This window comes from Thamnophis elegans, chromosome 12 (genome assembly GCF_009769535.1).
Source record: "Thamnophis elegans isolate rThaEle1 chromosome 12, rThaEle1.pri, whole genome shotgun sequence".
Classification (NCBI taxonomy): domain Eukaryota; kingdom Metazoa; phylum Chordata; class Lepidosauria; order Squamata; family Colubridae; genus Thamnophis; species Thamnophis elegans.
This window is the reverse complement of record NC_045552.1, coordinates 19,833,520-19,977,698: the sequence shown is the minus strand read 5'-3', so window position 1 is coordinate 19,977,698 and position 144,179 is coordinate 19,833,520. Positions and strand designations below refer to the sequence as shown.

The window sequence follows — 144,179 nt, the reverse complement described above, 5'->3', positions numbered from 1 at the left end:
ATTCATTATAGTCTTTCAGGTCAAAGCTTTATCTTCACTGTAGTCCAGCTACTAATAGAAACTCCAAAAGAGCACCTGTGTAAACAGTCCATGCTCTTTACACTTTCACTCTCAATAAACAAAAGTGAAAGGCTTTGAAGTGTAACTCCGATGATCAAAGAGAAGAAAGAAAAAACAATGTTTCCAAGCCTCCAGCCTTAAAGTGGCAGTGTTACTTTGCTTTCTCTGCTGTTACAGCCCTCTTTAAATAGCAGACTTATGGAGAAAAATTCTTAATAAAAAAAAACAATCTAGTCAAACTTTGTAAAAGAAAACAAAAAAAAATCAATCCACCAGTATATATAGAAAAGATAAAAAATAAAAAGTACAAGAAGAAAAACCGAGCCATCCAAATTAAAAAATAGGAAACATTTGCAGAACTTCAATTTGTAAAAGGAGAAATTAAAAAAAAGGATAACACACTAAGCCCCCTCCCCCCTGCAACTGCTTTTGGCCTCCGGAGAAGTCCAGGAGGTGTTAATGGACAGCAACTCCTTTCATCCCAAGCCAGCATAGTTGGTGCACGTTGTAGTCCAATAACATCTTAGTCCAGACGTGAGTAAGAAAAAACATAACATTAAAGAATCTGTAGAAGAGTGAGCTCCTTCACTTGGTGTTGCTTACTCCTGCCTAACCCAGCATATTCCAACTGCTTTCATTTCCATTTATTTAGGTTCATATATTGCCCAATCACAAGCAATTCTTGGCAGTTTACACTCCAGGGTCATCAGATTATAATCTACATATATAAAAAGCAAATACCACTCGCTCATTACAAAATCTCCAGAACCATAAAGCCTACAAACTTGAAATTTGGCACGTATGTTTCTCTTGGCTTCTAGGTGCTCACTGAGAAAGGATTTGTCAAAATGACCATCAGATCATTAGTATTTCTTATACAATAATTAACACGCTCTGATGCTAAAGAGTTCTACTCCCCCTCCTCACCTGCAAAGAACTCCATTCCAACTGCCAGTTACCCTATATTAACACACTCCGATGCTAAGGAGTTAGACATTCTACTCCACCTCCCTACCTGAAAAGAACTCTGTTCCAACTGCCATTTGCCTCACATTCCATTGCCTCAGTTCAAATTGGCAGACGTTCCACTCCTTCACTCAGGAGCGGTCTGAGGCTCCTTACACTATTAAACATCTGTACCTCACCAAAATGTCTACACTTTCCACCTATGCAACTGCTTCCAGACTCAGAGCAGTGGGAGCGATATTCCCTTATGTGTTTCAATCACTGACCACCACTGAACCAATGGATTGAACTGGAGTGAACCTGATTTCTCCTGCATTGCCTGATCAGATAGTTGTGTCACAAAGCACGGTATCCAGCTAGTATAATATAAAAGTAATACCAATGCAGTATTCTTTAGGTATCACAACTCCAGAGAATCTATAAGGCATCTTGTTCTCAAAAGACTCTCAGGAGAAATAAGTTTGAAAAGCCTTCTGGTTTTCTAGCAGAGTTTGAGACTGCTCTGGTTTGGGATGTGTACTGCCCTTCCAAAATGGAGGGAACAAGATGGAGTTCCATCATTGGAATTCTGAGTCCCCTTGAGGTCAGGCCTTGGAACAGGCCTTTGCAAGCTTAGATTCTACTTGGAATAGGTGGTGTCAAAGATACGCAACAATTGTGGGAAAGTAATAGGAAATTAACTCTGACCACATCATATAAAGAGAACCTATATAAAATGATTTATAGGTGGCACTTACCAACAGCTAGGCTAGCCAAAATGTATAAAAATGTATCACCTAATTGCTGGAAATGTGACCAAATACCGGGCACCTACTACTACCACATGTGGTGGACATGTAGAAAGGCAAAAGACTACAAGAAGAGCGGAGGTGGCGCAGTGGTTAAATGCAGCACTGCAGGCTACTTCAGCTGACTGCAGTTCTGCAGTTTGGCTGTTCAAATCTCACCGGCTCAGGGTTGACTCAGCCTTCCATCCTTCCGAGGTGGGTAAAATGAGGACCCAGATTGTTGTTGGGGGCAATATGCTGACTCTGTAAACCGCTTAGAGAGGGCTGAAAGCCCTATGAAGTGGTATATAAGTCTAACTGCTATTGCTATTGCTATTACTGGTGAAAGATTCCAATATGGTTGGAAGAAATGACCAGACAGAAATTGGAATTTAAAGCAGAACTATTCTTATTAGGAATGATAAAAGAAGGTCAAAGTAAAGGGTTAACATATTTAACATTACATATTATAACAGCAGCAAGAATAGTTTATGCCCAACAATGGAAGAATGAGAACATACCACTAGAAAGGGAAATAATAAAGAAAATATTTGACTCTGCAGAATGTGACAGGCTAATGCTGGAATTAAAAAAGGAGAGACAGAATACAATGAGGTTTGGAATAGATTTTACCAATGGTTGGATTTGAGGAATAGAAGTTGGAACGGAAAAGAACAAGGATGTATAGATCAAAAGAAGATGTAATATATGTATTATATTATGTAAATGTAATGTTGATGAGGGGTTAAGTATGTGTATATAATTAGTGATGTATGCGGAATGCATAAGATATTCCTGTTATATTTTGGTTTTGTATGGCAGAGATAACACCAGGATAGTTGCACCATGTCCAACTTTTTTTTAAAAAAAAAAAGATACGCAACAATCCTGGGAGCTACAATCAAGATTATCATTTTGGTGGTACTAGCTGATGCTCCGCAAGTGTGAGAGATTGTGCAGAGGCTAAAAAGGCTGGTGATGAATCAGTTAACAGTTTCTCTCTTGAAGCCCTTCATGGCATAGAGCAAGTGTGCTCCAGATCCTTGCCATTAAAAGCTATCCTGTGGGAACGAGGAAGTGTGCCTTTTCTATTGCACCTGCCACCCTCTAGAATAGCATCCCTAGAGAGGTATCTACGCAGCCCCCTTTCCCTGGGGTTCTGGAAAGGTGTGAAGATCTGGCTTTCATCCCTGGACTGGGGTTGGTGTGTTAATGGTGCCCTTGTCTTGTATTGATAGCATTGCCATGGTTGGTTTTATTCCAGGATGTCCTACTTCTTTTATGTTTTTGATAGTTTTAACTCTGCAGTTGGATTTTGTCAGCTTCCCAGAGTCGACATGTTCAAAGAGACTTTTCCTTGATTAACTCACAAATTCATTCATTCATTCATTCATTCATTCATTCACTCACTCACTCACTCACTCACTCACTCACTCACTCAATTTCAATGGCCGCCCATCACATACAATTGACTCCGAGCAGCCAGCAATAATAAAATCAATTAAAACCAAATGCAACACAATAGAAAAAAACACACACAAACAGCTGAGAAAAAAAAATCCTAACCATAGATGTTAATACAACCGGGGCCCTGGTTGAATAATAAAAGAAGCCAGGAAATGCTTCTACAGTTCCTAATCACTATGTCAGACGAGCCTTAAAGATTCCCAAGTTGTTCTTGCTAGTTTGCTCTTCCCAAGTACAGGGAAGGGGTGGGGGTGGGAATTGACAGTTGCAGCTATGCCTGGACCAGAAGTGATATTCAGCCGGTTCTGACCGGTTCTGGAGAACTGGTAGCAGAAGTTTTGAGCAGTTTGGAGAACTGGCAAATACCACCTCTGGCTGGCCCTGCCCACATCTATTCTCTGCCTCCCGAGTCCCAGCTAATCGGTTGGGTCCTCTTCTGTTGCCCTGCACAGGAGAACGGAGCTGGAAAGCAGATTAGTTGGGTGGGGAGGGAATGGGGATTTTACAGTATCCTTCCCCTGCCACGCCCATCAAGCCATGCCCACCAAGCCATGCCATGCCCACAGAACTGGTAGTAAAAAATTTTGAATTCTACCACTGGCCTGGACACCCCTTCCCAAGCCATTGCTGGAGAGGCTGTTGGCCAAGCAAGGAGAGGCTCTGTTGCTCTGAGTAAAAACATACATGGATCTCTTATTTTTTATGTGTAGGCACATATATTGAATAGAATGGAATACATTATTTGACCAAGCGTGATTACACCCCTAAGGAATTTGTCTCAGGTGCAGGAAACACTCAGTATACATACAAAGCAACAGACAATATCAGTGAAAGTGGGAATAAAGAAGATAATAAGGATAAATAATACCAGCCATACTACAGAGGTTAATATATGTAGAGTCGACATTAGACAGCACTGAGAGAATTAAGTGCTCAACAGAATGATGGCACAAGGGGGGGAAAAACCTGTCCCTGTGTCTAGTTATTTTGGTTCGCACACAACACATACACACAGACACACAGACACACACACACTTAAGTGTTTGCTTGTTCCTGGTTCGGCTATCAGCAGAATTTCAGTATGACCTATTAACAATATATTGTAGCATATTATCTGAGTGCTCATCTATTCTACATCAGCAGGAGGTATCAATAGCAACATTTCCCAATTAGAACATTCAGCCAAGAATAATTGAGGTAAGGATGGCAAAGAATATCAATATTCTCTGCAGCTGATGGAAAACACTGCCGCTAGGCTGTTGGTGGGAAATTTCCTTCGTGGGGAGGAGCTGGGCTGCCTTGGACCAGGTCAAATCGCCTGAGGAACCAAGGACTGAGGTGCCTCAAGACTCGATAATTGATGACCACCTTGGCCTCGTCTAGAACCAAAATCCCCTTGTCTGTAGATGGAAAGAAAGACCTTGCTTCCAAGTATCCCGAACATGGGGACCCCTGTTTATAAAGAAGGGCTGAGATGAGTGAGCTTTCAGTATGGGCTCAAGTCCATCTATTTGCCTCAGCTTTAGACCAGATTTTGGTGCCTGGGCTTATTGTTTTCTCTCATCATTTGGAATGGCGTTCTTCTGCTTTAATCTGCACTTTTTAACTAGTCTTACTGGTGAATTTGTTGGATCTTACTGTGGAATTGCTTTCAATCAGAAGAGTGGCTTTTAAAAAATTATATTAATAAAAATGTAAGTAGAGGTTCCGTGTGGGCATTGAAAATGTGGTAGAGTCCTTTATGCTGTATTTATTTGTTCCAGCTGTTGGAAGAAATGTCCATCTGGGTTCAGTTCCAAGTGGGGAAAAAGACACTGGAAACATGGAGGCTGTTTGGAAAGAGGATTTTTTTAATGATGGCCAGGATCAAATGCCTTGATGATGTTGGGTGAAGAAAAAAAGGGAAGACATGCTGAGAGTCCCTGAGTTTTATGCCCTCTCTGGGCTTTTGAATTTGAGCTTGTATTCTAATTGGTTGTCAGACTCCCATGGGGCCATGCAGGGGCCGTGTTTTGAGTCCAAGTTTGGTTGAGCCTTGCTGGGTACTGGTAGTGATGTAATGAAAGGGCTTTGGGATTCCTATTATGGCTCTGCCTGAAGGAGGTAGATCTTTGTTATGTAGAATAAACTGGCTCAGGCCTTAATGGCCCATTGACAAAGGAAGCGGGGGGCTTAGTTTCTGCCTCCCTTTTAGGGGGAATATTCTGTCCTTTTAATATTTCCTAAAATATTTTATTTTTCTACGAGATGGGTGGGTGCTAACTTCCTACACAACTATGATTATTTCTTCTGAAAGTTGGATGTTTAAGGGAAGCGTACACGTTGATTGTCTGCCATCCAGTTGGTATCAACCTTTAGAACCACATAGGTATATTTTTTTTATCCAGGTTGATCTGATCCCAAACTGTTTCTTCATCATTTCCAGGGTGCACCCTTCACCACTGTAATTAAGTCCCTCCACCATGCTGCTGTTCTTCTCATCTCTTTATAACTCGCTGGAAAAGTTAAAACATTCTAACACTGGCAGCACCTCCACGTGAAATCAATTCATTTAAGAGTTTAGCCTGTTTTGCCTATCTAGGCATCCTGATCTATAAACCAGGGCTTACCAGTTAGCATACTACGTAAATCTAGCTGTCGTTTGTTCAATAAAGCAGGGTTTATTGTTATAGTTAAGTTCTCAATTTGATCAATCTGGAATTGGAGCAAAGATGCAGTTGGACTGTGAAAATTCACCTCCCCATGACGACCTGGCTTGCAAGACGTATGAAAGGAAAATGCAAAAATGGCTCCAGATTGGCAGAGCATACAGGCCTCTGACTGAGAGCCCAAGAGGCAAGTAACATGCAAGCAATTGTTCCACAGATATGCAGGTTTTCTGATAAACTGTCTCAGAGTAGCTAACGGCAAAACAGGAAGCACTTAACTGAACAGCAGGCAGCGCCGATGAGCTTGCAGAAATGTGATGTATTGGAAGAGTGGTGGGAAGACAATCGCAAGAAGTGAGGCAAATCTCTTTTGATGCCAGGTCCTGCACTCATCCGTCGTCTTCTTTTTTTCCTAGTGTGCTTTTCTGAATTGACAGCCAATGGCTGGAATTTGCCAGTTGCTGTTCTTGGGATACATGCATATCTCAGATGGCCCCATGCCACAGATGGAGAGAGCCCAATTCTTACATCCAGCTGTGCCATAATATCCTTTGCTCTCTCTCTCTCGTGCTGTGTGATCCTAGCTTTTTGCCAGGCTCCAAAATCGAAGACAGACATTTTGAGATTCTTCTAAGCAGTTTCCTTTGTTGTTCCTTCCCTACAGACAGTATCTTGCCAAGCTAAAGCAAGCTACTTGCACCATAAAACATACATACTCTAGGAACTATTAAAGAGGAATTGTCTTAACTCTTACCTGCACAAAATATGTAAACTACACCTTTCTTTTGCTCCTCTGGAATGCAGCCCCTCTCTCCTTGGAATCCAGACTACATTCCACCCCATTTTTAAATTTTGTGATCATAGAGTTGGACTCGACATGTTTGAACCCAGACAGTAACAGTTTACTGCAAAACTGGAGGCAAAACTGGTCAAACAATGGCTTAGCCCAATGAATAAGCCAGGTTAATGGCCGACCAGACTGCCCAACCAATTTCCACCCACTCAATGTTGCAGTCTTCTATTTTTCCGAGGTTGGATGGGAGTGATGGGTCCTCAAGATGTGGGGCACCAAGCTGGAAAGTCTGAGTGTTGATTCTCCCATGAGACATCTTGACCAGAGATGGTATTCAGCAAGTTCTGACCGGTTCTGGTGAATCGATAGTGGAAATTTTGAGTAGTTTGGAGAACTGTCAAATATCACCTTTGACTGGCCACGCCCCCATCTATTTGCTTCCTCCCAACTCCCAGCTGGTCAGAGACCCAGCTGATTAGCTGGGTCTTCTTCTGTTGTCCTGCACAGGAGAATGGAGTTGGAAAGCAGGTTAATGAAGTGGAGAGGGAATGGGGATTTTACAGTATCCTTGCCCTGGAGTGGAGTAGAAATGAGGATTTGGCAGTATTCTTCCGCTGCCATGCACACCAAGCCAAATCACGTCCACCAAGCCACGCCCACAGAACCAATCGTAAAATTTTGAATCCTACCACTGATCCGAGGTGGCGCAGTGGTTAGGGTGCAGTACTGCAGGCCACTTCAGCTGACTGTTATCTGCAGTTCAGCGGTTCTAATCTCACTGGCTCAAGGTTGACTCAGCCTTCCATCCTTCTGAGGTGGGTGAAATGAGGACCCAGACTGTGGGGGCGATATGCTGACTCTGTAAACCACTTAGAGAGGGCTGAAAGCCCTATGAAGCGGTATATAAGTCTAACTAACTGCTATCTTGACTCACCATCAAAGTTTCATGCTGTTCATCTGATGTAGCCTGGAGCTTAGACCTGGGTCTTGGCGATCAAAACAAGCGTTCATTTGCCATCTTGATGGCATTCCCTGGAGTCTTTTCTAGCACCAAAGTCCCAAATCTCAGTGGTCTTTTTAACCCACTTCTTCAATGTCTGACTTTTACTGAAAATGTCACCAGGAAAATTACGGCATGCACGATTTTAATCTTTATAGCAATAGCAATAGCAGTGGACTTATATACCGCTTCATAGGCCTTTCAGGCCTCTCTAAGCGGTTTACAGAGAGTCAGCATATTGCCCCCAACAATCTGGGTCCTCATTTTACCCACCTCGGAAGGATGGAAGGCTGAGTCAACCCTGAGCCGGTGAGATTTGAACCGCTGACCTGCTGATCTAGCAGTAGCCTGCAGTGCTGCATTTAACCACTGCGCCACCTTGGCTCCTGCATTTAACCACTGCGCCACCTATAGGCATAGACACCCCCCTCCCTCAAGGCATTTGAATTTCTTTTCCAAGGGCTTCATGGCTGTCCTACCAAGCATTAATTTGAGGCGTATTTCTTGGCTGCAGGTTGCTTTATTGTTGATATTCACTCCTAAGAGGTAGAAGTCCTCCACTAGTTCATTAGCTTCATTCTTCATTCCTTGACACTTGTCTGTGGTAACTGAGTCATAACTCAACGGGAGGGGACAGCTGAGTTTTGTGCATAGACTCAATTTTGTTGTTTTTTGGGGAACTAAGGTGAGTGGAAGACGAGATGTGTGGTCAGCGGTGGTATTCACTTACCTTCCCTACCGGATCGCAAATGTGAGTGCACGCGCCATGCAGGGCCGGATTTAGATGAAAAGAGGCCCTAGGCTATTCCACTTATGAGGCCCTTTTACCTCCCATTTTTAAGTTTGTAAATTACATGAGAGACAATAAAATACATCATTACTTTGATATATATCAATATATATCAATATATATAGCTGGCCTCTTGACGGAGGGCGGCTCTGCTCCGCGGCAAAGGCAGCGAGGCCAGCCGCCTCCCCTGCTGCGCTCAGCTGCCCGGCTCAGCCCCCTCGCCCTCACCTGCCTGGCCGCTGGTGGGCTCCGCGTCGACGGGGCGGCTACTGAGAGCGGCCGTGCCTCTCGCCCGACCGCCGGTGCCGAGAACGTGGGCGGGCTCCCCAACTGCCGCGGCGCTGGAACGATCTTAACCAATACATTTTTATGTTTGTTTATTAGTCATATGCGTAGAATTTCTCCTTATTTTCAGTTCAGTGTTTTAGTGTTCACTGTTTTTAGAATAGTGTAATTTTAATTTTGCTAACAATTTGAATTTAGGCCCCTCTTGATCTTGAGGCCCTAGGCTGAAGCCTAGTTAGCCTATAGGAAAATCCGGCCCTGGCGCCATGTCTGTACCAGAGGTGGGTTCCTACCAGTACGGTACAGTTCGGCCGAATAGGTAGCAACTCCAGCAGACACATGACTGTACCGGTTCTATCCTCGGTGGCACCATCTTGATTTTCTCTTCTGCACATGCTCAGAGCAACCTTCATTGAAAAAATGTACTTTTTTTTCCTTTTTAAATGTTTTGTGTGTGCACAGACCGTTTTAAGTGAAAATGCCCATGCACGTGGAGCAAAGTTTTTCAGGCCCTGAACCGGTAGTAATGGCAGCAGGAATCCACCCCTGGTCTGCGCATACACACCACCTTCTGTACATGCTCAGTGCTTGCGCATTATGTTGGGGTGGGTGGGCAGAGCCTCCTGAAGCCACCACTACTGGTTCACCTGATCCGGAGACAACTGAATACCACCTGTGTGTGTGGTTGAACATTAAAAAAAAAAACCTCTTTCAAACGGATTCCTCCAGGAGCAGTCAAAAAAGTCAAGATAGTGACTGGAATTGAAACCCCAGCCCTTCTTTAGGTTCATTCTCCATGTGACATACCATAAAAAAAAGAACTTCATTTAATGATCATGATAACCATCTTGATTTATTTAAGCCCCCACCCCCACCCCTTGTGGAAAACTCTTGGCTGAGTATCTTGGTTGTGAGAGTCCTTTATTACACATTGAGAAATCCCCAAAGAATTTTGCAGCGTGATACACTGTTGCTGTGTTTGGAATTTTTCTTCCTGAGAATCTTCTAGCCATTCCTAATGCTCACATCTGGTTGGGTTTCTCACAGTGGTGGGTTGCTCCCGGTTCGGCCCGGTTCAACCGAACCGGTAGTAGCGGAGGTGGGAGGCCCCACCCACCCGCCCGGACACTTCTGCGCATGAGTTGCGTGCCCCCGAACTGGTAGTAAAAATATTTGCAACCCACCACTGGTTTCTCAGATCACTGGAAGCCAGGGCAGGGTAACTGGAAACATGCCAAATAAAGTACTTTCTCTTCAGGGGTTGTATTCACTTATCTTCCCTACCGATTCACACATGTCAGCACACACACACGCTTGCTTTGCTCGCACACACCACCTCCACACATGTGCACAGCCTTCCGTGCATGTGCTTATGGTGGAAAAAATGGCAAAAATGGGATGCCATAGAGCCGGGATGAGTGGGCCACCTGCTGTATCTGCTACTGCCACCACCTCTGTCTCTCTTCCTGAATCCTAGTCAATACACCCAGGCAGGGGGAGCTCAAGGGTAAAATTATCTTTGAATCCTTGAGTAGCCACAAGAGATCTAGAACTGCCCCCCCACCATTAAGTTCCACAGAACCTTATCTATTTCTTCCCAGGCAAAGACTGGAAATCTGGGGAAGATTCCTACATAACAGGCAGAATGTAATAAAGTAGTAAGTTTGAACTCTAAACTGAATGGATCGGACTGCTTGTGCCAATCGGTCATAGTCAGGATTGAGCCCTGAGCCAGAATGAAGGTGATGAAGTACGGAAAGGGGTCACCTGTGCAACAATCAGGGAGGGGGAGTTCCAAGTTAGAGCTGCAGTGGTGCAATGGTTAGCGTGCAGTACTGCAGGCTCCTTCTGCTGACTGCTGGCTGACTGCAATTTGGCGGTTCAAACCTCACCAGGCTCCAGGTTGACTCAGCCTTCCATCCTTCTGAGGTGGGTAAAATGAGGACCCAGATTGTTGGGGACAAGAAGCTGACTCTATAATCCACTTAGAGAGGGCTGTAAAGCACTGTGAAGTGGTATATAAGTCTAAGTGCTATTGCTAAATGTGTGAAGTTCAATTTATTCAGAGCAGTGTTTCTCAACCTCAGAGAACCTTAAGGGGTGTGGACTCCAGTTCCCAGAATCCCCCAGCCAGCATAATGGCTGGGGAATTCTGGGAGTTGAAGTCACTAAATGGTTGAGAAACACTCGTTTAGAGAAACCCCCTCTCGCTTTTAGCCTGTGTTCAATTAACCTTTCATCAGCAATCAATGAACAGTTTAGTACTTTTTCCTGAGCCAAGACTCAATCCATCTGCAGGAGCAATGTGCCAGGTGATCTGGGGTGCTATGAACAAGGGGGACCCCCAAATAGTTTGGGCTGTGCATTTTCTGTCTGTGTGTCACCCTCCTTTTCCCCACGCTTTCTCGTGTGCATTTTATTCCCTTTTTTCTTCTTCCATCAACCCCTTCCCCACTTCAGCTGACTGCCGGGGAACAAATCATTGCTTCGGCCAAAGATTCGGATTGATTCTGGCAGAGGCTATTTGAAATTGAGCCAAAGTCTCATAAAACCTCCAGTCTTGTCCTTGTCAGTTATTGAGTGCCTCAAAAAGTAACTAAAGTCATTTTTAAGTCAAAGGTGGACACCTCAGTGTAGTTGTTCTTGGCAGCCGAGTAGAAGTGGTTTGCCGTTGCTACCCCACTCCCTGGTCTCATCTCCAATCCCAGGGTTTCTGAGTGGTCTTCCATCCAAATACTAATTATGTCTGACATGCTGTACTTTATACATGCAAACACACAACAGTCAATCTCTCTTAGCCCAGCCAAGCCCACAAAATCGTTGTTGTGGAGAAAATAGGAAGAGGAATCATTATGTACACTGCCTTGGAGCTGTACAGAGTAAAAGTGGGATATACACAGTACATCTGGTACTGCAAGGCGATCCAACCGGTCAGTCTTAGAGGAGATCAACCCTGACTGCTCTTTAGAAGACCAGATCCTGAAGAGGAAACGCCAATACTTTTGGCCACCTAATGAGAAGGAAGGACTCCCTGGAGAAGAGCCTCATGTTGGGAAAGATTGAGGGCAAAAGAAGAAGGGGACAGCAGAGAATGAGGTGGCTGGAGGGAGTCACAGAATCAGTAGGCATGAGCTTAAATGGACTCCAGAGGATGGTAGAGGACAAGAAGGCCTGGAGAAACATTGTCCATGGGGTCGCGATGAGTCGGACACAACTTTGCAACTAACAACAACAATAGACATCTAATAAAGAGGGTAAAAGAAGTCCTTGACTTGCGAGCGCAATTGAGACCAGAAATCCATTGCTGAGCAAAGGTACATCCGCTACTATCGGAGTACAGAGAGTTGTGATGTTTAGGAAACCCTGTGCTAGGTCTTTAATCTCATTAATGTGTACCTCCTCTCTTACCAATTAAAATTAAATTGCTGAGGTTGAGAAACACTGATCTAGATCAGTGGTTCTTAAACTGGGGATAATTACCCCCAAGGGAGTAATTTGGTCAAATCCTGGGTTAATGGAGCGATCTCCAAAGCCTTGCTTGTGAGTCAAGAATCCAAGTTGAGGTTGCATAAACACTTGTCTAAAACAACAAGGCTGTTATTCAAGACCAGGGAACGTGGTAAAGGTAGTCCTCACTGAACGACTACCCTTGGGACTGGCAATTCCATTGCTAATGGATACGGTAACTAAGGGGGGAAACTCACTTGACCACACCAGATTTACAACCTCACTGCTGTTTCCCTTGTGAAGCAAAACTGCAGTTGTTAAAGCATCATGGGAAAGCAACTTGTGTCTTTACCGCTGGTTCCTCATTCATACTGCTGGTTTAAAAGCCAGTCACAAAGCATACAGTCATCAACCCTGCATTCACGAAACACAGCAATGACTCTACCTTATGATTCTTGATGAATGTATCTTGTCTTTTTATGTACACTGAAAGCCTATGCACTAAAGACAAATTCCTTGTGTGTCCAATCACACTTGGCCAATAAAGAATTCTATTCTATTCTATTCTATTCTATTCTATTCTAAATGCAAGGGGTGGTTGCAAAGTTTTTTTTCTTCAATCCTTGTAACCTTGAAGGTAAAGGTTCCCCTTGCACATATATGCTAGTCATTCCCGACTCTTGGGGACGGTGCTCATCTCCATTTCAAAGCTGAAGAGCCAGCGCTATCCAAAGACGTCTCTGTGGTCATGTGGCTGGCATGACTCAATGGTGAAGGCACACAGAACACTGCTTTCTTCCCACCAAAGGTGGTTCCTATTTTTCTACTTGCATTTTTGCATGCTTTTGAACTGCTAGGTTGGCAGAAGCTGGGATAAGTAACGGAAGCTCACTCCGTTACCCAGTGCTACGGATTCGAACCACCAAACTGCCAAGCTTCCTGATCAACAAGTTCAACATCTTAGCCATTGAGCCACCGGGTCCCTTGTGTAACCTTGAACAGTTGCTCAAAGAAGCAGTTGTTAAGCGAGGACCATCTGTAATTGGGTCAAGCTATTCCCATAGCCAAATGATTAGATAGTTACAGGATGGATGGATGGATGGATGGATGGATGGATGGATGGATGGATGGATGGATGGACGGACCTTGATTTACCACCACAATTGAGCAAGACAATGATCAATTGAGGTTTGGCCCATTTTACGACCTTTTTAGCCACAGTTGTTAAGTGAATCTGGCTTCCCCATTGACTTTGCTTGTCAGAAGGTGCAAAAGGCGATCACATGACCCTGGGGGAATTCTGCAACAGTCATAAATATGAACCAGTTGCCAAGTGTCTGGATTTTGATCACATGACCATGGGGATGCTGCAATGGTCATAAGTGGGAAAAACGGTCATAAGGCATTTTTCCAGTGCTGTTGTAACTTCAAACAGTCACTAAATGAATGATTGTAAGTCGAGTACATGTGTGTGTGTGTGTGTGTGTGTGCTGATGTGCTTATAGCATTGCTGGAAAACCGTGAATCACTCTTCATAGGAGAAAAAAAGCTGAATTACTGGGAATTGGGAAGCTGTTAGGACAGCCAGTTTATCTTAAATATCACATTTGTTGCGGAGAGAATGGTCCCCTGATCTTTGGAGGCCTCCACAGAGAAAGTATGTGTGCATGCGCAGAATTTTAAAAAAAGATGGCGGAAGCAACACCGTCACCCGGGGAACCAGTTTGGGGGCGTGGCCAGCCTGGGTCACTGCCAGTTCTGCGACCCAGGGTGGCATATCACTACTGGTTCAACCGAAGTGGGCTGAACCGGTAGAAACACACCTCTGGTGCATGTGTGTGTGTGTGTGTGTGTGTGTGTTTACATGAGAATATTAACCACTGGAATTGTATTTCGAGGGAGGGCAAGAGCTGAGACATCTGAAAAGTCTTCCTGCATTGAAATGGCAGGTTTTGTTACCGGCACAGAATCCCTTCAAAACAGCCCCCAAAGGGGGAATGAGTTGTAACGACACGAGTCTCTCTCTGATCATCTGGTTCTTTTTGACTCTTCTCTGCTTTGATGTTGACATAAAGCTTATGAAAAAAAATGAATGGTTGCCAGGAAGCCCGTCTGCAGCCTTTGATTCTCTGCTCCAAAAGAGTCGTGACATGGTCTTTCCAGACTTTGCTGCTCAGATTTGGGGGTGGGGGAGGAGTTCAACTCCCAGATCCCTAGGCGCAGAGCTCCTTGTTGTAAAACTGGGTTTCTCAACCTTGTCCACTTTAAGATGTGCGGACTTCCAATCCCAGAACTCCCCAGCCAGCGTAGCTTAGCAATCACATCATTTACTTAACAACTGAAATGATTTGCTTAACAACCATGGCAAAAAAAGGGTCATAAAATTGAGTGCAACACATCACATACAAGTTGCACAGCTGGCCAGGGAATTCTGGGATTTGAAATCCACACATCTTAAAGTGGCCAAAATTAAGAAACACTGTGTGGAGCAGGGCGGTCAAATTCCTGGTCCCCGGGCTGGATGCGTCACATGTTGGCCATGCCCACAACCAGTTTAGCAAAGGGGGGGGAAGTCCCATGATGCCCCATAACACTGCTGTGATGACATGATGATAAATCCCACCTCTGGCTGGCCCTGCCCATCCCTCCCACCCATCCCCGCTCCTCTCAGGAGTCTCTACACAGAAAGGAAAGAAAAAGGGCCTCACGGAAGTTCCGGAAGGCCTCTTGAAGGCCTCCGGAGGCTGGGGGAAGCCATTTTCGCCCTCCCAGAAGCTCGAGGAAAGCCTCCAGAGACTGGAGAAGACTCCCCACTGCCGTGGTGCAGGAGGCCAACTAGGCTACACCCACCATAGCCACGGCTACCCAGCTACCAGAAGAGAAGCCGTTGCTGATATTTTTGAAGCCCACCTCTGTGTAGAGCAGTGGTGGGTTACAACTGATATGCGTACCGGTGCCTGCCGGAAGCACCAGATACCATTCCAGTACGGTGTTCTGGAGGGCCCACCCGCCTGCCCATGCTCCTTACCTGTATTTGAAGTTTTCGGGGCTTTTGCACACACGCATGGAGCATACGGCACCTGCACGACACTCAGAGCCAAGGTGGCGCAGTGGTTAGAGTGCAGCACTGCAGCCACTTCAGCTGACTATTAGCTGCGGTTCGGCGGTTCAAATCTCACCGGCTCAAGGTTGACTCAGCCTTCCATCTTTCCGAGCTGGGTAAAATGAGGACCCGGATTGTTGTTGGGGGCAATATGCTGACTCTGTAAACCGCTTAGAGAGGGCTGAAAGCCCTATGAAGTGGTATATAAGTCTAACTGCTATTGCTATTGCTACTCTGCTGAGCAGCTGGAGTGTCGTGGAGGCATCACGGAGCATCATGGGCGGTAAGTACGCATGCACATGCTGTGCACCTGTGTGCATGCGCTGCACATGTTCATTTGGGGGGAACGCCCAGCCCCATTGCACCGTACCAGTTGCAACAGGATCTGGAACCCACCACTGGTGCAGAGACTCATAGAGAGGCCCTAGGCTAAATTATGTAACAGCAATCAGCGAAAGATGATTTAAGAAAACTTTGGGCGGAAAAATCCAATTTCCACTTTAAGAAGGAGGAAGGAAAAATACTGTCAAGCTTTTCAAGTTTCTGTTACTCTAGGCTAGATCAAACAAGCTGAGGTATAGAATGACTTGCAAAGTCTTTCCCGTCAGGCTACCTTCAAAGGGTCAACACCCAAGATCTGAAGGGTCCTAGTTTGGAGCAGGCAGCCTCGGTATGAAAATTAAATGTAGGTTCATTGTTTGAAGTTCAGGCATGAATTTGACATCATCTTCTCTCTTCCATTTCATTCATTTGCCTCCGATCTCTTTCAGAGTTTTAAAAAACTTGCTAATTCAGGTTCCTGGGGTCCATTCTTCGAAGACACCTGAACCGTTTCCCAAGTGTTGGTTCCTTCTAAAGTAAAAAGGGTCACATCTTAAAATGTTGCTTCAGCACAAAAGTTGGGATCAATAGTGTCCCAGGTTTAGTTGAATGATTACCCAGGTTTTCCTGAAAATAAGACCAGGTCTTATATTAATTTTTGTTCCAAAAGATGCATTCTCAATCAACCATGACCTGGATGACTGAGAATCTCCACAGACAAAGCTGTGGTAGGTTTTTCTACTCCAAACATCTGAAGAGAATTCCCTCCTATGAAAGCAATTCCCCCTTCCCACCCGCTTCCTTTCCACAGCTGACTTGTTGCTCCTCCCCCTGAAGAAAATATCCCAATTTACATCTGATTAATTAAACCACCTACGCCAAGAGCCCTTCCCAAGAGCTCCTTTGTTTATTAACCTTCCATTGTTCAGCGGTTAATGGTAGAATCAAGGCAGGGAAGCGGGAGGGGGGAGGCAAGGAGCAGGAGATCCAAAATAATGACTTTTATAAATGAAGGCAAGCGAAAAATGCAATCTGCTTTCATCCCCTTTAACAAGTTCTTGGTCTACCTCGCTTGGAGGAGTGGAGGGGGATGGTGGGAGAAAAGGAGCAGGAGAGAGAAAAAATATTTTGTTGGATTTGCTTTGGATTGTTGTTGTTAGTTGTGAAGTTGTGTCCGACCCATCGCAACCCCATAGACTATGTTCCTCCAGGCCTTCCTGTCCTCTACCATCCTCTGGAGTTCATTTAAACTCACACCTACTGTTTCAGTGACTCCATCCAGCCACCTCGGTCTCTGTCGTCCTCTTCTTCTTTTGCTCTCCATCTTTGCCAGCTCTTCTCCAGGGAGTCCTTCCTTCTCATTTGGTGGCCAAAGTAATTGAGTTTCCTCTTTAGGATCAGGCCTTCTAAAGAGCAGTCAGGGTTGATCTCCTTCAGGACTGACCGGATGGATTGCCCAATGACCCCCAAAATTTTTGTTCCTAAGTGAGACAGTTGTTAAGTGAGTTTTGCCCCATTTTTACAACCTTTCTGGCCACCGTTGTTAAGTGAGTCTCTGCAGTTCAGTTAGTAACAGCTGGCTTCGCCATTGACTTTGCTTGTCAGAAAAGGTGATTGCATGAATAACATTCCCGTTGCCAGGCATCCAAATTTTGATCATGTGACCACGGGGATGCTGCAATGGTTGTAAGAGTGAAAAATGGTCATAAGTCATTTTTGTCAGTGTCATCCTGACTTTAAGTAGTCACTAAATGAATGGCTATAAGCTGAGGGTTACTTTTATAATGTGTTAACAACTAGCAGTGTCCAGTGCCTTTTCTTGCTTGCCAGGACACATCTGGATAAATGTTTTGTATGATTTCAGACAATCCACGTGCCTCTTGGTTTGCCTCTTCTCATCACTCACAGAGTAACAAACATGACCTCCAAATAACATGCTGTTTAGTTAAATAAGCTTACAACAGGCCGTGGTTATAAATTATTTAAACTGCTCTTCTCTGACTGCCATTTGCTCTGCAATCAGGTTTGGATATCCTACTATACCAGTAGTGGGATTCAAATAATTTAACAACCGGTTCTTTGCCCTAATGACCAGCTGGGTAGGCGGGGCTCAGTAGTCATGTGACTGGGTGGGTGAGGCCAATTCAACGTCACTCAAGTTGATGGGTGCTTTGCCTTAGCTGTTACAATGTAATAAGGGTTAACTGGGGAGGCAGTTTCTGTTAGCAGGGCAATAAAGATTAGGCTAAAAACAACACCAGAATGTTTCCTTCCTGCCTTCCTTACAGGATTAGCCCTGGAAAGTGGAAAAAAACAAAATGAGATTTCTTCCAACAACTGATTCTCCGAACTGGTTAGAAAGTTAACAACCGGTTCTCCCGAATAGGTGCGAACTGGCTGAATCCCACCGCTGTACTATACAGTAACCAGTGGTGGGATTCAATTTTTTTTACTACCGGTTCTGTGGGCGTGGCCTTGTGGTGGTGGCAGGGGAAGATACTGCAAAATCCCCATTCCTTCCCTGCTCTCAAAATTTCCACTACTGGTTCTCCAGAACCTGTCAGAACTAGCTGAATACCATCTCTGACAGTAACCATTATAGTGGCTCAGATGCTGAGCTTGTTGATCAGCGGTTTGAATCCCTAGCACCATGTAACGGAGTAGGCTCCCGTTACTTGTCCCAGCCCGGAGACAATGCTGTCTCTTCGACTTTGAAACGGAGATGAGCACTGCCCCCTAGAGTCGGGAACAACCAGCACATATGTGCGAGGCAAGGGGAACCTTTACCTTTATACAGTAACCGGGTTTATGGTATCACAAACTTGTTCATTTGCTGTGAGTGACTGTCTTACCCCATGGCATCACTAGGTGGCAGCACCTAGCTAATCTTCGTTGATACAGAGACCTAAGCAGGGTCAGCTTTGGTTAAAGACTGGATGGGGGAATAATCAGAAAAATCCACACTGGAGATTTTTTTTGGGGGGGGGACCAGAAGAGAGCAGTAAAAAACCATTTGGAATATTTGAAGGTACCTTTATTGACACCATAGGTTTGGTTTTGCAAAGATGACGTGGCTGACGTGGCTGCACTGATGATGTTACCTAGTTTGGCTAATGAAACATCTGCAAGAAAACATCCAAGCTCAGAGAGCACAAGGACCCCTCATATATGGCTACTGTGTGTTTCTGCCTTAAAGAACTGCAGGCAAGGGCTACAGACATCTACAGACAGGCTCCTATGGGCTCTAAAGCAATTTTTGGCATCGGATCCAAAATGCAGCACAATCCATTACAGTTGGGAGATTGGTTTGGCACGTAAAGTATATTTTGTTAATAAATGATACATTATACCAATGGAAGATGATTCGTTGGCACTTCCATGGGAGACAAAGTACCAGATTGAATGTAGGTCTGGTCAGATTGATTTTGGCACCACAGGAGCGAGAGATTCAGCCACAAGGCAGCAGCCAACCAGCTGAGATTCTGAGCAAAGCAGATTAGGAGGATTTAAAAAAAAAGATGAAAAAGAATGTGGACGGCCTTCATTGGCATCTAAGACTGCCCTGCTAGAACAGTGGGCATACATGTGCCTGTTGCTTTACACCTGCCTGGCCTCGGGTTGAAGGCATGCCAGCCATATGGAAAACCTGGTATACAGGTAGCCTTCAACTGAGCCCAAAATTTATGTTGCTGTTCTGACCTAGGCTTCCCGAGAACATGAAGCAAACTCCATGTCTTGACAAAAAACCCTTTTATTAATTGACTGTGAATTCTGCTCCTTCACGTCCAGCAAAGTCTTTCAAGGGAGGATTGACAGTCACATACCTTATCTGGCTTGGAAAGCTGACAAGCCGATATCTGCAGAACTTGGCAAGGAGTCTCGGAGAGTCACGAACCAATTAAGCGAACTAATAGTCTCCTGCAAACTCCACTTCCCTTTCGCTCCTCTTTTATTTCCTCTGGGAGGGGCCATTCATCATCCACTTGCTGGCTGAGGAATTCTGGGAGTTGAAGTCCACAAGTCTTAAAGTTGCCAAGGTTGGAGACCCCTGGGTTAGTGTTTCTGTGGATAGAATTGCTTGTGGAGTGCCAGGCTTCAATGATCTCAAGAGGGTGATGGGTATTAGCATGGCTGATGAACCACAAGAACAAGAACAACAACAACAACAACAACACACAAACACACACACACACACACACACACACATATCATTGGCCATGCTACCACCCACCACGCTCATGATTTCATTGGAGCCCAGTACCCCACAACCAATTCCATCCACAGACACACTAACCCAGGGGTCTCCAACTTGGCAACTTTAAGACTTGTGGACTTCAACTCCCAGAATTCCTCAGCCAGCAAGTGGATGATGAATGGCCCCTCCCAGAGGAAATAAAAGAGGAGCAAAAGGGGAGTGGAGTTTGCAGGAGACAATTAGTTCGCTTAATTGGTTCGTGACTCTCCGAGACTCCTTGCCAAGTTCTGCAGATATTGGCTTGTCAACTCTCCAAGCCAGATATGTTCTGTGAGTGTAAATCCTCCCTTGAAAGACTTTGCTGGATGTGAAGGTTGGTCTTGGTTTGCTTATGGCTACATAAGGATTCTAAACTGATGCTTCTTTTAACCCGCACCCCCAGCTCTGCCTGTCTTTCTCTTACAGAAGAGCACTTTCATTTGGTGGGAACACTAGTTGAAATATGGAGTAATAGGGTTGAAGGCAGGGCCGTCAACATCATGGGCCCCGGGCAAAGCTGGGTCTGGGGCCCCTACGACAACTACTCACAGGAATAAAAATGTAAGTGGTGGATAAAATTAAACATATATTTATTTTATTGGCAATTCCGGTGTTGGAATGTTAAAAACATGTGGTGTAGTAACAACTAATCAACATGATGAACATTAAAACAATACACGAGGCTTGAAAAATACAATACTCAGTAAGCCATACAGTTGCTGTATTTATGATACAAGGTGCATTGAAGGGTTAACATACACAGCTTAGTATGAAGCTCCTATGCTCATGGGGCCCACAGGCAAATGCCCATCAGGCCCAAGCATTAAGACAGCGCTGGGAAGGCCACTGTTTGGGTCACTGGCTAAGCTCCCTCATGCAGATGTAAGATACCCGGTGTGGTGGGTTCAACTTGTTTGATGAAGCAAAAGCACATAGAAGCAGTGGTGGGATTCAGCCAGTTCACACCTATTCGGGGAGAACCGGTTGCTAACTTAACCGGTTCTCCAAACTGCTTAGAGTTGGAAGAAATCTCCTTTTGTTTTTTCCCCACTTTACAGGGCTAATCCTGTAAGGAAGGCAGGAAGGAAACATTCTGTTGTTTCTAGCCTAATCTTTACAGCCCTGTTTACAGAAACTGCCTCTCCAGTTAACCCTTATTACATTGTAACAGCTAAAGCGAAGCACCCATCGATCTGAGTGACGTTGAGTTGGCCATGCCCACCCAGTCACATGACCACCGAGCCATGCCTACCCAGCTGGTCATTAGGGCAGAGAACTGGTTGTTAAATTATTTGAATCCCACCACTGCATAGGAGTGCATTCTTACCTAGAGATATAGACGCTATAAGACTATAATAGGGAGTGGATGCCCATTTCTTTTCAGCCTGGAAATTTCAGGTATGGCTTGCTATTCTTGCCTTATTGGATGACCACCCCATCCCCCAGGCTCTGTTCTTCATCTTTTTCTCTGGCAGGTGAGCACACAGTCCTTTTAGCCCCGGCGATGGTTCACAGCTACCTGCTGTTTTAATTTTCTAAGAATGACGCAGAACCGATCAGAAGTGCAGAAGCCTCCTTGGGAAAAAGCGAGGATGTTAGAGATGAAAATTGTCTTGGCAACTTCCTGGCTTTCCACTTAATTTATTTCCACTTAATTTATTCTTTAATCAATAGACTTTAGACAAATGTAAACACTGGGTGGGGAAAAGAGCCTGAAAAACACCACATTAAAAAAAAGTGTCTGTTCCTACTACTAGTCTGTGAGGGGGGGAATTTGGCTAGAACAGCGGTGTCAAACTCAAGGCCTGTGGGCCAGATCCTGCCCACGAGGTGCTTAGATTTGCCCCGCAGGGCCACTCTGAAAACAGTGAAGGACTGTTCCCGAGTGCTCTGCCAGAAAAAAATCAGCTCCCGAGCTCCATTTTCGGCTGCGCCGGCCTCCTACAACCCTCTGCCAGCAAAAATGGAGCTCGGGAGGGTCGCATGTGGCCCTCCCAAGCTTCATTTTCACTGACAGAGGATTTCAGGAGGCCATCGCAGCAGGAAACGGAACCCGGGAGCCAGTTTTAGCTGGTAGATCACTCAGGCTGCCACAGGTGCTCCTGATATGAGTGATTCTGGCCATGCCCCCCATCCCCCTTGAGGTCAAACACAATCAATGGTGGGTTGCTGCCGATTCTGAAAGGTATGGTCATACCAGTAGTTGCCTGGAGCAGCTGAGAGTGTACCGGTACGGTGGCTGTTTGGCCCGCCCGCATGCTATAGCTGTATTTAATGCCAAAAGGCACACTGCGCATGCGCGCACAGTGCCCTGAAAAGCAGCTGGGTGTTGCAGGGGCAGTGGATTGCGCAGGCGTGTGCAGCGCACATCAGGCATGTGCACAGCGGGCATGCCAGGCCCATGCACAGACAGACTGCGATCAGCGTACCGATAGTGACAGTAAGAGGAACCCACCACCGAACACAATCCTGATGTGGCCCTCCATGAAATCGAGTTTGACACCCCTGGGCTAGAGGAAATAAAGGGAAGGAAGACACAGCAAGGCGAGATCCTGAAAGGTTTTGACGCAAGGAGAAGATTTGTTTGCTGTCAATGGAAGAGCAATCCATTTATAACTCTGAGGGGGGTGGGGGAAGCTCCCCCACAGCCAGGATCCCTAACGTTCAACGCCTCAGCTCAAATGGCAGACCTGCGCAGGCGAGTGAGTTATTTGGAGCTCTTCCTGACTCCCTCAAGCCGTGGCATTTTTATTTAATTCCTTTTCATTTTATCCAATTGCAGAGTTTGGATATTCTACCTCAGAGGAGTTATTTTCCTTCAAATGAGACTTCGTCAGCTGCATCGCTTCCAGCTCAGGTTACCGCCGACGTGTGTGCAGGGAGAATTATCTTCCCCTGGCAGAACAGACTAATTGTTCATACTTCTTTAATGGATTTAGACCGTACGACTGGAGATAACTGGCCAAGTTTGGAAGCCAGGCTCCCTTGTGATTGTGAGATGTTATCGATGGTGGAAAGCTTATTTCGGATTTCACTATCCTGGGGTCCTCTAGATGTGTGTGGGACCAGAACTCCCTACTTGCACCTACTCACAAAATAAACTTCCCTTTGCAACACCTTTGCCCTACTGTGCCCCATTATTGTGGCCTGTTGACCGCTGCCCCACCCAGCAGCCAAATCAGAGGAGGAGGAGGAAGTGTGGGAGTCAGGGTCAGCAATAAGGCAACCTGAGAGCTCCTGGAGCAGTGTTTCTCAACCTTGGCAACTTGAAGATGTCTGGACTTCAACTCCCAGAATTCCCCAGCCAGCGAATGGAAGGGCTCGATAGGTGGACAAAAATGCCAAATCCACTCCGAACATCTGGCTGACTGTGCAACGAATCATAACAGTTATGGGTTAGCCATTAGGGCGTACCAGAATACAAAATACAAAAAAAGAACAATGAAAGGCCATGTGTTACCAAATGAAGTAAAAGGCTAACTAAAAGAAAATGTAAATCATGCATTATTTCTCTCCCCCACTCACACACACTAGAATTTACCCCAGTCAGACCCACATACGCAATTCTTAGCTGTACTATTTTGTTCAGATAAAGAGCCGTGATATATGCAATTTTTAGGTTCTGACTACACATAAAACGTGTTTTAATATAAGGCTCCCAGCAGGCAGTTTGTCCTCCCTCTTTCTTGTACAGTGGACATACCAATGATCTATGTCCTATGTCCTCGGTCTCTGGGGTGCCACAAATACAAGTATGTTCCTCACGACAAACTTGATGAAGCTTTCCAGGTTTAACTCTTATGTCCAGCTGCTCAAATCTCTCTCCAGTAAAATACCCCTTAAAGTGTTTAGGAATGTGTTTCAGTATTTGGCAATTGGAAGTTCACTTTTTTTTCCTTTCCTCTGGTTCACTGGCATTGACAAAACAGACAACCATAGATGGCTTGTTTATTTTTTTTTTTAAAAAAAATGAGAAGCCACGGAGATGAATTTTGGTGCTTTTCCTTCCAGTCCAAGTCATAGGAAGAATGCAAAACGGGAGTTTTCTTTCTTCTATTTATCAGTCCAGGAGACGTAAATAAGTGGGGGAACCAGAGGTGCTCCCGGTTCGGTCCCAATCGGGAAACCGGTAGTAGCGGGAGGCTCCGCCCACCCGCCCAGATGTTTCTGTGCATGTGCAGAAGTGTTGGGCGCACGCACGAGAGTGCACGCACGAGTGAACTGGTAGTAAAAAAAATGGAAATCCATCACTGAGGGGAACCCCCAATTTGGGGCTGTGAGAAACTCAATCCTGTCTGAACATCAAGTCATGATCATTGTGGCCAAAGCAAGGGAAGAGGTGGAATCCAGAAAGAAATGTCTTAAATTGGCTTCATAAACAGCCTGAAGGCTGCAGGGTGGAAAACCTCTTTAATAACCAAGGCAAAAAAAAAAAAAAAAAGTCATAAAATTAGGTGCAATTCACTTAGCAACCATCTTGTTTAGCAGTGGAAATTCTTTTCCAAAAATCTGGTCAAAGCCAAGAATATCCTGCACATCCATTAAAATCGAAGCTTTATCGTTGCACCCCATTTGTTCCCCTAAATACCTAGGGAAGCATTTATGTATTAATCAAATCCATTAAGGTTGCCAACTATCCAGTGAAACTCTGGGTAGTGAACAAACATTGTCAACCATAACACACACACAAACAGAGAGAGACAGACAGACAGACAGACAGACAGACAGAGAAATAGAGAGAAGGAGAAAGAGAGACAGAAAGAGAGAGATTGAGGCCCCCTCATTAAAAAAAATCTCAAAATATTCATCTGATCTTACTATTAAATTCACTTCAGCTCCAGCATCCTGAGGCATTTTGGTGAACTATTAGAGATACCGAAGGCATTTGGACTCTGTAAAAATAGTTTGGATTCTCCTCTGCTCCACCTGATTTCATTCTTCAGATATTTTTGAAATGAAAAATAACAGATTGGAAACTGGCATGCAAAGAGATTATTTTTATTTACAAGAATGCCTCCAGGCTCACCTGTGTTCCATAGGTGTTTTTTTTTAAATTAATATGGCAGGCAATTGCAATGCAGGTATGCTTATCTACCTGCCCAATCATTCAGCTGGGTTAGATAAGCGCAAAGGAGCAATTTCCCAATCTGCCTTTTCAAAATTGGATGTTCTCAATCTCTTCTGTTTCAGCGATTTGGACAACCATTTCCTGGCAACCATTTTGTGAGAGCCCCTACGACATGCTCTCAAACTTCCAAATGTGCCTACTGGGGTCCTATTTTAGAAAAGTGAAAAAGAAAATTGGCACTAGGAGGGGAAAAGCTGCAATATTTCTGTTATAAATATCTTTCTTTTGAAAGAGTTTTGAGGGCTACTTCAGACAGAGAAAGAAGAAAAGAGAGAAAAGAGAAACACAATATACAACAATGTGTATCATTTCTATATCAAAAGGGCTGAAATTTTCAAGGCTAATGGAAATGAAACTAGAGTTATATTGTTGTTGGTTTCTTAACATATGTACTAACAAAATATTTTTCTTGTCTATTCAGAATTGGAGGTTTATATTATATTTACTGGATCCAGTAAATTCCTATTCTGACTGAGGCTTCCCCAGAGCAAGAAGCAAACTCCTTGTCCTGACAAAAAACCCTTTTATTCATTGAATGTGAATTCTACTCATTCACATCCAGCAACGTCTTTCCAGGGAGGATTTACAGTCACAGACTTTATCTGACTTGGAGAGCTTCAAGGCCAATCTCTGCAAAATTTGGCAAGGAGTCTCAGAGAGTCACGAACCAATTAAGTGAACTAATTGTCTCCTGCAAAGTCCACTTCCCTTTTGTTCCTCTTTTATTCCCTCTGGGAGGGGCTATTCATCATCTGCCTGTGGCCTTAATCCCAAGTCGACCCCTGTTCCTTAGCTGTTCCCTTCGTCTGGCAACTCTGTGCATGCGCACACTGGGAACAGGTTCCAGCTGTTTGTCTGCCTCATTGATGTTCAACTCTGAAGGCAGCTGATAACTGGCATATGGCTCTGCCCCCCCCCCCCCGCCTCCGACACAGAGCCCTAGTCAGAGCCTTCCCCAGACTCCAGGACTGGCCTATGTTCCTCCCCAACCTTCTCACTGTCTGAATCTGTTGCCAACTCCACTGCCTGCTAGCAGGCCACAACAGTTCCTCTTGCTGGTTGGACAGTTGGTAGCAGGAGTTGTTTATGGCTTTACAGTTAGTCAGTTAACTATATTGGCGCCTATATGGATTTTTGAGATATTTTTAATTGTTTTTAATTGTTTTTAACTATTTCATAGTTTTAGAATTGGAAGCCACCCAGAGCCTCTTGTCTTAGATGGGCAGTATAGAAATTGAATGGGTGAATAAATAACTCTGCACTACAAGATCTACTTTGCAATAACCTATAGTCTCTATGCCACTTTTTCACATAGACCTGGCCCACAATCCCAATAAACCATGATTAATTTTAAATAAAGTCCAGCTGGCTGGTTCCATGCCACGGTCTAAGCAGGAATCTCACAGATCACACGATAGCATTATGGAGTGCGTGAACACAGCAAAGAACTGAAAACTCATCTGCCGTTTTTAGCAGCAATCTTGTGAATTTAGAAACATTTCTGGCTGATGATGCTCGGAATATTCTCTCTGTCCTAGATGATAGCCTGGGTGCTCCACTTATTTACTGCTAATCATGGAGAAGGAACTGTGGGCAGAGGAGCAATTCTGATAAATTCCTACTCTTTCCAAATGTGTTGGGGTGTTGTCACGGTTGCTCAACCTCAAGCTGCTTTGACACTTTGGAGAAATATGTTCTCCTACTACACCCACACGCCATTAGCCTCCACTGCCAGCATCTTCAATATGGTCAGGGGAGAAGTCGAGCAGCAGAATTAACCCCCCACCCACCCGCAAGACGAGATTAGCTGCAAAGCTAAAAGCCCAGGGGTGGAATGGATGGAGGGAGGGAGGGAGGGACAGACAGACAGACAGACAGGGGCGGGGGGAGAGAGGGAGAGAGGGAGAGAGGGGAGGGCAAAGCCTTTTAAGAGGCAGAACAGGAGAGATTTTATTTTATGTTCAAAGCTTGCCTTTTTGGATGTCAACATAAATTTGTTTCCGCATTGTTACAGCTATTCTTCTCCCCAGGGGAAAAGATGAAGGAAATGGGGAGAAGATATCAATACTGGTTGCTGTGTGTGTGTGTGTGTGTGTGTGTGTGTGTGTGTAGTTGTGCTGCAGCTGAGGAAGTGCTCGGAAGGGGACATTGAACAGTCCTTCTAGATCCGTGATGGCGAACCTATGGCATGCAAGAGGCCGCTTTGCGGGCACGCAAGCTGTTGCCTCAGCTCAGCTCCACCGCACATGTGCATGCACCTCCCACTGGTCAGCTGATTTTTAAATCTCTGACGTGCATGCGTGAGGGGGCGAGGTGCATGTGAGGGGTCATGCACACTTGTACGGGGTGGGGTACATGTAGGGGTCGCACGTACATGCGCAGGGCGAGCACAGGGGATCGTGTGTGCATGAGCAGGGGGTGGAGAACACCCAAGGGGAGCGCAAGGGGGGGGTGTCGAACGCTCCTTGTAGAAAAACAGAAAAATTACCTAGTCCTGCACCCCTCAAGATGATCAGGTACAGCTAATTCTTTTTCCAATTTACCAGACATTACAGGTATTTCATGTAGGATAAGGTACAGTACAAATCCAAAGTTGTTAGAAATTCTTTTCATATAAAGCACCACATGGAGCAAACAAGGAGTACAATCACCATGTGCTTTACTGCTCAACTGTATAACTGTAACAGGAAACAGGAATCTCTATTTAGAACAAAAGAGCATAGAGTATATACCATAGATCAAAACTTGTAAATACTGCCATCTAGTGCTTGAATACTATTGTAGTTGTTGTATAGAAATACATCCCAACAATGAATTCCCCAAAAAAGTAGTGCTAGGTTCTATCTAAAGGACATAAAACGGTGCCTCACTCAACCAGTTAAGCTGAATCTGGCCACAGGGAGAGTAAGCTGGCGCTTCGTGGCCAGATATTTTTCTACCAAGATGTTTTGGAAAACCATAAGCATTCAGTTTTAGTTGAGTTTCTCCCAAACCCTGCCCTGAAAAATTGCTTTATCAATGAATGTAAAGGCAGGGCAGGACTCAGAGGATGGGGAGAGACATTCAGGAAGGTGACAGAAGCAGGAAGATTCTCTGGTGCATCTGGACGGGTTTACAGCTGTTCAAAGTGTGGCCTGGAAATGGTCCTCCATCAAGCGTCCAAATTGGAAATAATCCAGCAGGAGAACTGCAGAACTTTGCAGTTGCCTAGCAACTCTGGGTCACATCCAGGCAAATCTGGGTCAACAGTTAAGCTTTGCTGCCCTTGAGGGTGGAAGCCTCTTCATGGGAGCCAAGAGAATTAGTTGGTTGGCTTCACGCAGCAGACCAAAGCCATAAAGGAACCCACAGACCTCCAATAGCTGTGATGGTGAAACTATGAGCAACCTCTCTGTGGGCATGCGAGCTTTCGCCCCAGTTCAGCTTTCCCGTGCATGCGCCCGCACCTCCCGCCAGCCAACTGGTCTTTGGGTCTCTGACGTGCATGTGGGGGGGCTGGGCACTTGTGGGGGGTGCGTGCACAGGCGGGGGGGCCAGGGTGCATGCGGGGGAGCCACAGGGGGTGCGTGTGGAGGGGGTCACGCGCGCATTGCATTGGGGGGGGGTTGAGTGCATGCGTTTGCGCGTGCGCATTTGCACTTGCTTTGGCGTTTGGTCCGGAAAAGGTTAGGCATCACGGTTCCTATAGATTGTAAATGCTCTTCTTATACAGGTAGTCCTCGATTTACGGCTGGTTGCTTAGTGACCGTTCAAAGTTACATGGTCTTCCAAAAGGGACTTACGGCCCTGTTTCAAAGTTCTTTTTTTTTAATAGTTTTTTTTTTTATTTTTCTCTGTCAAATTCATTCACAAATACACATTCTTATACTTTGCTATTAACATTTATCTATTCAACATTAATCTTTATCTTTATTTTCTTACCAATATATAGAATGCAGTTTGGGTCACTTTCTTGCCACCCCCATGCCTCCATTTTATTTTGCAACAACCTTGCTCCTTCTATCTTCTCAACCGCCCTTCTCTGCCTTCTTCTTCCCTCCCCTCCTTCCCCCTTTCTCTTCTGCCTCCTCAACCTCTCTCCTCCTCCTTCTTACCCTCTCTCCTACTCTTAATTCCCCTCCCTTACTCCCTCTGCTTTACCCTTTCTTCCCTTCCCTCCTCATCCTTCCCCCTTTCTTCTCCCCCTTTCTTTCCCCTTTCCCCCCTCTATTCTCCTCCTTCTTACCCTCTCTCCTACTCTTAATTCCCCTCACTTACTCCCTCTGCTTTACCCTTTCTTCCTTTCCCTCCTCATCCTTCCCCCTTTCTTTCCCATTTTCCCCCTCTATTCTCCTCCTTCTTACTCTCTCTCCTACTCTTAATTCCACTCCCTTACTCCCTCTGCTTTACCCTTTCTTCCTTTCCCTCCTCATCCTTCCCCCTTTCTTCTCCCCCTTTCTTTCCCCTTTTCCCCCTCTATTCTCCTCCTTCTTACCCTCTCTCCTACTCTTAATTCCCCTCACTTACTCCCTCTGCTTTACCCTTTCTTCCTTTCCCTCCTCATCCTTCCCCCTTTCTTTCCCATTTTCCCCCTCTATTCTCCTCCTTCTTACCCTCTCTCCTACTCTTAATTCCACTCCCTTACTCCCTCTGCTTTACCCTTTCTTCCTTTCCCTCCTCATCCTTCCCCCTTTCTTCTCCCCCTTTCTTTCCCCTTTCCCCCCTCTATTCTCCTCCTTCTTACCCTCTCTCCTACTCTTAATTCCCCTCACTTACTCCCTCTGCTTTACCCTTTCTTCCTTTCCCTCCTCATCCTTCCCCCTTTCTTTCCCATTTTCCCCCTCTATTCTCCTCCTTCTTACTCTCTCTCCTACTCTTAATTCCACTCCCTTACTCCCTCTGCTTTACCCTTTCTTCCTTTCCCTCCTCATCCTTCCCCCTTTCTTCTCCCCCTTTCTTTCCCCTTTTCCCCCTCTATTCTCCTCCTTCTTACCCTCTCTCCTACTCTTAATTCCCCTCACTTACTCCCTCTGCTTTACCCTTTCTTCCTTTCCCTCCTCATCCTTCCCCCTTTCTTTCCCATTTTCCCCCTCTATTCTCCTCCTTCTTACCCTCTCTCCTACTCTTAATTCCACTCCCTTACTCCCTCTGCTTTACCCTTTCTTCCTTTCCCTCCTCATCCTTCCCCCTTTCTTCTCCCCCTTTCTTTCCCCTTTCCCCCCTCTATTCTCCTCCTCCTTACCCTCTCTCCTACTCTTAATTCCCCTCACTTACTCCCTCTGCTTTACCCTTTCTTCCTTTCCCTCCTCATCCTTCCCCCTTTCTTTCCCATTTTCCCCCTCTATTCTCCTCCTTCTTACTCTCTCTCCTACTCTTAATTCCACTCCCTTACTCCCTCTGCTTTACCCTTTCTTCCTTTCCCTCCTCATCCTTCCCCCTTTCTTCTCCCCCTTTCTTTCCCCTTTTCCCCCCTCTATTCTCCTCCTTCTTACCCTCTCTCCTACTCTTAATTCCCCTCACTTACTCCCTCTGCTTTACCCTTTCTTCCTTTCCCTCCTCATCCTTCCCCCTTTCTTTCCCATTTTCCCCCTCTATTCTCCTCCTTCTTACTCTCTCTCCTACTCTTAATTCCACTCCCTTACTCCCTCTGCTTTACCCTTTCTTCCTTTCCCTCCTCATCCTTCCCCCTTTCTTCTCCCCCTTTCTTTCCCCTTTTCCCCCTCTATTCTCCTCCTTCTTACCCTCTCTCCTACTCTTAATTCCACTCCCTTACTCCCTCTGCTTTACCCTTTCTTCCTTTCCCTCCTCATCCTTCCCCCTTTCTTCTCCCCCTTTCTTTCCCCTTTTCCCCCTCTATTCTCCTCCTTCTTACCCTCTCTCCTACTCTTAATTCCCCTCCCTTACTCCCTCTGCTTTCTTCCTTTCCCTCCTCATCCTTCCTCCTTTCTTCTCCCCCTTTCTTTCCCCTTTTCCCCCTCTATTCTCCCCCTTCTTACTCTCTCTCCTACTCTCAATTCCACTCCCTTACTCCCTCTGCTTTACCCTTTCTTCCCTTCCCTCCTCATCCTTCCTCCCTTATGTTGTTGCCCTGTTTCAAAGTTCTGACATTGCCCTCCTCATGGCCACATGACAACATGTTGAGCCCTTGGCAACTGTCTCTCATTTAGGGCCATTTGCTGTACCCCACAATCAGGTCACCCCAATTTACAACAGTTTTGCCAGAAACGGAGCTTTAATTCTGATTTCTAGCAAACACCACCCCATAGCGAACAATGGGTTCGCTTAATGACCGTGGGGTTTGCTTGATGACTGCAGTGTTTGCTTAATAATCACTGCACAAGTCATAAAAATGGGCTCAGGCAGGCAGTGACCTGCTTTACAATCACCATGACTGTACGACCATATTTGCTGGGCTCAATTGCAGTCGTAAGTTGAGGACTCCCTGTAGAAGAAGTTTGCACTCTTGGGAAGTCCTGAGTGAGGCAGTTTTTAATTTTATTCATTTGTTTTTTTCAGCCACTGGGAGGCCTGGCTGGTGGGACTGTGGAACATGGATCCAAAGCATATTTGCATGCTCTTTCTTGCATTTTTCCTGAATTTGGGAAAACACACATAATTAAAAAGATTTGGGTCTTTGGTAGCCAACCAGAAATCTTGTTCTTGGCAATCAATCTCCAAGTCTCTGCTTTGGCTGCTCTTTCAGAACAAAATAGATATATAAAACAAAATAAAACTCCAAGGTAGTGGCAGAATGCCAATATAAATGTAAAACTAAATCCAGGCATATAAAAACAGCAGGCTTGAACTTTAGACTATCCCAAATGTCTATATAAAAATATATGCTAAATCCACCTCAAGCAGCAAGTGTCCCAACAATGCCATATGATTAAAACAACGGTACTCAAGATGAGGCCATACAAATATCTCAGTAACAGCAGCTTAACCAATAACGCAACTATCCCATGTCAGTTTGAAGTGAATTACCAAACTCTGCTCTGCATCTTTCCGGTCTTTCTAATTAAAAGTAATCTAACCTCCCAACTTTTAAAACTATTTTAACAGTCCTTGGTGTTCTCTGAGCTTGGTTGTTTTCTAGCAGACGTTTCTTTACCCAAACTATGTAACATCAGTGCAGTCTTCAGACTTGCAAGATTCTTTTAATATGGTTTTTTTTTTTTTTTTTTTGCAATGGATGGCTGTGAAAGTTGGACCCTAAGGAAGGCTGAGTGCCAAAGAATGGAGGCCTTTGAATATGGTGCTGGAGAAAACTCCTGCAAGTCCCTTGCACTGCAAGGCGATCAAACCGGTCAGTCCTGGAGGAGATCAACCCTGACTGCTCTTTTAGAAGGCCAGGTCCTGAAGAGGAAACTCAAATACTTTGACCACCTAATGAGAAGGAAGGACTCACTGGAGAAGAGCCTCATGCTGGGAAAGATTGAGGGCAAAAGAAGAAGGAGACGGCAGAGAATGAGGTGGCTGGATGGAGTCACCGAAGCAGTCAGCATGGGCTTCAATGGACTCCAGAGGATGGTAGAGGACAGGAAGGCCTAGAGCAGCGATGGCGAACCTTTTTTGGCTTGCGTGCCATAAGCGGGGGGAACACGGGGGGGGGGGGTTGTGCGTGGCTGTGCCGTACCCATAATGCAATGCATGGAAACACACACACCCATGTGCATGCGCACATGACAGGCGCTCCCCCCCCCCCCCCGTTTTCAGGAGCTTTCCTGAAGCCTCCGGAGTGCAAAGAAACAGCCCTATCGGCAAACTGGAGGTTTGGGAACGGACTTCCCCTTTGCTCATAAGGCCAGTTTAAGCCCTCCAGAGCCTTCAGGAGGCCTCCCTGAAGGCTCTGGCCCCTGAAGGCTCCAGAGGGCCTTAAACCGGCCCTATGACCCATAGGGCCGGGTTTTTGTGCTCCGGAGGCTTCAGGGAAGCTCCTGAAGCCTCCGGAGGAGCTCGGTGGGGGGGCTGTTTTTGCCCTTCCCAGGCTCCTATAATGCCTCTGCAGCCTGGGAAGGGCAAAAAATGGCTTTAAAAAGGCTTAACTCACCTGGCCAGCATCCATGCACCTGCTGACAGGGCAACGCCTTGTATGCCCTGACAAATGGCTCCGCGTGCCACCTGTGGCGTCCGTGCCATAGATTCGCCATCCCGGGCCTAGAGGAACTTTGTCCATGGGGTCGCGATGGGTCAGACACCACTTCGCAACTAACAACAAATTAATATAGCTTTACAATAAAGTAGATTCTGCTCATCTGGTCATATTTCCCACCTGGTTTATTTGGGGAGGAGGGGGGGCTAACAGGAAAGGACAGGTAATGTTATGCACTAGGGAAATCAGGAGATCCAGGCAATTCAAATGGGTAATAAAGATTTATTGCAAGCTTACGCTCTCTACAAGAATCTGAACTACTAACGGTCAAAGCAATTTGGCGGTAGATAAGGAATTCAGGGTGGCTTGGACTTGCTTTCTTATGGGCATGAAGGGACTCATGATTGATGATGCGTTTGACCCTTCCCTCGTGCTCAGCCTGGTTCTCTCCTACAGGTGGCAGGTAACAGCAGGGGAGAAGCAGTCAGCTGGCATAGAGCTTAGCAATAGGGCAGCAAATATTACACTGGTATTCCTTTCTGCAGCTCCTGTGTTGATGGGCAGCACTAGAGTCCAGAGTCAGTTACTCCCTCCCAAGATTGGTAGTTGGTCCTCCTAAACCTACATTTGAAAGATGTGTTTGATTCTTTGGACTTTGGCACAGGTAAATTATTAAAGTGAGAAGCACTGTGAATTACTACACAAAATCCGGAACTCTACAATATGTAAACAGTTAGTTATTTATTCTACTTTTTTTGTATTATTATTTATGAGATTTATCCCATTCATTTAATACTGCCCTGGGCAGTATTGATTTAATAAACTTTTTTTTTTTTTAACTTTGCCAGTGGTTCGGTTCCAAACACCACCTTTGCAGCAGTCAGCCAGTGCTATCTTATAAAACAAACATACACACAAAACATATAAACAAGGACAACATGCACACTATTCATGCTGAAGCCATTCTTAGAATTAATCCAAGCACTTAAGGGAGGCATAATAGCAGCAATACATCACAAAACACCCCGTGGGGCTTAACCCATAAATGCTTGGCTGAATAAAAAGATCTCTAGGAAGGAACTAAGAAGGAAAGAAGGAATATCAAAGGAGAGAGATTCACCTTGGGTGTCTCTATGCATATAATTGTTTTAAACATCCCGGACCCTTTAACTTTCTATTCAGAGCCTGTTTAACTGGTTACTGATTAAGCCAAGACCTAAAAATAAGCCAGGCCCGATGCCAGCATGGGGATTGCCTGTGAAGTCCCCTTTCCCTTATCTCTTGGCGTAGAGATAAGGGAGAGTTGCCATAGGCCCTGGTCCTTGAGGGACCCCCTGTCTCTGATCACATCTGCCTGGCTGATTCAGTACTGCAGGACTGCATGCTGTGGATTCCTCCAATTAATCTACTGGGACCCCAGAAGGCTGCTTTCTCTGTAGCAGTGTTGTGGCCCACCAGCAGCCAGCAGAACTGGCAGCAGATTCGAACAGTGAGGAGGTTGGGGAGGAACCTGGGCCAGGCCTGGAGTCTGGGGAAGGCTCTGATGAGGGCTCTGTGTCAGAGGCAAAGATGGGGCCAGGGCCGTATGCCAGTTATCAGCTGCCTTCAGAGTCAGACATCGGTGAGGCAGATGAACAGCTGGAGCCTGTTCCCAGTATGCGCATGGACAGAGTTGCCAGATGCAGGGAGCAGCTAAGGAACAGGGGTCGACTTGGGAGTAAGGCCACAGGCAGATGATGAATGGCACCTCCCCTAGGGAATAAAAGAGGAGCGAAAGGAGAGTGGAGTTTGCAGGAGACAATTAGTTTGCTTAATTGGTTCGTGATTCTCTGAGACTCCTTGCCAAGTTTTGCAGATATCGGCCTGGCAGCTCTCCAAGCCAGATAACGTCTGTGACTGTAAATCCTCCGTCAAAAGACGTGTGAATGAGGAGAATTCACAGTCAATTAATAAAAGGGTTCTTTGTCGGGACAAGGAGTTTGCTTCATGCTCTTGGGAAGCTTAGGTCGGAACAAGAAGCACCTGCTCTCTGGAACCAGGTTCCCTCCCCGCAATCTGGATGACCCCCACTTTGCAATTTTGAAAAGACCCATGATGACCTGGCTCTTTGCCCAAGGGTTTGGTGAGGGAGAGGGAGACCCCCTCACTTCATCACGCTTGACTTATTTTATCTTTATCTCTCTTTTATGTTTTATCGATTTTATTGTTTGCTTGTTGTGAGCCAGGCATAGTCAGCAAACAATGATAATAATTCCAGAAAGGTCAAGGGATGAGACCATCTTAATGTTCTGTGTTTCCTTGGATTGCTTGATTGCATTTTAAATCTTGTCTTCCTTCTGGGAACCTAAAAGGATATATAGAGAGGTATTGACACATATTTTAGCCTTAAAAGGTAAAGGTAAAAGGTTCTCCTCGCACATATGTGCTAGGCGTTTCTGACTCTAGGGGGCAGTGCTCATCTCCGGTTCAAAGCCGAAGAGGCAGTGCTATCCGAAGACGTCTCCGTGGCCATGTGGCCGGCATGATTAAATGTCGAAGGTGCACGGAACATTGTTCTCTTCCCACCAAAGGTGGTTCCTATTTTTCTACTTGCATTTTTACATGCTTTTGAACTGGTTGGGAGAAGCTGAGATAAGTTATGGGAGCTCACTCTGTTACACGGTGCTAGGGATTCGAACTGCCGAACTAACAACCTTTCTTATCAACAAGCTCAGCATGTTAACCTGTTGAGGCAGATTGGACTGCAAGTTCACACGTGTTGTGGGGAAAGCGCTGGGCTAGAAACCAGGAGAATGTCATTTCTGCTCCTGCCTTCCTTAGGCATGGAAACTAGACAGGAGACTCTGAGCAGTCTCACCCTTGCAATAGTATCTGTGAGACCTGGCCAAGGGATGCACCTTAGGACAGTGTTTTTCAACCACTGTGCCGCGGCACACTAGTGTGCCGTGACATAGTGTAAGGTGTGCCGTGGGAGAATTACTTTATATATAGTCAATATAGGCACAGAGTTAAATTTTTTTAACATTTTCTAATGGTGGTGTGCCTCATGATTTTTTTCATGAAAAAAGTGTGCCTTTGCACAAAAAAGGTTGAAAAACACTGCCTTAGGGAATCGTCAGATAAGAGATGGCATAGTCAGCAACTGGACAGTAGGTGGGGCAAGAGGCTCCGGAGGGCCCCTGCCTAAGTTCTTAGACTGTAAAGATGTGGGTGGGAGCATAGGACTTTTCAAGTCTTTCAAGATTTTGTTAACATAGGTTTACAATAAAATAGAATTAGCTTATCCGGACCTGTGTCTTGTTCAGTCTGCTTAGTAAGACCGACATGACACCCTCTCAGCCCTTACTCAGAGCTGTTAAGGGGAAAACAGGACAAGGGATCCCCAAAGGTGCTGAGTGAGAGTCACTCTTAATAGCCCTCACCTTTGTCATTGGCCATTAAAAGGCCTGAGCCAGTCTATTCTACATAACAAAGACACCCCCCTCAGCTCCAGGGTGATGGGATTAAGGCATGATGGTATTAGCCCTTTACTCGTCTCACCACAGGGCACCTGGGAAGAAGCAATGCTCAACCAAACTTGGACTCAAAGCACAGCCTAGAGACTTGTCCCTGCATGGCCCCATGGGAGTCTGACAGCCAATCAGAATACAAGATCAAGATCAAAGGCCAGAGATCACATAAATCCAGGGACTTTCTCGGTGTCTTTTTTTCTTCTTCCTCACCAACATCTGGGAGCATGTGGTCCCCCTTTTCTGTTCAGGAGCTCAAGCCATGTGATCCTGTCCACCATTAAACCATCTTTCCAAGCAGCCTCCATGTTTTTCCCCACTTGGAACTGGATCCAGAAGGACATTTCTTCCAACAGTGTTTTTTTTTTTCAATTGGACTTTCTGATTTTTCTTTGAAGACGTTTCGCTTCTCATCCAAGAAGCTTCTTCATTATGAGCATTATGTGCTTTGCCTTCCGCTGTATATATATAAAAAGGATAGACAATAATTGTGCAACACACTCAAGTACAGATAAACCCAACGGGCTTGGTTTATACAACACAGCCATCTCGCTCAGCTCACTGTGCCCTGCCAATGTGGCAGTGAGTTTTTCAACTAACTTCTGTTCAACTTCCTGTGTAAACACAGCCATTATGTCATCAGTGTAATTAGGCAGAGCATTCTGTGTTAAATGCAGGTTCCTAGGGGAAGCATTAGGCCATTGATTTCCTGCAGGGGAAACGTAGTGCCCTGCATCTTTCCGTTTTATTTCCAGCAATGTACAAGACTTCTCTCTACAACCACCCACTCTGTCTGCTCCCTTCTCTTGCCAAGTGGGAGAAAACAAGATCTTGCCACTAAATTCTGGCTATAGGCTAAGGCAGGGGTAGGCAACTATGGCCTCTTTACAACCTGTGGACTTCAGCTCCCAGAATTCCATGCTGGAGTTGAAGTCCATAGGTTTGTAAAGGGGTCGTAGTTGTCCAGCCCTGGGCTGGGGTATTAAGGCAAGATTATCTGGATTGCAAAAATTCTGTGTACCACTAGAGGGCAACAAGGAGCTCACTGATAGAACAAGCATAGAGATGGGCTATAAGATAATGAAAGGAGGTTTGAAAGACCTGGGAATGTTTAGCTTGTAGAAGGGACTGTTGAGAGGGGACATGGCTAAGATGCTGAGCTTGTCAATCAGAAAGGTCAGCAGTTCGGCTGTTCGAATCCCTAGTATAGGTCTCTTGCATGAGCAGAGGGTTGGACTATATGACCTCCAAGGTCCCTTGAATCCCTGTTACTGTTACTGAGCTGCCTTCAAATACCTGAAGGGCTTCATATTGTAGTAGGTTTGGATTTGCTCCAGGTGGTAAAACTAGAAAAAATAACTGTAGATCAGTGTTTCTCAACCTTGGCAACTTGACGATATCTGGACTTCAACTCCCAGAATTCCCCAGACATCTTCAAGTTGCCAAGGTTGAGAAACACTGCTGTAGATGAAACTTCAAGGTAGTAGATACAGATTAGATGCAAAGGAGAACCTTGACTGTCCATCATGGTTTCTTCTACTTTACTGGAGGCTTTCAGAGGCTGAATAATCACCTATGGAGGTGGTGAGGTGAATCCTGCAGTGTGCAAGGAGTTAGACTTGATGACCTCTAAGGTCCCTTTCAGCTCTAGGATATCTACTGATCATTTGAATATTTGCAGCCCAGATCTGACAGCCATCATGAAGGTGTCTTATTTCTTGTCATGCATGCAAGTACAGATTTCCTTACCCAAAACTTTGAAATTCTAGTTCAAATGTTCCGACTTGGTTTATAAAGATAAAGGTTCCCCTAGCACATATGTGCTAGTCGTTCCTGACTCTAGAGGGCAGTGCTCATCTCCGTTTCAAAAGCTAGAGAGCCAGCGCTGTTCTGAAGATGTCTCCATGGTCATGTGGCCGGCATGACTAAACGCTGAAGGCTCACAGAATGCTTACCTTCCCACCAAAGGTGGTTCCTATTTTTCTACTTGCAGTTTTACATGCTTTCGAACTGCTAGGTTGGCAGAAGCTGGGACAAGTAATGGGAGCTCACTCCATTACGCAGCGCTAGGGATTTGAACCGCCGAACTGCCGACCTTTCTGATCGACAAGCTCAGCGTCTTAGCCACTCTGCCACCACGTCCCTTACTTTATACATTAGAATAATTAAAAAATATGGCTTGTTTGATTTTTAACTCAAATATTCATTATGGACTTTTAATCTGTGGCTTGTATTGTACTGAACTAGTTAGCCGATTGCAGACTGGTAACGTTTAATAAGTAGATAAGCAAGCCAGAGTTAAGCAAACCATGCTTAACACAGGCTGTAAATCCATTCATCTGACAACATAATTTTGACTCATTCAACAGCCATAACCGCATGCTGCTTTTGTTGAGAAATCTGGATTACATTAAAACGCAGCTAGGCAAGTTTGTGATTCAGCATGTTGTGAGAATTTAGTCTTTTGTTTTGGGGGGGGGAATGAAATTGTATATAGTGTGTTATTGATGTCTTTATTTGAGCACAGCATAAAAACAACGGTTGTTTTATTCAACTGGGTTGAAGATTTGGTATGTTGTGGGAAATCAGCTGGTGTGTGGGTGGTTGTTTGTATAGACCAGGGGTGTCAAACTCAATTTCATTGAGGGCCGCACATCAGGGTGGTGTTTGACCTTGGGGGCCAAGTGGGCGTGGCCAGGGTGGGTATGGCCAGCTCAGTGGTGAGTTTCAAAAATTGTTGGAACCTACTCTGTGGGTGTGGCCTCCTTTGTGGGAGTGGCTTGCCACCCATGTGACCAGATGGGAGTGGCTTGCTGCCCATGTCACCAGATATGAAATTATGAATTAGTACTTAGGTCGGTCCAAGTAGCTATTCAGAAGTTAGTGGTTAGAAGCAATCGTAAAGCAAGATATGGAATTAAAACCAGAAATATTTTGTTGGCTATTTGAAAGGGAGTATAATATATATTTAATTTGACACATGTTATCAGCTGCTGGAATTGTGTTTGCACAACAGTGGAAAAACAGAGATATGTAAATGAATAAATATTACAATGTGCAGGAATAAATTAATTGACAATTAAAATCAAGAAGGCTTTGAATACTTTTTCATGTGGGATTGGTTTTAGCAATTGCCATCTAACGGAAACAGAAATTAGAAATCCAAAAGTATGAAAGAAAACACCAATTATGTAAGGAAAGGTCCCTAAAATGTACAAGGAAATATTACTAGATCATTATTAATGCGTAGATAACTGCGGGACATTACACACCCACCAGTGCTGGGTTTCAAAAAAATTTGGAACCTCTTCTGTAGGTGTGGCCTGCTTTCTGGGTCCACTGGTGGAACCTCTTCTAACTGGTTTGGTAGATTTGACGAACTGGTTCTACCGAATAGATGCGAACTGGTAGGAACCCACCTCTGGGCCAGCTTGACATCACTTGTGTCGAGGGCGTCTGTGGTGGCCCAAGACACTGTAGTTCCTGGCCATCCAGAGACAGATGGTGTCAGCCTGCAATGTAGTGCATATTTATCCCCAAGTATATCTATAATTGAACTTGATTGGGGCTACTTCTCGGTAGATCTAAGACTGCATGGAAAATATGATCCTGCTGAAGATGGGCACCACCAATTTGGTATTTTAGTGACTGTCCATGTGCAGTTCACTGTAAATTGTTCTTCATATGCACGAAGAACAATTTACACTGAATAGCACACACACGCACAGTGCGCGTCCGGCAGCCACATGGGTTGTGAACCTATAGTAAGACCGGTTGAGGGCACATGGCCCTCCCGAGCTCCATTTTCACTGGCAGAGGCACTGTAGGCCGGTCCTTGACTGTTTCCAGGCTGGCCCTGCAGGCCAGATCTAAGCACCCTGCAGGCCGGATCTGGCCTCCGGGCCTTGAGTTTGACACCCCTGGTGTAGACAGAGAGCTACATGCAAATGTAAGAAGCGGTTGTGTGATCTTTGTAACCCCAACGGCAAATGTACATCACCACCTGGGCCGATTGTCATATTTAAAATCTATCTGCAGGTTTTAGACCTTTACATTTTCTTCTGCTGCTGCTCTCTGCCTTACAACCGGTCTTACTACCGGTTTGCAACCCACGCACGTGCCAGATGTGTACTGCATGCGTGTGCGCTATTCAGTGTAAATTGTTCTTCGCACATGTGCAGAACAATTTACAGTGAACTGCGCACGTGCAGTCACTAAAAAAATAAAGTGCCAGCAGTGGCGAGGGAAGAGGTTTGGGGGGCGTGGCAGGCATGGATTGCTACCTGTTCTGTGACCCAGGCTTGAATTCCACTACCAGTTCAGCCAAATCAGGCCAAACCAGCAGCAACCCACCTCTGCTTACAACTTAAATACATGCTATATTTTAGGATGGTTACATTTTCTAATTTTTTTGTGATTCCATGTCCACAGACCTAATGCAAACTGAAACATACTGTATCTTGTCTCCAGCAGGATCTAATTTTCCATGCAGTCTTAGGTCTAACGGAGAAGTAGATCCAATTGAGTTCAATTATAGATTTACTTGGGGATAAATATGCACAACGTTGCAGCCTGACATCATCTGTTTCCTTTCTCTGGATGGCCAGGAAGTACAGATTTCTAGATTTTGCCCTTGGAATTTCAGCTTGGCTTCATTCAATCTCCCTTTCATTGAACCAGTCCAAAACACATACACACACACACACAAAGGAACAGCCAGTTCCCTAATAATCTTCAAGCTTTCTCAATACTTGGATTAAAAAGTGGGATCTTGCGAAGGACTTTTAGATCAGGCGTGGCTTGCCTGTGCAGCACCGAGTGAAGAGGAATTGTCTTGGGCTGCATATAATATATATATGCAGCCCAAGACATTATATATATAATGCAGTTTAATGTATTTAAATGCACATATTGTTAACAGTTTAAGAATCTTGTGGGACTGCATTGTTAGCTGTCCAGGGCTGCAGGCTGCATGGATATGCCTATTTTAGATACTCCCCATAGGGGATTGTTTGGCCTGAATTGGGGGCCTTCCTGTTAGAGCAGGGGTTGGCAACCCTTGGCTCTGGAGCCACATGGGGCCCTTTCATCCCTCTGCTGTGGCTCCCTGTTGCCGGTCGGCTCCACAATTGATAGGACTTTTGGTTAGGGCAGGTAGAGGAAAAAGGATGCTGTGCTAGGAAAAGACTCTGTGGTGTGGGAACCGGACTTCCAGTCAGCAGAGAAAAAAGGATGCCGCACTAGGAGACTCTATGGTGGTAGAACTGGATTTCCGATCAGCTCCAGAATTGAACGGGGGGCTTCCGGTTAGGACCTTTGTGGCTCTTTCAGTGTTTAAGGTTGCTGACCCCTGTGTTAGAGCAACAATTGGTAGATAGATACTCCTCGATTTGTGACTACAGTCGGGCCCAAAATTTGTCTGTTGAGGCTCGGTTGAGCTGTTGCTGGGTGATGATGTAATGAAAGGGCTTTGGGATTCTTGTTACAGCTCTGCCTGAAGGAGGTAGATCTTTGTTATGTAGAATAGATTGGCTCAGTCCTTAATGGGCCATTGACAAAGGTGTGTGTGTGGGGGTGAGATTCTGCCTCCCTTTTAGGGGAAATATTCTGCCCTTTTAATACTTCCTAAAAAAAATCATTTTCTTGGAGAAGGGTGGGTGCTAACTTCCTACAGTTCTAGGTGAGTGAGTTGGTTAGGGGGAATCCCATTGTTTGTCCTCCAGGGTAGTTTCATTTCACACCTAATCAAAAGAGACTCCTTGGGTGAACAGGCAGAGAGTCATTAAGGGTTCCAAATTCTTCTCTTAGGTGGGTCATTAAGTGTGACCTCCCTGATGAACCTGTGAAGCGGCCTTGGTGATGCAAGAAAGGCATATAAAAAATGAAATAACCCTGCAGGACATATCTATCTAACTATATATATAGGCTTCCTCTAACCCAGTGTTTCTCAACCTTAGCAACTTGAAGATGTCCGGACTTCAACTCCCAGAATTCCCCAGCCAGCGAATGCTGGCTGGGGAATTCTGGGAGTTGAAGTCCGGACATCTTCAAGTTGCCAAGGTTGAGAAACACTGCTCTAACCAAATTGCTCAGATTAAAGAAACTATTTGGATAAGCAGCAAAATGTTTCAAACTGAAAAAGTCCAGTTGTCATGTCTTAACTTGCAGACACACCAAGTTCTTGCAGGACAAGAAACAACGGCTGGAAACTGATCAAAGAGAAAAGCAAACCTGGAATTAAGGAAAAACTTCCTAACAGTGAGGAGAATTAACCAGTGGAACAGCTTTGCCTTCAGACCAACGTGGGTGCTTCATCATTGGGAGTTTTAAAGAAGAGACTGGACAGCCACTTGTTTGAAATGGTATAGGGCAGTGTTGGTGAACCTGTTCAGCACCGAGTGCCAAAACGGGAGCGTGCCTGGAAACTGGAAGAGCAGCTCCCTGGCATGAGCATGCACGACCGTGAGTGGGACCGACCAGCTAGCCGGAACCCAAAAGAGCAACGGGTGATGACTGGCATGCCTGGAGACATGGCTCTGTGTGCCATGTACGGCACGCATGCCATAGGTTCGCCATCACAGGTATAGGGTCTCCTGCTTGAGCAGACGGACTAGAAGACCTCCAAAGTCCCTTCCAGCTCTATTCTGGAATAGACATATTTATATACAAGTCTTGCATATAGGTGTGTGAGAGTGGTATATACTTGTATATACAAGTATGTACATACTCGACTTATGACCACAATAGAGATCAACTTGTCTGTTGTTAAGTGAGACACTTAACTGTGTTTTGCCCCGTTTTATGATCTTTCTTGCCACAGTTGTTCAGTCAATCATTGCAGTTGTTAAGTCAGTAACCCGGTTGTTAAGTGAATCTGGTTTCCCCATTGATTTTGCTTGTCACAAAAGGGAATCATATGACCCAGGCACAGTGCCACCATGATCTGGAGGGCTGAGAATCTCCACAGACCAGGGGTCTCCAACCTTGGCAACTTTAAGCCTGGAGGACTTCAACTCCCAGAATTGGGAGTTGCTGAGTTCTGGGAGTTAAAGTCCGCCAGGTTTAAAGTTGCCAAGATTGGAGACGCCTGCCATAGACAACCGTAGGAAAGGAACGATTCCGACCGAAGCCGGTGCCACATGGACCTGCCAGCCCAGGGATTTCCCCCTCCGGAACCACCACTTTTAACAGACACTTCCGCGCCTTGTTCTGTCCGGGAAAGTCGGAAAAAAGCAACTGAAGGCACCGAGCGGAGGAGGCTTAATCCGTCGCCGGTGCGCTCAAGGCCCCCCCGCGCTGGAGCTCGCCCTGCCCTGTCCTGCCCGGCTGGAAGCTGCTTCCTGTTCGTGCCGCCGCCGCCGCCTCCACCAAGCGTAAGGCCGGGGGGAGCGCGCGGTGCCTCCCGCCGCCTGGCACGGACCGGCCAGAAGCGGACTTACTGACCGAGCGGCGGCTCTGAGAGCTCCAGGGCAGGCAGGGTCGGGAGCCTCCCGCCAGCCTCTCTGGCCGAAGGAGGAGCGAAGGCGGGGCGGTCCCGGAGCGCGCAGGGAAGAAAAAAAAAAGTTTTGCCCGGAGTTTGTGCAGGCGGCGGCGGCGGCGGCGAGGATGGACGCCCTCAAATCCGCCGGCAGGGCCATCATCCGCAGCCCCAGCATCGCCAAGCAGAGTTGGGCCAGCGGCCGGCACAAGAGTAAGTCAGTCCGCCGGCGGGAGCCAACGGAGCCCTTCGTCTGCCCCCCCCCCCCCGGCTCAACTCGGGGCCTTCCTTCCCCGCTCGGGTGGGCAAAGGAGGGGGGGTCGGCGTCGCCTGGCATAGGGACGTGTGTGCGTGTGTGAATCCTAAGCCTTTTTTTCCCTACAGGGAGGGGAAGCGGAGAAAGAGGAGGATGACGGCATTTCGCGGGGAAGGTGTGGGGTGAGGAGGAAGGGGGTATCCCCGCTGGCGGCCGGGGATCCCCCTCAGATGGGGGTATTGGGGAGCGGCGGTGGCCGCGCGCGCGGCCCGGGAATCTCAGCAAAAGTGGAAGTGGCGTTGCTGCTGCTGCACCGCGCGCCAGAAGTAACTTTGTCTCAGGCAACTTTTTCCCCGGAGCGGACGGGCTTTCCTTGAAGAAGCACCCCCCCCCCCCGCTCGCGCCGGGTCTGATTTCCCCGGTGTCCGTTCGGAAGAGCGCCAGCCCGGAGTGGTGGCTTTTGAAGCGCTTGTCGTTTCTCAACCTTTTGCAACTTTTTAAGGGGCGCGGACTACAACTCCCAGAATTCCGGCGAGGGGGGCAATTCTGGGAGTTTGAAGCCCAGGCGCCTTAAAGTTGCTAAGGTGGTGGAACATTGGCTTGTTGTTAGTTGTGAAGTCGTATCCGACCCAACGCGACCCCATGGACCATGTTCCTCCAGGCCTTCTTGTCCTCTCCCATCCTCTGGAGTCCATTTAAGCTCACACCGACAGCTTCGGTGACTCCATCCAGCCACCACATTCTCTGCCATCCCCTTCTTCTTTTCCCCTCTATCTTTCCCAGCATTAGGCTCTTCTCCAGGGAGTCCTTCCTTCTCATTAGGTGGCCAAACTATTTGAGTTTCCTCTTCAGGATCTGGCCTTCTAAAAAGCAGTCAGAGTTGATCTCCTCTGGGACTGACCGATTGGATCGCCTTGCAGCCCAAGGGACTCGCAGGAGTCTTCTCCAGCACCAGAGTTCAAAGGCCTCCATTGGCTTACCTGTCTCTAACTTTCCAATTCTGTTCCCTCCCCCCTCCTCCTCCCTCATGCGTTTTGGACTACCGTTCCCAGAAATCCTAGCAAGTGACTGTCTTGGGTGGTTATGCTGGGACTTGTAGTCCGAACATGATCTGGAGGGAACGTGGGTCTTCTTTCACAGGTTTTGTTATCGGGCACAGACGTTCTTTCAATCTTTAAAGGCCGAAAAGTCTTGAGAATGCAAAAACCGGAAGTGTCAAAGAACACTTGCTTCCCCGGTGCACCAGCCTCCTTCTCCATTTCCAACTGACATAATTGCCTATTGCATGCGTGATGTTGCTGCAATTTCTGTTTGCTTTGTTAAAATTTCTACTGTTAAAGCAGGACTTTATCCTTTTTTTAGCGGTCTGACAGGATTGTATACAAATATTAACAATAGTTCCTTGTCACACTGATTTCCCTGATTGTGTTTGTCTCTGTGGGTTGCACAGGAAATGTAAATGACTCTTTAAAGGTGAGAGATTCAAAGCCTCCTTTAGCCAGGGTGAGATTAAGCCACCATTAATCCCCTAACAGGCTAGGATTGTACACAGTCCTTACCTGGAGTCTTCTGGATTTACTCCATTTTTAAATTTAAGAACTTTGGAATCTGGGCTCTTGGCATCCAAAGTAGAGGCTCACAAATTCCCAGATGAAAAATAAAAAAATTCCATGCAAGGTGATCTGTGTGAGTGAGCGTTTGATATTTTGGAATCAGACATAATTTTGTTATCTCTCTGTACCTATTATTCCTGGTTAGCAAATTGAGGTTACTCATTCATAAGACTGATGACCCAGCTGATGGTTGGGTGGATGGAACAGCAATAGATATTTCTTTCCTGAATTTAAATGCCACTCAAGTCAGAAGTGAATATTAAATGGCTTACATGCTTCCAAACAGTAATAGGATTAAAAACAAAATGCAGCAACAAATGTGTATTATCCAGACATCCAGGAACAACCGTAACAGATAAATGTTTGTTCTCCTTGATGGATCAAATGCAACCTTGACGGCCCACTGAAGCAGTTCAGATCTGCCTTACCACAAGATAGATCAGATCAGATCAGAAAGGGACCTTGTAGATCATCTAGTCCACCCCCCCCCCTTCTCAAGCAGGAGACCCTACACCATTTCTGACAAAATGGCAGTCCAATCTCTTTTTGAAGGTCTCAAGTGATGAAGCTCCCACAACTTCTGAAGGCAACTTCTATTCCATTGGTTGATTGTTCTCACTGTCAGAAAGTTCTTCCTTATTTCTAGGTTGAATCGCTCCTTGGTCAGTTTCCATCCATTATTCCTTGCCTGGCTTTCAGATGCTTTAATTAATTAATTAATTAATTAATTGCTTTCCCAAAAATTAACAGCGGTGGTCTAACCTAGTATCTGGGGAAGATACTGCTCCAGAGAAGGGGGTATTTGTGTTATTTCTTTTTCTGTGGGTTCTTATTATGGGCCTTGCTCTGAACTCCAGTGATTGGGCTGATAAATAAAGACAATGAAATAAACAGATGGGAAGCCAGACAGCTGTGATCGTCATTCGACAGAATAGATCTGGTTTGAAAAGAGCAGGCTCCGCTGATCAGAATGATGCAATTCGGACTCTTCTATTTATAAAACCATTCAGTGTCGTCTTTCTTTTGATGTATGACATATCATCTTAATATCTAACAAGAAGCAATTTCTTGTGACTCTTGAGGATGCAAAGAACAATGGACCATTACTCCAAAAAGGTCCTGCAAATCTAAAGGGGTTATGAGCTAATGATGCAATTTATGTCTTTTGTGTTGTGAAAATAGATGGAAATAACACAAATTGTCCAGATTTCTTGTGTGTGTGTGGGGGGAGAATACAAATGTTGTTGATTAAAAGACAAAAGGAAGTATGAAATACATATTTGTCTAATGCAGGGCTCTCCAAACTTGAAAAATTTAAGACTTGTAGACTTCAATTCCTCAGCCAGGAATTTCTGGGAGTTAAAAGTTCATAAATTTTAAAATTGCCAAGTTTGGAGACCCCTGGTCTATAGTTATTCAGAGTCCTCTAATAGTTTGCTAACAGTGTATTTTTTAAAGTTTATTTCTTTTAGTCATGGGATGTATTTATCCCTTAAATATTAAGACTCAAATTTCAAACAATAACATATAAGTAAGATAATGTAGTAGACATTAATAAACCATTTGGGCACTAGTGATTCCATCCTGATTACATTGTAAAATCCTGTACGCTGCACGAGTCAAAAAGAGGGCTGTGAAAATATCTACAGACCCCTCACATCCTGGACATAACTTGTTTCAATTCCTACCCTCAAAACTACGCTATAGAGAACTGCACACCAGAACCACTAGACACAAGGACAGTTTTTTCCTGAACTCCATCCTTCTGCTAAACAAATGATTCCTCACCACGGTCAAACTATTCACTCTGCGTTACTTTTACTATTAGTCTTCTCATCGTTCCTATTACCTGTCTCCTCCCACTTATGACTTCAGGACTGTAACTTTGTTCCTTGTATCCTTAAGATTTATATTGACATTGATTGTTTCCTGATTGCTTATTTGTACCCTATGACTATCATTAAGTGTTGTACCTTAATGATTCGTGACGAATGTATTTTTTTTCTTTTATTTACACTGAGAGCATTTGCACCAAAGACAAATTCTATTCTATTCTATTCTACTCTACTCTATTCTACTCTACTCTACTCTACTCTACTCTACTCTACTCTACTCTACTCTTCTACTCTACTCTATTATTCTATTCTACTCGACTCTATTATTCTATTCTACTCTACTCTACTCTTCTATTCTACTCGACTCTACTCTACTCTACTCTGTTCTATTATTCTATTCTATTCTACTCTACTCTATTATTCTATTCTATTCTTCTGAAAAAGCACACATGTTTGAAGGCCATGGCAGTGGCGACCCCCTGTGCTTGGGGAGTGTGGAGACTATTTGAAAGGAGAGATGCCCCCATAGAGAGCACTGGACATCATGTTCCCTCCTGTCACATCCTTCAAGTGTCCCCTGCTTTGAAAACCACATGCTGACCCAAAGCTTTGTCTCTTTCCTAATCTTGGCTTCTTCACATCTCATATCCTCCCTCTCCCAGCAACCAGATACATTGATTCAGATGGATTACAACCACCTTTGGAAAAGTTTTTTTCTTCTGAATAAACTTCTGCTTCCTAAAACCTCAAAATAGGAATCATCCTTCCCACCCATCCTCCCAGGTCTGGTATTGGGATTGTTTTTACGTAGCAAGTTATAATTAAATTTAAGTGAGCAACTCTACTGCTGTGTGTCATGTAAACACAATCTTGATGACTGTAACCTATTCTGTCCTTGGACAGAATGATTTAGTAGTAGTAGTAGTACTAGTACTAGTACTAGTTCTTCTTCTCCTCCTCCTCCTCCTTCATCATCTTCTTCTCCTCTTTTTCTCCTCCTCCTCCTCCTTCCCCCTCCTCTTTTCCAAGAGACACGAGCAATTAAGAGTGGCATAAATAAATAACATTGATCTGCTCATCCCCTTCCTTGGTTATCTCCCCCTTTTCCTCCTCTTCTTACTCATTCTCCTTAAATGAAAATGAGGTGCACAATTTAAGGGGAGGGGACTAAATGTTAGTAGCACTCCTCCCCTATCATTCATTTTTAATTCAGTCTGTCATACAAATCCAGCTAGATGCATTACTTGAATAAGCCATGATTAAGTTACCCCTGGATCAAGATGCCCCAGAGACAGTCTGGATCAGCAAGGAAGATTGGGCTGGAGAATTGTTAATGCTTGGAAAGGCCAGAGTAGCCGATCTAACAGGGGTCTTACGAAGTTCAGAATGATGGCTGACACAATGTCTATAGATTTAATAAGTATAGGTTTGGTTCCGTTTAGGAGGCCTATTTCTATAGGTCAGTGGTGGAGAACTTAGGGCATGCGGGCCAGAGGTGGCACACAGAGTCCTATTGGTGGGCAAACGTTCTGTCACCCAGTTCTGTTTCGGGTTTCTGCCACACATGCCCGCATGCCTCCTGCCAGCCAGCTGGTCTTTGCGTCTCTGCTGCACATGTGTGGGGTGCGCATGCATGCACCTCCTCTGCACCTATGCATGGGGCGTGCACACATGCACAGGATGCACACGTATGCATGCAGTATGCACGCATGCGCCCATACCATGCAGGCTGGGCAAGGCACATGTGCACGTACGATGTTCATATACATGGCGTGTACATGCATGCTCCCACACTTTGCAGTTTGGGCACATGCATGCACTTTGGGCACTCAATGCCTGAAAGGTTCACCGTCACTACTGTAGGTTATTATCGAAGGCCCTTCTTTGTCATCTGAATAGTGAAGGTTTTTCCCCCCTCTTTTTCTCTGTAGTGGAGCTCCCAAGAAAGACCCTTTCTGCCTCTACAATGTCTTCCTAGATTTATTTATTCAATGTATATAATCACCCATCCAAACTCACGGCTCTGCGCGGCTTACAAAAGAAGGACAAATACCCTTGTTTGCAGAATTTTGAACCAAAAATCCAAAGACGAGTTTCGGAGTGAAAGAATAAAGTTACTTTTTATTATCCAAAAATCAGAGCTAATTTGAAAACGGTTTGCAAAGCGTTGGTGGGTCTCACCCTGACTTCACCTGAGTCACAAAGGAGAGCCACACCCTTTACAGAAGCGTAATAGCAATTATACCCTCCCTAACTCCTCCTATACCTACGTCAGCTATACCTGACGTGGCAGGTCACAAATCTAATTAAACAACACAATTACCCTAACTTTACCATGTAAACTTCCAATCCTTAATTAATGTTTGAGAGTTAAACAGTTGTAACTCCTGATTTAATCAACGCTTAGTTACAAGTCTGTGGTTGCTGATCTTATTTAGTGTTAAGGGTACTGATTTAATCAACGCTTGGAGTTGGACAGTTTGTCTTACTGATCTAATCATTGCTTTTAGTTTACTGATTTAATCATATGGTTAATTATTGCTTCTATACGTATGCCTGCTGTTGAATAAGGAAATTTTTAAACTTTTTCTGGAACATCCCCATTCAATCCCCCATTTCTTATTTGGTCATTTGTTTAATATTTTCTCTTATTTCATTCAACCTTTTCTTTTCATCTTCTGTATTTTCCATGGGGTGCAAAGTTTCCATGCGTTCTAATAACTGAATTTGATCTCCAATCTCCTTCAATACCATTACAGATTTTGCATTTTGTTGTGCTTGGAGTATTCCATTTACTGAGCTTGTTACAATATTTCGTATTACTGGGATTAAGCAAGGTAGCATCATAAGTCCAATAAAAATCAAACCTACCATAAATAAAGCCTGCTTCCAATTTCTAAAAATACCTCCCAAAAAGCCCCCTTCATCTAACAGACAAGTCCAGGTTTGTGAACCACGTTTTCGGAAGGCTATCATATCCATTGCTCTACATACATCTAATGAAAGCTCCCATTTTTCTTCTTTGGTGACCACCGTATGATTAAGATATTTTAGTAATGCTGCCCCAGGCTGTCCACTAATAATTCCCAGTCCAACCCACAGGGTCACATTATACCTTGTGAGTAGGCCTGGGTTATGGCAAGTGATGCTCTGTTCTTTCTTTTTTTTTTTTTTTTCATGGGGGTTTAAGGGATAGGCTGGTTGATGACTCCGAGCAGGTTCCCACAATACTTTACACAACCCCTTCCATCCTGGTTGTAAATACTGACTCCTAGTATTATCACATAGAAAGTGGAGATTCTCAGTGCCTTCCCCTTCCGTGCCACAACCACTGAACCACAAGGCCTTCCCTATCCAATAGCACCTTGGGTCTCCCCTGGTTGCATTTTCACACATCTGGGTGATTCCACTCATCCACTCTCTACTTTGATTTTTACAAGTCCAAGCTGGATCTCTCTGAGTTTGCCTTGGTGTTACCTCCAGAGTCAGATTACATCCATATTGGGCAGTTTTCCAGTATTGGAACTCTCCCTTTCGATGTCCCCCACTTTTCAAACAGATAACCATACTAACGGCTCTATTCTTTCTCTGCAGGGAACGTCTCCTAATAGCCGAAGCAGTCAGCATCCACGAGGGGATAGGAGGAAATTCGAAAGAACTTGGGGAGACCACTAAAGAGCTTGTGTTTAAATAGTCTTTCTCCTCCCACATTGTACAAGTATATCTTCCTATAGTCTCTCGGTTTATTTGCAAATATAGAGTGTAGTAGTAGTTGTAGTTGCGTTTATTTATAGGCCGCCCTTTTCCCTGAGGGGACTCAGGGCGGCTAACAACTTATGGGAGGGGAAGACGTACAATAACATAAAAATACAGTATATAGTTAAGATCAAACAACATTCATTCAACATTCGGGCGGGGGCAAACTATGGTCTTTACCCCCAGGCCTGGCGGGATAGCCAGATCTTGAGGGCTGTGCGGAAGGTCTGAAGGGTGGTGAGGGTACAAATCTCCACGGGGAGATCGTTCCAGAGGGTCGGAGCTGCTACAGAAAAGGCTCTCCTCCGCGTAGTTGCCAGCCGGCACTGGCTGGCAGATGGCACTCGGAGGAGGCCTAATCTGTGGGATCTTATGGGTCGAGAGGAGGTAATTGGCAGGAGGCGGTCTCCCAAGTACGCAGATCCACTACCATGAAGGGCTTTATAGGTAGTAAGAAGCACCTTGAAGCGCACACGGAGGTCAACAGGTAGCCAGTGCAGCTCGCGGAGGATAGGTGTTATGTGGGCAAACCGAGGTGCACCCACGATCACTCGCGCGGCCGCATTCTGGACTAGCTGAAGCCGCCGGATGCTCTTCAAGGGCAGCCCCATGTAGAGCACGTTGCAGTATTCCAGCCTAGAGGTCACGAGGGCGCGAGTGACTGTTGTGAGAGCCTCCCGATTCAGGTAGGGTCGCAACTGGCGCACCAGGCGAACCTGGGCAAATGCCCCCCTGGTCACAGCCGACAGGTGGTGATCAAAGGTCAGCTGTGGATCCAGGAGGACTCCCAAGTTGCGAACCCTGTCTGAGGGGTGTAAATTTTGGCCCCCCAGCCTGAGCGTTGGAACACTAACCAAATTTTTGGGAGGGAAACACAACAGCCACTCGGTCTTTTCTGGGTTGAGTACAAGCTTGTTAGCCCGCATCCAGTCCCTAACGGCTTCAAGACCCCGGCTCATCACGTCCACCGCTTCATTGAGTTGGCACGGGGCGGACAGATACAGCTGCGTATCGTCCGCATATTGGTGGTATCTTATCCCGTGCCTCTGAATGATCTCGCCCAGCGGTTTCATGTAGATGTTAAATAGCACGGGGGACAGGACCGACCCCTGCGGCACCCCATATGATAGGGGCCTCGTGGTCGATCTCTGACCCCCGACCAACACCGACTGCGACCTGTCCGAGAGGTAGGAGGAGAACCACTGCAAAACAGTGCCTCCCACCCCCACCTCCCGCAGTCGTCGCAGAAGGATACCATGGTCGATGGTATCGAAAGCCGCCGAGAGGTCGAGGAGAACCAAGATGGAGGCATGGCCTCCATCCCTGGCTCTTCAGAGATCATCGGTCAATGCGACCAAAGCGGTTTCTGTGCTGTAACCAGGTCTGAAGCCGGACTGGAAGGGGTCCAGGTAATCGGCTTCCTCCAAGGACCGCTGGAGCTGATAGGCCACCACCTTCTCAACAACCTTCCCAATAAAGGGGAGGTTGGAGACTGGACGGTAGTTGTTAAGTACGGCTGGATCCAAAGATGGTTTCTTCAGGAGGGGTCTCACCACCGCCGTTTTAAGTGCGGCGGGGAAGTGCCCCTCCCGAAGCGAGGCGGTAATAACCGCTTGGATCCAGCCCCGTGTCACCTCCCTGCTGTTAGCAACCAGCCAGGAGGGACACGGGTCCAGTACACAGGTGGAGGCACTCACAGCCCTCATGGCCTTGTCCACGTCCCCGGAAGTAACATCCTGAAACTCAACCCAGCGATGGTCAACCAAATCGTCCTCTCGTGCCTCGGCTGGTTCTGCAAAGGTGGAGTCCAAATCCGACCGAAACCGAGCAACTTTGTCCACCAAGAACTGGGCATAATCTTCAGCCCTACCCTGCAAGGGGTCTCCCGTGGTTTGACACTTACCCCCTCTCTTTTGTGTTACTGCTATCCAGCTTTCCTCCTGACCTACTTGTTGCCAGTTTGGTTGTAACTTAGATTCATACCACCAAATTTTGGGTTCAAAGATCCAATTCATGGGACAACACTCACTCTCCTTGTCATTATAACACCGAATTTGTGTCCAAGTTCCATCAGGTTCAAAGATTCTAGGCGGTTCAATCCATAATTCTCCCCCAACCGCCACTAGGGTTATATTCAAAAGGATATAAGTCACTGGTTTTTTTTGGTTTTTTTTTTTAACACCAGTTTCAATGGTTCCTTTTGAAAGGCTTTCCATGTTTCCGACTCCTCCAAGTTGGCTCTCTTCGCTCTGGTGTAGTGGGTCCAGCCTTTTTCTTTCGTCCGGATGGCAGTGTCTGTGGTCAGCAACACCAGGAATGGTCCATCCCACTTTGGCTTTAGGGAATCGTCCTTCCAAGTCTTTATCCACACCTGGTCTCCCACTTCAATGGAATGTACTTTGAAGCTCAATGGAGGAGTCTGTATTAAATAGCCCGTTTTCCTGAAAGAATCAAAAGTCTGGGACAGTATTTGCAAGTATTGTATCAACCCTTTGTCTTTGCTAGGTAAATTCCCCATTCGTATCCCAGCATTCCTTAGTGGCATTCCAAATAATATTTCATAAGGTGAGACTCCCACATCCCTCCTGGGTTGTGTTCTTATCCTAAACAGGGCTATTGGCAAAGTTTTCATCCAATTCATTCCTGTTTCTAAATACAATTTCTTTAACATAGTTTTAATCTTTCCATTCATATTTTCCACCTTCCCACTAGAGGGCGGATGCCATGGACTGTGTAGGTCCCATTTTATTCCCAATACGTTAGCCACTCCTTGAGTAATTTTCCCCGTGAAGTGTCTTCCCTATTCACTATCAACTCTCTGAACAATCCCATATCTTGGTATAATATGTTCTAATAATAATCTAACAACAGTTCTAGCAGTTTCATCAAAACAAGGGTAGGCTTCTACCCATCCTGTCAGATGATCTATAATAACTAACAAATATTTCATCCTTCCCATCCTATTCTCCATCCTCATCCACAGTCAATATACTTGCTGTTCCCTCTCTCTTTCTATTTTCTTTTGTGGACAGTTTCTAGAAAAATGTCCGTCCTTTTCACATCTAAAACACCGAGTCCTTCCACTTTGTCCTGCCCACATTCCTCTTCCCCTTCCTTGCCACCTTCCTTTCCATTATCCTCAATTTCCAAAGTCCCTTCTCTTTCTTTTCTGGTCTCCTAACCTCTTATCCATCATTACTCCTACAACTGACAACAACACTTTCTTATCCTTTCTTCCATCTCTGTTCACATATACTTTCTGAGCTTCTGTCACAATTTCCATTCCACATTTCCCATCTTTTAGATTTTTTTTTCTAAAAGGGGCAACAACTTGTGTCTTGAATAAATATCTTAAATAAGATCATTTGTTTTAGGTGAGTTTTGCTGGTTGGATTAGACAAATTAACTCTCCCACCGCAATTCCAGTGTTAATTATTAACTAATATTTTGAGTGTAAAGGGCCTGAAATATAATTTTCAGATGTCTGCTCTGCTGTCTCATTTACGGAGGACTGACATTGAAGGACGCATAAGAATTTTAGGAACAATGTGCTTGTTATTTCAAGTAAATCAGTATCATTCCTTTTCTGATGTATTTTGCAGTCCTTCATCCCCACATAAAGTGAAATTGTGAGAAATGACATCATGTAAAAAGATACCTCAGACACCCAATTCTGTTACCCAATCCATTTCCCCCCTCAGACATGCAAATACAGTAATAATAAAATATGCTTAGGAAGGAAGTAGCATTTCCCCAGTGTATAAAATGTTTTCAAAAAGCTTTACTTCCTTCCCTCAAAATTCCTCATTTTTATGAGGAGACACACAAAACACATTATGGCATAAAATAATTACTACGGAGGATAGCTTCTCCTCCAAATTAAAGAATATTTTCTTATAGCATGATCAGCTCAAAGAGAGCCATTTTAAGGCCATTTTTCTTTAAATGAAAACTATTTAGGATAATCTCTTTTTCATCAGGGAAGGTCTGTCTATCTTCAGGTTCTCCATCCATTTATCACCTCCATTCTCAGTCATCTCTAAATACTTGGATCGCACACCACTGGAGAAAAGTATATCAAATTAGTCACTCCTCAATCTTAAATGCTGGCAAGGAGAGACTCAAAATTCTTTACTGCCTATTAATTCAAATAATTCTAGTTTGGGTAAGGATAGAATCTAAGGACTTAAAGACACTTCTGATGATCATATGTAGCACCCTTATTACGACTGCTTAGCTCACATTATAAAAATACCTGAATTGCAGCTGATATGGCTAAAGAAATAGAAATATGGAAATACTGTTGTGCTGTAAGAGTCTGAGAACTTCCATTTCTCATTCTGCTCTTTGGCCAACATAAATAAGGCTTTATTTCTTGTAAGCTTTTCAATTGGAAGCCAGAAATCAATACAATGAAGAAGAAGAAGAAGAAAAAAAAACACCAAAACTTTTTGGACACAAATAGTTGGTTGCATAATAAACTGCAAACAAAACTCCATTTTCTTTATGGTATAGTACTGGCTTCATTTAAATACAACCTGCCTATTTTTCCCTGTCTCATTGCAAAGCACATTTAGGTGAAGGGAGTACTTAGATCAACATCTCGACTCCCTTTGGTATTTGCTAATACAATTACCCTGAGAACAGAACCCGAGGCAATCTAAATAGAGTACTTTGGGTCCATGCTCTGAAATATATTTGGATCAAACTTTTGTGTCAGTTCTCTGCTTTTAGTAAAATATGAGTTAGTTCAGATTCCATTCAGATGGAAGCATATTCTCATTTAGTAGGTTAAAACACGTACAAATGCAAACAAAATCTTTCAAAATCATTTATATAGGTTTAGTTTTACATCTTAAACCTCAAAACTTTCCCAAAAATAACAAAATTAAAATTATATTCAGAGCAGAAAAGAAAATATAAGAAAACCAAAACAATGAAAAGCAAAGCTACATGAGCAGTCCACCCAGTAGCCCCTCCTTTCTCAGACAGAAGGGTAAAGAGAAAAAAAAATTGTTAAAGAGAGCAGAAAAGCCAAGCTGCACTTCCCCCCCTTTCCTGATACTTGCTCTTTAAAGGGAAAAATATCCTTAAGTTAACAACCAACTTAAAATGGATTAGCTCAGGGTTTAATGATTCATTGACAAAGAGGGGGAATGGGAGGAAGCTGCAGACAGCTATTCTGCCTTTTAAAACATGTTTCTTCCTTATTACATCCAGAGAAATATTCTGCCTTTTCAATATTCCCTAGGTCATTACATTTTCTGGGAGAGGGCTGGGTGATAACTTCCTACAATCCCTCCTTTTTCAAAACATGTGAGTGGAACGCACGTGTTCTTGACAAAAGAGTAAAATTGGTCAGATGAGGGAGACCTAATTCTCCCAATGGAAAGGCATTGAGACAGCAGAAGGATCCCTTCAGTGGCTCAATTTACAGTATCCAATTTTCCATGCCAATTAATACCAGATATCTCTTCTGTGAGCTTCCAGCAAGCAACCACCCCCCTCAAATCTTCCAAAATTCTGCACAGCCATGCTTTCCCTTTAAATTACAGGCTGCCCATTCCGAAGAGATGGTTCTTGAATCTGCCCTAGCTCTTATTTTTGTGAGGCCAAATTGAGTTTAGCTAATGTGCAATCCAGGCTTTTCAGTATTTTTATTTTAAATTATACACAGTGAGCCCGGGGACTCCTACTCATGAGACCACCAGTGCAACATAATTTTGAATGGGATCTCTCTCTCTCTCTCTCTCTCTCTCTCTGCATTCTCTCAACAAATTTTCTCCATTTCTTTAAGCAAAAGGGAGTCAGTACATTTACCACCAACATGCTCACCTTCGCACTGCAATCAGACTGCTTGTGTAAATTAATTTCACACACAAATATCCCATTTCATTCTTTCTCCATGCAAAGCAGTTATTACAAGTATTTCAGGGAGCTGTACATAAGCCAATGAGCTCCATTTTCTATTATTAAGGGATCTCAACTTCCCTCCAGGTCTGAAAATGATTACACACACACACATACACACATATCATGATACAAAACTTTCAGGCCTGGGGGAGGTTCTGTCACTTTAAATCTTCAAATGTCTTTCCTTGGAGAACTTATGGCTCATTCTCCAATCAGTGGGGAAACTCAGAGAGCAGCTTAAATCCTAACTACTCTTCCCTCCCCCAGCTTCAAGCCCAAGCTGAGAAGTTTATTTATTCTGCTAGCTTGGTTAAACATATCACAATCAATTCAACGCCATTCAATTCTACATGTTATTAGTATAAATTCACATCTAAGAATTTTTTTTTTAACAGACATTACATCAAATTAATCAAGTCCAATTACCTAGGTCTTCCCATTCAGTCAGGCTTTACCTTATTACCTGCTAAATTTCTTACTTTTGCTCGAAGTTATGCCCGTTGTTCTATCTCTTTAAGCACTATTTTGTTAATACCTGTCTCTGCCCTGTGATGTTCCGTTTCTATCTTGATCTCCCAGCAGCGCTGGCATAATTTTAAAGATCCAAACTCTTAGCTCTCCCAGCAGAACGCTGGCATAGTTTTAAAGAGCAAGATATATAGATATTTTATTAACACATCATTTGCATCTGGGTGGGGCTCGAGCTCTACTTTTCTTTTAAAAGACACTATTGCTGCTGTGGCAGCTTTCTAACTATCCCTGTGGACTCCTCAGTCATTTTGGGTTAAAAAAAAAAAACACAACAACTAAACAAAACTCAGATAGAACTTCTCTTCAGTTCATCTGATGGTGGCCAGTTCCTGAGTTTGTTACAACTTGATGGACTAAGCTTATAACCCTAGGATCCAGAGTTCCCTCTGGGGGCCATCCTACACCAAAAGTGGGCCATTCTGACTCACAAAATATTTTTAAATTAGCCTGGGTTGCTGGGGGCCCCATAATCCCCATTATATGCCTTCTTAAAATTCTTCAATATACACTGGAGGGGTGTTCTCAGGACACTACCTCCTCCTCCCATGTTCTAAAACACTACCACTGACCCGCGGTGCTGGATACTCGACAGTCACCAACAGAAACTGCAGTGGTTTAACCTCCCATACAACCTAACACGGACTTCATTAGGATCGACGTCCCGAGTCCAGGGTGGTGATCAGGCACCCTCTTCTACTCTCTAGAGGAGTAGGTACACAACACTATATTAGCAGGTCTTGTATTCCCTCTCGTCCTGGCCAGGATTTGTTCAGATTTTCTCCTTTCCCTTACTCAGTCGACTTTGTATTACCCCCCCCCAATCTCTCTTATGGGTGGTCAGCCTATCTTGAGTATGTGCTCCTGTGTCCCTCCCAGCAACTCTTTTCAATTCCACACGTCACCGTCTCCGGATATTAACAATATCCCCATCACTCACTCCGTCCTGCGAATCTCCCCTGAGATTCCTCAAAAGGACTTCCACCCGGCCCCGTTGCTAGTTCTCACATCCACACACTCCCTGACCGCCCTGGGTCTTGTATTCTGGTGTTTTCAAAACCAGTACTCACCAGGGTTCTGTGCACAGATGTTTCCCGGTCGATCTCCAAGTCGTCTCTTCCCCTTTATTCAACCCCCCCCCTACTCCTCGTCTATCACACAAATTTTACGGGCTTTCAAGAGCTCCGCAGTTCTCTAGGTAGTTCCCCCTCCTCTCAAATTCGGAGAGGGGTGCACCCAAGGGAGACCCCCCTAGAGCCCAGCAAGAGATTGAATCCCGGAACGAGCCCCCAGCTGTTTGCAGAATTTTGAACCAAAAATCCAAAGACGAGTTTCGGAGTGAAAGAATAAAGTTACTTTTTATTATCCAAAAATCAGAGCTAATTTGAAAACGGTTTGCAAAGCGTTGGTGGGTCTCACCCTGACTTCACCTGAGTCACAAAGGAGAGCCACACCCTTTACAGAAGCGTAATAGCAATTATACCCTCCCTAACTCCTCCTATACCTACGTCAGCTATACCTGACGTGGCAGGTCACAAATCTAATTAAACAACACAATTACCCTAACTTTACCATGTAAACTTCCAATCCTTAATTAATGTTTGAGAGTTAAACAGTTGTAACTCCTGATTTAATCAACGCTTAGTTACAAGTCTGTGGTTGCTGATCTTATTTAGTGTTAAGGGTACTGATTTAATCAACGCTTGGAGTTGGACAGTTTGTCTTACTGATCTAATCATTGCTTTTAGTTTACTGATTTAATCATATGGTTAATTATTGCTTCTATACGTATGCCTGCTGTTGAATAAGGAAATTTTTAAACTTTTTCTGGAACATCCCCATTCACCCTCTTAAAACAAATGAAAGCATATCAAATCAATGCACTACAAACTACCATCATTCCAGCTGAAGAGCTGCTTTTATATTCCGAGACTTGATAGCTCGTCCCGATTGTGCTCTTTTGATTAATTCTGCTTTTGCAATTTGCTGCTTTCACTTCGTGCCACACGTTTCACATCTATCTATTGTTATTTGTAGCTATTCTGATGAATTGCTTGAGTGGTAGAGGTTAAATCATGCCAGCAGTTTTTGTACAGGCCTTTTTTAAACAGGGTTGTCTGATTGGCCCTATCTTTTAGCCTCTGTCTAAAGAGGGATACTAGATGTGAAATTTTACAGCCCAAATTAGCTGTGGTCAGGTGCCTGAAAGATCATTTCCTCCCATAATTGTTTGCCCGGAATGTAAGGTTATCTTCATCCACATATCTTTTGGTTGCCAAGTTTGGAGGAGGGGAAAATCCTTAAAAGGATTGTGTTAAATATACTTAGGACCTGTTTAAAGTGCATGCAGTCCAGGAATGGATAATCTGTTGCGTGCCGCCCTTTGTAGGACTACAAGGCTCACAAGGCCCAGGCAGGCCTGGGGGTGATGAGTTCCCTCCCCTCTCGACATGTATGGTTGTGCGACTGTTGTCTACTTTTATTATTTGTATTTTGTCTTTTATGTCCCCCCCTTTTTTTCCCCCTTGAATTGTTCGCCGCCCTGAGTCCTCCCGGAGAAGGGCGGCATACAAATAATACAATACAATACAATACAATGCTTCCCCCTTGACTGAACCAGACGAGGCTACATCCAGAAATCTAGGCGTCACTATTTAATATCTCTATGCCTTTATTATGCCCCTTATTACTGATGGGAGGGACTTAAGTGAGTTATTAATACAATAATAAGATTCAGACAGGAGATTTCCTGATCCTCCTGCTCAGGTTTTTAGTCACCTCGCTGTAATAAATAAGCTTCCTGTTTGGTTTTAAAACACAGCAGTTAATAGCATAGTCATAAAAGCAAATACGTTATGAAACTCAGTTTCTGATTTTTTTCCTTTTTGCTGTATTACGTGTATAACCTTGTGAAGTGGCTTACAAAGCTATAGGTTAGCCTGAGAAGATTTTTAAAAAAAATCCAGAAGAATAGTGAATCACATCCTGTTGTACCTTTAAGAGAGAGAAAAATATTGTAGAGGCTCTAAAAATCTGTAAGTTCTTTATAAAACTGGAGTAAATGGCCAAACCTGGTCAATCAATCAATCAATCAATCAATCAATCAATGTTTCTTGAGTCTCCGATCTCTAGATTTTTGGTTAGTTGGATTCTAGTTTCATGGCAATTTTTGCTAAAAGGAATTTCGTTGCTTCTGTTTTCTTTTTTTCTGTTCCCTTTAAAAAAAGTCCTTTAGAATAATCTGGTGTGCGTTAAAACATGTGAAGTCCCAAAGGTGCTTTTTTCATGAGGCAACTGGGCTTTCTGGTTTCTCTTTGAAGACATTTAGCTTCTCATCCAAAAATCTTCTTCAGCTTGGAGCTGAAGTCCAGTTGCCTCTTGAAAAAGCACCTTTGAGACAACCTTGAACTGGATGACTGTGAGTCTCCCTAGTGCAGGTTTTGGCAATCTTAAACACTCAAAAAGCCACAAAGGTCCTAACCGGAAGCCCCCCATTTAATTCTAGAGCAGACTGGAAGTCCGGTTCCCCCACCATAGAGTCTCCTCCTAGCACAGTGTCCCTTTTTCTTCTATCTGTCCTAACCGAAAGCCCTATCAATTGTAGAACCGACTGGTGACAGGGAGCTACAGCAGAGGGATGAAAGAGCCACATGCGGCTCCAGAGTTGCAGGTTGCTGACCCCTGCCCTAGTGATATTGGAAGGCAAATTACTCAGATGGTATGCATGTAGTTCTCGACTTACAACCTTTTGTTTAGCAGCCATTCAAAGTTACAACAGTTACTGAAAAAAAGTGACTTACAACCGGTCCTCGCCCTTACAACTGGTGGAGCCTCCCCCCATCACACGATCAAAATTCACACACTTGGCAACCACCAGCGTGTATTTACGATAGTTGCAGCATCTTGGGATCTCACAATCTCCATCTGTGACCTTCACGGGGGGGGGGGGGGATTGATTCAGATAAGCAAAGTCAATGGGGAAAGCTGGATTTGCTTAATGACCACCTGAGTCTCTTAATGATTGCAGTGATTCGCTTAACAGCCATGGGGGCAAAAAGCCATATAAAGTGAGGTGTGACTCGCCTAACAACCCGCCTGGCTTAGCAGTGAGAATTCTGGTCTCAGTTGTAGTTGGCTTGTATTGATCGGCCTCAATTTGCTTTCAGAACTGCAGGATGTCTTTACTTTTAAGTAAACAGGCTTAGATCAATCAACCTTGTGTTTTGAGTTCATGATGCTCGACTATGCTTGGCTATAGTCATAGCCAGATCTAATGTCCCTGCTCTCTGGGGTTGTAAGAATCACTCACAACTGCTTTGTGACTCTTCCTTTCTTATCATGTATTGCAGTGGTTCCCAAACTTGGCAACTTTAAGACTTGTGGACTTCAACTCCCAGAATCAGCTCTTGGAGTTGAAGTCCACGTCTTAAAGTTGCCAAGTTTGGGAACCACTGATGTATTGGACGCAACAGACTTCCAAGATGAAAAGTCTTGCCTTGAATTGTGATTCACGTCCGTTGCTTCTCATTCTCTTTCCCTTCCTCTGCAGCCGACACTATGGTCTGTCAAAGTTTACTGTTTGCTACCAACAACACATGAAACTTGAGCGCTGCTGTTCTGTAGAAGTATATTAAAAAAATAACCTTGAGGATGTTGAAATCGTTCTCCTCCTCAGTGCAGGATTTACAAGTGCTGGGTTACCACCGTGAGCATCTCTGACAAGTTGTGGCTTAAATGGATAAGCCGCATTCAGTGGCTTAAATGTGGCTTTAAAAGTCCACATTCTGGACAGAGAGGCCTGCTGGTTTGAAAGAGGGATCAAAGGGGCTTCTACATTAAGATTGAATAGCGCTCTCTCAGTGGAGGGGGAGGGATACAGACCTGTGGTGAAATTCAAAAATTTTCCCTACCGGTTCTGTGGGCGTGACTTGGTGTGCGCGGTTTGGTGGTCATAGCTTGGTGGTCATGTGACTGGGTGGGCATGGCTTGGTGGTCATGTGACTGGGTGGGCATGGCTTGGTGGTCATGTGACCAGGCAACAAGCAGGAACCTCACAGAGTCACAGAGAGCTCAAAAACAAACTGTCACACTTTACGCAAAAATAGCACAAATGCTACACAACTGACTCACACACAATGCAAAAGCGGCTGGACTTTACACATAAAAAAGGTTCCTAGATCCACAGCACAGCTGATTGTCGGAACCTTTTTTTAAAACTTTTTTAAAGCATTTTTACTACCTAGTAAAAAAAAGCTTAATTTTTTTTTAAAGTTCCAACAATCAGCTGTGCCCGAGATTTTTCTTTTACTTTTTAAAGCATTTTTTAACTACTGGTTCAGGCAAATTGGCCCGAACAGTTAGCATTTCACCCCTGATACAGACTCCACCTATTTCCTGTCTACAACACAGTCCTTTCAGCAGTTCCCAGAAGGTTCCACATCCATTTGCACTATTCAGGTGACCTTGAGGGCACAGATAAACCTCCCAGTGGCCTCATCAACTCTCATAAAGAGTATTAACAACCAGATGACTGCAAGGAATGTAAATCCTTCCATCCTCCACCATTCAGTCGGAATTGAAGAAGCCTCTTAGATAGAAGCCTCTTAGATGAGAAGGAAACATCTTCAAGAAAAAAATAAAGCCCAGCTGCCTTTTGAAAAAGCATCTCTGGGATAGCAATGACCTGGGTGATTGAGACTCTCTATAGACATTTGTGGCTTAAACATTTCTAGCAAAAGATACTTTCCTGTTCTGACCCCCCCTCCGCACGGTGAGCCACACCGACACAAGATTACTGCTAGACAATTTATTCACAGTAAATTAACACACCAACAAGACTTTGGCAGCAACCCAGACTTCCAAGTTAAGAAATACACACGAGATCTTCTACAGCGTTAGTATATTAGTTGAATCCTGCAAACAGCCTCCTCCCAAAGTCTCTCCTTATATATTCTCTTGGGAGGGACCTAATCACAACCACCTGGGTCCAATTATCTCCTTTGTCTCCTTGATTGCTGCCGACGTTTATCCGCCCGCCTCTGCCGGGCGTCCAGAACCAATTCCCTCTGAACCTCATCACTGCTCAAAGGCCCGACGTCTTCACCACTGCTCCAGGGCCTGACGTCATGGGCACACTCCCTTTGGCTTTCACCGCTGCTCCATGCCTCAGTTGCCTCCTGGTGACCAACCAGCCTCTCTGGTCCCTGCTCGGAGTCTGAACCCTGTCCACGGTCCTCCACATCTTCCAGAGCCGACTCATAGTGTCCCTCGCTATCGGCGTCTGTTTGCAGCTCCAACGGCTCCTGCTGGGCCACAACACTTTCCTATTGGTTCTACTGTAACCATTTGGGACAGTGTTTCTTCAGCTTAGTAACTTTAAGATGTGTTGAATTCAATTCCTAGATTTACTAATTTCTTGCTAATAGATTTGAAATATATTTGGGGGGATGGGACAGAAATGTGGACCTTTAACATTTAGTATCTATCTGTCCTTAAAATTACAATTATGTGTGCATGTTTCAAAATGTACACATTCCCCCTCCCCAACATTGTTGTTATTACTACACTATGCTTTTGTTTTGGTGATGTTTGTTTAAAGGAAGAAAATAAAGTAAACCTGGTATGCATGTTGTCATATTTTTTGCATATCCAGGCACTTATTGTGATCAAGTAAAAGTGAGAATTGATGCTCTGCATAGCTCAGTGTTACAAAACAGTTGTTGTTACAGATCAGGAATCTTAACTTTCCCTCTTCAGACACTTCGCCTAGCCAAATATTCTTTAAAAAAGGATAATTCCCCCACATTTGATGCTTTCCAGATGTGTAGAGTTACAGCTTCCAGCATCCTTATGCCACGTGTCATTTGGCCATACAGGTTGCGGGTCATGGAACATATAGTTCAAGACATCTGGAATGCTTTATATTAAGATTATTTGTGGCTCTTTAATTGATTAAGGGATGTGGTGGCTCAGAAGCTAACCTTGTCGACCAGAAAGGTCAGCAGTTCGGCGGTTTGAATCCCTAGTGCTCTTTAAGGGAGTGAGCTCCCGTTACTTGTCCCAGCTTCTGCCAACCCAGCAGTTTGAAAACATGTAAAAATGAAAGTAGAAAAATAGGGACCACTTTGGTGGGAAGGTAACAGCGTTCCGTGGGCCTTTGGTGTTGAGTCATGCCGGCCACATGACTATGGAGACATCTTCGGACAGCGCTGGCTCTTCAGCTTTGAAACCTAGATGAGTACCGCCCCCTAAAGTCTGGAACGACTAGCACATATGTGCGAGGGGAACTTTTACCTTTACCTTTAATTGAGTATAAGACTTCAACTTAGGGATACAATTAGGACCAAAATTATATTGCTAAGCAAGGTAATTAAGTGAATTGGACCTAATTTTAGGATCCTTTTTTTGCCAAGGTTGTTAAACAAATCACTACAATTAAGCGAATCATGCAGTTGTGAAACAAATTCAGCTCTACCTACTGACTTTTCTTGTTGGAAGCTGACTGGGAAGGTCTCAGGTGGTCATCATGTGTCCTCGGGATGCTGCCACCATCATAAATACAGGCTGTGCCCAAAGTTTGATCATATGATTTTAGGGATGCTGCAGCGGCCATAGGCGTGAGGACTGAGCTTAAGCCAACTTTTTCAGTGCTGTTGTAACTACCAGGGGTCACTCAATAAATACTTGTAAGTCGAGGACCTGAGGTCTTTGTTAGTTCTTTTGTCTTGTCCAGCCAGCTCAAGTTATCTGTAGCTCATTCTTACAAACAAGCAGGCTCAAAATGTTTGGCTGAGTACTGATCTTTAGCTGAGCCTGTTTTCTGTGGCTCTTGGGAAATTTTTTAATGAAGTTCATGAATCAGAGTTCTGAAATTATAGGGTGGTGTATGATGAGTTGTGCCAGTGCTCAGTCAAAGGGATCCTTCTTAAGAATAGAGATTTTGCTTGATTGTAGTAATAGCACTTAGACTTATATCACAATGCTTTCCAGCCCTTTCTAAGCAGTTTACAGAGTCAGCCTATTGCCCCCAACAATCTGGGTCCTCATTTCACCCACCTCGGAAGGATGGAAGGCTGAGTCAACCTTGAGCCAGTGAGGATCGAACTACTGGCTGTGGGCAGAGTCCGTCTGCAATGCTATATTCTTAACTACTGCACCACGGCTTCTAGCAATAGCATATAGACTTATATATCGCTTCAGAGTACTTGACAGCTCTCTCTAAGTGGTTTACAGAGTCAGCCTATTGCCCCTAAAAATCTGGGTCCTCATTTTACCCACCTGAGAAGGATGGAAGCCTGAGTCAACCTTGAGCCTGGTGAGATTCAAACTGCCAAATTGCAGGCAGCCGGCAGTCAGCAGAAGTAGCCTGCAGTACTGCACTCTAACCACTGCGCCACTGTGGCTCAGGATATTCCAGAGCAAAAATGATAGTCCGTTAAAAGAAACATCTTTTAGTATGATGTTAGTTTGATGATTCTTGAGAAAAAAACAACTGAACCTCCTGTGGTTCAGGACCTCCCAAATAGGGGAAATCATTTTGCCCCAAAGCTTCAGAGTAAGTGAAAAGAGGCATAGGGAGTAAAAGGGGAATTCTGTCAGCATTAGTATTTTGAAGCATTTAGTGCTTTTTTTTTTTTTTTTGGTACTCAGGATGTTGCACATTATGTTTGTGCTGCAGGAGCCCCTTTTCTAGACTAGCAGGCACTAAACGAGACCTTTGATGCTTTGCCAGTTGGATGGTTCTGCCCAAGTCCCAAGTGCCCCTTTCAGCCATAATGATGTATCTGATGTACCTTCCCTCCCGCCCTGCCCTGCCCTGCCCTGCCCTGCCCTGTCCTGCCCTTCCTTCCTTCCTTCCTTCCTTCCTTCCTTCCTTCCTTTCCTGCCCCTTCCTTCCTTTGCCCTGCCCTATCCTGCCCTATCCTGCCCTATCCTGCCCTATCCTGCCCTATCCTGCCCTATCCTGTCCTTCCTTCCCTCCCGCCCTGTCCTGCCCTGCCCATCCTTCCCTCCTTCCTTCCTTCCTTCCTTCCTTCCTTCCTTCCTTCCTTCCTTCCTTCCTTTCCTGCCCCTTCCTTCCTTTGCCCTATCCTGCCCTATCCTGCCCATCCTTCCTTCCTTCCTTCCTTCCTGCCCTGCCCTGCCCTGCCCTGCCCTGCCCTGCCCTGCCCTGCCCTGCCCTGCCCTGCCCTGCCCTGCCCTGCCCTTCCTTCCTTCCTTCCTTCCTTCCTTCCTTCCTTCCTTCCTTCCTTCCTTCCTGTTCCTCCTTAGGCATGAATGAATAACTATTTTTCTGCCAAGAGCTACATTCCTCAAGCTGTTTGGACAAGTGTGCCGGAGACAGGAATGGATTTCTTTGACATGTCCCCCACCTTTATTTTTTAAATTTTCTTTTAATACTGATTACTTGTTTCATGGGTTTATATCCTTTTCTTCAGGAATGGTATGGAGAACATCCTCTCCTCCCGTTTTTCTATGTAGCAACAGCTTGTGTGATAGGATGGGAAAGGCCAGACAAAAGAACAGCTACATAGCTTTGTAGACTGAGGTGTGAGATTTCCACACATACAGTATCTCACAGAAGTGACTACACCCCCTCACATTTTTTAAATATTTAATTACCATATTTTTCAGACTATAAGATTTCAAAGAGGTAAGTAAGAAAAAAAGTTTTTGTCCTCCCTGGCCCTCAGGAGCACTCTGCAGGCTTCAGCAGGGCTGGGGGAAGGCAAAAACGGGCTGTTTCCCACCAAAATGGTGGCATTTTCCCCTTCCCCCAACCCTGTTGAAGTCTGCAGAGTACTTCTGCGGGGTGGGGGAAGGCAAAAACACACCTGTTTTGATGAAAAAAGGCCCGTTTTTCGCCCATTTTTCACAAAAATGAGATGGGGGGCCTTTGGGAGCCCAAAAATTGCTTATTCAGTGTATAAGATGCACCCACATTTTCACACTCTTTTGGGGGGGGGGGGAGGTTTGTCTTATACTCTGAAAAATACGGTGTATTTTTTCATGTGACAACACTGAAGAAATGACATTTGGCTACAGTATAAAGTAGTGAGTATACAGCTTGTATAACAGTGTAAGTGTGCTGTATATTCTAATATTTTTACTACACCAGCCTGATTTCCTTCTTTCTCTGCCCTTTGCTTCCCTTCATGTCTGCCTCTCAGCAAGTATCTAACAGGTAAATGGGTTCCTTGCAAAGACTCATCAATTAGGCTGAAGGCCGTGTTTAATAACTCCTTAAGTTGCCCATCGGACTTAATATCCAAGGCTAAGATTGGTAAAGAACTTGTCCCCACTGAGATGGGGTTTATACATGTTAAAAAGACACAAACATTTAAGTTTTATGGTTATTATGTTTCTGTTCTGTGCTTGTTGGAAATAGTTCTTTGTCATAATTCTCTGTCAGTGTTCCAAATATCCAAAATTAAATCAAAGTCCAAGGCAGAGCTTTCCTCAAACTTCCAATTTATTAAGAGAGACATGTTGGTACATCTGGGGAAAACCCGAATCTGAAAGCTTCCTGGGTTTCCCCACCCAGTTGAAAGTTCATGATCTTGCCCCTGCACCCCCAAGTCCATCACATAGTCCATTCTTCCATTGCCATGCTGGCAGTTCCACCCATACAGTTCCGGTCAGGTGCAGAGGTGAGGAGACAAAGGATGACCTTGGGCTTCTAGAAAGGAATGTTTTATTTTGACAACAACACATTCTACTCCTTACTATTCCCCCTCCCAATTCCCCACTAATGAAACAGCATAGTAAAATAAGAGAGAGTGTGGCAGGCCAAAGATCCTAAAAGGAATATATGACTGCAGGCCTGACATTCTCATTGATCGAGGCATTTTACATTTGTGAATGGTGTAAAGCAGAGGTCCCTAACCCCCAGACCACTGACAACGACCGGGCTAAGGCCTAATCACAAGTGGACTGTGTGTTGGTAAACACGCGTGTAAGTGCAGCTCAAGTCATGCAAGTGACAGATCAGCACGCATGCCTGTGCAAGTCTACTTGTAATTTATTTATTTATTTATTAGATTTACATACCGCTTCATAGGGCTTTCAGCCCTCTCTAAGCGGTTTACAGATTTTTAGCAAATTGAGTCAGCAAATTGCCCCCACAGTCTGGGTCCTCATTTCACCCACCTCGGAAGGATGGAAGGCTGAGTCAACCTTGAGCCGGTGAGATTTGAACTGCTGAACTGCAGATAACAGTCAGCTGAAGTGGCCTGTAGTACTGCACCCTAACTACTGCGCCACCTCGGCTCCTCATCCAGTTGCGTGTGCGTATGTGTGTGCGTGAGGAGTGGGTTGCTGCCGGTTTTACAACCCGCACGCAACAGACATGTCGCTGTTCAATGTAAATTGTTCTTTGCACATGCACAAAACAATTGACAGTGAACTGCGCAGGCACAGTCACTAAAAACCAAAATGGCAACGGCCCAGCGGTGGCAAGGGAACCGGTTTGGGTGTGTGGCAGACCTGGGTCGCTGCCGGTTTTGTGACCCACGCCTGAATTCCACTACCGGTTCAATTGAACCAGGAGCAACCCACCTCTGGTGTGTGTGTGTGTCTGTGTGTATGCTGGCCTGCCACTTGTGCGGCCCAATTCCCCTCTCCCACATCCAGGCCACCAAGCCACCAAGGTTGGGGAATGCTAGTATAACTGAAACCAAATGGCCCTTCATTTACTTGAAGAAAGACACACAAGGGACAAATTTTAAATCTCTCATGACTCTGCTGGTTAATTGCATGTTGGCCTTCAAAGGAGGAACCTGGCTTTGTTTCTTTTGAGAGTCTTTGAAATGTCACTTCTGGTGGGAAGCTTGAGGAAAGGACAAGGACACACAACAAAGAGCCTTCAAAAATCAATCAGCCAGATGTTTTCTTATCTTGCAAACTTCTGTTGTTTTCAGTCCTTGAGGATTCTTCAGAAGTTTTAGCCGCCTTCATCCCTGTCCTCAGTCATGTGCTTGTGTTGAGCCAGAGAAAGCTGGGCCATGGCAGGCTGCGTGAATTGGAGCTGGTTAAGAGGATTGAATTCAGAGCCACAATTTTACACAAGATGAACTGGAATAGCTGGTTGTTGTGCTGGAGCTTAGATTGGTCCAGGTTTTGCACAGGAGAGGAGTTTCTGTCGCTGTTTATCAAAAATTGGACTTTATGCTTGGAATTGAGGTTGTACCGAAGAAAGATTTAAGAAAATGTCTCTTGCCTTCCCTGTGGCCTTATTCAGTGGTGTATTAACCATTAAGCAGACTAAGCACATGCTTAGGGCACCAGGCCCAAAGGGGACACCACAAAGTTGAGAAAGAAAGAAAAAACCCAATGAAGATTTGCACTGTATGTACAAAGGAGGGGGGGGGGCACACCAAGATTTATCAGTGCTTAGGGCACCAGTGAGCCTTAATCCGCCACTGGCCTTATTTCACTGTTGCAAAGAAGCACAAAGCGGTGGAAACAATGATTCAAGTACTGGTTGGTAGTGAGAAGTTAGTTTCTAACACTTTCCTTTCCTGCGTGCTTCTCTTTGTATATATGAAAACACTGTGCCTTTAAATAGAAAGTTGGTATGCAGGGAACGTGCTGAGTCAGGAATCTTTTTAGTGGCGTGCTAGGGATTTCTCTGTAGTCCTTTCCACTTTTTTTCCGGTCTGTGCAGAAGTTTGTACAGTAAAATTTTAGCTTCTCGGTCAGAATGAAGGATATTTTGCAATTTCCTGTCTTTGGTTGTCTGGACAGAGCAGACGGGCTGTTATATCCAAAGCCAAAAGAAAGAGCTGCTGGTCTTTTACCATGTTTCCCTGAAAATGAGACAGGGTCTTATTTTCTTTTGACCCCTGAAATAAGCGCTTGGTCTTATTATTTTTGAGGTGCAGGAGGCGGTGAGCGTGGTCGCCTCATGGCTCCTGCTGTGTTGCAATGTTTTCAGGGAGGGCTTATTTTCATGGGAGGGCTTATTTTAGCTCATGCGCTCAAAAGCCCGATTAGCAGGGGTGAAATTCAGTAGGTTCTGACCAGTTCTGGAGAACCGGCAGTGGAAATTTTGAGTAGTTCGGAGAACCAGCAAATACCACCTCTGACTGGCCCTGCCCCCATCTATTCTCTGCCTCCTGAGTCCCAGCTTATCAGAAAGAAATGGGGATTTTGTAATAAACTTCCCCTGCCACGCCTAGCAAGCCACGTCCACAGAACCAGTAGTAAAAAAAATTGAATTGAATTGAATTGAATTTTATTATTTGTATGCCGCCCTTCTCCGGGAGGGACTCAGGGCGGCGAACAACTCAAAAGGGGAAAAGGGGAAAATAGAACAAAATACAAATAATTAAAATAAGCAAGAATCACACAACCACACAAGTCGAGAGGGGAGGGGAACTCATCAACCCCAGGCCTGCCGGCAAAGCCAGGTTTTGACGGCTTTTCGGAAGGCCTGGAGAGAGGTGAGGGTCTGAATCCCTGCGGGGAGTTCGTTCCAGAGGGCCGGAGCTGCCACAGAGAAGGCCCTCCCTCGGGTAGTAGCCAGATGGCATTGGCTAGTAGACGGAACCCGGAGGAGGCCAACCCTGTGTGATCTAATGGGTCTTTGGGAGGTAATTGGCAGCAGGCGGTCTCTCAAGTACCCAGATCCAATACCATAAAGGGCTTTATAAGTTACGACTAGCACTTTGAAGCATATCCGGAGACTGATCGGTAGCCAGTGCAGCTCGCGGAGGATAGGTGTAACGTGGGTGTACCGAGGTGCACCCACAATCGTTCGCGCGGCTGCATTCTGGACGAGTTGAAGTCTCCGAATACTCTTCAAGGGCTGCCCCATGTAGAGCGCATTGCAGTAGTCCAGTTTTGAGGTCACGAGGGCGTGAGTGACTGTTGCGAGTGCCTCCCAGTCCAGGTAGGGACGCAACTGGTGCACCAGGTGAACCTGGGCAAATGCCCCCCTGGTCACAGCCGACAAATGGTGTTCTAAGGTCAGCTGTGGGTCCAGGAGGACTCCCAAGTTGCGAGCCCTGTCTGAGGGGCGTAAATTTTCACGCCCCAGCCTGAGTGATGGAATGTTGACCAAATTCTTGGGAGGGACACACAACAGCCACTCGGTCTTGTCTGGATTGAGCACAAGCTTGTTAACCCCCATCCAGACCCTAACAGCCTCCAGGCACTGGCACATCATGTCAACCACTTCACTGAATTGGCACGGGGCGGACAGATACAGCTGTGTATCGTCCGCATATTGATGGTACTTTATCCTGTGCCGTCGAATGATCTCATCCAGTGGCTTCATGTAGATATTAAACAGGAGGGGGGACAGGACCGAACCCTGAGGAACCCCATATTTCAGGGGCCTAGGGGTCGACCTCTCCCCCGCAACCAACACCGACTGCGACCTGTCCAAGAGGTAGGAGGAGAACCACTGAAAAACGGTGCCTCCCACCCCCACCTCTCACAACCGTCGCAGAAGGATACCATGGTCGATGGTATCGAAGGCTGAGAGGTCGAGAAGCACTAGGATGGAGGAATGACCTCCATCCCTGGCTCTCCAGAGATCATTGGTCAGTGCGACCAAAGCGGTTTCCGTGCTGTAGCCAGGCCTGAATCCAGACTGAAAGGAGTCTAGATAATCGGCTTCATCCAAGGACCGCCGGAGTTGAGAGGCCACCACTTTCTCAACAATCTTCCCAATGAAGGGGAGGTTGGAGACTGGACGGTAGTTGTTCAAACTGGCTGGGTCCAGCGATGGCTTCTTCAGGAGGGGTCTCACCACCGCTACCTTCAATGCCGGTGGGAAGAAGCCCTCCCGAAGAGAGGCATTCACCACCGCCTGGATCCAGCCCCGCGTCACCTCCTTGCTGTTCGCGACCAGCCAGGAGGGGCACGGGTCCAGTACACATGTGGCAGCACTCACCGCTCCCATGGCCTTGTCCACTTCATCAGGAGCAACAGGTTGAAAGTCAGTCCAGAGATGTCGTTCAAGACCTTCCCCCGGTACCTTGGCTGGCTCTGCGCAATTGGAGTCCAGGTCCATCCGAAGCCGAGCAACTTTGTCCGCGAGAAACTGGACATATTCCTCTGCTCTACCTTGTAAGGGGTTCTCCGCAACTCTCGTATTGAATTTCACTACTGCCGATTAGGCTTATTATTTGGGAAGGTCTTATTTTCAGGCAAACAGGGTAAGAAATACACAACATACACTCCTCCCATTGGTAGTTTTGTGTCCAAAAGTCCTTTCAGCCTAGCCGCTAAACCTTATTATAGTAATATTTAAGCAGCAACTGTGAATTCTTTGATGGTTAAATGGTGGCCTTCTGCATCCCTCTGTCCTTCAGATTGTTGTGACTGTTGCTTTTAGAATTCCCACAAAAAGTAGGTCATCAAGGAGTTACAGCTTCAATTGTTCTGGAAGTAGGGAAGATTATGGTAAGTCACCTGCAAGTCTTACTTCCAGGATTATTTGGGGGATCAAGGTAATGGATTTGGAAGTCTTATATGGACAAATAGCCTACCATTCTATAGCGAGTTGACTTTGATCAAACAAAAGACCATAAGAAAGAAAGTCATAATGCAAAACTGAGTCATTTCAGAAATGAGTGAAATTCCCCATTTCTCTAGGAGCTGTGGACTCAAAGTTTAACCTCTGTAAGGAAGTACCACATTTTTGGAGTATAAGATGCACCATAGTATAAGACGCACCAAGATTTTGAAGAGACAATAAAAAAAGGTTTTGCATTCTGCAGACATCCAAAAACAGTTGATTTTTCATGAAATGGGCCCATTTTTGTCAAAAAAAAGGGCAAGCATAGGCTTTAGGAGGCTTATAGAGTGCTTCTGGGGGATGGGGACCTCCCCAAAACAGCCCGTTTTTTGCTCATTTTTGTCCTCCCCAGCCTCCAAGAGCACTCTATAAGCCTCCTAAAGGCTATGCACGGCCATTTTTGCAAAGGGGGAAGGGTTTCAGGAGGCCAAAAATTCTGTATTCAGTGTATAAGACGCATCTAGATTTTCACCCTCTTTTTTGAGGGAAAAAGGTGCGTCTTATACTCTGAAAAATACGGTAAATAGCAAGCTGAAACATTTCAGGGCTTATTAATTCAGGATCATTGGCATAACTACAATTTCTAGTCCTGAAATGCATGCAAAGTTTGTTCTTGGTTAATATCTCTTTGGCTGAAAAATTACTACATTACGAGATTCATGTTGAATCTCGGAAATGCAACCTATTTAACACATTGCCTGAATTGCTTGCTGCTTTGTCTGACATATAAAAACAGACATTTGAGATGCACACCTCCGAATGCTCAGTCTTCCAGAAAGCAATGCAATGAAGTGTTTCCCATGAAAATGTGATTGGGAATTGGCTCACTATTTTCTAGGCATCGCAGTGCTATTGGTTGAAAGAACAAATGCGGGAATTGGGGATGTCTTGTTTAATTAAAAAAAGGACTAAGGGGTGACATGATGGTAGTGTTCCAATATCCAAGGGGCTGTGAGAAAGCACCTCAAACTCTGTTAAAAGGGCAAGCAGACGTAAAATATAGAATAACAGGATTGGAAGCAGAAGTGGTATGCTGCTGATTCGCACCAGTTTGGGCAAAATGGTAGTGACGGTGGTGTGAGGCCCCACCCATCCACCCAAATGGCATCACGGACCTTCTGCGTGTGCTACCAAACCGGTAATGAAGAAAATAGAATACCATTACTGATTGGAAGGGGACCTTAGAGATCCTCTAGTCCAGGGATGTCAAACTCAAGGCCCAGGGGCCAGATCTGGTCCAAGGGATGCTTAGATCTGCACATAGGGCCATCCTGCAAACAGTGAAGGACTGGCCTGCGGTGCCTCTGGAAGCAAAAACGGAGCTTGTGAAAGTTGTGCTTGGCCCAGGCTATGTTTTCGGTTGTGATGGTCTCCTGCAGCCGTCTGCCAGTGAAAACAGAGCTCGCAAGGGCCACGCGCAACCCTCCCCGGGGTTTTGCTGGCAGAGGGCTGCAGGAGGCGATCGCAGCCAAAAACAGAGCCCAGGAGGGACATGGGCAACCCTCGCGAGCTCTGTTTTCATTGGCAGAGTGCTAGGAAAACAAACTACTAGCAAAAGTGACATTTGATCACACGAGTGATGTCAAGCTGGACATGTCCACCCTGTCTCTGAGGTCAAATACAACTCTAATGCGGCCCTCAATGAAATCAAGTTTGACATCTCTGCTGTAGTCCAACCCCCTTCTCAAGCAGGAGACACTGTAACCATGATGGCGAACCTATGGCAGGCATACCTGAAGTGGCACACGGAGCCATGTCGTCCACCATGCATGGCATCACCCGTCCCTCTTCCGGGTTTCTGGCGCGCATGCATGCATCACGATCAGCTGGTCTTTGTGTGTGCGGCAGTGACAGAAACTGGAAGAACTGGTCTTCCGTTTTCCGGTGTGAACATGTGTGCTGAACAGCTGATCATCGAACATGCATGCGCACCAGTAACTGGAAGACTCACTTGCCAGCATGCATGTGCACACCAGAGACTGGAAGTTCATTTTCCGGTACATGCATGATCCCTGGGCATCTCCTCCCATTCTGTGGCTCCGATGAGAGCACATGCATGCTGTCTTTTTCATCACTCAGTGCCGAAAAGATTCGTCATCACTGCCCTATAACATTCTGGACAAATGGCTGTGTAGTCTCTTGAAAACCTCTATTGATGGACCATCCACAACTTTCTGGAGGCAAGCTGTTCTTTTGACAAATTGTTCTGTCAGGAAATTTCTTCTTAGTTCTACCCTGTTTCCCTGAAAATAGGACCTCCCCAGATAATAAGCCCAATCGGGCTTTTGAGCGCATGCGCTAAAATAAGCCCTCCCCCTAAAATAAGCCCTCCCTGAAAAAACTGCAAGACAGCAGCAGCCATGAGGTGACCATGCTTGCCGCCTCCTGCACCTCAAAAATAATAAGACCTCCTCGAAAATAAGGCCAAGTGCTTATTTCGGGAGTCAAAAGAAAATAAGACCCTGTCTTATAGTCGGGGAAACATGGTAGGTAGGATCTCTTTAAAGATTATTTCTTGTCCAGCCTTCAGATGCTTTGGAGACTAGATAGATCCTCACTTCTTCGCGACTACTGGAGGGACTGGTTCATGTTACCCCTACTCCTTCTCTTCATTAAGCATAACTAGTTTCGAATGTATAGTGTGTTGTTCTCTTTTTCAGGAATCTGCTATGGTTCTCTTTTTAAGTTGCCCCATCACCAATATTTCAAAATCCTTTCCCATCACGTTCTCACTTTTCACTCTTTATCCAGCGATCTGTGGTTACACTTTGGATTTACATACGTAATTGCATTGAGCCATGATTTAAACAGGACCGCTGGTTAGCTGTATTTGCACAACACATAAAGCTAAAAACTAAACAAACCACACGAGTGCTTAGCAGGTTGCATGAATCCAACAAGACTCCGGTTTTCTTTCTGTTAATCGATTTTCTAATTTAGAAATCACAGAGGTCTGAAACTGTGGGCCACGCGTAGTCTTTTGATTCTATTTTTGTATCCCTATCACTATCACATTACCTCGCCATGCAAATACATACTGTATTATTAGTTCTAAAAATAAGACTTCCTCTCTGAACCTGCACAGAACTCTTAAAGGATTTTCTTCCAAGGATCCTCACCATCTGAGATCTCTGTTTAGTACTGAATATACTTCTTTATTCCTCCCATATGGGACACAGGGGCTCAGTGGCTAAAACACTGAGCTTGTCAATCAGAAAGGTCAGCAGTTTGAATCCCTAGTGCCGGGTAACAGAGTGAGCTCCCATTACTTGTCCCAGCTTCTGCCAACCTAACAGTTCGAAAACATGTAAAAATGCAAGTAGAAAAATAGGGAACAGCTTTGGTGGGACGGTAAGGATGTTCCATGCGTCTTTGGCGTTTGATCATGGCGGCCACATGACCACAGAGACGTGTTCGGACAGCACTGGCTCTTCGGCTTTGAAACAGAGATGAGCACCGCCCCCTAGAGTCAGGAACGACTTGCACATATGTGCGAGGGGAGCACTTACCTTTTACCTATTCCTCCCATAGAGGGTTCAACTTATATTCGGTATGCATTTTAATTCCCAGCACTCCACTAATTTTTTTTTTGCATTTTTTCCTTAGGTTCTTAATATTATGTGGATGATGTATGATATTCAGCATTTATGGATAATAATTAGTCCCGCTGTGTTATGCTCCTTTTCCTAATTGGCTGTATAATATTCTTGTATATGCCTATTGTAATTTTAAATGTTCACAAGTGAAACTGAGAATTTGTCAATGGATGGAAAATGTTGGAAGAAAGGTCCTTCTGGGTTCAGTTCCAAGTGGGGAAGAAGACACTGGATTCATGGAAGTTGCTTGGAAAGAAGGTTTATTGATGAACAGGATCACATGGCTTGAGATGCTGGGGAAAAAGGGAAGAGATGCTGAGAGTACCTGGGTTTTATGCCCTCTCTGGGCTTTTGAATTTGAGCTTGTATTCTGATTGGTCCCCATGGACTCCCATGGGCCCATGCAGGGGTAACTTTGTAGGTTGTGTTTTGAGTCCCAACCTTGGTTGGGCCTTGCTGGGTGATATAATCTTCCCAAGAACCATGTGAGTTCTTTTGCTAGATGGGTAGAGGGCTAATCCTACCTTTGTTGGGTCTTGGGTGAGGGCATTTGCCTATGAATAGACCTAGCTCTAGCTATCTCTTTATCTCTTCTGACATCTGCTGTGGCTATTGAGGATGGTGGGGGCTATTAAGAGTGAGCCTGCTTCCTGCCTAAAAAAACATGTTTCTCCATTTCTCATCCAGGGAAATATAATATTCTGCCTTTTTTATATTTCCTAGAATATTTCATTTTTCTAGGACAGGGGTGGGTGCTAACTTCTACAAAAGGATGAAATGAATATCAAAAATTAATGCAAGCAGTTCCTGCCTCCCCCCCATCTTCTCCAAAGATGAGCTATTAATGTTTAGTAATAGCTCTGACAGTTCTGTTCCAAGTGGGAGAAAAGACACTGGAAACAATGGTGGCTGTTTGGAAAGGTGATTTTAATGATGGGCAGGACCACATGGTTTGAGGTCCTGGGCAAAAATGGAAGAGAGGCTGAGAGTGCCCTGGTTTTATGCTCTCTCTGGGTTTTTGAATTTGAGCTTGTATTCTGATTGGGGCCATGCAGGGGCAACTCTGTAGGCTGTCCTGAGTCCCAGGCTTGGTTGATTCTTGCTGGGTGATGATGTAATGAAAGTACTTTGGGATTCCTATTTATGGCTCTGCCTGAAGGAGGTAGATCTTTGTTATGTAGAATAGTCTCAGTAGACTCAGGCTTTAATGGCCCATTCACAAAGGGGGGGGGGGCAGCACTGAGTTTCTGCCTCCCTTTAAGGGGAAATATTCTGCCCTTTTAATATTTCCTAAAATATCCAATTTTCTCAGGAGGTGGGTGGGCGTTAACTTCCTACAGTTCTAGGTGAGTGAGAGAGGGGAAAAAACCCTCCTTGTAGAATTGCAGAGAACCATTTGAATCTCTTATCCTTAGGTCTAACTTTTAAAAGTGTTTATTCATGACCAGGACAGAAATACAATACAATGCAATAGGAGAGTTGGAAGGGACCTTGGAGGTCTTCTAGTCCAACCCCCTGCCTATGCTTGACATAGCTTTGTGAAATTGAGCTTGCTAATGGGAGGAAAAGGAATACTGCCTCGTTTTTTTTAGGGATGGGACTTCAACTTCTCCATCTACTTCATAGCTCTGAGAATTTCTGGGGATCTTATCCAGGGGTGGGCTTCAAAAATTTCAGCAACGGGTTCTCTGCCTGGTTGCTGGGTGGGAGTGGCTATGGGGAGCGTGGTCTAGGCCTCCTGCACCATGGCAGGGGGGGGCTGGGGGCTTTTTGCCAGGCTTCGGAGGCTTTCCTTGAGCCTCTGGGAGGGAGAAAACTACCTTCCATGGGCTCTGGAGGCCCTCCGGAGGATGCAAACAGGCCTATTTTTGAACTTCTGGTACTTCCGGGAGGCCCGTTTCCTCCCTCCCTGACCCTCCACGTGGGTCCTGCACTTACCTTGTATCCAAAACGGGCTGCGTGGAGACTCCTGGGAGGGGTGGGGTGGGGCCAGCCAGGGGTGGGATTTGAATGTTCTCCGAACCATCCATAAAGTTATCTACAGGTTGTCCCGAGCTGGGGCGAACCTGTAGCAGCCCAGCCCTGATCTTATCTAAGTGCTCACAGGTGCATCCCTGCTCAACTTTTTTGGGACCTGCCACACTTGGAGACCCAGTGTGATGTGGTGTCGAAGGCATGAGGACAGAAACCAGGAAACCATGAGTTCTAATCCCGCTTTGGAGCAGGAAGCCAACCGAGTGACCTTGGTTGAGTCCTTCTCTCTCAGTGCTGGGAAGGAGGCAATGGCAAACCACTTCTGGAAACCTCTTCCCTTGCCAAGAAAACTGAAAGAACTTGTCCAGGCAGTTGCCAGGAGTCAAGACTGACTTGAAGGCACGCAAACCAGTGGTGGGTTGCTTTTACCGTCACTACCAGTATGCTGATTGCGGTCTGTCCATGCACGAGCCTGACATGCACTGCACACATACACGCAATCCCCTGCCCCTGTGACTCCCAGCTGCTTGTCGGGGCTCATGCGCAGAGTGCCTTTTGGCATAAAAACAGCCTATAGGCCGCGGGCAGGTGGGCGGGCCAAATGAGCCACCATACTGGTACACTCTCAGCTGCTCCCAGCCAGGACTGGTATGGCCATACCGGGCCGTTTCTGCAGCAACCCACCACAGATACATGCACATACACACACACACACCTTGAAGTGTTCCTGTTGGCTGGTTTTGCTTTAATTGTGATTGCTGCCCATTGTTGTTGACTGTCAATAAATTCATTATTCTTTTGCTTTGGCAGTCCTTTCTTTCTCCCTTTGGCAGGGAGGAGATGGATCAGGATTTATGGACGTATCTGCTTTAAGTTTCTAGTTCTGAGTTGTTTCCTGAGTACAAGCAGGCCAATTAAATTAATAAACCAAATAACATTTCACTGATGAAGGCAGCAGCGGTGAGGCCAGGCCAAGCAATTATTTTCTTTATTAATTTAATGAGGGAAAGGATGCCCCAACTTTTCATCAGACAGGATCAAAGGGGATTCCGATGGCTGTAAAAAGAAGATTAAAGGGCATTGGTGGAACTGGAGCTGCAGGTTATTCCCCCCCCCCCCCGGCTTGCCTTGTGTAGCTTAGTTTTGAAGCTTAGTTTTTGCTTGTCTACCACCCTGGGGTGATGTTTATCTTTACTCCCCACTTTATAAGGTGCAGGGTGTTGTGAGTAGAACCCCTTTGCACATCCAACTGAAAGCGAGGCTTTCTGACCTAGGCTTTCCCCGCAGCATGAAGCCGAGTCCTCGTCCCGATAAACCCCTTTTATTTAATTTACAGTGAATTCCTCTCCAGCAAAGTCCCAGCCCACAGTCTTTCAAGATAGTTCACAATTACCGACCTTTATCAGGCTTGGAGAGTTGCCAGGCCGATATCTTTCAGATGCCGCAATACTTGGCAAGAATGCAGGAATGAACTAATTGTCTCCTGCAAACACCCCTCCCTTTTCGCTCCTCTTTTATTCCCTATGGGAGGGGACATTCACTGTCCACCCGTGGCCTTACTCCCAAGTCGACCCCTGTTCTTTAGCTGTTCCCTCTATCTGGCAACTCTGCGCATGCACACACTGAGAACAGGCTCCAGCTGTTCCTCTGCCTCACTGATGTCTGCCTCTGAAGGCAGCTGATAACTGTCAGACGGCTCTGGCCCCCTCTGCCTCTCAGAGCCTTCCCCAGACTCCAGGACTGGCCCAGGTTCCTCCCCAACTTCGTCACTGTCTGAATCTGCTGCCAGCTCTGCTGGCTTCTGATGGGCCACAACTGGCGGGGTGTGGTAAGGTGTGAGTCCTTTGCCGTGACTTCTGCTCTCAGCTGTCAAGATATATGAGGAGTGCAGTTGCTCTGTCCTATTGTTGCAGCATTCCTTCCTCTTCCTGTGGTCTTCCTGTGTTGAGCATTTCCTGCAGTGAGAACACATTGAAAGGCTCTGAATCACTGGCTGGCTTTCTCCTGGATGTCCATGGTGAGAGCTGAGAACCCGAGAGGGAGCTATTGCTATTGCGTTCTTTATTTTCCGTGAAGGTGCAAGGATCTACTTAGACCACCAATCCTACCTCCCTTTAACACATGCATGAAGATTGGAAGAGGGCCTAGGAGGTTTTTGAATGGATGCTGAAAGTAACACTTTGTTCTGTTTAATCTTTAGTAAGCTTCTTTGAACATGATGCTGCTGGCACATAGGATAAAAGTGCCAGCGTGTCTTAAACAAATAAGAAATGTTAATCACAAATCATGCAATCCAAATGCAACTTTACTGCTCCAGTGGCTAGAAGCTAGATGCCACTATGGTGAAATTGAAATTTCTGTATGGATAAGGGGAATGAAAAAAATAGCTGAAGTATCTCTATATTAGGGACACGGTGGTTCAGTGGCTAAGACGCTGAGCTTGTTGATTAGAAAGGTCAGCAGTTCAGCGGTTTGAATCCCTAGTGCCGCGTAATGGAATGAGCTCCAATTGCTTGTCCCAGCTTTTGCCAACCTAGCAGTTCAAAAGCATGTAAAAATGCAAGTAGAAAAATAGGAACCACCTTTGGTGGGAAAGTAACAGTGTTCTGTGAGCCTTCAGTGTTTAGTCATGCCAGCCACATGACCATGGAGATGTCTTTGGACAGCACTGGCTCTTTGGCTTTGAAACAGAGATGAGCACCGCCCCCTAGCGTTAGGAAGAACTAGCACATATGTGTGAGGGGACCTTTACCTTTTATCTCTATATTAATTGTTGGGATCCAGCCCTATTAAATATTTCTCCAGTCTTAGTCTGTTCCCTCAGCTTTGATTATTTTGTAGTTCTACTAAAATGCATTGTTGGGTTTACTTTCTCCAAATCACTAGTGTATCTCCTTTTTTTTTTTTTTGCTTTATTTTAGTGTGTATCCTTTGCCTTGATCTACTGCTTTCACACTTCCAGTTCCCCTTCCTAGGCAGGGGAGGAAAATCTGTCTGATTTACATTTGAATATGAATTCAGTTTTGCCCGCTTGATACAACATCTCAGCTGAATCAGAGTCATTATACTTCAAAAATGATTCTTTTCATGGATTCTGCTAAGTAGATTGTTCAAAAATGCCTTAAAAGCACATGTTAAGGATAATTATACAAACAGGGTATACTTATGAAAATAATGTATAAAAAGGGAAAAACTCAGAAATACATATATGGGGTAAAATCCTTTACAAAGAAGCCCGTATTAGAATAAAATACTGATAAAAGGCATAGAGAGGTTGGGTGTAGATTTATTTAAGGAAACACAGAACTAAGATGACAGAACAATACGTTGGCTGTTTGGGGTTAGGTAAAACTACTTTTCCTGTGGGGAAAGCTCCCTAGTTGGATTCTTCCTTCCCAAAAAGTTTTATTTCAGAGTCTCAATATTTGCTTCTCTTCAAAAGGTGGAATACAGGAAGTCTTCAACTTACAACAAGCAAAAAGTATGATTAGGGGCTAAAGCATATGAAGATCGGTTGCAGGAATTGGGAATGTCTGTCTAGTGAATGGCAGAAAGTGAAGAGGAACTAAAGAGCCTCTTGATGCAGTTGAAGTAGGAGAGTGCAAAAGTTGACTTGAAACTCAACATTAAGAAAACTAAGATCATGGCATCTGGCCCTCTCAATTCCTGGCAAATAGATGGGGAAGAAATGGAGGTAGTGACAGATTTTTTTTTCCTGGGCTCCAAGATCAGCGCAAATGGGACTGCAGCCAAGAAATTAAAAGGCACTTGCTCCTGGGGAGGAAAGCTATGGCAAATCTCGACAGCATGCTAAAAAGCAGAGACATCACCCTGCCAACAAAAGTGCGTCTAGTCAAGGCTTTGGTTTCCCAGTTGTAATGTATAGCTGTGAAGGTTGGGCCAAGAAGGCAGGCTGAGCGCCAAAGAATGGAGGCCTTTGAACTCTGGTGCTGGAGAAGACTCCTGTGAGTCCCTTGGACAGCAAGGCAATCAAACCGGTCAGTCCTAGAGGAGATCAACCCTGACTGCTCTTTAGAAGGCCAGATCCTGAAGAGGAAACTCAAATACTTTGGCCACCTAATGAGAAGGAAGGACTCCCTGGATGACAGAGAATGAGGTGGCTGGATGGAGTCACTGAAGCAGTAGGCGTGAGCTTAAATGGACTCCAGAGGATGGTAGAGGACAGAAAGGCCTGAAGGAACATTGTCCATGGGGTCACGACTTCACAACTAACAACAACAAGTCCAGTGAAAAGAAGGACTAGAGGAGAGATGATAGCAGTTTTCCAATGTTTGAGGGCCTCCTACAAAGTTGAGGGGGTCAACCTATTTTCCAAAGCCCCAGAAGGCAAGACAAGAAACAAGGAATGGAAGCGAATCATGGAGAGAAGCAACCTAGAATTAAGTGGAAATTTCCTAACAGTGAGAGCAATCAACCAATGGAACAACTTGCCTTCAGTAGAGGTGCTCCATCACTGGAGGCTTTTAATAGCAATAGCAATAGCAGTTAGACTTATATACCGCTTCATAGGGCTTTCAGCCCTCTCTAAGCAGTTTACAGAGTCAGCATATTGCCCCCAACAATCTGGGTTCTCATTTTACCCACTTCGGAAGGATGGAAGGCTGAGTCAAACCTGAGCCGGTGAGATTTGAACAGCCGAACTGCAGAACTGCAGTCAGCTGAAGTAGTCTGCAGTGCTGCATTTAACCACTGCGCCACCTTGGATTTGTCTGAAATATAGGATCTCCTACTTGAGCAGAGGGTTAGACTAGGAGACCTTCAAGATTCCTTCCAACTCTATGTTCTATGTTCTATTTAGTGTCCATTCAAAGTTACAGTGGCACTGGAAAAAAGTGAATTATGACTGGTCTTCATATTGCAGCATTCCCAAGGTCACATGATCAAAATTCAGGTGCTTGGTAACTACCACATATTTATGATGGGTTGCAGCATCCCAGAATCACGTGATCGCCATTTGCAACTTTCCCAGCCAGCTTCGGACAAGCTATGGAGGACGCCAGATTTGCTTAATGCCTAGTTGAGTCCCTTAATAACTACAGCAATTTGCCTAACATCTGTGGCAAAAAAAGGTTTTGATATTGGGCGTGACTCGCTTAACAACCATCTTGCTTAGCAATGGAAATTCTGATGCCAATTGTGGCTGTAAGTTGAGGAGTACTTGTTTTATCTCTGGAATTTTCCTGTCACATTCCGGCAGTCACATTGAAGAAACCAATAGAGAGACAAGAGTTTGTTTGATGCAAGGTTTTTATCTCTCTCTAGTAATCAAGTGTTAATTGGCACTGAATGACAATGATACAAAGGTAAGCAATCCCAAGTCAGTTCTAACCAAGTTAACACCATCATCCTAATGTCAGCGTTCCAAATATCATCCAAAATTAAATTAGAGTTCAAGGTAGAACTATTGCTCTAAATTCCCATTTATTAAGAGAGACATGTTGGCGCATCTGTGGAAAACCCGAATCTGAAAGCTTCCTGGGTTTTCCACCCAGTTTAAAGTTCATGATCTTGCCCCCGCACCCCCAAGTCCATCACATGGTCCATTCTTCCACTGCCATGCTGGCAGTTCCACCCATCTAGTTCCAGTCAGGTGCAGAGGTGCGGAGACAAAGGATGACCTTGGGCTTCTAGAAAGGAATCTTTTATTTTGACAACAACACATTCTACTCCTTACTATTCCCCCTCCCAATTCCCCAATAATGAAACAGCATAGTAAAATAAGAGAGAGTGTAGCAGGCCAAAGATCCTAAAAGGAATATGACTGGAGGCCTGGCACCTATCTATATCTATCTATCTATCTATCTATCTATCTATCTATCTATCTATCTATCTATCTATCTATCTATCTACCTACCTACCTACCTACCTACCTACCTACCTACCTACCTACCTACCTACCTAATTACCACACCCAGTTCCATCCACAACTGCACTCAGATGCCACCCCTAACCACCAGCACCAATCACCATGACCCTTAGCCATACCCCCACTCAGTATCATCATTTCCTCCTTCCTGATCAGCTGCACCCAAGCAGAAGATTTACACCAGAGTAGGCTCTGAAGTGCAGCTGTTGTCCAGGAGGCGCGCCTGCAGAGTTGTGAGGAAAACCATGCAGAGCCACGTGCAGCTACAAGATCCGCCAACTTCAGAGAGAGGAGAGGAGGGGCTTTGGGTTTGGCATTGGTGATGGACGGGCTCCCCCCTGAATGGCAGCCCTCGGGCTGACAGTTCCAGTGTCATCATAAAGAGTCAGAGGGGAGTTGGAATCCTCCAAGTTAGGGTTTGTGAAAGTTGGCAACTTTAAGATACAGGCACTTCAGCAGCCAAGCTTGATGGGGAACTGAGTGATCGCAGTGTTTTTCTCAACCATGGCCATTTGCAGATGTGTGGACCAGAGGTGATATTCTACTGGTTCCTACTACTTCACCCAAACCGGTAGCGGAAATCGCTGGTGGCCCTGCCCAACCACCCCAGCTCTATGGCATCCCATTTAGGCTCTTTTTTCACCAAAAGCACGTGCACGGAAGGCTGAGCACATGTGCGGAGGCATGCACTCATATTTGCGAACCGGTAGGGAAGGTAAGTGAATAGCACCCGTGGTCTGGACTAACAACTCCCAGAATTCTCCAGCCAGCCAAACATCTTCAGGTTTGCAGAAAACATCTACTACTTCTCTGCTGCTTCTTCCGCTGCTTAACAACTGTTGCCATCAGGAAATACCATTTTGTATTCAGCCTTTGAATTTATTTTCTTTTAAATTAAGCTAGAGTATCTGTATTAGAGTTGGAAAGACTGGGTGACAGCCAGTTAAAAACTTGTCAGCCTGGGAGATTCACAGATCTGTCACAACAGTTGATGGCATACACTCCTATAAGAGGAAACATTGGAGAATACGTGACAGTCTTCAGGTGAAGATAATCAAGGTACTAGTGGAATATCACCTGTGTCTTCTGTGCCTTTTCTCAAAGAACGTTAAACATGCCAACTTCATCGAGCACCATCTTTCTCCATGGTGAGGGGGGAGGAGTATCCAGAATGGGTTGACTTTGTCCTCTCATGATTGGATGAGTCAGATAAGCTGTTTGGGCAACGCCCCCTGGCCAGCAGGACTACCCATTCTGACTCATCCTCAGGAAAGGATGCACCACTCTGGACCTCCAGTAATTTACAAAGGATTAAGGAAAATAAACTTGGACCCGGCGAATCCTGCCTCCCTTCATCGCACACAGCCTCCTCCTGCAAGGACTGGATTGCCACAAGCCCCCTGGGGCGGCACGCTGCCCTGGCCACTGAGTGAGACGGAGTCACTCAGGGAGGACCCTTGCCGGGCAGGCAGGAGAAGAGGGCATATATGCTTCCTAGAGGCAGCCCTTGATGCAGAGGCTAATCAGGACTCTTCCAAATGTTGGGGACAAAACATGATTCTCCATAGTTATTGGAGTCTTAGTGGACAACCAGCTAAATATGAGCCAGCAGCTAAAAAAGCCAATGCAATCCAAAATTGCATTAACAGAGGGATACAATCAAGATCTAGGGAGGTACCAATACCACTCTATAAAGCCTTAGTAAGACCACACCTAGAGTACTGCATCCAGTTGTGGTCACCACACTATAAAAAAGATGTTGAGACTCTATAAAAAGTGCAGAGGACAGCAACCAAGAAGATCAAGGGACTGGAGGCTAAAACATACGAAGAACGGTTGCAGGAACTGGGCATGGCTAGTCTAGTGAAGAGAAGGACCAGGGTAGACATGATAGCAGTCTTCCAATATTGGAGGGGCTGCACAGAGAGGAGGGGGTCATGCTATTTTCCAAAGCACCTGAAGGCCAGACAAGGAATAATGGATGAAAACTGAACAATGAGAGATTCAGCCTGGAAATAAGGAGAAATTTCCTGACAGTGAGAACGATCAACCAATGGAACAGAAATTGCCTTCAGAAGTTGTGGGAGCTTCATCACTCGAAGCTTTAAAGAAGAGACTGGACTGCCATCTGTCAGAAATGGTGTAGGGTCTGCTGGGGGGAGGGTTGGACTAGATGACCTACTACAAGGTCCCTTCCAACTCTGTTACTCTGTATCTCTATCTATTCAGGGTGATATAAATAAAACAAGGCTTTAGGTGGATAGTTCAGTTTCTACTTCTAGACACGTTGTGAAATGTAAAGGGGGAAATTTTGGGTCTATAATAATTATACCTCGACCATGAAAAAAGATAACGCATATAGTCCTCCTCTTATGACCACAATAAGCGAGGCAGTTTTTAAGTAAGTCATCCCTGATTTTATACCTTTTTTTGCCATAGTTCCGCAAATCACAGCAGCTGTAAATTGATTCTTGTGGTTTGAGAGGCTGCCACAAAGAAGAGAGGGGGTGAATTGATTTTCCAAAGCACCAGAACGCAAGACAAGAAGCAACGGAGGGAAACTAACCAAGGAAAGACCCAACCTAGAACTAAGGAGAAATTTCCTAACAGTGAGAACAATTAACCAGTGGAACGGCTTGCCTCCAGAAGTTGTGAATGCTCCATCGCTGGAGGCTTTTATGGAGAGCCACTTGTCTGGAATAGTATAGGGCAGGGATGTCACCCTGGCAGTCCCTGGGCTGGATGCGTCACATGCAGGCCACGCCCACCCCAGCTCCACAAATGGGAAAAACATTGCAAAACGTCATATGACAGCATCGGGGCGTGGCGAGTTTCACAGCCATGGTATAGGGTTTCCTGCTTGAGCAGGAGGTTGGACTAGAAGACCTCCAAGTTCCCTTCCAACTGTTCTCTTGTTAAGCAAATCAAATTTCCCCATTGATTGCTTCAGTGGTGGGTTGTCAATTTTTTTACTACTGGTTCGGGCACACTCATGTGCTTGCTTGTGCGCACGCAGACTGTTTGTGCACATGCGCAGAAGCATCTGGGCGGAGCCTCCTGCCGCCACTACTACCAGTTTGCCCGATCCTGGCCGAATCAGGAGCAACCCACCTCTTGATTGGTTATTGGAAGCCAGCAGGGAAGGTTGCAAAAAGCAATTACATAACCTTTAGACGCCGAAACTGTTGTAAATACATGCTAGTTGCCAGGTGCCTGAATTTTCATCCCATGATCGTGGGGATGCTGCAACAGTTATAGGTGAGCGGGCCAGCCATAAATCACTTATTTAAACGCCCTTGTAACTCTGAGCAATTGATAAACGAATGGTTATAAGCCAAGCACCATCCCTCTTTACTACGGAATGGCATGTAGTTGTAGAAATTAATCTGATTTTGTCTCGGAGTTCATTTCTGGTTATTTCTAGGTTTCTGTATTAATCCCTGCTGAGCCATAATGTTCCCAGCAAGTTATGGAAGACAGCCAGAAATAAGGAAGCCTCATCACATGTTTGATACCAAACAGTGCTTTTAAGGGCGTTTAAGTCCCACAGGGATATATTGTAGATCAAAGTTTCTTTGTTTTTCTAAATAGGGCTTAGATAACAAACAGCAGCTGAAGTTTGTGAAAATCCCCTCCTTGTTGCTATTCAAAAGGAACATTGTCCAAAAAAAACAAGAAGATTTTCAGAATTTTAATTTTTTCAAGAGTTTCCAGCGTTCTCTGACTTCTTGTAAATTGCTCACAGATTAAAGGGTGTGTGTGTGTGTCACACAGTTTTATAACTGGTTGTGGGATCCAAATTCAGATGCTTGGCAATTGTCTCATATTTATGGCGATCACATGCCGAATCCCCTTTTGCGACATGAGAAGAAAAGTCAACGGGGCAACCAGTTCACTTAACAACCGCGTTACTAATTTAACAACTGCAGTGATTCACTTAGCAACTGTGGCAAGAAAAGTCATAAAGTGGGGCAAAACTCACCTAACAAATTTCTCAGCAACCTAAATTTTGGGCTCAATTTGTGGTCATAGGTTGAGGACTTATGACCACAATTGAGCCCATATTTAAATCTATGTATCATTAATATAAAAAGGGGACATGGTGGCTCAGTGGCTAAGATGCTGATCTTGTCGATCAGAAAGGTCTGCAGTTTGGTGGTTCGAATCTCTAGCGCTGCGTAATGGAGTGAGCTCCCATGACTTGTCCCACCTTCTGCCAACCTAGCAGTTCGAAAGCATGTAAAAATGCAAGTAGAAAAATAGGAATCACTTTTGGTGGGAAAGTAACAGCACTCTGCGCCTTTGGCATTTAATCATGCCGGCCACATGACCACGGAGACACCTTTGGGCAGCGCTGGCTCTTCGGCTTTCAAACAGAGATGAGCACCGCCCCCTAGAGTCGTGAACATATGTGTGAGGGCAACCTTTTACCTTTACCTTATTGTTAATATCTTTATGTCAGGGGGTTATGAGTGCAGCTAATTCTACCCAGAATCAAACTATAAAGTTATCGCTGGATTTTTTGAATCCAGAAAAAAACCCAGTGAAAATGTTGATGAGGAGCCTGAGGAATAAGTGGGTGATGATATAACATTGGTCTCCAGCTTGACTTAACACAATGACCTGTGCACAGCCTCTGAACTTGTTGCCCTTTCACAGTGGAACTTTCCATCTTTGACATGTAATAGTGCAACCCAGAGCATTAAATCCGCTGATCGATATCAGAACGGAAAGCAATCAAGTTAATGTACCCGTCTTTGCCAATCCCAGCTGTTCCTTCGGCTCAGAGAAAGCAATGATCATCCCGATCAGAACTCATTCCCCGGTGAAAAAAAACCTGCAACTGTTTCTAGGCACCATGTGCAAAATTTAGCCCCAGGAATACAAACGTCCATTCGTGATTCACGTCTCTCTTTCACCAACACAACCTTCTAAGGAAGATTTGGAAAAGTTGCAGGTCGGCTTTCCCAAACCTCTCGCTTTCCTGGTGAATGCGGCTCCAGTTATGCTCTGAAAATGTGGTGTGTGGCTATTTGAAGCTAAAAGCAAGAAGGTTAAAAGTTTTGGGGTAAATAATCTTATTGTTCTGACCTAGGCTTCCCCAGCAGGATGAAGCCAAGTCCTCATCCCGATAAACCCCTTTTATTTAATTTACAGGGACTTCCTCTCCAGCGAAGTCCCGGCCCACAGTCTTTCAAGATATTCACAATTACTGACCTTTATCAGGCTTAGAGAATGGCCAGGCTGATACCTTTCAGACGCCGCAATACTTGGCAAGAATGCAGAAATGAACTAATTGTCTCCTGCAAGCTCCACTCCCCCTTCGCTCCTCTTTTATTCCCTATGGGAAGGGCCATTCATTGCCCACCCAAGTCGACCCTTGTTCTTTAACTGTTCCCTTCATCTGGCAACTCTGCGCATGCTCAGACTGGGAACAGACTCCAGCTGTTCTTCTGCCTCACTGATGTCTGAGTCTAAAGGCAGCTGATAACTGTCAGATGGCCAAGAGAGCCCGCATCAGAGCCTTCGCAAGCAATAGCAATAGCAATAGCAGTAGACTTATATACCGCTTCATAGGCCTTTCAGGCCTCTCTAAGCGGTTTACAGAGAGTCAGCATATTGCCCCCAACAATCTGGGTCCTCATTTTACCCACCTCGGAAGGATGGAAGGCTGAGTCAACCCTGAGCCGGTGAGATTTGAACCGCTGAACTGCTGATCTAGCAGTAGCCTGCAGTGCTGCATTTAACCACTGCGCCACCTTGGCTCAAGGATTGGTCCATGTTCCTCCCCAACCTCTTCATTATCTAAATCTGCTGCCAGCTCTGCTGACCGCTGGTGGGTCACAACACTTTTAATGTGTATGCAACTCTAGGGAATCCTCTGACCCCTTGTAAATGATATGTGTGAATCACCTTGGGAGATGGAGGTCCGGGGGGGGGCGGGGTGGAGGAGAAATGCTATCTAGACCAGAGGTCTCCGAACTTGGCAACTTTAAGACTTGTGGCTGGGGATGGCTGGCTGGGGAATTCTGGGAATTGAACTCCACAAGTCTTGCATGTTCCCAAGGGAAAGCCCTTGGCTTAAGGAATGGTCAGATAAGAGATGGTATCAGCTGCAGCTGCGTAATGGGCAAAGAAAGAAACTCGGAGAGGAAGCTTCCTAACTTCTCAGGCTATAAAAAAGACAGTGGGAGATTTGTACTTTCGGACTTGCAAGATTAGCTTAATATAGCCATGTAAGGTAGTAGAATTACCTTATATCAGTGGTGGCGAACCTTTTCAGCACTAAGTGTCGAAATGGGAGCACACGAACCGGGCCGAAAGGGAGCGCACAGGCACTCACTCTTCTGGGCCATGATCTGGAAGAGGAGCTGCCCATGTGGATACTGGAAAATGGACTTCTGGTCCATTTTCTACGCTTTGCGTAGAAGCGCCCTGCCAGCAAGTCTTCTGGTTACTGCCAAGCATGCACATGTGCCGATCAGCTGTCTGGCGTGCATGCTCATGCCGGAAAACAGAAGTCCAGTTTCCAGCACTCACAAAGGTCAACTGATCATTGTGTGCGCATGCACGCCATAAACCCAGAAGAAAAACGGGTGATGCCTCATGTGCCAGATGACATAGCTCCGCATGCCACTTCGGGCAGGCATGCCATAGATTCACTATCACGGGCTTATTTGTTTGCGATGGGAAGATGTCAGCCTTCCCATGTAGGTGAACTACTTGGAAAGGCTGACACATCTGCCTTGTTGCTTCCGGGATAGCCTTCAAAACAGGAAATGCTGGAACCTGCAGGTCTCTACCTGCTTGGTTGCAAGTCCCATTAAAGGTCAGTTTGGCTCATTTTTGAGTTGGTTGGCATCGAGCTGCATAACTAAATGTTGCTTTGCTGTGGCACAAGTAGGAGGAGTTCCCACAAGGAATACAAACAGATCTGCTGGTTAGGCTATGTTGACGGAAGTGATGCAACAGGTGCCGTAAACTTTTTTGCTTTAATTGCACCCTGGGTTGTGAGTCAGCCTGAGGCTAGTCCCACCAGGAAATCATGCTGTCGTTCCCTGTGAATCATCGTCCATATTTTCCTTTGGACTTACTTTTACTACTGGCACCAAAGGGAGCCACCCAGGATAATCTCACAGGGTGTGTGAAGTGTGAGCTCTGAGAAAGCCATCCAGCACAAAGCATCAGTGGAGTTGCAGAGTGTTGGAAAGATTAGCCTTGTGCCTGGGTGTCAGCCTTCAAAGAAGGCAGGTCAGGAAACAGATGCCACCAGAAATAATGACATAGATGATTAATGATACAAATTGTAGATATAGACGGTTCAGCTGATCCTCAGCTTACGACCACAATTGGAACTGGAACATCTGTCGTCAAGTGAGGCGGTTGTTTGTTGTGCTTGATTTTATGACCTTTTTTTGGCACACATTAAGCAAATTGCGGCAGTCATTAAGTGAATCATATGGCTCTTAAGTAAATCTGGCTTCCCGCATTGACGTTGCTTGTCAGAAACTGGTGATCAAATGGTGATCGGGTGACCCTCAAATGTTGCAACCATTGTAAAGGTGCGCTGTTTGCCAAGCGCCTGACTTTTGATCAAGTGGCCATGGGGATGCTGCAACATAAGTGTCAGAATGGGTTACTTACAAGATGGGTAAAGATACCATAGTCCAGGGTGTCAAACGGAAGGCCCGCGGGCCGGAACCAGCCCACAAGGTGCTTAGTTCTGGCTCACGAGCCCACTCTGGAAAAAGCAAAAGACCGCCCCACAGTGCCTCTGCCAGTGAAAAGGGAGCTCCGTGCTCCGATTTTGGCTGCGGCGGCCTTCTGTCACTCTCTGCTAGCAAAAACGGAGCTCGGGGAGGCAGTGCGCGACCTGCTCAGGCTCCGTTTTCGTTGGCAGAGGGTTGCAGGAGTGGAAAAAAATGGAGCGTTGCTGAGTTGAAGATCTGGCCATGCCCCCTGGCCATGATGCCCCCCCCCCCGGGAGGTCAAACAGGTCCTGACAGGTATGGTTGTACCGGTAGTGCCCCGGAGCAGCTGAGAGCATACCGCTACAGTGGCTCGTTTGGCCCACCCGCCCACACTCTATAGCTGTATTTAATGCCAAAAGGCACACTGCGCATGCGCGCACAGCGTGCAGAGCCTGTGTGTGCCCCAACAAGCAGCGCATGTCTGGCCTGTGCACGGACAGACTGCGATCAGCGTACCAGTAGCGACAGTAAGAGGAACCCAGCACTGAACACAATCCTGATGCAGCCCTCCATGAAATTGAGTTTGACACCCCTGCCATAGTCACTTTTAAAACTTATTTTTATCCTCCTTTTTTAAATACAACTCAAGGCAGTGAATGTACACATATTCCTTCCTCTTCCTATTTTCCCCAAAACAACCCTGTGAGGTTGATTAGGCCAGGAGAGAATGACTGGCCCCAAATCTCCCAACCAGCTTTCATGGCTAAGGTGCAACTAGAACTCATAGCCTCCTGGTTTCTAAGCCAGCACCTTGACCACTGCTGACTCTCTTCCTCTTAATTGTCTCAATCTTTTCAATCTTCTTGATCTTTTCCTTTAATACTGTTTTTACCTTACCTATTTTGCTACTTTATTTTTATTAGTCCATGATTATAATATCTATAAATATCTGTAAGTATCTATTTATGGAAATACCTCTTATATCTCCTTGGCTTGCTATGGAAAGCTTGCAAGGAGAATCTGTTTGCAGGATTTTCAGACCGAGAAAATATCCCTCTCCGTCTCTCTTCCCCCTTTCAAATTGGTGCTAAAAGATAAATTCATTTGAACTCAACTGCTGGCAATTGCACGGCTGCATTCCCGCAGGTGTTCTTGATAGCAGCATAGAAGAGAATTGGCATCTGTTTTTTATTTCAGTCCCCTGTTAGAGACTAATTGCTTATCTCTCTCCTGTCATCATTTCGATAGAACGTATTTTTGGTCAGGGCAATTGTGTAGCCCGTTGTGGGCTCATTCCAGGCATAAGGGACCTGCGTTGCGGGAGACTTTTTGTTTAGCCTTCCTGGGTTCACAGCAGTTTTCTTCCACAGCGGTGTGCATTGTATGTGTATGTGAGAGAAAATTAACAGCTCTGCAAAAAGAATGTTCTCCTCCCCCCTGCTGTCTATAATTGCTTTTGTGGGGGGAATGCTGGCTAAGATGCTGAGCTTGTCGATTAGAAAGGTCAGCAGTTCAGTGGTTTGAATCCCTAGCACCACATAATGGAGGGAGCTCCTGTTCCTTGTCCCAACTTCTGCCAACCTAGCAGTTTGAAAGCATGTAAAAAATGCAAGTAAAAAAAAATAGGAGCCACCTTTGGTGGGAAGGTAACAACGTTCTGTGTGTCTTCGGCGTTTAGTCATGCCGACCACATGACCACGGAGACGTCTTTGGACAGTGCTGGCTCTTTGGCTTTGAAACGGAGATGAGCACCGCCCCCTAGAGTCAGGAACGACTAGCACATATGTGTGAGGGGTACCTTTATAATTGCTTTTTGACCACAGTAGTTTTCTCCAACCTGTTGTGCTCTGGATGTTGCTGGACCTCAGCCCCATTCAGGGCGTTGGGAAACCTGACCCAGCACATTGTAAAAGATTAATAGACCATGTAACAATGTTGCTGGAGATAGACGCTGGTCCTCATCCTCGTCATTCAGCTCTCTGTCAACGTGGACGGAGGATTACAGGATTTGGAGTTGGGCACATCTGGAATGGTCTGGATTAAGAAAGCCTATTTTGGTAGAAGAAGGAAGGTCAGGTTAAGGACTGGTAGGAAACATGGAACATTTCCCAGTCTGGAGACCACCAGAAACGAGCCAGTTTTGGTGTAGTAGTGGTTAAGGCACCAGGCTAGAAATCGAGAGATGGTGAGTTCAAATCCTGCCTTAGCTATGAAACCCAGCTGGGTGACCTTAGGCCAGGCTCCGTGTCAGACACATTTGCAGCCTTGAGTCAAGACTAAGTCATTGTTTATGTGTCCATGTAAAATCATCTTGGAGGTGTCTACTCCAAAATAAATTTCAGTGGTTTAACAATACAGAACAGAACAGAGCAGAATTCTTGATTAGACACACAAGGTGCATATGCTCTCAGTGTACATAAAAATAAAAGATATACTGATCAAGAATCATAAGGTACAACACTTAATGATTGTCATAGGGTTCAAATAAGAAATCAGGAAACAATATCAATATAAATCATAAGGATACAAGCAACAAAGTTACAGTCCTGCAGTCATACGTGGGAGGAGATGGGTGATAGGAACATGAGAAGACTAATAGTAATGCAGCCTTAGTGAATGATTTGACAGTGGTGAGGGAATTATTTGTTTAGCAGAGTGATGGCGTTCGGGAAAAAGCTGTCCTTGTATCTAGTTGTCTTGGTGTGCAGTGCTCTATAGCCTCGTTTTGGGTTCCACCACAAATGCGTGAACGACAAAAGCGCGCCTGACTAAACCGCGGTGACAAAACCGCGGTGACAAAACCGCGGTGACAAAACCGCGCGACGAATGAGCGCTGAAGCGCACTGACAACAGCGCGCCAACAGAACCGTGCTGTAACCTAACCCTAAACCTAACCCTAAACCTAACCCTAAACCTAACCCTAAACCTAACCCTAAACCTAACCCTAAACCTAACCCTAAACCTTACCTTAACTTAAATCACGCTGTTGTCGGCGCGCTGTTGTCGGCGCGCTTTTGACATCGCGGTTTTGACATCGCGGTTTTAGCGCCGCGGTTTTGTCGGCGCGCTTTTGACGTTCGCACTTTTGTCGGGTCACGCTCGTTTTGAGGGTAGGAATTGAACAATTTATGTTCAGGATGTGAGGAGTCTGTAGATATTTTCACTGCCCACTTTTTGACTCGTGCAGTGTAGAGGTCCTTGATGGAAGACAGGTTGGTAGTAATTGTTTTTTCTACAGTTTTAATTATCCTCAGAAGTCTGTGTCTGTCTTGTTGGGTTGCAGAGCCAAACCAGACCAAACAAGATTTGTTCACAAATGACTGTTTTTGGATCTGGTCTGAGCCTTCAATAAAACATCAGGATAGTATTCACATGGCATACGGGCAAATCAGTGGCTTAAGAGGATGGTCTGATTCCCACACTTTGCTGAGATGTTGGCCGGCTTCTCATACCACAATCAACCCTTCCCATTATAATCTTCTCTGGTGTATTGCATGAACCCAGTTGCATTGTGCCATAACATCAAAGGAGTTTTTACATCAGCATGGTCAAGCTTTTATTTTCCTGCCAAGGGTTGCATTGCTTAAAGGGCGGGGTGTTGTCAGCTGCAGGCTGAGAGCTGACAGATGAAGCAGAGCCAAAATCATGTCTTGTTAGCACCATCTCTTTTCTTTAATTTACTTTTAACACTTTTTCTCTCTCCCTTCCAAGTAGTAAGTCCCCAGGGGTAGCTCTTCCTAGGGATCTGATCTGTTGCAAAGAAAAGTTTTGAAATCAGTTCAAAAACTGTTTCATGTTAAGACAAGAGTCATATGTACCTAGATTTAGTAGGAGACGATAATAGCCATCAACAGACACATAGAGGTAAACAACATCTACATGCCACTCAAAAGAAACAACCAAAAAGCTCAACAGAAAACAAAAGTCCTAAATAGGTATCTCCAGCAGCAATTAAGGCCCATATGAGCAGAGATTACACCAATATTAACACTAGATCAACAATGAAATAAACTATATTACAATCTAGGCACTACCAACTCAAAAAAGCATGCTAAGAGTAAACAACAGCAAATCGATGAACCATCAAGGATATAAAATTAAGAGCAAACCCCACTCCATTCTAGCACTGATGATGTTATCTTGTATGGTGTTGAAACGTCTGCAAGAAGATAAATAAGCTCAGAGAGCACCAAGGATCTTGCAGTTCAACTCTTGAGCTATACATATTCTCTTCTATCAATATGAAAATTGTAATTGGGGAAATGGAGAATAAAAAAAATGCATGCTGTCATCTGAAGCGGGAAAGATTTCCATTTTTATATTATCATTATTATCTATCTTACTATCTCTGCCCCCTCCTCTCTCTCAATCTATCTATATAAAAATGGCTGTGTCTGTGTGTGTTTGTGTGGGTGTGTTCCAGCATAACTCTGGAACTCCTCGAGAATTTCAACCAAACTTGGTACATAAATGACTTACTCTCTGGAAAAAAAAAAATACTGTGGGGGTAAGACACTCCTAACTACTCTTAGGGTCTGTGTATTCTGTTAAGATACAGCCTCTTGTGCCTTAAAATGGCTTCTACTGTACGGCGCAGTGGAGTTGCCATGGTAACAGCTTCACAGTGCTTCACAAGAGGACTCCTTCTGGTAAGCGGGAAAATACAACATTAGAAATTATGTTTGGTCCAGACATTTTCCCCCTATAAAAAATAATACCCTGCAAACACCGGGTTATAAGCAATTACAGTTTAAATTGTGCCCATTTAATTATTCACAATAGGGATTGCAGCATTGCCTGGCAATAGTTGTGGTGGCCAGGTTCCTGCCCTGTCTGCTGTGGGAACGACAGGCGGACCTTGACATCTACAGGCATACCACAATTCCTGAGATGATCTCAGGTCACCTCTGCAGATTCATGGCTGTGAGAAAGGCTGATGGCTTGCCCCCCTTGAAACCAGAGTGAGGGGTTCCTCCTGTGCCTCCCTGCCTGTTTTCTCTACCAAGAATACATCCACTTTGTACGATAAAAGAAAACCTTGTATAAATCTGAGTTTGATAAAGCATTTTGTGAAAGTCTTCACCGATGCTGTACAATGACCCGTCATGGGTCAGTTCCTGTTTAATTGTTCAGACTTAACAAAGTCAAAAGTTGGCCATTGGACCCAGGTTAATGTGTCAGGATGCGGTGACGCTTATTTTCCTGAGAAAAGGTTCATTTATTCCTTAGTCAAGGGATGCTGTGTGCTTTCTTTGCTTGACTTTTGTTCCGAGAGCAGGGGTGTCAAACACAAGGCCCGCGGGCTGGATACGGCTGCAATGTGGTCGGATCTAGCCTGCAGGGCCATCTGGGAAAATGTAAGCGGCCTGCATCATGTGAGTTCGGTCTATGTGAAGAGGAAACATTGGGCCAGTGTGGCTTTGGGCCAGTCTACCCAAAGAGGAAATATGCCAGCAGTTTGGGGAGTGGCGTCAAGCTGGCCATGCCCACCTACTTGGCCACACCCCCATTCCTCCTCCCCCCAAGGTCAACCACAGCCCTGATGTGGCCCTCAAGTTTGACACCCCTATTCTAGAGGCTGATGGATCTCTTTGTGTCGTCTTCTAGAAGCCCCAGGAGTGGGATGCATACTGACAGCAGCCACTGTTTCTAAGGGGGAAAAATAGAGTTGGGAAGGGACCTTGGAGGTCTCCTAGTTCAACCCCCTATTTCAGCAGGAGACCTTATAACCATTTCAGAAAGGTGACGGTCCAATCTATTCTTAAAAGCCTCCAGTGATGGAACACCCATTTCTGAGGACTACCTGCACTAATAGAACAAATGTTGCACACATTTCAACACAAATTGGGCTTGGCAATTTCTGGCTAGTGAGAAAATGCCGGAGCTCCTGTACAACATTCTTCCCAAAAGTCATTCCAAGTGGTCTTGATAATAACAAAAGTTCTTTTGATTTTATAGAACTCCCTGAGAACTGGACAGACACCCGAGAGACCTTACTGGAGGGCATGCTCTTCAACCTGAAGTACCTGGGCATGACATTGGTTGAGCAGCCTAAAGGAGAAGAATTATCTGCAACAGCTGTCAAAAGGATTGTGGCAACGGTGAGGGACCAAGGTCCAGTTTACATTCACGTCCTCTATAACTGTCTTCTATCGTCCCTAAGTCAGTGTTTCTCAGCCATGGCAACTTTAAGACTGGTGGACTTCAACTCCCAGAATTCCCCACCAGCTATGCTATGCTGGCTGGGGAATTCTGGGAGTTAAAGTCTATCCATCGCTTCCCTAAGCAATCCAGGTCAGTGACACATTGTTGTGAAAAATGTTCTGACCCTTAAAAAGCATGAAGCCGAGTCCTGATCCCAGCAAAACCTCTTTTATTTACAAGACTGTGAATTCCTTTCAATCACAGTCAGCAAGGCTTGGCAAACAGTCTTTCAGAGGAATATTTATCAACACAAACCTTATCTCGCTTGGACAGCTGCCAGATAACTAGTTTCCAAATGCAGGGCAAGGCAACACTTGGTGCAGAGTCTCTTATAGTCACAAACAGAACTTTCCACTCTTGAAACGACCTAATGAACAAATTGTTTCCTGCAAAAGCCCACTCCTCATTCACTCCTCTTTTGTTTCCTATGGGAGGGGCCTAACCCTAACCCTTAACAACTGCAGTGATTCGCTTAACAACCGTGGCAAAGAAGGTCAAAAAATTGGGTGCGTCTCATTTAACAACTCTCTTGCTTAGCAATGGAAATCCAGGTCCCAACAATCATAAAGGACAAACTGTAAAGTATTGATTAAAGGTAAAGGTTCCCCTCGTACATATGTGCTAGTTGTTCCCAACTCTAGGGAGCGGTGCTCATCTCCGTTTCAAAGCTGAAGAGCCAGGGCTGTTCGAAGACGTCTCTGTGGTCATGTGGCCGGCATGACTAACAGCACACGGAACACTGTTACCTTCCCACCAAAGGTGTTTCCTATTTTTCTATTTGCATTTGTATGTGCTTTCGAACTGCTAGGTTGACAGAAGCTGGGACAAGTAATGGGTGCTCACTCCGTGGTGCTAGGGATTCGAACCGCCAAACTGCCAACCTTTCTGATCAACAAGGTCAGCATCTTAGCCACTGAGCCACCACCTCCCTTAAAGTATTGATTGGATACATATATAAGCACAGCACATATACATACAACCCTCGACATATATCCCATTTAGCCCGTCCAGTTAGAACAGACAAAACATTTTCACTGCATCTGTCAGATTTAACTGAAGTTTCTTAGTTATCAGCCGTCCCTTTTTCCAAATGATCCCTAAATTTTTTACTGTAATGCAAATTGCCATACCAGTCACACTATACTCACCTTAAGAAGAAAAGTATTTGTCAGTTAAAAAAAGTTCAGTGACATTTTTCATTTGTTCCATTATTGTTTCAAAAAGTGAAGCTTAATCAATACAGGACATTTTAATATAGATTTAAAAATCCTTTATAATCCATTCTAAATTTAAATACGTTTCTTCCTAGCAAAACAATGTTGTTGGGGTTTTTTTGGCATACTGTTATATAAGAAATGAAGTAGTGACCACATTTGCTAGGTGTTAAGGACATTTTCAGGGTTTTTTCTTTCTTTCACTGCCTGTTAATTGTTGTATTACAACTAAAATCAGGTAGGAACAAATCAACTCTTCGCTTTCTTGATTAATTGTTGGGACCTTTTAATTCACCAGAATTTCAGTTGCCAATTAAACCAATTAATGCTTGCAGTCCTGATTGTAACTCATGTTATCTACTTTTTTATTGAGCAGGGGTTTTGTTTTAATGACTTACTGAATTGTCGTGTTAGGAAAAAGACACATTGTGATTGGAATAGTTTTGCTCCTTCTACAACAATTATTTGCACTGTTACCATCCTACACAGTAGGCCTGCACAACCGAATAGAATAGAATCGCATAGAATAGAATTCTTTATTGGCCAAGTGTGATTGGACACACAAGGAATTTGTCTTTGGTTCAAAGGCTCTCAGTGTACATAAGGAGAATAAAACACATTCATCCAGAATAAAAAGATACAACATTTAGTGATAGTCAAGGTTACTAATAAGCTATCAAATCATACTAGGAAACAAATAAAGCAATTTAATTTGAAAGATACAAGCAATAAGCTTATAGTTATCAGTGGGAAGAGATAAATACTAGGAAGGAAAAGAAGAATAATAGTAATACAGTCTTAGTAAATTATTTGAAAGTGTTGTGGGAATTAGTTGTTAAGCAGAGTGATGGCATTCGGGGAAAAAACTGTCCTTGTGTCTAGTTGTTCTGGTGTGCAGTGCCCTATAGTGTTGTTTTGAGAGTAGGAGTTGAAACAATTTATGTCCAGGATGTGAGGAGTCTGTAGATATTTTCACAGCTCTCTTTTTGACTTGTGCAGTGTACAGGTCCTCAATGGAAGGCAGGTTGATAGCAATTGCTTACCAATCTACTAATAATGGCTTGTGGATCATACCTAGCCTGCTAAGAAGCCTTGTCTGACCCAATGGCACTTTTCAAAAAGTCACTAAATTTGCTGCCTCCTGAAAGTTCCCCTGCCAAGCATCTCCAGTCCTTAACGCCTGCCAGTCTTGTGAGGTAGGCCAGACAAGGAGCACACCTCAGGAATACTAGCGCCTGTCTTTGTATCGTAAGGATAAATTAACAGAATCATGTAAGTCTAGACATACATTTCTCCCCCCTCGCCTTTACAGTCTGAGAAACTAGGGAGAGTCCCTTCTGAGACGTTAGCTGCACTCCTATTACCGGTAGTCCTCGACTTATGAACACAGTTGAGCCCAAAATTTCTGTCGCTAAGCGAGATGGTTGTTCAGTGAGTTTTGCCCCATTTTACGACCTTTCTTGCCAGAATTGTTGAGAGAATCACTGCAGTTGTTAAATGGTTGTTAAATGAATCTGGCTTCCCCCTTGACTTTGCTTGTCAGTAGGTCGCAAAAGGGGACATTGCAATTGTCATAAATATGAGTCAGTTGCCAAGCGTCTGAATTTTGATCACCTAACTACAGGGAATGCTGCAATGAAGGATGTTCGTAAATCACTTTTGCCAGTGCTGTTGTAATTTTGAACGGTCACTAAACGAATTGTTATAAGTCAAGGACTACCGGTATTCCTGTGGGCTCAGCTACCTCTTACTTATCTGTTTTCTAATCTGCAGCTCTTCCTCTCACTCCTACCTACCATTACACCACCACTCCATAGAAATGAAATACAGAGAAACCTAACCATAAGACTTACATAAGGAATAGGAAATACTGTGAATGACCATGGAATACTAATCGGCTGTCTTTACAAAACTCACTTAACCTAGTTACTTTTCTGGGGTTGCGCAACACAGTGTGATGTAATTGAATGGGCTGGATTACGTAACTCCCTAAGTCACCCACAGACCTAACTAGGATTTTAAAAAAAAAAAACTAATCAAGCTTAGCCTGTACTGGAAGTGCATTTGTAGATTTTTGCTGGAGCTGTTAAGGATGCAACGTGAACACAACCAAAGAAAGTTACAGGGGGATGCAAAGAAATGAGAGAGGAATGCAATGGAATAACCACAGGTCTTCCATGCGGCAACATTTTGTGAGATGTTCCATTGGTTAATACTTAATTGTCATGCGCTGGAAAGTGAAGTTGAAGGGCGCAAGGTAGAAGAGTGATTAACTAGCTCTGAAAGCCCACCAGAATTTACTTCATAAAATAGAGCAAGGGGGGGGGGACTCAATTTTATTGAGGGCTGCATCAGGGTTGTGTTTGACCTTGGAGGGCCTGGGGGGGGGGGCGGATGTGGTCATGATGGGATTGGCCGTGGCCATGGTGGGCATAACACAGGTCACGGGTTGGGGCACCTGTGGTAGCCAAATGCTAATGCAGGACTTCCTGGAGACCCTCCCTCACTGTCATTTTAATCTTCCTTCCTTCCTTCCTTCCTTCCTTCCTTCCTTCCTTCCTTCCTTCCTTCCTTTATTTTCCTCTTTTTACTTCCCTTTTCATTCTCCTTTCTTCTTCCTTTCCCTTATTTCCTTGTTTTTCCTTCCTTGCTCTCTTCCCATCTTCCCATCTTTTTCTTGGTCTTTCCTCTTTCCCTTTCTCCTTTCCTGTCCCTTCTTGCATGCTCAAATGCAAAAGGGGAAAGATTTCTCCTTTTGTTTTGTTTTTTACTTTGTTTTGAGAGCCCTCTGCCAGCGAAAACAGAGCCCTGAGGGGAGGGGGCGCACCTGGCCCACCGTGACCCAAAAACAGGATCTAAGCACCCTGCAGACTGGATCCAGCCCCCAGGCCTTGAGTTTGACACCCCTGAAATAGAGTTCGTAAATTCATAAAAACAGTTGCAGATTTAGAGGATCAGACTTGAGTCAAATGGTGATAGATTATAGAAGGAGTTTCATTCATTCTTGAATAAAAGACGCTTCATCTAACCTTGTTCTCTGTCAAATAAAGATGAAGGGTGTAAGTTGGTCCTTCCTAACGCCCTTGGCAGTCAGGAGAATTTATAGCTGGGGAAAGGTTTTCAGGGGTTCTCCGAGTTTTCCTTTAATGATGCAAGGCGTTTGCTTTGGTTTGGCCATATTTCTGTCTGTAGGCGAAGAAGAATAAAGGAAGCGGCTTAGAAGCAACTCTACAGTTGTCTTCCTTGGTTGGAGGCGCCTGACAGTAAGATGTTGAATTGATTTATCTTTGTGGCAACATCTAAATGCTGTTCTTTTCTCTCTTCCAAGGCAAAGGCCAGTGGGAAAAAACTCCGAAAAGTGACTGTGAAAGTATCACCCAGAGGGATCGTTCTCAGTGACAGCATAACAAATGAAGCCATTGAAAATGTGTCAATATACAGGTACGTCTCATCCATACCTTTCAAATCTTCAGAGCAAATACTTCAGCCAGGGATGGTGAATCTTTGATGGCATGTGAGACATCTCCCCAGTTTAGCTCTGCTGTGCATGCTCACGTGCCTCCCATCGTGTGGGGAGCCACATGCATTTGTGGGGCCATGCATCATGTGTGGGGCATGCAGGGGGACATGTGCGCATTTCTGGGGCACTACATGCACATGTGTAGGGGGTGGGGTGATTACGGGGGCAACACGGGGCAGAGCATATATGGGGCACATGCGCAGGGGTGGAATGCATGCGGAGCCCCACATGTGCATGCGCAGGGGGTGGAGTGAGTGCGGGGGCTGCACACGCATCCATGGGGTGAGGCATGTGCAGGACACATGTACGGGGTGCATGTTTGCATGCACAGGGGTGGGCGCATGGGGGAACACATGCATGCGCAGGGTTAGGGCTTGTGCACAGGGGAGTAGGGCATGTGCAGGGGGCCATGCGCGCATAGCATTTGGGAGGTTCACTTTGGGCACTCAGTCCTGAAAAGGTTAACCATCACTGAAAGTACTCTCCCTTCCACGAAGAGCATTCGAAGGGATAACATTTGAAACTGCAATCAACATTGATGTGATGTATCATGACTCCCCCCCCTTTGCTAAACTGGGTGTGGGCGTGGCCAGCACATGACGCATCCGGCCCGCAGGCCGCGAGTTTGACAGCCCTGCTCTAAGGCAATCCTATCATATAATATTAGGCATCTATTATATGCATATCATTGCATCAAAATAACATTCTATTAAAACGGAGACGATGGAGCAATAGATGATCAGTATGGATAGATTTAATAATATGTTAAAGAACTGAGCTACTTTTATAATAACATTTTAGGGATATACTTTTTGTTCCCACAAATGTCACTCAAGTCATTCATTATTCGATTTGCTTCATCATATCTTCTGGTTGATACACTCTCCCAAAGATGTTACGTGTGTGTGTGTATGTGTGTGTGTAGTACCTTCCATTACTTAGTGATACAGTCATCATTAAGTAAGTTGTGCTGAAGTATTGATCTTGTTTGCAGTGCTGGTTAAGCAAATCCAGCATTAAATAATTTTGCCTCATTTTATGACCTTTCTTGCTAAGGTTGTTAAGTGAATCACTGCAGTTATTAAATTGGTCACACGATTGTTCAGTGAATGTGGCTTCCCCGCTGACTTTGCTTGTCAGAAGGTCGCAAAAGGGGACCACATGACCCCAGGACACTGCAACCGTCATAAACATGAGTCAGTTGCCAAGTGTCTGAATTTTGATCAGGTGGTCATGGTACTAAGTCACTTTTTTCAGTGCCCTTATAATTTCAAATGGTCACTAAATGAGCTGTTGTAACTTGAGGACTATCGGTAATTAATTAGGTGTTATGACAAGATTGTAGGGCTACTTTTAAGGAAGGAGTCGATTGGTCTTTAAACTCTGCTGCTGGAGAAGACTCCTGCGAGTCCCTTGGACTGCAAAGCCATCCAACCGGTCAGTCCTAGAAGAGATCAACCCTGACTGCTCTTTAGAAGGCCAGATCCTGAAGTTGAAACTCAAATACTTTGGCCACCTAATGAGAAGGAAGGACTCCCTGGAGAAGACCTTCATGCTGGGAAAGATTGAGGGCAAAAGAAGAGGACAACAGAGAATGAGATGGCTGGATGGAGTCACTGAAGCATTAGGCGTGAGCTTCAATGGACTCCAGAGGATGGTAGAAGACAGGAAGGCCTGGAAGAACGTTGTCCATGGGGTCATGATGGGTTGGACATGATTTCACAACTAACAACAGCAACAACTTTACGAGGTTGACCAGACAGGAAACACAATCAGATTAACTAATTCTAGATGGGCTCCAGCATGAGTTTGAAAGCTCGGAAGACTAAATCTCTGGTCTCAGTGATGGACCCAGATAGGATCTTCAAGCTAATTCTACTTTACTGTAAAACTACATTAACAGAACTTTGCAAGTCTGAAAGGACAGTTCTTCTGCTGCCGCCTTTAAAGTCTGAGAACTGTTCTGACCTAGGCTTCATGAAATCATGAAGCAGACTTCTTGTCCCAACAAAACCCCTTTTTTATTAAGCTAATTCTTCTCATTCACATCCAGCAAAGTCCCGGCAAACAGTCTTTCAAGGGTGAATTTACAACCACAGACCTTATCAGGTTTGGAGGGCTGCCAGGCCGATATCTTCCAAACACAACACTGTACAAGAAAATACTTGGCAAGGAGTCTCTGAGAGTCACAAACAAATCTTCACACTAATGAAACAAACAAATTGTCTCCTGCAAACTCCACTCCCCTTTCGCTCCTCTTTATTCCCTATGGGAGGAGCCTTTCACCGTCCACCTGCGCCTTTACTCCCGAATTGGCCCTTGTTCCTTAGCTGTTCCCTTCTCCTGGCAGATCTGCGCATGTGCACATCAGGAACAGGCTCCAGCTGTTCTCCTGCCCCACTAATCTCCAACTCCGAAGGCAGCTGATAACTGTCGGACAGCCCTGCCCCCATCTCTACCTCCGACTCAGAGCCCTCATCAGAGCCTTCCCCAGGCTCCAGGACAGGACCATGTTCCTCCCCAACCTCCTCACTGTCTGAGTCGGCCACCATCTCCGCTGGTTGCTGGCGGGCCACAACTAGAACTTAGGAGAGAATCCCTTCTGAGCCTCTTGCTCTGCCCGCTATGCAGCTGCAGGCAATGCTGTCCCTTATCTGACTTATGTTCCCTAGGCAACATCTCTTCACCCCGCCTCCCAGGGCCTTTCCCATGGCACCTTCCAACCCCAATGATGAGAAAGCTTTAATACAGTACAAGATCAGGAGGGAACTGGTATGCAACACCCTAAAACCCACCCCCAAAACTTGAAAATCCAACAAAGAAAAGTTTCTGAGACCAGTAGGCAGATGCAGAGGAACAATCTACGCACTTGTTTAAGAACAAGGAATTCTTCAAGGACTTCCTGAAAGCAATTAATGAGGCATGTAATCCTCGGAGGGAACCAGTGGCAAAGCTCGGCCCACTTGGGAAAATAGCAGACCCCCTCATTACTGCCAATTTTTGACAGAACGTTGAACACATTTCTGTTGCAAATCCCATGTGTTTCATGAACCACTCTGGGGCTATTTCCCCCCCTCCCTAAATAATTCTTCAAAATCGAAAAACAGTGTATTTCTTTCTTTAGGTCTTTCTTTTGTAAAGGAAAATTAAAGATGAGCTGACTTGTGTATGACACTGAATATGAAATATCTTAAAGAGATACGTCAACCCATGTGTTTAAAGTAAAAAAAAATGTTTCATAGGTTGGCAAGTTTGGGACGTAACATTTTGTCCAATTTTGATTTTCATATATAGCAACGTTTTGGTGAGGTCCCACTTGCCATCTTCAGGCTGGTGTTTTCGGCTTCTTGCTTGTGCGAGTAAAACGTGGTTGGAGATGCCGTCTTTCTATAAATCTTGGTGGGGGTGTGTGGAGTGCTGGCTTTGTTGCTGTAAGTGGGTTGATTGGCTGTGTAGTTGTATCCTGATTGGTAGACGGAGTTGATGTTTGTAGATTAGTCGGCTGTTTCGTATCATCTACAAACATCAACTCCATCTGCCAATCAGCTGGGACTAGAACTCACAGTCTCCTGGTTTCTAGTGTAACACTTTAACCACTAGTCCAAACTGCCTGTCTCACTTGACCCAACTGCCTTTCATCAACTACGACCAATCAACAATTATCTACAATTCTCAACTGTCATGTTGTTAGTTGCGAAGTGTTCGACCCATAGTGACCCCATGGACAATGTTCCTCCAGGCCTTCCTATCCTCTACCATCCTCTGGAATCCATTTAAGCTCATGCCTACTGCTTCAGTGACTCCATCCAGCCACCTCATTCTCTGTTGTCCCTTTCTTCTTTTGCCCTCAATCTTTCCCAGCACTAGGCTCTTCTCCAGGGAGTCCTTCCTTCTCACTAGGTGGCCAAAGTATTTGAGTTTCACCTTCAGGATCTGGCCTTCTAAAGAGCAGTCAGGGTTGATCTCCTACAGGATTGACCGGATTGATTGCCTTGCAGTCCAAGGGACTCACAGGAGTCTTCTCCAGCACCAGAGTTCGAAGGCTACAGTTATTTGGTGCTCAGTCTTTCTTATGGTCCAACTTTCACAGTCATACATTGCAACTGGAAAAACCATAGCCTTGACTATATGCACTTTTATTGGCAGGGTGATGTCTCTGCTTTTTAGTATGCTGTCTAAATTTGCCATAGCTGTCATAGAAAGGTGGTTTTTTTATGTTCTAGGAAACACAGAATCTTTTTTGTTTTATTTCATTATTTTGATGATGGGCTTTTCAAACAAACACTTAGGTCCCAAAGAATCTCCCATAAGTCAAAAATTCAATATAATGCCAGTGGCCAACCCATCATATCAGTGAAAAATATGACTCAGGCCCTCAGGCTTAAAACTTAAAAAAAAATCAAGAGACATAAGAAAACAGTGACCACACATCCAGAAGTGTGTATGTGTGTTTGTTGCAGCCAATATAGCAAGAAGTACAGTAGGTCAAAATTTTATTAGCCTGAGAAAACCTCAAACTGAAGAACTCCAGATCGCTGGACTACAATCCTCATTAGCCCTAGCTACTATAGGGGGAGGGAGGGGATTATGGGAATTGTAGATTAGCCTAGCCAGAATCAGCTCCATGAGGTGTTTTAACTGTAATCTGTGGTTGACAGGTAAGATATTCTACGTGGTAAGTTGGCTTTGGAGAGAAAAGCTAAGATGTTTGAGCCGACTGCCCTAAGAAATGAGAAATGGGTTTGTTTGTTTTCTGTTTTCAGACTTCATTAAATGCTAACAAAATGCAAAACATGCAAAAAAAGAAGTATTTAGAAAGTAAAAAGTCAGGGATGGAGGGGTGTAAAAATAAAACAAGGGAGAAAATAAACAAAAGAGGAACTTCCAACTTTCTTCATTACAATTACAAATATAGAACCCATTAACCTTTGGCTGTAAAATTCCGAAGTTTGAAAAGAATGCAGGATGCTTGCAGGACCTTTGACCACAGACTGGGCTGTTGTATATCCGCAGGAGGCCAATGTCCTTGTTTGTCCCTGAATGAGGAGCTATAGATCCTGATAAATTCGACTTATACATTTTCAAGCTGCAATCTCCCACGGAAATTCCTTTTGGAAGATGATAAAGAATTGGCGGCATTGCAACCGAAGCTGCTGCTGATTATTTGGTAGAGGAGATGGATGAGGTCAGGTTGCTTTTCTCTTGTTAGAGCATCCGTTGAAGAGGAAGGGAGGGGTGATCTATTAGAATAGAATGGAGGTCTTCTAGTCCAACCCCTCCTGCTCAGGCAGGAAACCCTACACCACTTCAGACAAATGGTTATCCAACATCTTCTTAAAAACCTCCAATGTTGGGCCATTTGCCATCATGAGACTATATGTTATCTTTGCCCTGCTTTGAAGTTGCTTGCATTTCTTCTCTTGGTGTTTGACATTCCTTTGTGGAGGATGTTCTTTATTGCTCTTCCATCAGTTCCTCTTAACCATATGCATCAAGGGATTTGCAGAGCTGCAGAGACAGGAGCTTCACAATGAGTGATCGCCAAGTGAGCAAGAGCCCAGATTCTCCTGTTGGATGGGCCCGCCTTCCAAGTTGCCTTAGAAACTAAATGCATTCTGAAGCAATGTCATCTAAACATTGGCAGGCGATAAATCTCTCCCTCCCACATCGTGGCGAACTGTTGCTTCCCCTTCCCTTCTTCTGCGAAAGGTTATCGGATTGCTAAGTCTGCTTTGTCCGATAAAAAAAGGCAATTCAGAAGATACACCGACTACATTAAAGTTTGTTGTGGCTGTTCCAGAGAAATGAGTGCTGAATGCTGCTTAGTCATGTCCTTTAGGTAGAAGCCTAATTCTAGGCTTCGGTCTGGTCTGAGCATGGGTGGGCCATCTCTTAAATCCAGGCTGCTTTCCTAAGCACCCAGGGCAGGGGTTGGATTCTACCACTTTGGACTGGTTCAGGTAGCTCCGATGATCAGCTGGGAGCCAACCGGTTCACCCCAATGATCAGATGGGCCCATCCGTCTGCCTGCGCTATTTTCCTACCTTTATCTTCCCAGCTGATTTATGCAGCAGAGCTGATTGCAATAGCAATAGTTAGACTTATATACCGCTTCATAGGGCTTTCAGCCCTCTCTAAGCGGTTTACAGAGTCAGCGTATTGCCCCCAACAACAATCCGGGTCCTCATTTTACCCACCTCGGAAGGATGGAAGGCTGAGCGACTCAGCTGTGTTACTCTGTTTGTGGCCCGCTAGCAGCCAGCAGAGCTGTCAGCAGAGTCAGACAGTGAGTAGGTTGGGGAAGAACATGTGCCAGTCCTGGGGGCAGAAGAAAGCTCAGACGAGGGCTCTGCATCAGAGACAGAGAGGGAGCTAGACAGCAGTGAGGCAGAGGAACAGCAGGAGCCTGTTCCCAGTGTTCCCATGCGCAGAGCTGCCAGAAGACAAGAACAATTAAGAAAGCAGGGTCGACTTGGGAGTAAAGCCACACCTTGGAGGTGATTGGCTCCTCCCATAGGAAACAAAAGAGGAGCGAATGGTGAGTAGGCGGCTGCTCTTCCACTTTCCTTCAGAAGCGCATACGCACTTCCGTTTCAGCACTCGGTGCCGAAAAATGTTCACCAACACTGGAATAGGCCATGCAGAAAATGAGAATAGAACAGAATAACAGAGTTGGGAGGCACCTTGGAGGTCTTTTAGTCCAACCACCAACTCAGGCAGTAAACCACTTCAGACAAATGATTGTCCAATCTCTTCTTAAAAACTTCCAGTGTTTGGAGCATTCACAACTTCTGGAGACAAGTGGTTCCACTGATTAATTGCTCTAACTGTCTTTTTAGTTCTAGGTTGTTTCTCTCCTTGATTAGTTTCCATCCATTGCTTCTTGTGCCCCGCCCCTCAGGTGCTTTGGAGAATGTTTCTTCTCATGTCCTACAGGTGCTTTCCCAACAGGCAACTGGACTTTCTTGGGGTTATTTTTGCAAACATTTCACTTCTCATGCAAGAAGCTTCTTCGGTTCTTCAGGACCTTTGAAGAACCAAAGAAGCTTCTTGCATGAGAAGCAAAACATTTTCAAGGGGGGAAAAAACAAGAAAGTCTAGTTATCTTTTGGAAAAGCACCTTTGGGACAACCATGACTTGATTGATTGAGAATCTCCACAGACGTTTCTCCTCCCATGTCTTTTTAGAAAGCGGTCAAACCCAGATTTTTCCTTCAGAAATGGGGCCTTCAGAACAGGAGATGCAACTTAGTTGGAAACAGCCAACCCAGGAAGGAAATAGTTATTTAGTTCAGACATAGTTGGCTTTTCCTTAACTGACTTTAAAGTTACTGTTTCATTACTTTTAAGAAAAATATTTTTTATTGTATGTTTTTCTTCATTTTATATCATAATTTCAACTTTGCAACAGCGATATACTGCTTGTATCAGCACTTTTAATATATGATGTTATATATCCTAATTACGTCCATATTTCTCTTATGCAATATTCAACATAGAAATGTATGTACATATGTATGTATTTATGTATGTACGTATGTATGTACGTATGTACGTACATACATACGTATGTATGTATGTATATATATATGTATGTATTGTGAATTGTCCTAAAAATGCGAGTTCCAGGTGTAGTTATAAAAGAAACAAAAACAGATATTATGATCTCCGGAACTTTAAAATGTGTGTGTGTGTGTGTTTTAAAGTTCTGGAGATCATAATATCTGTTTCTGTTTCTTTTATAACTACACCTGGTGTGTGCACACGCCCGTGTGTGTGTGTGCGCACATGCATGCGTGCACGCACGCACACCCCACACCCCCACACTCGATATTATACGACATACTTATATCTATTGTTTCCATAGTTCTAACATAGTTCTCTATACATTTATCATTCTGTATATTTTGATTTACACTTTTGTACATTCTGGTACTGCTTGCAATATGTATTCTTCTACATAATACCTGTATTTATTTCTGGTTTGTCACTCATCTTTCATCATTCGTTTTCAAATCTTTTTATTTCATTACTATATGTGGTTCTTTCCTTTTTGTCAAACAACCTGGAGTCTTAAGCAGGCACATCTGAAAAATTGTAGAAATAAGTAACACTGACATTTCATGAAAACAACATTGACCAGTATAGATGATCCCTCCCTGTCTGTTTAATCATTTTCCCCATCTGGCACATAAACATTTAGAATTTGGCATGATTAAAAGAATCCTCCCTGCAAGACATTGTGGGAGGATCATATACCTCTGCAGTGGGGAAAAAACCTTTTGTAAAAGAGCAAGATTTGCCAGCGTTGCTGGAGCTTAAAACAATGGCAGTTTCTCTTTTATTCGGCCTCTCGTTTTAAGAATGAAAAACAACGCTCCTTAGAAAGCAGCAGTTGGGGAAGATGAATAGCTGTTTGTTTTCCCTTATTCCCCCAATGTTATAAGATCTCCCACTAGAAAATTCTATCACTCCGTCCCCTTTGATCTAATAAACTTTATGAATCTGTAGCTGAGCTTTCATTTTTCTCATCGGCAAAGCCAACTTTTACAGTGAAGCCTCATATTAAATATTGAAGTCAACAACTACCCAGCTCTCGCTTAAGCTTCTAGTCCTTATGGTTTTAAATATTAACATGAAGAAATGGCCAGTGAAAGACAACGTTAGAAACCACATTGAAAATGGTAGTTGTGAGTTTCACAGCCTTGATAATTTCTTTACCCAGGTCTGACATCTTAAAAACCATTGAAAGGGTCTCATTGTCTCAATTTGTTTTGCCTAATTTTTCCATTTTCTTTTGTCACTGGGCGATAGTTAAACATCTAAACGTTGTAGAGGGATTAAAAAGTAGAACTGACCCATCAATGTGTTTGGCCCATTTAAGAATGCTTAGTGAGCCCCATATACTGTATGTATGTATGTATGTATGTATGTATGTATGTATGTATGTATGTATTGTGTGTGTATGTTTGTGTGTGTGTCTGTGTGTACATACTGTGTTTTATCGAAAATAAGACAGGGTCTTATTTTCTTTGGACTCCCGAAATAAGCATTTAATCTTATTTTCAGGGAAGTCTTATTATTTTTGAGGTGCAGGAGGAGGCAAGAGTGGCCACCTCATGATTGCTGCTGTGTTGCAATATTTTCGGGGAGGGCTTATTTTAGCATATGCGCTCAAAAGTCTGATTGGTCTAATTATCCAAGGAGGTCTTATTTTCAGGGAAACAGGGAATGTATGTATGTATCAGTGGTGGGTTCCGGATCCCGTTGAAACCAGTATGGTGCGTGCATGTGTCCTTATCGCATGTGACACCCCACGATGCCTCCGCAATGCCCAAGCTGCTCGGTGGAGCATCGCTCAGGGGCTGTACGCTCTGTGCATGTCCACAGAAATGCCAAAGAGCTCAAATATTGGTAAGGAGCACAGGCGGGCGGGCCCTCCGAAGCACCGTACTGTAATGGTAACCGGTGCTCCCAGCAGGCACTGGTACGCCCATACTGGGACGTACCGGTCGTAACCCACCACTGGTATGTATGTATGTATGTATGTATAGCTAGATGATAGGCAGACAGACAAATGCGCGCGCGCGCGCGCGCACACACACACACACACAGTATATGTACAGTATGTATGTACAGTATGCCATGTGGGAACTCTTGGGGTCCATAGTTAGTATTTGTTTATTGATTAATTGACTGGATTTTTATCCCACCTTTATTTCTTTATAAATAAATGCAAGTAGTTGACATAACTAATACTCCTCCTCTTTTCCCCACAACAGCAACCTTGTGAGGTGATTTGGGCTGAGAGAGAGGGGGGGGGGACTGTTCCAAAGTCCCCGGCCAGCTTTCATGCCTAAAGCAGGACTACAACTCACAGTCTCCTGATGACTGTCCCAAAGCCACCCCAACGGGCCTTCGTGCTTAATGTCAGACTAGAACTCAGAGTGTCCTGGTGATAGGACCAAAAATCACCCAGCCGAAGGTGGAACTAGAACTCACTGTCTCCTGGTTTCTAAGCCAGCACCTTAATCACTGTCCCAAACTGGCTCTCTGTCACTGTTGCTCAATAATGGCCCTCACTTTGGGGCTACAAGTGAGGTTCTGTTAGCACTGCAACAACCATCCCTCCGTGAGGAGGCTAAGGTAGAAGTCTGTCACTGTAACTGGAATATAGTAAAGCAATAGAGCACCAGGAGGGAGGGGCTGCATTCCAGAGCAGTAAGAGGCAGCTCAGTCCAGATATTTTGTGTGAGAGAAAGAGAGTGAAGACAGTCCCTCCCTAATAGTTCACAGAGTATATGTTTGAGATACCATATTTTCTGGAGTATAAAATGCATCTTTCCCCCTAAAAAAGAGGCTGAAAATCTGGTTGGTCTTATACACTGAATACAGCAGTTTTGGCCTCCTGAAACCCCGCCCCCTTCACAAAAATGGATGTTCAAAAGGTTTGGGAGGCCTGCAAAGTGCTCTTGGGGGCCAGGAAGGGCAAAAATGAGTGAAAAATGGGTTTTTCTCATTTTTGTCCCCTTCCCAGCCCCTAGGAGCACTCTACAAACCTAAAGCCTATGCATGCCCTTTTTTTTGACAAAATGTGCTGTTTTTATGAAAAATGGGCTGTTTTTTGTTCGTTTTTGCCCCCCACCCCCCAGGAGCACTATGCAGGCCTCTCAAACTCTCTGCATGCCCCATTTTTCACAAAAAACAAGAGGTGTGCAGAGGGTTTGAGAGGACTGCAGAGTGCAAAAACTTATATTAAAAATTTACCTCTTCAAAATCTTGGTGCGTCTTATACTCCAAAAATACGGTAAATATAGTAGAGCTGGCAAGATTCTGTCTATACGTTTGGCAACAATAATGAAATCAGCTTCAGCTTGGAAGAATCGCTACGTGTCTTTCTCTGTTCTTTGAACCTGAGAATATGTTTGATGCTGTCTTATGATGATGGATTGTATCATCACTTGTGGTCGCTCTTTTATTAACTTTATTTTGTGGTTTGTGTCTGTGCAGTCTTGCATTTTGCATTTTATTGTAACTACTGAAGAATTTAACAAAGACAAAAATGATACAATGGTGGTAATACTTTAACAAAGCATAATTTCAATTGGAATTATGGAGTTGGCTGATTTTGGAGGCAATGGGCAGGCTTTCTCTATTTGGGCAATAGGCTGGCATTCAGAAGATGCCCATGTGCCAATCTCCAGCTCTGGGTAAATGCATGTGAATGCAGACGGTTATTTAGATCATCAGCCCAGACCTGGCTAGAAAGGGTCATGTTTAGAATTTTAAATGACACTTTAACAGGAAAATGGGAAAATCAATAGGCAGCCAATTGCAATGGTGCTGTAAGTATTATATGTTTTGGCTGCTCAGCTCCCACACTTGAACAGCTGTGTTTCCAAATCATTTCAAGGCAGATTCACGTCCACGGTGCTGTGATCAAGAGTGTTTGTGGCTGCCTGATGTCATTCTCCTAACGAGAAGAGCAGAGATGATTTTAAGACAGAAATGTTTAATCTGAACAGACCATCGCAGCAGCTGACAAAAGGAATGGAGTTGTGATTTTAAATACTCTTCTAGCGCAAGGATGAAGCACCATTATTGCTGATTTGCCTGTGAAGCTTTCATGTCAGAATTTGGAAATGATGAAGGACTTCATGTGGGTGGGTGTTTAGTTGAAAGGATGTTGGTTGTTTTCCTCTCCTTGCTGAGTTCTTAACATCTTTCTCTTTTTATTTACTTTTGTTTCTTGTCCTTCTTCCTCCTCCTCCTTCTCCTTGTCCTCCTCCTCTTCCTTCTTCTTTTATTTTTCCTTCTCCCTTTGCTTCTCCTTCTCCTCCTATTTCTCCTTCCCCTTTTCTTCTCCTCCTTTTCCTCCCTCTCCTCTTCCCCTTCCCCCTCTTCGTCCCTTCCCTCCCCCTCCCTCTCTCCTTTCTTTCCTTCCTTCCCTCCCTCCCTTCTCCCTCCCTTCCTCTCATTTCTTCTCCCTCCCTCCATCTCTTCCCTTCCCTCCCTGCCTCCCTCTCTCCTTTCCTTCCTTCCTTCCTTTTCTCAATGTTCACAGGATATCCTACTGTACAGCAGACAAAGTGCATGACAAAGTGTTTGCCTACATTGCTCAGAGTCAGCACAATGAGAACTTGGAGTGCCATGCTTTCCTCTGTTCCAAGAAGAAAATGGTCAGTATTAAGTGGAAAAGTTATGGGTGGGTTCGTTGATTCAATTCCTATGGCTTCCCATAGGGCATTTCCAGGTTTTGGTAAAACCACCCCCACAGTGACTCATTGGTTCGCTTAACGACCGAGGCATTTGTTTAACAACCACAGCAGCCATTGTATGCGCATCGTGTTCGCTTCACAACCACCTCAAAAAAGGTCATAAAACGGGGTCTGTCCCATGGCCAACTTTCAGAACTCCCTAATAGTTAATAAGTTGAGGACTATCTGTAGAAGGGCTTTCCTTTGGAGGGGGCTAGGTTTTATTGATTTGCTTTGTGAGATCAACCCCCACATCACACTCACAAAAGGACAAAACTCTCCCTCATAGCTATTTCTAATTTCAGTGCGGGGTTTCAAATGTCCTTGAAACCTTTCCCTGCCAAAGGTGTTTCCCCTCTCCTCCTTTTCTTCCCCCTAGACAAAAAAATGCCTGCTAATATGACATTAACAGAAATATGAAGACAGGGTGCACAACTTCAGAGCTTGGACTCTGTATGTCTATTTTTCACATCTCCGGCATATAATTACTCTGTATTTTTAGCGCCTGGGCAATTCACAACATTATCTGGGTCTATTAAACTTGATTTGAATGTGACAGCTGAAATTGTAAACAGCTGTGAAGAGTTTCAAACTTAATTACCATATTTAAGGAGTTGTTGTCTTTTTTCTTTTTTTCCCCCTGATAAAAAAAAAGTACTTTGCTCCTCCACCAAAGATTTAAGTGGCTCTGACAAAATCTCTTTTCCCCCCCCTTTCATGTCACACTGGCACAGGTACAAATTTTATCTGTTGTTCTAAACAGCCCCATCTCTCGGGTGTGTCCAGCATGTCAGCCAGCTAACCGGTGGGAGGTTTCTCATCAGTATCATACAATTGGATTTGGGGGGGGGGGCTGGTTTACAGCATCCATTAATCTATAAGAAAACAAAATATGTGTGCAAAATTCTCTACCTATCTATTTATTTGTCATAACTTTCTTAGAGAGAGCTACTGTCTTAGAGTGAATTATAGTTCTTGTTCAGGCATCTTGATAAGCCATAATTTTTCTGAGTTCTGCCTGGTACATGTTATCCAAGTCCACAATTGTGTAATGCTATACAGTATTGCTTTTGCTGTATATAAGGCCACACTTAGAATATTGCATCCAGTTTTGGTAAAAAAGTAAAAAAGATGTGGAGACCTTAGAAAGAGTGCAGAGAAGAGCAACGAAGATGATTAGGGGACTGGAGGCTGAAGCATATAAAGAACAGTTGCTGGAATTGGGTATGTCTAGTGTAATGAAAAGAATAGCAATAGCAATAGCAGTTAGACTTATATACCGCTTCATAGGGCTTTCAGCCCTCTCTAAGCAGTTTACAGAGTCAGCATATTGCCCCCACAGTCTGGGTCCTCATTTCACCCACCTCGGAAGGATGGACGAAGGACTAGAGGTGACATGATAGCAGTGTTCCAAGATCTCAGGGGTTGCCACAAAGAAGAGGGAGTCAAAGTATTCTCCAAAGCACCTGAGGGCAGGACAAGAAGCAATGGGTGGAAACTAATCAAGGAGAGAAGCAACCTAGAACTAAGGAGATATTTCCTGACAGTTAGATCAATTAACCAGTGGAACAACTTGCCTCCAGAAGTTATGAATGCCCCAACGCTGGAAGTTTTAAAGAAGATATAGGATAATCATTTGTCTGAAATGGTAGAGGGTTTTCTGCTTGAGCAGGGGGTTGGACTAGAAGACCTCCAAGGTCCCTTACAACTCTTCTCTCCTCTCCATTCCAATCCTATCCTATCCTATCCTATTCTATCCTGCTTTCATTGGGTTCCTCCAATGCTGTTTGGCTAAAAAAAATGTTAAAACCCGAAATGAAGAACAGTGTCTGGGTTTGCCTACACAGGAGGTTAAGAAACCACAGAAGAGGCTAATTTTTTTGGGAAAAGGATCAAAAAGTGGCTAGAGGTAATAACAGTTGTTAAAATAGAATGGAAACTTGAAGTTTTTTTTATTAGGAATAATGACTGTGAAATATAAAAAAGAAATTCAGTATTTAATATTACATATAATTACGGCAGCAATGATTGCCTTTGCCCAGAAATGGAAAAACAAATTAATTCCAAGCAAAGATGAAATAATAAGAAAGGTTATGGACTGTGCTGAAATGGACAAATTAACAAAAGAAATCCAGGGAAAAGAAACGGAATACTACCAGATATGGGATAAATGGTATAGGTGGATGGAGGAAAGAAACAAGGATCAATGAAGGAAGACAACAAAGCCCAAAAATAGTAGTTAAGGAGAATTAACACACATATATGTATCCAAGTGGTTTAAACTTACTAGAAGTAATCAATCAATATAGCAGACAGAGGAGTAAGATAAGAGGGTTAAGAATGGTGAAATGCAAATGAAATACAATAGAAGGGGAAACAATATAAGGTGAGCGATATCGATTGCCAATTGCTATTAGAAAGAACAGAAAGCTCCTGTTCGTATTGTATTGTGTCAATGTGGTGTATGTCTTAAGTTTTGTGTGTGTATATTTTACATGTTTGTAAATAAAATTTTAAAATTAAAAAGAAAATTAAAAAAAAAGAAACCACAGATTTCAAGTTAGAGTAGGCTATTTCAATAAAACAACCTGGATTAAAACCCAACACAGCATGTTGGGGTTTAGCAGAATGCATGAACGTTGCCCCTCTTTGATTATCTCCTTAATTCCCGGGCCTCAATGTTTATTCCAGAATTGTGGAATCTCAAGCTGAATTTTGTGCTGAATCTTGATCAGCTGTTTGCAGCTTTGGAGCTAAATTTTGCTGCAACTCACTGTTTTTTTAACTGGGAATAGATGGGGAGAGAAGAAACTGTAATATTAATCCTGTGCCAGCATGCAGCCTTGTGGCAATTAACCAGAGTCTTTGATCCACCTTTATCTCAACAGGCCTTCTAAGCTCACTAGATGCGTAGCTAAAAATGGGTGCCACTTTCTGGATAGTTTGACGAAGCACTGGATGCCCCGTGAATGGGATTTATATTTGATTGGCAGTTTTCATCACTTATAGAAACATAGAAAAACGAGGGTAGAAAAAGACATAGTGGTCCATCAAGTCTGCCTTTGAGTTTATTTGTTTTTGTCTCCTTTTCAATTTATTTATTACATTTATTTATTTATTATTATTATTCCTTCATTTTTTATTTTTTTTGTCAATGACGGACATAGGTTTATCCCAAGCGTTTTAAAACTCAGTTACTGATGATTGAGAGGACACGGTGGCTCAGTGGCTAAGACACTGAGTTTGTCGATCAGAAAGGTCATACGAGATGGACAGCTATATAAATTTAATAGCAAGGCCTGTGTTCAATCAATCAATCAATCGATCAATCAATCTCCATTTACTATTAGGAGGGTTCAGCCTGTAAATCTAAACACATAGTAGTAATTTATTTCTCTCTCTCTCTCTCTCTCTCTCTCTCTCTCACACACACACACACACACACACACACACACACACACACACTCCAGAGGAAGGTTACTGCTGGTTCAGCCTGGATTAGCCAAACTGGTTAGCCAAACTCCCACCCGCCCGGACACTTCTGTGCAGGGACAGAAGTGTTCTGCGCACACGCTGGAGCACACCCAAACCGGTAGTAAAAAGATTTGCAACCCACCTCTGACACACACACAGACACACACACACACACACACGGACGGTTATATTCCACACTTCAATTCTAAGTTGAGGTATTAATAGAGGTGAGAAGAGGAAGAAAAAAGTGATATTCCAAAAAAACCCAACAACTCCATATTTATTTCCAAAAACGATCTCTTATTTGCAAAGTATTTCAGGTTTTATCTCATTCCATAGGAAAAAAAAATAGAGTCGTTTTAACCCTGTAGGCCAGATGGAAGGGATTGGCTGGGGAAGAATCTTTGAATGAGAAACTATGCGTTAGTTCAAAATGCTGGATAAGCAAGGTGGTAGAACCCTGGGCATTTCTTGTTAATGTTTTGTAATACATGGTACGTGTTTGATTTGTATTCAGAAATTTGTATTCAGTATTTTCTAGACTGACGATGGCTTATAAGGAGTTATTAAAATGCAATAAAACTTTGCACAGTATGGAAGAACAGCAAAATACAGCATGCCACAAGGGCCTATGAATAATAGCTAAGAATAAATAACAACTGAATAAAGGTCCTGAGCTGTTATTTCCTAAAAGCCTCTGGAAGAGCTATCTTGAGTGAATCACTGCAGTTGTTAAATTAATAACACAGTTGTAAAGTGAATCTGGCTCCTCCGCTGAGTCGCAAAATGGGATCACTTGACCTCCCCCAGGACACTGCAACTGTCGTAAGTACGAGTCAGTTGCCAAGCCTCTGAGTTTTGATCACATGACTGCTGCAATGTGTGACAAATAGTCACAAGTCACTTTTTCCCAGTGTCGTCGTAACTTCAGATGTCACTAAATGAACTGCTGTAAGTCGAGGACTAGGTGTACTTTGGGGCTTCAGATCTTTTTATCTCAGGGAAGTAAGGCACCGTGAGTAGATTCTCCCTGAAGAGCTCAAATCTGTTTAGTGGTCTTGCAAGTAACTCAATGCCCAGCCAGATAGGACTTTATGTCAAAGTTTACTTTGAGTCGCAAATGGAATCTTTATTAGTAGCCAAAGCTTAGTAGCCCCAGTTAAACGTAATATGATAAATGGAAACTGATGTCAGTCATTAAGCTGGTCAGTTTGGACCAACAGCAAGTAATTTTTGAGGGCAGGTAGGGCATATTCTAGTAGACTTAACTGCATGGTGAGCTATAAGCTGCTCAGAGATCATTTGATACAAAACAAGCAGCAAATAAATTTAAAAACTAAATAAAAATAGTGATGAGTGCATGGAATCCGTATTGCCTATTTCTCCTGTTTCAGGAAAGACAGCAACTGATACACTAATTGCACTGATAGAAGAGAATATTTGCAGTTCAGGGTTGAACTGTGGGCACCTGAGTTTGGCTAACACCGATTAGGTTTATTTTATTTTAGGAATTTATATTGCCGCCTATTTGCACATGGCGACTCCAGGCGGCTTACAGGAATATAAAAACCACACATATAAAACTAATAAAAGAAATAATCATATAATAACATAAAATAACCCACCACCACCCTGGCAACAACACATCACGTGAGCCATTTAATGGGCTCCATCCCACTCTGCGCTCCCCAGGCTTGCTGGCAGAATCAGATTTTCAGTGCCTTCTGGAAGAGTGTGTTGTGGCCTGCCAGTGGCCAGAGGAGCTGGCACCAGAGTTGGACAGTGAGGAGGTTGGGGAGGAGCATGGGCCAGTCCTGGAGGCTGGGGAAGGCTCAGATGAGGGCTCTGCAGTGATCAGATGCCTTCAAAGCTAGACAGCAGTGAGGCAGAGGAACAGCTGGAACCTGTTCCCAGTGTGCGCATGCGCAGAGCTGCCAGAAGAAAAGAACAACTCAGAAATCAGAGTAGACTTGGGAGTAAAGTCACAGGTGAAAGGTGACAGGTAGTAGGCCTCCCTGCAGCCTTCTGGAACCCAAAACGGGCTGCAGGGTGCGCCCTGCCATCCTCCATGCACCCCATGCATGTGCATGCATCTCCTGCATGTGCCCCGCTCCTCCATGCATGCGTGGCAGAGACCCGAAAAGCAGCTGGCCGGTGGGAGGCACGATGGGGCTCAGCTGCGGCGACGGCTCACATGCCCACAGAGAGGGCTCTGCGAGCCACCTATAATACAATACAATACAATAGCAGAGTTGGAAGGGACCTTGGAGGTTTTCTAGTCCAACCCCCTGCCTAGGCAGGAAACCCTATACCACTTCAGACAAATGGCTATCCAACATCTTCTTAAAGACTTCCAGTGTTGGGGCATTCACAACTTCTGGAGGCAAGTTGTTCCACTGATTAATTGTTCTAATTGTCAGGAAATTTCTCCTCAGTTCAAAGTTGCTTCTCTTCTTGATTAGTTTCCACCCATTGCTTCTTGTCCTGCCTTGGTGCTTTGGAGAATAGCTTGACTCTCTCTTCTTTGTGGCAGCCCCTGAGATATCGGAAGACTGCTATCATGTCTCCCCTAGTCCTTCTTTTTATTAAACTAGACATACCCAGTTCCTGCAACCGCTCTTCATATGTTTTAGCCTCCAGTCCCCTAATCATCTTTGTTGCTTTTTCTCTGCACTTTTTCTAGAGTCTCCACATCCTTTTTACATCGTGGCGAGCAAAACTGAATGCAGGATTCCACCTGTGGAAAGCATGCCACAGGTTCGCGCTCATGGGATTAGAACAAAGCCGTTTCCTTCAAATTTGTAACAGACCTATTTTAACTACTGTACCATGCTGGTTTGTGTTTAAAAGAGGGGATTAAAAAAAAAGATGAACAACTTTCTGTGGCAAAGCAATTCTCTATAAACTCCCCTTTTTCTCTTCAAAGAGAAGAAGACAAGCCTTCCAAATAATTGTGTGAATTCACCCAAGGTTTTCTGCAGCTGCCTCCAAAGCCAAAACTGCCAACCTCACTATTAAATTAAGTCTTAACTGATGTGGGAGCGACAGATCTGTCGAAGGAGGAATGTGGTGTTCCTGGTTTAACAGCTCTCCCTTGCTGGCTTCAGACCTCAAAATGGAGCTGCCTATTAGTGCCCCATTATAATTGCTGTTGTGTCTGTGGTTCCCCCCCTCTCGTCTCCCTCCAGGCCCAAGCCGTCACGCTCACAGTTGCTCAGGCTTTCAAGGTAGCGTTTGAATTTTGGCAGGCGTCCAAGGAAGGTGAGTGTGAAATTCAGCTACTCCTGATGGTTTCCTTATAGTCCAATCAGAGGGTTGACAGCAGCCATGGTTACACTTTTTTCATTGTTGTTCTTAACGTTTTAAGTTTCTTGTGGATCATAGTTTATTGCCCTTTTTTGTGTCAGTGTATTTAGGACACAGTAAAAGGGATGCGGTGGCTCAGTGGCTAAGGCGCTGAGCTTGTCGATCAGAAAATCAGCAGTGTGGCGGTTCGAATCCCTAGCACCGCGTAACGGAGTGAACTCCCGTTATTTGTCCCAGCTTCTGCCAACCTAGCAGTCCGAAAGCATATAAAAAATGCAAGTGGAAAAATAGGAACCACCTTTGGTGGGAAGGAAACAGCGTTCTGTGCGCCTTCGGCATTTAGTCATACCAGCCACATGACCACGGAGACGTCTTCGGACAGCGCTGGCTCTTTGGCTTTGAAACGGAGATGAGCATTGCCCCCTAGAGTTGGGAATGACTAGCACATATGTGCAAGGGGAACCTTGACCTTGACTTTTACCTTATGACGCCACAGGGAAATGCATTGCATGCGGACAGTTCCCTCCCTCTTAAATACAAGTAGTCCTCGGCTTACGACCGCAATTGAGCCCAAAATTTCGATTGTTAAATAATGCAGTTTTGTCCCATTTTACAACCTTGTTCGCATTGGTTAAGCAAATCACTGCAGTTGTTAAATGAATCATGCAGTCATTAAGTGGAATCCGGGTTCCCCCATTTGATTTGCTTCTCAGAAGCCAGACGGGAAGGTTTCAAATAGGGATGAATGATCCCCAAGATGTTGCAACTGTCATAAATTTATATGCCAGTTGCCACATGACCGAATTTTGATGACATGATTTATGGGGATGCTGCAAAGTTCCACAAGGGGTGAACACCATCATTAGATACTTTCTTCAAGTGCTGTTGTATCTTCGGTCACTAAAGAAATGGTTGTAAGTCAAGGACTTATAATCTTGTTTCTCAGGACCCTGATAGAAGATTGGTGAGCAATTGGGGTGCTGCAATTCCTCCAACCTGGGAATTTACCCCATTCCACCTTTCAGTAGGTTGCTAGTATTTAATGCTTAGGATTGCTTTTCATTGTTGCTGTTGCTGTCACCTGGATAAAGTAGGTGACTCAGCATCGGTCATCCCTCACCCTTGGCGCAGAAGCTCCTTCATTGATTAGCTCCCAAGCCAAGGTCAGAGTTTTGTTATTGTCATCTAAGCCCTGCTCAACTTGGGATTAAGCCAACTTGAAGGTGTTCTGACCCAAACACAACAAAACCTCTGAAGCGAACTCAAGGATTCACTTACCGTATTTTTCGGAGTATAAGATGCACCTTTTCCCCTCAAAAAAGAGCGTGAAAATCTTGGTGCATCTTATACACTTAATACATTTTTGGTCTACTGAAACCCCATTTGCAAAAATGGCTGTGCATAGCCTTTAGGAGGCTTCCAGAGCACTCCTGGGGAGTGCTGGGGAGGACAAAAATGAACGAAAAATGGACATTCTTTTGCACATTTTTCCTCACCTAGCCCCCAAGAGAACTCTAAACACCTCCTAAAGGCTATGCATGCCCTTTTTTTGACAAAAAATGGGCCTGTTTTTGTGAAAAACGGGCCATTTTTGGGAGGTGTGCATATTGCAAAAACTTTTTTAAATTTTCTTCTTCAAAATCTTGGTGTGTCTTATACTCCGGTGTGTCTTATACTCCAAAAAATACAGTAATTAGGAGTGCCAGCAGCCCCAGGGAAAAAGTTTCTCTCTCACCGTAGGCTAACAAGGCCGTCCGTTGTCTGCCACATCTATTCATCTCCGCCCCCTGCCTTTTATCCCCAGAGCTAGGGTGGGTCTTCGCTAGCAGCGGTGGCTCTTCTGTCCCAAGGATTAGCCCATGGATTTCCACTGCTCTCCTTTTCTCTGCCTTCTGCCCATCCATGCGTCAAGCACTGGACCCAGCTGTTCCTCCTCTTCCTCATCAGCCACCTCTATACTTGGGGGATGTTGACTCTCCATCTGAGGGCTGACAGATGACCCAGGCTCTGCCTCAATCTCTCTGACTCTGTAAACCACTTAGAGAGGGCTGGAAAGCACTGTGAAGCGGTATATAAGTCTAAGTGCTATTCCTCCCTCCCCCCTCCCTCCCTCCCAGCAGTTAGAATGCAGCATTTCAGGCTAACTCTGCTCACTGCCAGGAGTTCGATCCTTACCAGCTGAAGATTGACTCAGCCCTCCATCCTTCCAAGGTCCATGAAATGAGGACCCAGATTGTTGGGGGCAAGAGGCTGACTCTGTAAACCGCTTAGAGAGTGCTGTATGTAACTCTAAGTGCTATTGCTTGCCAGAAGATCACAAAAGGGGATCCCATGACCCCAACATACTGCAGTGGTCCTAAATACATGCCAGTTGCCAAGCATCCCAATTTTGACCAAAGTGATGCTGCAGAAGTTGTAAAAAGCGTGAAAAACGGCCATGTCAGGTTTTTTTTTTGGTTAGTGCCGTTGTCATTTCAGAGGGTCACTAAACGAATGGTCGTAGATTGAGGACTGCCTCTATCCTCCATCCCTGCACGCGCATGAACACGCTTCCTTCTAGCTCTTGAGGAAATGCATTCATCCAGGGCTTCTGGTTACGGCTGACCGCCTGGTACTAATGAAGAGAACTAAGACGGTGAACCATCTGTCTCTTTGTCAGTGGCGGGTGGGTGGAAAGAGCTGCAGGCGGGTCGGCCCCCTTCCAGATTGAGTGTAGCTGTGATGAAATGGCTTCCCCAGGCTTGGCACCCCGCTGGCAGGAGAAGCCCTCCCTGTTGGCTGCTGTTGTTCAACAGTCACAAAGGCTAAAAAAGGTTGACGTGTGTCTAGGAGAGAGAGTGGCTTGGAAGTTTTTTTTTTCCTTCTTGGTTCTGCTCCTCCTGTGTTTCTGCCATTGAGTAGCCCCAAAGGGGGGGCCGCTCTGCATATGGGGAGCTCCAGGCCTCCCCAAAACATTTCCCCTGGGAATCCTCTCTGGCCGGAAATCCACAACTGCACATCTCCATGAAGCTACTTCCTTCCTCAGTTGGTGTTAGACCATCTTTCCCTTCCCTCCCTCCCCCTCCTCCTTCCTTCCTTCCATTCCCCTCCCTTTATAAAAGAGATAGAGATCTTATCTTCCTTCCTTTCTTCCTTCCTTCCATTCCCCTCCCTTTATAAAATAGATAGAAATATTACCTTAACTTATCTTCCTTCCTTCCTTCCTTCCTTCCTTCCTTTCACTCTTTTTCTTGGGCTCTTTCTTTCTGCAACTTTTTCTTGCAGTTTCTTGCACTCTTTCCTTCCTCCCTCCCTCTCTCACTTCCATCCCCCCTTCCTTCCTTCCTTCCTTCCTTCCTTCCTTCCTTCCTTCCTTCCTTCCTTCCTTTCACTCTTTTTTCTTTTGGTCTTTCTTGTGCTCTTTTTCTTGTGCTTTCTTGAGCTATTTCTTTCCTTCCTTCCTCCCATCCCCCTTCCTTCCACTTTCTTTCTTTCTTGAGCTCTTTCTTTCCTCCCTCCTCCCTCCCTTTCGCTCTTTTTCCTTGTGCTCTGTCTTGCACTTACTTGAACTCTTTCATTCTTTCTTTCTTTCCTCCCTTCCCCCTTCCTTGCCCTTTCCTTCCTTCCTTCCTTTCTCTTTCTGCCATCTTTATTACTTTATAAATAAATAAAGTTGCTGAAGTAACTGAACTTTTCAAGTAACAGAAACTCACCGTCTCCTGGTTTCTAGACCAGCATCTTAACCACCAGACCAAACTTTAGGACCTCCTTAGGAAGTACAAGTATTAGGAATTATAAGTAGACCATAAGTGTGTTCTTTCCCTGAATTAAGACAACCAAAATGCAAAGTGAATGGGAAAAGGTCTAGTTTCAACGTTTACAGTTAATTGGGCTTTAGGGTCCCTTCTAGACAGAGCACAGGAACAAAAATCACCACCTATTTTACCTTCTTGTAGGTTATAATGCAGTTTTGTGGATTGTGGTCTTAAAACTGACTGAGAAACTGATGAGATTTTGTGTCCTTTCCTCCCGCCCCGTTTCTATGACAGAGAAGGAGAAGAGAGACAAAGCCATCTTGGAAGCAGAGTCCGCCAGCAGCCTAAATTCAGATACTTCCTCCCCAAAAGCACGTAAGTAACCAAGGATTCAGTAAAAAAAGAAAAAGTTGTTGAATTTACCGAGTTTAATTCTTGGAAAGAAAGTACAGTCTGAAAGTAGAATCTAGGAACTACTTTGTTTGGCCAACATAATACATGGTGTTGTGGCCCACCAGCAATGGCAGACTCAGACAGTGAGGAGGATGGGGAGGAACATGGGCCAATCCTGGAGCCTGGGGAAGGCTCTGATGAGGGCTCTGTGTCGGAGGCGGAGAGGGGCCCAGAGCCATCTGACAGTTATCAGCTGCCTTCAGAGTCAGACATCAGTGAGGCAGAAGAACAGCTGGAGCCTGTTCCTGATTTGCGCATGCGCAGAGCTGCCAGGAGAAGGAAACAGCTAAGGAACAAGGGCTGACTTGGGAGTAAAGGCACAGGTGGATGGTGAATGGTCCCTCCCAGAGGAAATAAAATAGGAGCTAAAGGGGAGTGGAGTTTGAAGGAGACAATTAGTTCAATTTATTAGGGTGAAGATCTGTTCCTGACTTCTTGCCAAATAATTCCTGCTACTGCATGGCGTTTGGAAGATATCAGCCTGGCAACTCTTTTTAGGAGCTGTCTCTTTCTCTCTTTTTTTTTTAAATTGAAGTTTATTATAATATAAAATGCAAATAAAAAGAAAGATAATAATTCAGGAATGAGGAAGGGAAGGGGAGAGGGGGTGCAAGGTAAGAGAGAAAGAGGGGGAAAGCAATGACTTCCTCCCTTTTTTCTAAAATCTTTGAATTTTCAGCCAGCCTGGTCTTCAGATTAGGAATTCTGGAAGATGGAACCTCACACAACTTTGAAGAATAATAGGCCGGAGGAGGTTAATAGGTTTCTGATCTAAGGCACCTCTCCACTTATTAATATGTGTAGCACCCCAGTTCAAACATGCATGAAACTAAATTAAATTCTGGCTATAGGGCTAGATGTCTTGAAGAAGGAGGAGCTGAATGTCGTTTTGACCAGCATACAAATAGCTCAAATGAATATGATATTCATCTTCATAGACTCTTAGGAGCATATGATTTATTTATGTATGTGTTTAAATTTAAATTTGAATGCTTGCAGGGCTGAGCATATAAGAACTTAGCTTAGACTATCAGGATGAGGTGTAGCATTTCTCATCATTTGTGAAGATGGGCAAAGATTGGCAAATGCTTGAGCATTTGCAATAACTTTTCTGAATTAAAAAAAAAATCCAGTTGCTTCTTTTTCTTAAAAAACAAAACAAAACTGAGGTGGATGATTTTTATTATCTAAGGGTTGTAGCCTGTTTGGAAAAATCTCTGCACAAGCAGAGAAGCTGCATCTTTACATCATAAATGTTTGGGAAGTTAGGATGTCATGTAATGTTTTCTCTCCCTGATGTTGTTTGGTGAGCGAAAGGAAAAGTTGAATGTTTCTTTGTTGATGCTGTTGTGTTGTTTCAACCTTGAAGTTTAATTTGAATTCAGATTACAGTTCTTACTTGGTGCTTGCCTCCAATGGAAAATTTGTTGTTGTTGCTAGCTGCAAAGTTGTGTCCGACCCATCGCGACCAGGGGTGGGTTTCAGCCAGCGTTACTGCTGGTTCGCTTGCGTGCACGCTTTGTTTATGCGCAGTTCAATTGAAATTGTTCTGTGCATGTGCAGAACTAAAAAAAGAAGATGGTGGTGACCAGGGAATCGGTTCAGGGGCGTGGCCAGCCTGGGTCGCTGCCAGTTCTGCAACCCAGGCCGGCAAACCACTACCGGTTCGGCCAAACCTGTAGGAACCCATCTCTGATCATGACCCCATGGACAACATCCCTCCAGGCCTTCCTGTCCTCTACCATCCTTTGGAGTCCATTTAAGCTCACACTGACTGCTTTGGTGACTCCATCCAGCCACCACATTCTCTGCCATCCCCTTCTTCTTTTGTCCTCCATCTTTCCCAACATCAGGATCTTCTCCTGGGAATCCTTCCTTCTCATTAGGTGGTCAAAGTATTTGAGTTCCATCTTCAGGATCTGGCCTTCTAAAGAGCAATCAGGGTTGTCCAAGGGACTTGCAGGAGTCTTCTCCAGCACCAGAGTTCAAAGGCCTCCATTCTTTGGCGCTCAGCCTTTCAGCCAATGGAAAATACAGTGGAGCTGAATCAGATGGCCTGGGAGCCGGGGTTACCAAAATGAGAGATAAAGCCACATGAAACGCTGGCCCTATGTTCCCCTCCTTTTCCCCTCTAAAAAGATGTAATTACATAATTACTGTTTTACCAAAGCTTGCATCTGGAGGAACAAAAGATAACTCTGCCCTCTTTTTTAAAGAAACGATGCAACTGGATGCAACCGGACTTGTAGCGTTGAATTTAAAGATGCTTGCCACTCTATTTTATTCTTCCTTCACCCTCTTTTAAATTTTCTCTTTTCTATCTAGCCAACATTCTATCTAGCCAATCCCTAGATATCCTGTGATAAAATATAGTCTGGATTCCCAGGAGTGAATTCCTGAGGAGAAAGAGACAACTTAGATCAGAGTGGTGCCGTGGTTAGAATGCAGTGTTGCAGGTTAATTCTGCCGATTGCCAACAGTTTGGCAGTTTAGTTCTCACCAGGCTCACGGTTGACCCAGCCTTCCACCCTTCTGAGGTCGGTAAAATGAGGACCCAGACTGTTGGGGGCAAGAGGTTGACTTTGTAAACCGCTTCGCGAGAGCTGTAAAACGCTGTGAAGTGGTATATAAGTTTAAGCGCTATTGTGTAAGAGAAAGAGGATGAAGACTTCACCTCCTTAACAGTTCCAAGAGTGTATGCTTTTTGCTGATGGAGTCTGCTTTAGTTTGGCAAGATTCTGTCTATAGGTGAATAAAGAAATTTGCTTGGAAGAATCACGATGTGTCTTACTTGGCATTTGGAGCCTGACAAATCCTCTCTGAATTGGTTTTCTTCTTTCCCCTTCACGTTTATTTAGTGGTGCGTCAATACACTTGCCAACCTTGAAATTTCTTAAGCTGACAGGGCTTCTCTCCTCTCTCCCCCACCATGCATGTGGTTGGTGCCATTGTGGCAGTGTAAGCAATGGCGCCCACCTTCCCAACACTGGAAGCAGTAAGTTCCTTTGCATCTTATTACTCTGCTTGAGCTCTTGTAACACTTCTCAATAAAATTCATGACATGAGACATACGTCTCAAAGTGGAGGGAACTGTTCTGACCGAGGCTTCACAAAAGCATGAAGCAGACGCCTTGTCCCGACAAATATCCTTTTATTAATTGACTGTGAATTCTCCTCATTCACATCCAGCAAAGTCTTTCAAGGGAGGATTTACAGTCACAGACCTTATCTGGTTTGGAGAGCTGCCAGGCCAATATCTGCAAAACCTGGCAAGAATCACAAATCAATTAAGCAAACTCATTGTCTCCTGCAAACTCCCCTTCCCTCTCTCTCCTCTTTTATTTCCTTTGGGAGGGGCCATTCATCGTCCACCTGTGGCCTTCCTCCTAAGTTGACTCCTTTTCTTTACTTGTTCCCTGCATCTGGCAACTCTGTGCATGGACACACTGGGAACAGCTGTTCGTCTGCCTGATGTCTGACTCTGAAGGCAGTTGATAACTGGCATATGGCTCTGGCCCCTTCTATGCCTCCAACACAGAACCCTCATCAGAGCCTTCCCCAGACTCCAGGACTGGTCCAGATTCCTCCCCAACCTCCTCACTGTCCGAATCCACTACCAGCTCCGCTGGCTGCTGGTGGGCCACAACAAGAACTGAATTTGTATTTTTCAGCTGGATTCCTCCCTACATTGACTTCCTGGAAAATACAAAGCTTCAGATGCATACCACGTGCACCAATGGTGTGTACCAATTGACACCTGATTGGAATCCATCACGGGCTTAGCAGCCCTTGTGACCTCTTCGGCTTTGTCACCACGATTCCTGTATGTGTGTGTTATTCTTCAGATGGAAGAGAGGAAGAGAGAGGTTTAGCCCTCCACTTTCTCTCCAGCCGCTTTCCCTGTGCCGTTCCAAGGACCCATTAAAACTTTTACAGCTCAGATTCCGCAGCTCGCAAAATGAGGTCATGCCATCGGAGTATTGTGTTTAAGTGACACTCTTCTTGCAATCGTCTTGCGGCAAAAAAATCTATCTCCGGAAGCCAGCATGGTGCAAATTGCCTTAAATTAAATGGCCAGGTAGAGTGGTCTTAGGTAAGGGAAACTAAAGTGACCTCCCATCTTCCACAGCAGGGGTCCGAAGCCTATTGCAGATTGACCCCAAGCAATTTGTGCGCCGTCTCATTCTGATCAGCACGCTCGTGTGTCTGACTGGGTGCAGCTAGTCCTCGACTTACGACAATTGGGACCAAATGTCTGTTGCTAAGGAGAGGTGTGGTTAAATGAGTCTGGTTTTGTGACCTTTTTGCCATGGTTGTTAAATGAATTACTGCAGCTGTTAGGTGAATAATGCAGCTGTTAAGCAACTCCATCTTCCCCCTTTGTCTTTGCTGATTGGAAACTGGCAGAGAAGGTCTTCGATGGAGATCCCTTGAACCCAGGACTCTGAAACTGTCATAAGTACATGCCAGTTGCCCAGGGCCCATATTTTGGCCATGTGACCGTTAGGATGCTGCAACGTTTGCAAGTGTGGGAACCGGTCGTAAGTCCCTTTTTTCACTGTTGTGACTTCAAATGCTCACCAAACAAGTGACTCTAGGTCAAGGACCACCTGTATATCATTCACTCTAGTTTAAAATGCTTCTCTGGATAGCATAAATGTAACAGAAAACAGGATAGCAGAGTTGGAAGGGGCCTCGGAGGTCTTCTAGTCCAACCCCCTGCTCAAGCAGGAGACCCTATACCAGTGGTAGTCAACCTGGTCCCTACCTCCCACTAGTGGCCATTCCAGCTTTCATGGTGGGCGGTAGAGGTTTGCTGTAACTCTGCTTTATAAATTTTATAAAGTAAAGTTACTTCCCTACTTTATAAATCACCATGACTGTGGAACCGGTGGGCGGTTAGAAAATTTTACTACTAACAGAGATACAAAAGTGGGCGGTAGGTATAAAAAGGTTGACTACCCCTGCCCTATACCATTTGAGACAAGTGGTTGTGCCAGTGGTGGGTTCCGGATCCCGTTGCAACCGGTACGGTGCACCGGGGCCAGGCGTCCACCACATGCACGCACACAGCGTGCATATGCGTACTTACTGCCCACAACGCTCCAGCTGCTCAGTGGAACATTGCGTAGGCGCCGTACGCTGCGTGCAGTGAAGGTCCGATCAGCTCAAATACAGGTGAGGAGGGTGGGCGGGCCCTCTGGAGTACCATACCGGAAAAGTACCTGGTGCTCACATCAGGCACCGGTACGCCCATACCGGGACACACATATTGTTCATGCTTCCTGTTGTTACGCTTCAGTGGAAAGAAGCTTCTTGAACTAGTTTATGACCCTTGAGTTCCTTTGGGGTGGGGGGGAAGGTATAGGGCAAGAGAAGGGGTCTGTTTTATTTCTCGGTCATCAATCAGAAGAAAGAGCTGCTACCAGTAGAGAACGAAGGACTTTTAAAAGGTTGTTGGTTAACATTTATCACCTTACAGAAGAAGTTTTTCTGCAGTTCTCTATAGACTCCTGCAAAAAAAAAAAAAAAAAGGAGCAAGCTCAGCCTAGCAGATTGACAGATGCTGTTGTGGGTCTGTGGCTTTTTTTCTCCTTTCTGGAAAATTCAAGAGAATTCTGCAGTTTTCGATGCAGATTTGCATCCCACCCCAGGTTAGAAAGAAAATATCAACTTAACCCTTTCCCCTCCTAAGCTTCATCATTAGCAATAGCACTTCGACTTATATACCACTTCACAGTGCTTTACAGCCCTCTCTAAGCAGTTTACAAAGTCACCCTCTTGCCCCCAACAATTTGGGTCCTCCATTTACCCACCTCGGAAGGATGGAAGGCTGAGTCAATCTTGAGCCAGTCAGGATCGAACTCCAGGCTGGGGGCAGAATTTCCCTGCAATACTGCATTCTAACCATTGCACCACCAGGACCAAGGAAAGGAGGGGAGAAATAGCAATAGCAATAACAATCGAAATATTGTTGTACAGAATCAGCCTATTTCCCCCAACAATCTGGGTCCTCATTTTACCAACCTTGGAAGGATGGAAGGCTGAGTCAACCTTGAGCCAGTGAGAATCGAACTGCCAACTGCTGACAGCTGGCAGTCAGCAGAAAGAGCCTGCAGTACTGCATTCCAAGCATGGCTCTTGCAGGTAGTTCTCAACTTGCAACAGTTTGTTTAGTGACCGTTTGAAGTTACAGTGGCACTGAAAAAAGTGACTTATGACCATTTTACACACTTACGACCATTGTAGCATCCTCAGGGTCATGTGATTTACATTCAGATGCTTGACAACTGACTCACGTTTATGACGGTTGCAGGGTCAAAGGATCCCCGTTTGCCACCTTCTAACAAGCAGAGTCAGGGGGGGAAACCAGATCCCCTTAACAGCCATATTACTAATTTAACAACTGCAGTGATTCACTTAAGAAACGTGGCAAGAGAAGTTGTAAAACGGGGCAAAACTCACTTAACAAATTTCTCAACAACATAAATTTTGGGCTTGCCTATGGTTGTAAGTCGAGGACTTAACCTGTATTCTTATTTCTCATTCTTATTTCTCATCCTTATTTATTTTTTCCTTTCCGCACACAGCCGTCACTGTAGAAAACCTGCTAGACTTGGAAAATGTAACCAAAGCTCCTTTGAACACAAATTCTGTGCACGCGGATGGCCGAATCCTTGGGTCCCCTTCGTCAGAAAACAACAACGTGTGGGTAAGTGTGTGTGCGGGAAGCCCCGAGTGATCTTGGCAAAGATCTTGTTTGGTAAATATGTGCTTTGCATCCCGCTCTAGTGTGGCTTGTGTGATTCTGGGCTCCGTGTGTTGCTGATCACTATTCATTGTGATTTGCCTAGGATGGGTTATGACGTAGTGCGTTGTGCAGTCTTAAATCAGCTGTGCTTTCTTCAATAAACTGTAATTAAAATAAGCCACAGCTTTGCCCAATAGGTACATCGGAAAAGGACTGTAACTTGCTATTAAGTTACAGAGCATTTTCTGAAGAAACCTTTGCATTTTGCTGATGGGATGGGAGCCAAATTGCCTGTTTGTGTGTGTGTGTGTGTATCTGGAGATCTATGGTATGTTTTATTGTCCCCCTAGGCTGCTCCATCAGGCACATGAGGCACATTTCCTGCCTCTTCTGCACTATGCTCTACACCTCAGACACCCCAACTTTTTCTGACAAAAAGAAAAGAAAAGAAAGTTGCTTCATTTTTCAGGGTTTTGTTTCCTCCTCCCAGTAATAGAGCAGGTAGGGAGAGATCAGGCTAAAGCAGTGATGGCTAACCTTTTCAGCAATGAGTGCCCAAACTGGAACATGCATGCATGCATGCGCTGGAGTGCTGGAAACCCGAAGACCAGCTGACTGGTGTGCGCATGCCTGTTTTTTGGGCATTTGGGGGGCCGTTTTATGGGCTGTTTTCCGGGTTGTTTTCCGGCTGTTTTTCAGGCCGTTTCCTGGCTTTTTTCAGGCCATTTTCCGGCTCTTGTGTGCCCATAAAGACCCAGCTGACCAGAGTACACATGCCTGTTATTTGGGCATTTTGGGGGCTGTTTTCTGGCTGTTTTGGGGGCTCTTTTCCAGCACTTCGACACCCATGAAGGCCAGCTGGTGCTGGAAACCAGAAAAGCAGCTGGCAATGGTGTAGGTGCCCATAGAGAGGGCTCTGGATGCCACCTCTGATCAGAACTGAGAAGCAAAACATTTTCAAGGAAAAAACCCTGAAGAAGTCCAGTTGCGTTTTGAAAAGCACCTTTGGGACAACCCTGACCTGGATGATTGAGAATCTCCATAGACAGTGGCTTTCTCCTTGTGGCAAATAGACGGTCAGGGTTCCAAGTAATAAATCCATAGCAAGGGAAACTCTGAGGCAGGTAGATTCCTCAAAGAATACTTTTATTTGGGATTATCGTATTGGCACAGATCTGGTGAAAACCGGCTCTGAAGTCTCCCGCGGTTTTCACCTAATTAAAAGTAAAAGTTTTCTCACTTTCTCAAAACAATCAGTCACATGGTCCGATCACAGAACGGGCTGGCAGCTGGGTGGCATCACTCCGCCTTCTTCCAACCAGATGTGAGAATGTCCTTGGTTCTCGAGAGAAAATATGTTGTTTTGGCTATATGTTCCCCTCTCAGTTCCCTCCCCCCTATCTCTCAGCTCCAGTGTGCCAACCCTGAAGCGGACCAAATGGCTTCAGTCAGGTCAGCTTCAGGGTTGACATAGACAACTGCATGAGCACCAATCAGCACGACTAAGGAGAGGAGAAGTTAGTCATTGTAATTTGGGCATTCCCGGAGCAAGCGAGGTTCCCTCACCTCTCTGATAGTCTCTGCATGGTTGTTGCTTTCAATTTCTCTGCACTTATTAACGGGTGGACTCTGGGGATCAAATGCCCACAGGAGAAGGAATTTTTTTAAGGCAATCTGATCTGTGATGATCAGGGAATCCAGAGCTAAGAGCATCTCCCATGAGGAATTTGAAGATCTTCAATGAAGAATAGCATACCATTTTTTCTTTTGCATTGTTAGAATCCCTGAGACTTAGAAGGCATCAAGACCAACCCCTGCTTGATGCAAGTATAACAAGGATGGATCCAAAACAAATGGCTACTCTGATTCCATTTGAACCCATCAATCAAAGGGCAGCCAAGCACTTCTCTGGGAAATTGATTTCTCTGTCCAACTGCTTATCTCAATATTTTTTCAACATTGGCCATGTAAAGGTGTGTGGACTTACACCCCCAGAATTCCTGAGCCCGGGGAATTCTGGGAGTTGAGGTCCACACATCTTAAAGTTGCAAATTTGACAACCACTGGCTTATATCATTAGATAGTTTTATCTCACACCGAATTGTAATTTACCTGGATTAGTCCAATGCAGAAGAGAACTCATCAGTTCCCTGAAGACCTTCAGCAAGTTTACCTAAAGTTGCTTTGTAGCTTTTGGCCCCACAAGGGCTACCATGCATGGGAGAGCTGAAACTAAGCAAAGATTTCTCCACCCCATCCTCTTCAACTTCTATGGAAAACAAGCAGGTGGACAGAAAGTGGTTGGAGAGGTTCAGGTTTACCTTATCAGATGCCTTCTCTGTGAGCATGAATATGCTGTGTTGTCCTCTTGTCACCTAACAAAGAAGGATGGGCTACTGATCTTAGAACCAGCTAGTAAAAATCTAGTAGATTTTTTAAAACCTATGGCTAGTTCCCCTCCCTTTTAAAGAAGGAATTGCAAATACAATAGAAGAAACACTTGGTTAAACCTATGTGATAGTTGAATAGTTTTTCATTTCAGTTGGATTTATATAGTCTTATTTCTCCCCTCCCCTTTCTTTTTATAACAAAGGCAATGAATGACGAACTGGATGAAGCATTTTCAAGGTAATTATGACCATGTCTTCCAGGAACATCTTTCTGCTAGGGACAAGAAATAGATTTGATTAATGAACCTTCCCTTCTGTTTCTCTTAAGCTAAACTGTCAACAGCAGAGCAGCCCAACCCCTCATTGGTGGTCTGTTTGACTAATTGAACAAGGGATTCGGCTGCTCGGATAAGTCAAATATTTTGATAACTTCTTAGGGCAGCAGTTAATTTGTGTGTGCAGGTGGGGATTAAATCCCTTAAATGTGTCATCCTCATGCCAAATGCTTAGAAAATGGAGGTTTGCTGAAACTGGAAAATCTCACCTTCTAAAATGAAGGGTAACCAGCAGAGGTGGTATTCCGCCGGTTCGGCTCAGTTTGGGCGAACCGGTAGCGGCAGTAGTGGCAGGAGGCTCCGTCCACCCGCCCAGGCGTCATCATGGATGATGTGCTCATGCACAGGCTCCCAGTTCTGAACCAGTAGCGAAGATAAGAGGAAACCATTACTGATAATCAGTTTGAGTCTCATCTTGCATTTCAACTCCTACAAAGGGATCACATAGCAGCACACACTGAAAAAAATGTGCACACTTTTAGGTCCCCTAAAATTCCTTGTCAAAATACCAGGAAGAATCCCATAGAACCCATCAGCTGGCCAAATATCAAAGGCAGTAAACCTGGTGATGATAAACTGGATCTATTTGTAGGGTCATTTCACACAACCTGCAAACAGAGACACTCCTTTTACCACTTTTGGAAGACTTACTTGGAGACTTAGAATAACTTTATTGCCATTTTGAATGTACACTAATCGGCAAACATTAAAATGAAATTTTGTTGCCTACGGCGCTCAAAGAGTCTCCACCTCTAATATACACTACACAAACATGACAAGATAAATAAATACATATAAAATTATGCATGTACCCACATAAATTATATGACACAGAGAAAAAACACAGTCTAGTCTGGATATATACACGTGCATGGCGAGAAAAACGAATCTTATGAATTTACTAGATGGATTGCCTAGGGAACAAAGCTGGAAGTCCTGCTAGAAATACTTCAAAACCTCCTCCCAGAGGGGAGCAACAGAAACGGACTATAAAGTGGGTGTGTGGGGTCTCTGACAATGCTTTGAACCCCATGTATCTAGCGCTTATAAGCAGTATCCTGAATGACGGGAAGCAAGCTTCCTATAATCTTCTCCGCTGTCCTTACCACTCTCTGTATGGGCTTTCTATCTGAGGCGCTGCTGCCCCCAAACTAAACAGTGATGTAGTTGTTTAAAATGCTCTCAATCGTGCCTCTGTAAAACATGGCCAGGATAGAAGGAGAAAAATGTGCTCTCCTCATCCGATGCAGGAAATGCAGGGGATGGCTTGCATCCTTCACGTGTGGAGAGAGCAGTTCAGATGGTTAGTTATCTGCACCCCCAGTTATTTAATACTGTTGACTACCTCTACAGCTGCGTCCTTGATACTAAGTGGTGTATGACCAGCTCTTTCAGCATTCTTCATGATTCATTTTTGGACTCATTCCTGACCCATCATGGAATTTCCCAGATAATACCTATAAAATGCCTTCTTGGTGGTGGCCCCAAACCTGTAGGACAACTTACCCGCCAGCTATTAAATTCATACAGGTAGTCTTCAAGTTACGACCGTAAAAGTCATAAGTCATGATGCTTGTAAAGGGGGTCAGTTACATGTCTGACCTGACCCGCTTTGCCTCATCAAAGTTCACAGCCCCTAGAGCCAAGCAAACTGTTTTGGCACCTAAGGTGGAAAACTTCACAGGTCCAACTCTGCTTTCTGACCTGTGAAAATGCAACGAGAAAAGATTCCATAAATAACAGTGACTTTTATGGACATCCCTAATCAGCTACTGTCCCTCAAACTTTGGCAACTGTCAAGCTGAGTACAAGTCAACTCAGGAATTTTGAGATTCTGTCTAGGTGATGGACGTGAACACTCAAGAAAGGCTTCCTTGCCCACAAAGCCATTTGAGTACCCTGACTTATGGTGTTACATATGCACACGCAAGAAAGTGCATGCAATGTATTTAATGGGTATGTAGTATAGGTCAAGGGGATACGGTGGCTCAGTGGCTAAGATGCTGAGCTTTTCGATCAGAAAGTTTGGCGGTTTGAATCCCTAGCACTGTGTAACAGAGCGAGCTCCCGTTACTTGTCTCAGCTTCTGCCAACGTAGCAGTTCAAAAACATGTAAAAATGTAAGTAGAAAAATAGGAACCACCTTTGGTAGGAAGGTAACAGCATTCCATGTGCCTTGGGCATTCGGTCATGCCAGCCACATGACCACGGAATTGTCATCAGACAGTGCTGGCTCTTCGGCTTTGAAACGGAGATGAGCACCTCCCTTTAGACATAGCACATATGTGCGAGGGGAACCTTTACCTTCAGTGTTCCTCAACTTTAGCAACTTTTAGACAGGTGGACTTCAACTCCCCGAATTCTTCAGCCGGCAGCAGCAGGTTTAAACTGCCATGAGTACAGGAAACTATTCAACTGCTTAATGGGTTTCACCTTAGCTTGCAGTCAAAAGTTGTACAGGTAGTCCTTGATTTACGATCACAAGTGAGTCCAAAATTTCCATTGCTAAGCAAGACAGATAAATGAATTTCCCCTTGTTTTATTATCTTTCTTGCTACTCCTGATTTAAACAGACACACATACTTGAATTGAACTACTTATTAGGGGCGCACGATTAACCCCAAATTATAATACGTGTATCAGTTGCAACTGTGACACATCACCGCCATCTGCTTCCTAGCCAAAAGCTTGCTTTCCTTCTGGGTCAAAGGAAAAGCTTCTTAACCGAGGAAATGTAATCTTTTCAGCTTCCTGAATCATGCTTTTTAATCAGGCGCTTCCAAGCAGATGACACCTGGCTCTTTACTATAATCAAGAGCTGGTTATAATTATGGAGAATTCTGGGAGTTGAAATCCACCGCTCTTAAAGCTGCCCAGGTTGGACACCCCTGGCTTAAATAGACATGGGTGGTGTTATTTTCCTGGTACTCCACCCTGTAATATCACACATCTTCCTGCCTATAGTATTTTGAAGGGACGCGGTGGCTCAGTGGCTAAGATGCTGAGCTTGATGATCAGAAAGGTCGGCAGTTCGGCAGTTCGAATCCCTAGTGCCACCTAACGGAGTGAGCTCCCGTTAATTGTCCCAGCTTCTGCCAACCTAGCAGTTTGAAAGCACATAAAAAAATGCAAGTAGAAAAATAGGAACCACCTTTAGTGGGAGTGTAACAGCATTCCATGTGCCTTTGGCATTGCCGGCCACATGACCATGGAGACATCTTCGGGCAGCTCTGGCTCTTTGGCTTTGAAACAGAGATGAACACCGCCTCCTAGAGTCAGGAACAACTAGCATGCATGTGTGTGGGAACCTTTACCTTTACATAGTATTTTGTGGCCTGAGTAGTTCCTTCTCATCTTCTGGCATTTATTTTCCACAAGCCATGCAGAGTGTTGGATGGTATAGGCAGATGCCTTCAGAGTTGTGTCTTTCCCAGGTCTACTAGGCTGAGAAACTATTAAAAGGCTTTTCAAGACTTGCCCTTATTTCTTCATGGGCTTGCAGGAAAGTTTCCCTTGAGGATCGTCCTTCAGGGCAGGGAAGATGCTCCCACAGATCCTCCCACGTGACATTATTAACACATAAGGAACACACCCTTGTTTCTCCTGAGGTCATGTGGTGGTGGCTTTGGACCAACTGCTCCCTCTGCTGGCCAGACGTAGCACAGAGGCACAATGAGGGTTTTCAAAAGGACTAAGTGGGCATGAATGGATTGATCCGTTTTACTCAAGATCTCGTTTTGGGGATAATTTCAGCATCATTGTTTCTCATTTTGATACTTTGGAAAAACTGTTAAGCTTGGCATATTGGACTTCAGTTTTTTTTTAATATATTAAAATTGCGATGCCTGTTGGGATGAGCATCAAACAAGTATTTTAATTCACAATTTGCCTGATGCATTTTTTTCCCTGGCAATTTTTTTTAAACAGAATCCAGATTTCCCTAGAATACTTTTGGGTAAACTGAATTCAAACTCTGAGAACTGTTCATGTCGGAGAAATGAATCCTGATCATAGACATTCTCTGGTTTCTTTTCATATTGTAAAAGTCTTTCCCCTTTTACTAAAGATTGCCCTGCCCATAGAAGAACAATTTTTTTTCAGCCAAACCATCTTGGGCCATCTTTCCTAGCGAGCTACTTTTTTTCCCCTTTCCTGGAATTTAATTTTATATTTCTGTGAGGGAACTTTCTAAAGCCAGGGGTCTCCAACCTTGGCAACTTTAAGCCTGGCAAACTTCAATTCCCAGAATTCCCCAGCCAGCTTTGCAGGGATCGCCAACCTTGGCAATTTTAAGCCTGGTGGACTTCAACTCCAAGCAAAGCTGTCTGGGGAATTCTGGGAGTTGAAGTCCGCCAGGCTTAAAGTTGCCAAGATTGGAGACCCCTGTTCTAAAGTATACCCTACCTGTACCTGGAAGCTGTATCTTCCTTCTCCTCTTCCTTGCCAGCACTAACATCTTCCTTTCTTCACCTTTTTGTCTTGCCTTGTCATTCCAGGCTGGCACAGTCCCGAACCAACCCACAAGTCCTTGACATCAGCCTGACATCTCAAGACATCCAAAGTGCTCAAATCCTCTCACCGGTTGACTGGGACAAAGTAGATTCCACAATGGAGACCGAAAAAGATGACCAACTCTTTGAGTTCTGACATCTTTTTTTTTGTTTCCCTTGATAAGCTTTTTTTCTCCTCAAGTAAGATAACCTCTAAGAACCTGATGCACTGTATTCTGCTGACTGTAACTGGAAAAGGTTAATGAAAAGAAAAGAGGCCCCAAAGCCTTGATTTGGTTTAGGTAGGAGTCATGTTGACGCCCTTCAACTTTTGACCAAAGTTTTACTTCAGCTTTTCCCCCCAAGTGTCTTCCAGATATATTAGGACTATAGCAATGGTCGGCAACCTTAAAAACTCAAAGAGCCACAAAGGTCCTAACCAGAAGCCCCCCCATTCAATTCTGGAGCGGGCTGGAAGTTCAGTTCCCCCACCATAGAGTCTCCTCCTAGGAGTGTCCTTTTTCATCTGCCAACTGGAAGTCCAGCTCCCCCACCATAGAGTCTCCTCCCAGCGCAGTGCCTTTTTTCATCTGCCGACTGGAAGTCTGGTTCCCCCACCATAGAGTCTCCTCCTAGCACGGTTACTTTTTTCATCTGCCGACTGGAAGTCTGGTTTCCCCACCATAGAGTCTCCTCCTAGCAGTGTCCTTTTTCCTCTACCTGTCCTAACCGAAAGCACCATCAATTGTGGAGCCAACGGGAAAACCCAACCCCTTGCCATAGAGTCTCTTCCTGGCACTCCATGCATTCGCCCCACCCCCAACCAGAAGCTCCTCTCAAAATTGTGGCACCAACTGGCAACAGGGAGCTGCAGCAGAGGGATGAAAGAACCACATGCGGCTCCAGAGCCACGGGTTGCTGACCCCTGGACTCTAGGAAGCGTTATCTGGCAGATGCCAAATTGGGGAGATTGTTTGAGATATACTTTTAAAACAGCTTTTTATGTATGACCTTTTTGGGGTCTTTGCTTTTATGGAGACGACAAGGTGCTCCTTGAGTAGATTTATTCGAGACTCTTTCAGATTTGCATCTATTATGGAGATGATGTAGCATCATGTACTTTAACATTATACATTGGACAGTTTTGCCCCTTGGGATTGCCTGCGATAAGCATTCATGACAGTTGTGTTCCGTGAAGGACGCAAGATCTCCTTAGCAATATCAGAACTTTCAGATATTTTTATTTCAGAAGAGCTGAACTAGCTGGAGTGGACTGGAGAAGTAATGTTGGGCTCCTTAGAACAGAGCTGAGAGTAGCTACCCAGCTGTTAGACATGGCAAAGCTAAAGAAGGATCTTGACTGGATTCAAGAGTGAAGTCATTCAAAGCATTTGAATGTCCTTGGCCATCCTCCGAGTGAGCCTCTTCTTACATCCTTTGTAGTTCAAATCATCACTTCTTTTTCCAGCTGCTTCTGCATCTTAACAGTCACCTTGCTATTATTTCTCAGCCGTAACATTAGGTAGCAGCCCATTGTTACCTTGAGCAGCTCTCACTTTTAGCTTACTTCACATAAGCAGGATGCTACAAGCTTTGGGCATTGTCTTACAAAAGTTGGCGGAAATGATGACCACCTCACTCAGAGGCAACAATTCCTGGTGTCCTAATCCGGTTGATGGCATCCCACGGCAGCTGAGAGCCCAGGAACTCCCAAGATAACATCTGGCCGAAGGCTGAAGGCAACCACCCAAACATAAAAAATGGAACCAAACTGAGCTTTATTCAGGTAGCGTTGGGGCAGCTGTGAATGTGACTAGTTGGAGTAATGAACACTCTTCCTTATCTCAACATGTCTGATAAGAATCTCTTCCGCAGGTCAGCCTCTGGTCTTGTTTCACTCTATTTTCCCTCCAGGAAAAGGTAAAAGGTTTCCCAGTCAGTATTGTCCAACTTTAGGGCACGGTGCTCATTTCCATTTCTTAGCTGAGGAAGCTAGAGTTGTCCAAAGACAATTTCTGTGATCATATGGCCAGCATGGCTACATCCCAAAGGCACACGGAATACTGTTAACCTTCCCACCAAAGTGATTGAGGCATTTTTATCTTAGTAGAAGGACTCAGCTCTTATGATGACCAGCAGGAGTTGAAAACTGTGTGCCAAAATTCAGAGAATGGTTGCATTTTCGCTAAATCATAGGCTTGTATGATTTAGCACCTAAGAGCCAAGGTGGCACAGTGGTTAGAGTGCACTACTGCAGTCTACTTCAGCTGACTGCTAGCTGCAGTTTAGCAGTTCAAATCTCACCAGGCTCCAGGTTGGCTCAGCCTTCCATCCATCCAAGGTGGTAAAATGAGGACCCAGATTGTTGGGGTCAATAGGCTGACTCTGTAAACTGCTTAGAGAGGGCTGTAAAAGCACTGTGAAGTGGTATATAAGTCAAAGTGCTATTGCTATATTCAGCTGAAGTTTTAGACCAGTGTTTCTCAACTTTGGTACATTGAAGATGAGTGAACTTCAACTCCCAGGATCCTCAGCAATATCTGTGCTGGCTGTGGAATTCCGGGGCTGAAGTCCATATACCTGGAAATTGCAAAGCTTGGGAAATCCTATATTAGACCCTAGGTGGATGAGTTACCCAATGAAATAGTTTTAAAGAAACTCTTTTCTTAATATACAGGTAGTCTGTACTTAATGATGGTAATTGGGACTAGTATTTCTGATGCTAAGTGATGTGTTTGTAAAGTCTCACGCCATGTGACCTTGTCACTTAGTGATGGAAATTCCAGCACTTCTGATTGCTGTTGTTAAGCAAAGGCAAAGACTGAGACCGACATAAGTATGAGGACTGGCCATTTCTACCACTTATTCAGCACGACCATAAGTTCAAATGGTTGTCGAACAAGCGATAGTTAAACAGGAGAAGATGCTTTTGAGTTAGCCATTTATCACGGCACACTCATTTTTCACGTGTTGAGAAACTGGAGGAAGGAAGGGGCGTTCAGATACAAGGCTGCTTCTCTGCAGCCTTGCAAAAGTGACGATGATTCGTGCCCTTTTTTTATAAAAATGCAATTACATTTTATAAACAGATTTGCATTTTAATTAATTAAAAATATTTTTATATATACAAAGAGACAAGCGCACCTTTGACGAACTGGAAGTATTTTGCGGAATTACTTTTCACCTCATTCCTGAGTGGATGATCTGATCCGGGATGCAGGTGTGGGATTCTACCGGTTTGGGCCAGTTTGGGTGAACCAGTTCACTCTGGCTTTCGGCTCAGCCTGCCCACCTGCCCCTCTGCTATACTCACCGACTGTATTTTTCAGAGTATAAGACGCACCTTTTTCCCTCAAAAAAGAGGCTGAAAATCTGGGTGCGACTTATACACTGAATACAGCATTTTTTTT

The 144,179-nt window shown here is 44.8% G+C and overlaps 1 protein-coding gene across 1 annotated transcript; it reads left to right on the top strand.

The window, feature by feature from the left end:
- The first annotated feature begins 43,952 nt into the window (after positions 1-43,952).
- LDLRAP1 (low density lipoprotein receptor adaptor protein 1) lies at positions 43,953-141,235 on the top strand. The gene is made up of 9 exons (XM_032228459.1): positions 43,953-44,279; positions 98,600-98,742; positions 103,388-103,500; positions 115,644-115,758; positions 122,499-122,571; positions 126,645-126,725; positions 133,394-133,515; positions 136,148-136,182; positions 140,776-141,235. The coding sequence occupies exons 1-9, from the start codon at positions 44,195-44,197 to the stop codon at positions 140,924-140,926; spliced, it is 918 nt and encodes a 305-aa protein (XP_032084350.1). The 5' UTR covers positions 43,953-44,194; the 3' UTR covers positions 140,927-141,235.
- The last annotated feature ends 2,944 nt before the right edge of the window (positions 141,236-144,179 follow it).

What these genes read in the sequence shown, in the direction of transcription:
- LDLRAP1 (XM_032228459.1), top strand. Translation starts at nt 44,195, where the DNA reads ATGGACGCCCTCAAATCCGCCGGCAGGGCCATCATCCGCAGCCCCAGC. An exon ending in TCAAAAGGATTGTGGCAACG is followed by an intron (nt 98,743 to 103,387) that starts GTGAGGGACCAA and finishes CTCTCTTCCAAG; the next exon opens with GCAAAGGCCAGTGGGAAAAA. An exon ending in CAGAAAACAACAACGTGTGG is followed by an intron (nt 133,516 to 136,147) that starts GTAAGTGTGTGT and finishes TTTATAACAAAG; the next exon opens with GCAATGAATGACGAACTGGA.